The sequence below is a fragment of the Bicyclus anynana genome, chromosome 17 (assembly GCF_947172395.1).
Source record: "Bicyclus anynana chromosome 17, ilBicAnyn1.1, whole genome shotgun sequence".
Classification (NCBI taxonomy): Eukaryota; Metazoa; Arthropoda; class Insecta; order Lepidoptera; family Nymphalidae; genus Bicyclus; species Bicyclus anynana.
In genome coordinates, this window is record NC_069099.1 from 4,672,170 (window position 1) to 4,816,348 (window position 144,179).

General features: G+C 36.1%; 2 protein-coding genes and 2 non-coding genes across 4 annotated transcripts; all 4 read left to right on the forward strand.

The window, feature by feature from the left end:
- The first annotated feature begins 34,143 nt into the window (after positions 1-34,143).
- Positions 34,144-37,954, forward strand: LOC128198924 (platelet glycoprotein Ib alpha chain-like). The gene is made up of 2 exons (XM_052886688.1): positions 34,144-34,435; positions 37,854-37,954. The coding sequence occupies exons 1-2, from the start codon at positions 34,144-34,146 to the stop codon at positions 37,952-37,954; spliced, it is 393 nt and encodes a 130-aa protein (XP_052742648.1).
- Positions 37,955-39,880: 1,926 nt separating this feature from the next.
- On the forward strand, positions 39,881-100,599 carry LOC112052316 (furin-like protease 2). Its single transcript, XM_024091335.2, has 12 exons — positions 39,881-40,147; positions 68,311-68,415; positions 77,449-77,574; positions 78,912-79,046; positions 83,169-83,476; positions 83,546-85,306; positions 85,386-85,501; positions 85,906-86,023; positions 86,094-86,648; positions 87,237-87,337; positions 91,766-91,953; positions 96,474-100,599. Exons 1-12 carry the CDS (start codon positions 40,007-40,009, stop codon positions 96,636-96,638), a joined length of 3,819 nt encoding a protein of 1,272 aa, XP_023947103.2. The 5' UTR covers positions 39,881-40,006; the 3' UTR covers positions 96,639-100,599.
- On the forward strand, positions 91,244-91,452 carry LOC112052318 (small nucleolar RNA U3). Its single transcript, XR_002887299.1, has one exon. It is a non-coding gene; the product is annotated as a small nucleolar RNA U3 (small nucleolar RNA).
- Positions 100,600-130,061: 29,462 nt separating the features above from the next.
- Positions 130,062-130,145, forward strand: Trnal-cag (transfer RNA leucine (anticodon CAG)). The gene has a single exon. It is a non-coding gene; the product is annotated as a tRNA-Leu (tRNA).
- Positions 130,146-144,179: the final 14,034 nt, after the last annotated feature.

Genomic DNA, 144,179 nt, shown 5'->3' on the forward strand with positions numbered 1-144,179 from the left:
CGAGGAGGACACCCCGAGACATGCGATCTTCGAGTGTACGGGTTGCGCTGATCTAAGACCAGAAGCCCAGGGGCCAATGGGAAAGGTGGAAGCGCAAAACATCATTGCAAGCATGCTAGCAGACGAGGAGGTGTGGCGAACGAACTCCTTCGTTCGCCCACTTTAAGTTAGGTCATCTACATCTACATTCACATTCCAGAATATTAGATTAGATATATTGTTTCGCCCATTCATTACATCTTTACCAGCTCATCATTCTACACCGCATCATCACTTTGATAGTCTTTTTATTTTATATCCATATACAATTGTTATAATAAGTAAAGTGAATAAATATACCAATCAACATCGTCGTCTTCATATCAATATACAAATATCAAAAAACTATGGCGATAGAGGAATGGAGGAAGTACTCACAGATGCTGAGAGCAATCATGATAAGGAGAGAGGAAAGAGAACGGGCCGAAAAGAAAGAGACAGAGAAATGAAAAATAGAAAGGCAGTACGAAGAAATGCTCTGCGGTTCCGTACTGACAGACAGATAAGAAAATAAAAAAAGTAGGTATAAATAATGGCAATATAAAAAATACCTTCAGCTCGTGCGGATTAACTCGACACCTGGCTCGAATGATGTTTGTACTGCGTTTGTTTGGTTGTGTTCGGTGGACAGGTGTCAATTCAATGCGCACGAGTTATATTTATGTTATAATTTTTTATATTATTTATTAAAAACTAGCAAACTAACTCAACTGTTAAGGGATTTTTCTTAACACCGAGAAGTCACGGGTTCGACCTACTCCTACCACAAAATTTATTAAGAGAAGAAGAATAATTTCATATTTTACGCAAACATAATGTTGGTATTTAAAAAAATATCTTGATTATTATACTCTATGTTAGTGGCATTAGCAGGCATTATTGATTATTCAATTGTTAATCCATAGCAATTCGCTCAATCAAGTTAGTCATGACTTCACATGATAATGTGGTCAGTATAGCCGGAGAGAATGTGGATTTTATACAATTATTTTTAACTGTTATAGTTTACAAAAATATCTATCTTTGATACGTCATAATTATATTTTATGTTATAACATTTTTTTTACGTTGTGTCGGAGCCATTTAGTCAACATTATGATTTTTTTGCAATATTCAATATAATTTTTATTGGATTTTTAGATAATAATTAAACTACTCACATAAGATACGCAACACATCACATAAAAGTAGAGGATCCCAATATAAGACGTCCTTCACCGAGCTGGTATTTGATGAAAAGTTTCTAATATCAAATAAAATATGTCAATAAATTCATCCGGACATCATAATTATTATCATATCCTGATCTGAAATTTAGTAAATTGATTTGCAATATATTTATAAACATAATAAATAATTTGATACTGTTCATACAATTACCAGCTCGGAGTGTCGCCAGTTGTACTGTATCTTAGACCAATAAACACGAAGAGTATTTTTCAAGAATGTTTTCCACCGGCTCCTTAACTTATACCGAATAATAAATATAGACATACTTAGAGTGAAATAAATCATTTTGTATTTAACACGCTATCAGGGGAGTCTGATAGTTTAATTGTAACCATGCACCGTTATTTTCTATTGCTGCTTGTTTGCAACATTGTCTATTGTCAAGATTGTGTGACTGAAGATTTTGAATATGAGTCCCAGTATCACTTAAATAGCACTTATGGAGACTGTCGTAATGAACCAAAGTGGTATTTAAGAGAATATACCGATCTGGGCATGTCTGGTCCACAACCAGGAAGTACACGGCTTATATCACCGCATACATCTTGGAGTTGTATGACATCTTTTCTGTTTACGATGACTGGCGGTGGTATATTGGAAGTGAATCGATTTATGACAACCAAAACTAGTGCTGACATCATTTGGGTTTATGTATATGAGCATGTACCCGGTGGAGCTGATGTGCAACTTATTGTAAAAGGCGCTTTGCTCTCGCAAAATAACTTTGTTCAAGGTTGGCAAAACATAACCATCACCATACCTGGATCAAATACGTTCACCGGATATGTAAGTATATAAATATATATGATTTATATTTAGTTAATAATTAACTAACAAATATTTAGTTACAATAAAAGTCAAATAAGAACACAATAAAACTAAAATAGACAGTAAATAATTGAATTGGAATAACTGAAACTAAGACTTTATGTGTACGTAATTTGACTTTTAGTTCCACATTCTCAAACGCCAAGGTATAAAGGTTATCTTTTATTTTCATTAGATACAGTAAAATAACCCATGTCCTAAGACTCCAAATAGCTTCATGGTTAATCTTCGTTTCTAATCTTCGTCAGATACCCTTTTTTAAAATGATAATAAATTGACAATCCTTAGATAGCCTTCTTATATGAAGATCTCACAGGTTCATTAAAAATAGCTGCCTTGGTTGGTATCTAAATAAAATATCTTGTTTTAGGTACGCTTCTGGGGAATGGCGGGCACAAAATCAGTTGTTCTAGTTGATTCTTTCCGATATATTGCGCCATCGTTCGATGGGGACTTATGCGTCGTGTATGGGGATGAAAATACGACTACTACAACAGAATGGCCAACAACACTGTCTACTACAACGGAAACGTCAACAACAAAGTCTTCTATAACGGAATCGCCAACAACAAAATCTACTACAACGGAATCGCTAACAACAAAATATACGACAACAGAGCTGCCAACAACAATAAGCACAACAACTACAAGTGCTGCACCTTCGTCTACCGCAACTGTTACAACAACCACCAAAAGTGTTAAAGCACCGCGTTGGACTTTAGACTTACATAAAAAATATAAAGAGACTAATGTCCATATGAAAATATTTTAAGGTGAATGTAACGTTTTTAATTACGCAGTAGTAAAAGAGTCCAAGAGAGGGGTTGTGGATTTACTCGACGCGGCATATGAACTTGAGACTCAATATGTAATTTGGTGGTTACAAATGGTTCTGGATCTCAGATTCTGGAAAAGTTAGGACCCTGATATTTGGGTAAATGATATTTCAAAGTGTTAGCTTCGTTATGACTATACAAAATACACAATTTGTAGAACTTTTCTCGATTTTTTCTTTCAGTGGCTATCTAACACTGAAAGAATTTTTCAAATCGGACCAATAGTTCCTGAGATTAGCGCGTTCAATCAAAAAACAAACTCTTCAGCTTTATAATATTAGTATAGATTAGGCACATAAATCATTTTATCTTCCTATCATCTTATCTACCAGATATAATAGGTTTCCGGGACGCTCGAGTAAATCCCCGTTTAGTATTAAGGGCTCCCCAACCACAAAAGGAAAAGGTCTATATGACATTTTTTATTTTATGTTTTTAGTATTGTTCTAATAACTCCGAGTATGTTTAACGGCCATATAATGTTTCTATTTTCAATAAAAAATACAAAATTTTCGGCATTTTAAATTATAAGCTACACTGATTAAATAAATTGATAATCTTAATTCGATAAGCACCTTTGTTATTTACGTATCTATACTAATATTATTATTATATTTGATTGTTTGTTTGTTTATTTGCTTGCATTGAATAGGCTCTGAAACTACGGAACCGATTTTTCTTAATTTCATGTCTAATTAGCAGACGCCGCGCGATTTCACTCGAGTGATACCCGTTCCAGTAGGAATAAGGGGATGACATATAGCCCATAGCCTTTATCGATAAATGGGCAAGAATTTTTCAAATCGGACCAGTAGTTTCTGAGATTAGCGCGTTCAAGCAAACAAACAAACAAACAAACTCGTCAGCTATATAATATTAGTATAGATAATGCACACGATAATACAGTCATTATGTGATTAGATAGTTGGAGAGAGGGTGGTGTACTTGGGAATATTTAAATATCTAAGTGGAAAGCTGATTATGTAGTCAGTTCCGGTAATTATCATTAACATATGACAGTCAAGGCTGGTGATGATGATGATGACCTTGAACGTTGATAAGCTTATTTACATTACCCAGCTGTTGGTTGCATACAACCCTGATGGTACGTTAAAATTATCAAAACCTAATTGAACGTGCTAGCTTGAAGGTGACACCATAGACTTTTTGGCTGGTGGGAGGCTTTGGCCGTGGCTAGTTACCGTCAAGCGAATTAGCGGTCCGGTACGATGACGTGTAGAAACCGAAAGGATTCGTGGATTTTCATCCTCCTTCTAACAGCCCGCTCCATCTTAGATTGCTTCATCACTTACCTTCAGGTGAGATTGTAGTCAAGGGCTAACTTGTAAAGATTAAAAAAAAGACTTTAAGATACATCAAATGAGGGAATAATTGAAAGAAAAGGAGGTTTTTAACAGTGCATGTTACGAATATTATAAACTGTTAAGCTCAAGAGCTATCTACCAACAACGACTCAATGCTAAAGGATGAAAACTTAGTTTTTTTTATATTTATTATGAGCTTTAGTTCATCAAACACTCAATACAAGCTTACTGCCTACTACTACTACTACTAAAACATAAAAATACACATAATAAGTTGCAAAATATTATAATTTGAACTATGTCGGTGACTTTAGTTCTTCTTCGGATCTCCTGATTTCTAATTCGATCATGCAGAGATACTCCTAACATAGCTCGTTCCATCGCCCGCTGTGACTTCTTATGAGGCCCATAGATAGCGACCAAGTCTCGGAACCATAGGTCATCACTGGCAACACGCACTATAATTAGGTATTTATTTCAAACTAGCGAACACCTGCGACTATTAAAAATCAAACGAACTTACCAAAGTGAAGTTCGATGATAATTATGTGAGCAGCTTCATTCGACGCGATTTACAGGTTTACATAGTGTAGTAGTGCCCCCACGCATTAGCCTTGCACGGATGTTTAAATTTGACTTCTTTTTAAAACTTTTTTACGTTACCCCCACCGTCGATACCCCCACCGTCGATACCCCCGCCGCCATTGCTGTCGCCCGGCTCGTGACTTCATTTCGTTAAAATTTAATTTATTTATTTATTTTGGAAACACTGCACATTTTTTTTTTTTTTTAAGTAGGGAGGGTAATTCACTATATAGGGAGGGTGTATGTAAATCGCGTCGAATGAAGCTGCTCACATAATTATCATCGAACTTCACTTTGGTAAGTTCGTTTGATTTTTAATTATGTTTCGCAGCTTCATTCTTTGCGAGTTACAGGTTTACATAGTGTAGGATGTTTAGAGCAGAAATAAAATGTGCAGAGGATTCTTCCAAAATAAAACAAGTAAGTGTAGCATACATGAAGACATGCTTGTTAAGACTAGTGTGTGTGTGTATACAAATGTGTATTATTTGGAAGAAAGAATACTTTTTGCGAATTGCATCAATAACAACATCTTTATTGTAAAATCTTGCAAAAACAGAGGAGGAATCAGTCCAGCCAGCTGTTTTGCGGATCAGATCAATGTTGACTCCAAGTCTGTTGGCTGTGGAAGGTGCTGCGTGTGCACTGAATATCGATGTGTCTATTCCGCTTTCACTTAGTGCATCTTTAATCCAGTGACTAAACGTTTGTGCCGATACTTTTCAATACGGTTGCTTTGTACTTACAAATAAATAATAACTATTACGAAGTGTTTCTGTTTTATTTATGTATGTTTCTAAATAGCTTGCATGGCAAATACAAATTAAGGTGGTCTCAAAAGTAGTTGTGATCTATTTATATTAGAAGTTTTTATTTAAAGCGGGGATTTTTATAAGTATTTGATGACCGGGTTGTATAGTAATATTGAAACATTTTATAAGCGAAAAAATTGAACACGATGCGCCGTAACCAAAGCCAAGAAATGGATTTTTTTTTTTTTTTTTAAATCGTTTTTACATCGAGATCTGTATTAGGCCATTTACTTGTTAAATGAGACAGAACAATATTAGGGTTCCATGTTATGTTATAGTTAGGGTTTGTGGTTTAGGGTCTCAATTTGAAAACTCCTTTCATAAAGCGTTTGATTTCATTATTATTGAGTTTATTGTCCAATAAAAGTGACAATGCAGACTTGTACGAGTTAATAGTACCATATTTAGCCCCTTTATCAAATGTTTCAGTAAGAAAATCAATGATAACTGATTCTGGCGCAGATGTATAATTGTAACGGTGTTTATTACAAAAGAATCATTAAATTTTTTATACAACTATCATATTGCTTGTATGTTGAGTTTGATAATGATGTCAATATGATTTCAATAGATCTTGGTGCTAGGGACTTATTTAATAGAACTTTCCGGAAAGCATTGCGACTACCAACTTTAGAGTCTTGTGAAGATTGTAATGGATTCTTAAAGTCAAGGTGATAACAGGTTCAAAAAACAATAAATCTGAAACTATCAACTCTTTGAATATAAGGAACCAGTATTGTGTGGGCCAATATGGAACAACAACAATAATGCCCTCAGCCTTGTCGCTAACTACTTTTGCATAGTCTTAACATGTTAAGAAATAAACGGTGGGAAATGATAAGGTATTTTTCTTTTCATGAAATTGTAAACGTATCCACTGCAAATGCATCTGGATCGTTTTTCCCTGTAACATAAACGGGACATCTGGCATTGCATTTATTAAATACGATATTATTTAGCTTCCATTTTGTATCACGAAATTTCTTTCGCGTAAGTGAATCGGCTTCATAACTGGACATTGTATTTGTGTCGGATGCAAATAAAATAAAACTATGACTTTAATACCATTTCCAAATCTCGTTTGATGTTTTATTCAGATGTCTGTATTGTATGCTACCTTTTATATTAATGCAGGACATATTAGTTATATTATCCGATCTTAACAAAACCTTATTACACTGGTTACTAGATTTGTATAACATTTAAAGGCTGAAAAAACGGTGCTTTTAATTCAAGCTCATTTATGTGCAACTTTGTTTAGAATTACAATATGCACCCCAACCAGTTAAAGAGGAATCGCAAAAAAAAAAACCACTATATCATAACGAATTGAACCGAATGAAGTAAATCCATGTTCAATATTTCTTAGCCACTAAAACATATCACTTCTCAAAATTGCGGGTAGTTTTATAATGTGGTCGTAACTGGTACTTTTTAATAAACTTTGGTATTTAATAGTTTTCGAACTCTTTAGTATAAAAACAAGAGTGTTGTATAGCTGGACAAGCTGATAACAGATGACCTAAAGACCCTTGCGAATTCAGTTAATTTATATTTACGTAAACAAAGGAAGGAGGTTAGAAAATTTCTTTAATTTTTGACGTTTATCATTTGTCATGTTTTTGGAATCAAATTCGAAACATAGAAACTTATATTTTGTTTTTGGAGCCAAAGAGCTTTTACTTGATGTAAATGTAACGTAAATGTAATGTAAATGTAAAGTTTACGTATGTTGATTATAAATCCTAGATTTTCAAAAAAAAACTTTAGTTGTGTTAACATTACCACTACATTCTGAGAAACTCCCACCTACACAAAAAATATCATCTAAGTATAACTGAGACAAAATGTTGTGGTGATCTCAATGACTTCATTGCTGGTTTACATAAAGTACATTAATGTATTTAAATCGTAAGTACTTTTTGTGAGAATTGTGAATGGGTATACTAAAAAAAAAAAATAATAATAATAAGCGTCTTTTAGGTCTATAGATGCCATGTATCAATTTCTAGTGATTATTTTTAATGCCGTTCGGTAGTCTTGCTTATTGAAATGTTTCGTATCTATAAATTTATTTAAACATTTTAAATTTAGAATAAACCGTTTCTCACTATTCGGTTTAGATAGGTAAATATATAGATACATTGTGAAATTGCATTTATATTAAACAAAGTTTTGATTGATTTTTAAAACTTAATATTCTCTTAAATTGATTGTTGATAAACATAGTATGGACTATCTGTGCGGTATGGAGTCGCAGCAAATGGAATTAACCATTGGTATAACCACTGATCCAAAACAAGATAGTTGTGTCATTTGGCTTGTCCAGTTAGAGTAAAAATATTTGAGTCTGCCAGCGTAAGGTGGTACCTGTGAATTTATCTCCGGTAAGTCGTCCTGCGTGGAGGTGGCGGTGGCGGCGAGCTCCACTTCCGCGCACCGCTGTACGTCTGGCGTGCTGGCGGCGCCCGTGCTGTGCTTGAGTCGGCGACGCTTGCATACTCTTGCTACCTGGTTGAGAGCTGGAGCTTGCAAAAGATCGCAGTTGTTACCAAATACTCTTCAAAATGTTTATCTTTTTGGTTTTTGGTAAACCTTTACTCAAAATATGTTGTCATTGGCTAGCTATGTCTTTACGTATAGCTGGTCCAAGAGAGGTGTCTACCATATTAGAAGCTGTAGACATTTTTCATCAGCGGGCCCATCTATTTCCTGGTCAGGCATTTCAGGTCCTTGCGCCGAACGCTCTAGTGACAAACATGATGGCGAAAGACGCGCTGGCGACGACGGTACCGCTGATGTCGGCAAGGGTCCTCGTCAAACAATGATGGTCGGCGATAACACTTTATTGCATGGTCTTAAAATCCTCCTAGGCGGTGATGCGCCACTGTCTGGTGAATCTGAACGCACGCAACGCTCAATGCACCTTGGCCACGTGTGTTAGCTGGTGGAGATTTTTTGTCGCACACGCGACTCACCTTTGCCACGTATGTTGGCAGGTGGAGATTTTTGTCGCACACGCGACTCACCTTTGCCACGTAGGTATGTTGGCAGGTGGAGATTTTTGTCGCACACGCGACTCACCTTTGTCACGTATGTTGACAGGTGGAGACTTTTGTCGCACACGCGACTCACCTTTGCCACGTGTGTTGGCAGGTGAAGATTTATGTCGCACACGCGACTCACCTTTGCCACGTATGTTGGCAGGTGGAGATTTTTGTCGCACACGCGACTCACCTTTGTCACGTATGTTGACAGGTGGAGACTTTTGTCGCACACGCGACTCACCTTTGCCACGTGTGTTGGCAGGTGAAGATTTATGTCGCACACGCGACTCACCTTTGCCATGTGTGATGGCAGGTGGAGATTTTTGTCGCACTCGCGACGAAGACGTATTACGTGTGCACGCAATACGTGTTAAATTATTTCTTGATCCTGATGACACTATACTGCGCGATGACTCGATTTCCTCTTCCTCCGATCCTCCGATGATGAATAAATTACACGACGTCTTTTTCTCTCCATTTTTCAAGTACGTGCGAAGGCTTGAGCACGGAAACACAGAATGAAGTCACGAGCCGGGCGACAGCAATGGCGGCGGGGGTATCGACGGTGGGGGTATCGACGGTGGGGGTAACGTAAAAAAGTTTTAAAAAGAAGTCAAATTTAAACATCCGTGCAAGGCTAATGCGTGGGGGCACTACTACACTATGTAAACCTGTAAATCGCAAAGAATGAAGCTGCGAAACATAATGTCCGCTTGGAATTAGGTTTTTCACAAATCCCGCGGTAACCATGGATTTTTCCGGAATGAAAATCCTTTGTGTTAATCCAGAGTAAAATATATTTCCATTTAAAATTTCAGCCAAATCGCTTCAGTAGCCGCAACGTAAAAGAGGAACGAACATACTTACACACACATAAACTTTCGCCTTTATAATATTAGTGTGAGTGTGATAATATCAGCGTGATGTGATTTCGAAAAATTATAGCCATCAGCTCCTTCACTAAAATTTGCTATATAAATATTAAAAATAATCACAAATATTCAGTATTAATTATTATATCAAAGATGATTGATCTTTTAAATCCATAATGTTCATATTGTGTATTTTGTTCCTCTTTATTGGCAATGGCGTATTTTGCCAAGAGTGTGTAACTGATAATTTCGAAAATGGCTTCGGCATCTTTAAGCCATTTACGCTTGAGTTTTGCCTTGGTTCTTTTATGTGGAAAATCGGCCAACACGCGTCTTTGAATACGACGGCGCCTAATCCGATGAGTACTAATTATATTTCACCGGAGACAACGTTAACATGCATGGCAACGTCTACATTCACTATAACTAGAGCAGGAAGTGTGGAAGTAAACTTTTATTTTGTGAGGCAAGAACCGACTGATATGTTTTGGGTGGAAATTCGAGAGTACGTCGAATCGGCCAGAGATGTACTAGTTTATGCAGATACCGCTCGTTTATCAATGTCAGATTGGCAAACCTTAAGGGTTCCCATACCTGGTAGTGGAGATCAAAAATTTGAAGGCTACGTAAGTGAATTAATTTGTGTAATAATTACGTTTTATTCAAAGATTAAAGAATAACAGGCAGATGGAGCGCACGGAACACGGCAGTGATGCAGCCATTCCAAATACAAATTTATAAACTAATACATTCTCGAGTCAGTACAACGCAAAGCGTCGCATCAGTAACTTTCAATATTATTCAAGAAAAATGGCGTTATGTTTTAGAATATTTTGAAAACTGTTCACAATAACTAAAAAAATCATATGGAGTATTTTTTATAGGTTATTGATTGACTAGTCTATTATGATATTTTTTTACACAATTGTTGTTAGTGTTAAATCTTGAAATATAAAATATGAAAAAAGTTTGTGTATGCGGATGTCAAGGATACGCGTGACGTTTGTTTTTTTATTGAGATCACCGGCCTCACTGCGCGACTTGTAAAGACTCATTCTGTATCATTCTCTGTTCTGTGGTTTTATTTTAATGTTTCCTAGAACAGCTTTGATCGCATTAATGCGTTATGAGTGATGATTGTTTGATAAAAAAAAGATAATTTGTTTTGTTGCCTGCGTTACGTTATCAAAATAGGACAGCATGCGTCACAAAGACTGTGTGCATTATTAAAAAACAAAAAATTACGAAGCGCAATACGTTTCATAAATTAATAGAAACATACGTCAACGTTCGTAAATTGGCTAACCGCTAGTTTACCCGTATACTAGTAACCTTACCTTACCCTACCTTATCAGCCGATAGACGTCCACTGTTGAACATAGGCCTCTTGCATGGACTTCCAACCACAACGATCTCGAGGCGCCAGCATCCAGTGGCTCCCTGCAACCCGCTTGATATCCTCGGTCCACCTAGTGGGGGGTCGCCCAACACTGCGCTTTCCGGTGCGGGGTCGCCATTCTAGCACCTTGGGACCTCAACGTCCATCGGCTCTTCGAACTATGTGGCCCGCCCATTGCCACTTCAGCTTCGCGACTCGCTGAGCTATATCCGTGACTTTGGTTTGTCTGCGGATCTCCTCATTCCTGATTCGATCACGCAGAAGAACTCCAAGCATAGCTCGCTTTGCGCATACTAGTAACACCTAATCTATACTAAATATTATGAAGAGTTACCTCCAACTTTTCAGTTGCGTGCATTTTAAGAAATTAAATATCACGTGCCTCAAACGGTGAAGGTAAAACATCGTGAGAAAACCTGCATACTAGAGAATTTTCTTAGTTCTCTGCGTATGTGAATCCGCATTGGTCCAGCGTGGTGGACTATTTGGCCTAACCCCTCTCATTCTGAGAGGAGACTCGAGCTAAGCAGTGAGACGAATATGGGTTGATAATGATGATTATACAAAATGTTAAATTCCTTTCAGGTTTTGATTTGGGGACAAGCTGCGCCAAATTCAATTGTTATGATTGACTCCTTCCGATACATTGCACCGTCACTGGACAAGGATCTATGTGTTATATATGAAGAAGAAATTTCTACTTCTACGACGAGTACTACTATCACTTCATCTACAACTACTTCTACGACTACTACTACTTCTACAACTACTACTACTTCTACAACTGCTACTACTTCTTCCGCTACGATACCGAGCACATCTAAAAGAACACCGCGCTTCTCCATAGATTTGCAAATAAAATATGAAGAATCTGTTGTTCTTATAAAGAAAAAAGAAAACCAGTGAAGTGCGTGTCTAGCCACGGTCAGAGTGGGGTTCCATAGTCTTTACAGTAAAAATTTAAAAAATATTTTAATAGTAACTCAAAAATTATTTAAAAACAAATAATAAACAAAAATTCTTTATTAATGTTTAATAGTGATTGGCATATTAAGTATATATTTTTTATTAAGAATAGCTTAAAACAAAAAAAAACTTTTTTTTTTAATTCTTTACGAGTTAGCCCTTGACTATTAAATAGCCCTGATGGTAAGTGATGATGATGTCTAAGATGGACGGCTAACTTGTTAGGAGGAGGATAAAAATCCACACCCCTTTCGGTTTCTACAAAAAAGCTTTTTAACTCGCCATTTTGTAGTCTTACTTATATCCTCAAAAGGCTCGCAAGCAAGTGCAATAGGAAAACTACGATGATGAGTGTGATCGTTAATTCGTTAGGTCAAGTAAACATAAGTGGAACATAGCTTAACATATCTTAAGTGGAACATAGCTTTTACGAATGACGTCACTTGACAACTAGCTGTGTACCTACTTTATAATTTTTACTGATTGATTGTAATCATACAACAGAAAAGGCTAAAGCCGGATTTACATTTGTCTGACGTGTCGTGTCGTGACGCGTCAGAACAGAATCGGTATCATACATTTTGTATGGTGAATTTAACTTATTAGTTGTGACATGTCGTGATGGCTTCTGATGCAGCGCATACAAAATGAGCCTCAATAGCTCAACGATAAAAGCGGTCGGACTCTTCACCAAGGGGTGGTGGTTCGATCTCCGCCCCGTTGGTCTATTGTCGTACCCACTTCTAATACAGTCTTTCCCGACTAGTTGGAGGGGAATGGGAAAATTAATCATATTTAAAAAATAAAAAAAGGTATAGCAAATATTCTTTTAAAAAAAAAAAAAAATTGTATGAAACCGATTCTGTTCTGATGCGTCACAACACGACACGTCAGATAAATGTAAATCCGTCTTTAACGCTTTTGGAACTGACGGTACCAAATAAAATATAGCTTATAGTACCTACATCAATAATGAAGTATTTTAAGCTATATTTAAAAGAGGCAAATACTGTAATAGCAGTCGTACTGAAAATTTAATGGACATAATAAAAAAATACATGTAGATTAAATATAATAAAGAGGGAAATATTGTGGAATTGTAGGGGGTAATCTCTAGATCTACTAATCAGATTTCAAAAATTGTGTTAGCACTAGAAAACCACATTATTTGTGAGTGTCACAGGCTATATTTTATTTCCGTATTCTCACGGACACGGGTATTACGCGGGTGAAACCGCAGGGCATCAGCTAGTTAAATATAAACAGATACGATGTCTTTATAACAGGAAATATGGATTAAGGCGACATAATTTCAAACAAAGAGTTTTGTATAATGTCCACTTAAAGAGATTAGCTAAGCGGATTAATTAATTTACTAATCTAAAGTAAAACAGAATTTTTGTATGTATAACTATTTGACACGGCAAACATTGTTTTGTCTTAATTATTTATAGTGACTATTAAAAACAATTACAGAACGAACACACTAGCGGATTGCGAGCGTTTTCAAAGCGGAGCGGGCTCGCAACGGTCACGCCGCGTATCCGCAGCGAATTCGTTGCGGACGCACAATGTTGTATGAATGAATGAATGGTATTTTATTCATTAAAATGTAGGTTTAACATGATTGTACATGTATATAACTGAGCCTGTATATAACTGAGAACTTTATACATTTTACCTTATCTGGTGTATGAATTATCTTAAATAATTAAATACATTTGAACGAAGAAAAATAAATAAAAATGTCACAATTACAAAATAATAAGTTACAAAATGTCCATGTCCATAAAATAATCTTTAATGTCATAATAACTTTAAATAATAAATTATAAATTTTACATTTAAATATTTACCAGGGCTTCTCTTTTGTCTCATACAAACGCTAGTTCGTCCCAGTGTTGACAAACGTACGATTTTAATCGTATTTGTACGAATTTTTTGGCTCTAGTACGATGTACGATCGAGTAATCGGAATCGTACGCAAAATTTACGATCATTTCAAATCTTAGGCCCATCATCATAACGAGCTAAAATTATTAACTAGTCGATAAAAATTAACCTGCGATGATTTGTTAGCTTGGAAAGAAAAATATAAACAATAGGTTTTAGCCAGAAATCTGTTTTTTTTTAAATATTTTTTAATAAATAAAACAGCAGTGTTTCCTCGTCAGAATCCATTTTGTTACTGAATGTACTGTACGTCGTTAATCCGCTACAAAACCGCGAAGGAAACATTGCAAATCCGCTACGCCTCCGCGACGTCTTCGCTGCGCAGCCGCTACGCCTCCGCGACGCATTCGCTGCGCCTCCGCTACGCTTTGTAACCGCTGGCAATCTGCTAGTATGATAAGGCCGTTAGAGCTATGAACAATAAATGTTGGCCGATTTTTAGACATACCAGATATGCACACAACATTTCATTAAAATTGGTTCACCCGTTTCGAAAGAGTTTGGTAACAAACGTCTCGATACGAGAATTTTATGTATCAATTAGAATAATAATATTAAAATCAGACAACACGTTGAAATTATTTCATCAAATATGTAAACATAAGATATATGAAATTTATTCCTTTATTATTAGTTTCAGTAGTAGTTTTATTTTCTTCCTCTTGTGGTAAACAAATCTGATGTCTTGATAAATTAAAGTGAAAGTCGTATACGAAAATTTAATCATTGATGTCTAGGGTAATAAGGTCATTAACCTTAATTAATAAATCAATATTTAGTCAGAGAGAAAGTGGATTATATTTATACGTTAAATTTAAGTGTCCAGTAATGTAAATAATTACGAAATGGCTGCCACGTTGGTACAGTGTTTAGCCCCGAGGGTTTAGGGTTCGAAATACTGAGATAAAAAAAATGTAAAATTTCTAGCCCGGATTTAGGAAATTGGTGGTGTTACATCCCGTGTCTTAAAGAGTGCGTTGAGTCGTACTGTTCCTGTTTGTGAATCATGAGGTTCTGGGTTTTTGTTTTTATTAATGTAACAGCGACCCCAGAAATCAACCCTTTGGAACGGAATGGTGAAAGTCAATGGTACTACAACAACCTTGCTCCAACGATGCAGAGAGGAGAGGAGTGTACGATAAAGAGATCATTAAAATCAAATGGTAACTATTATAAGAGTTGTTGGCCATTAAAAAACAAAGACCTAAAATAATATTTAATGATGCTGATAAAAAGACTTATATCCAGTAATTTTTATTTTTAGTTATATTAGGATGAAATTGTTTTTTTTTTAATTTTCAATAGTTTTGTAACTAACTTAACACAAATAAGTATAGAAAAATATTGCCACTATCTCCTCCACTATGTGATGAAATATAAATACTGAAAGTTGTAATAAATTTCAGTATTAACCTGGATACAAAGGAAGATTGATATATTTTATGATGTTGTTGTATTGTTTTTTGTTGTTTCTAACTTGGAATTGTGTGTTGTGTCAGGACTGCGTAATTGAAAATTTCGAAAACGGCTACGGAACCTGGAACTCCTTTTTACGTGAATTCTGTCGTGCGTCCATTATATGGTCCATTAGACAATACTCAAATATGACAGCTCCTCATCCGATGAGTACCACCTATGCCGCTCCAATAGAATCCACATTATCTTGCATGGCTTCGTCAAAATTTACAATGACAAGAGCAGGAATAGTAGAAGTCAACTTTTTTTTCGAGGGTTTAAACTCATCTGATGTACTGTGCATTGAAGTTAGACGTTACATTGAATGGCAGCAAGATATAATACTTTCTTCGGGATTGATTCGCGTAGATGGATCACATTTAATTTTAGGTTGGCAAACTTTAACGATCTCCATTCCTGTCACACAAGATCAAATATTTGAAGGATACGTAAGTAATATTTTTAGTTATTTTTTTAGTAGCGATAAACCTTTTTGTGACAGTCAGTGATACTAGCGGTTTGTTTTATGTTGTTGTTGAAGAATTGCTGTGTTCTAGTCTAAAGTAGTTGCTGGTTTAAATGCTAAGGGCACATGAGACAATTTAGCGTTCAGGTACGATGTTGAATGTTGATGAAACAGTCAGAGGTATGAATTGATTAAATTTGTACTTCTCCCAAGTCACCCCGCTGCCATCTGAGACTGCATCGTCACATAAATATAACAGGCTAATTAACTATTTTTGACATATGCTAGTTGACATTAACGAAATTGGAATTCTATGTAACAAATGTAATCCGGTGCCTACTGGTTGGTATATATCACACAGTAGGTAAATGACATTTTGTTAATTGATTTGATATTTATACTGTTTTTGTCTTAATATTTGTTTTATTCTTATGATGTGCGGTACAAATAAAAAATAGCCTGTGTGTTGATCCAGAGTAAAATCTATTTCCATTCTAAATATCAGCCAAATCGGTTCAGTAGTTGCGGCGTTAAAGAGTAACAAACATACAAATTTTCGCATTTATAATATTAGTAGGATAGGATTTTAAAGAGATGGCAAATATTTTTGTAAGGTACTAGCGGATGCCCGCGACTTCGTTTCCGTGACAGTTTTTCACAAATGGATTTTACTGGAATGAAAAGTCTATGTGTTAATCCAGAGTAAAATCTATTTCCATTCCTAATTTCAGCAATTGCTTCAGTAGCCGCAACGCAAAGGAGGAACAAACATACTCACTGACACACAAACTTTTGCCTTTATAATATTAGTGTGATGTGATATGATGTGATATAAAAAAAAACATTTTCTTTGCTTTCAGATATTGATGTGGAGTCGAGCTTCACCAAATTCAACTATTTTAGTTGACTCTCTCCGGTACATTGCTCCATCGTTGGACAGGGATCAATGTGTCATATATGGAGACGAAGGAAATACTACTTTGAGTTCTACTTCTACTACTACTTCGACTACTACTACTACTGCGGTACCGAGCACATCTGAAAAGACACCGCGTCTCTCTATAGACTTACACAAAAAATATAAAGAAGTAAATGTTCATATAAATAAATATAAGTAGGAAGTAATTTCTAATTCTATGAAATGATTTTGTCTATATTATCTTTTAAAATCTTTTTAAGTATTTTAATAAAGGTTTCGTTTGAGCAAATATTATATTTTCATTTCCTTAATATCCTTACAAAAAAACTATTCGTTAACATGAAAATTACTCTATGTTTTAGGGTTTCGTAGTCAACAAGGAAACCTTACACTTTCGCCATGTCCGTCTGTCCATCGGTCCGTACGTCCGTCCGCGGCTTAGAGCAGAGACTGTTAAAAACTAAAGCTTGTAATGAAGCTGTAATTTAGCAAGTGTATGTACGTTACTCAAACGTGTCTCAAACGGTGTAGGAAGAACATCGTTAGGAAACCTGCATACCAGAGAATTTTCTTAATTCTCTGAGTATGTGAAGTCTGCTAACCCCTGTCATTCAGAGAGGAGACTCGAGCTCAGCTGTGAGCCAAATATGGGTTGTTAACGAACTCAATGCATATATTTAACCCTACATGGTCACGTAACTAAAAGTAACGGGAGTGGTTGCGTGATTACATAATATGTAGTCCACCCCATACACAATGGAAAATATTTATTTATTTATTAGGTTTATTACAATCACTTACACTAACTAAAATAATAAAATGTAACTAAATTATAAATCATTATAAGTGTAGTGATTACTTACAAATAAACACAGCATGAAAGAAGAACAGTACATAAAATATAACTTAAATATCACAAATAAAAAACACTAGTATTATTAACTGAAAAAGAAGAAAAAATTAGAGAAATAAAGAAAATGAAATAAGGTGAGCACATTTTTGTCATAAGAGTACCAAGTAGAGATGATTTATTCCGAAAACTAAATAATGATTCAGAGTAAATGTTAATTTTAGAACTGATATTATTATAGGTCTTAGTTAATCTAGGAATGGGAGAATTGGTACCAAGGAATTGGAACCAATTATCTGAAAAAGTCGCATATGCACCAGTCCCCAATAAGTGTGTCACAGCAGTTGTGTTTTTAATCGTTTTATTAATTGTTGTTCTTAAATCTTTTAATATTAATAATTTATACCATTTTTATTCAAAAAAAGTCAATTTACGAAAGGTTTAGGTAAAAAACAGGAAAACGTCAGGAAATGGCTACCTGTGATAATAAATACTACCACAGAATAAATAATATTACGCACCGCAAAACAATTTGGCGTTCTTGTCCGACGTCGTGTAGAAACCGAAAGGGGTGTGGATTTTTTCCATTTTTGTACATTTAACGGTACGGAACCTTTTGTGCACGAGTCCGACTTGCACTTGGCCGTTTATTAAAAGAAAATCCTCTAACTCCAACAAAATGTGACCAACTAATAGTCGAAAATACTTACAGAATTTTCTTCCTGTCGTGATAAATAAATTAAAGTGAAAGTTGTATACAAACATTAATCATTGATGACTAGGGTAATAAGGTCATTAACCTTATAATTTAGTCAGAGAGAAGGTGGATTGTTTTTGTACGTTAAATTGAAGTGTCCAATAAAAAATGTAATAAATTATGAAATGGCTGCCATGTTGGTACAGTGTTTAGCTCTGAGTGTTTAGGTTCGAATACTGGGTCGGGTTACGAAATAAAAATTCTTAAAATGCAGGGTTTCTTAAAATGCACATAACTGAAAAGTTGGAGGTGCATGCCCGGACCGGATTCGAACTTACACCCTCCGGATTTGGAGGCAGAGGTCATCTCCACTGGGCTATCACGGCTCAATCTCAGATTATTAGGTCCTTTTTAAGAACACTAGAATAGCCAGCCATTCCTGATCATTAAAATCTAATAGTAATTATTATATATTAACTAAAACTTAAAATAAATATTATTTTAAGCCTTTGTTTTTTTAATGGCCGCTGCTGATAGAAAGACGATTACTAAAGACTAAATTACTAAATTTTTATTGCCACTATCTCCTCCACTATGTGATGAAATATAAATACTGAAAGTTGTAATAATAAATTTTAGTATTAACTTCGATACAAAGGAAGTTCGGTATATTTATGATGTTTTTTTATTATTTTTTGTTATTACTAATTTGGAATGGCGTGTTGTGTCAGGACTGTGTAACTGAAAATTTCGAAAATGGCCAAGGCATTTTTAAGCATTTTTCGCTTGAGTTCTGTCTTCCGTCCCAAATATGGATTGTTAAGCCACACTTAAATGTGACATCACCTCATCCAATGAGTACCAGATATGCCATTCCAGTGGTGGATTCAAAATTAGTATGCATGGCTTCGTCAAAATTCACAATAACAAGCGCAGGGACAGTAGAAGTCAATTTATTTTTTGAGGGATATAATTCATCTGATGCACTGTGGGTTCAAGTTAGACATTACGTTGAATGGAAGCAAGATATAGTAGTCTCTGCAGGATTGATTCGCGTAGATGGATCAGAATTAATTTTAGGTTGGCATACCTTAACTCTCTCCATTCCTGGCACAGAAGATGAAACATTTCAGGGATACGTAAGTCATTTTTAGTTTTTTACAAAGCTTTTTGTAAAAGTCCATCCGTGGTACTTGCGGCTTGTTTATTTTTGCCAGTCTAAAGTATAATTATATAGTTGCTAGTGTAATTATTAAGAGCACATGAGGCAATTTAGCGTTCTGGTACAAAACCGTTTCCGCATAGAAACTGTCAGAGATATGAGTAGATTAAATTTGTACTCCTCCCACTTGTTTTATTCTGTGACAGTTTACTGCTGAAGATGGTTTTTTGTTTTAGGTTGCCATAAATGTTCTTAACAATATTAAGGGCTCGTACTTGTATATACTTACTTATTTATTATGTGTACTTACTTATCAACGTGCAAGTTATCCCTTATCTTTATTTGCCGCACTCGATTAAATCCCAAAATCTTCTGTTCGTCTCTCCTACTATTGTGATAGTTTTTAAACATTAGAGAACTGTTGAAACTGGATTTTTAACCGATTTAAAAAAAGCAGGAGGTTCTTAACTTGGCTGCATGTTTTTTATTGTTTCCGCCGCCGCTGACTATTATCGTACCCACTCTTAGGAGTCTTTTCGCATTAAATGAATTGTGAATATTAGTCACATTGAAATATGTATCAAATATGTATGTATGTATACATACATATTTGATACATGTATGTAATGTATTTTTTATGGTTATAAAGAAACTATTTTCTTTGTAATATAAAAAGAAAATTATCATTTCAGATATTGATTTGGGGCCAGGCTTCACCAAAATCAACTATTTTAATTGACTCTCTCCGGTACATTGCTCCATCGCTGGACAAGGATCAATGTGTCATATATGGAGAAGAAGGAAATACTACTTCGAGTTCTCCTACTACTACTTCTTCTACTACTTCGACTACTTCTACTTCTGCGGTACCGAGCACATCTGAAAAGACACCGCGTCTCTCTTTAGATTTACACAAAAAATATAAAGAAGTTAATGTTAATATAAATAAATATAAGTAGGAAGTAATTTCTAATTCTATGAAAGAATTTTATGTGTACACTAGGTACTTTTTTTTTTAATTAAGTATTTTAATAAACGTTTCGATTCAGCAATTATTATATTTTCATTTCCTTAATTTTCTTACATTACATTAAAACTATTCATTAATATGAAAGTAATATATGTTTTTAGAGTTTCTTGGTCCCCAAGGAACCCTAAAAGTTTCGCCATGTCCGTCTGTCTGTCCATCCGCCCATCTGTCCGCGGTTTAGCGTAGAGACTGTTACTACTAGAAAGCTGTAATTTAGCATAAGTATGTACGAGTATTAAAAATTTCAACATAATCGTAAAATAAAGTTTTGGAAAATAGTAATGTAAAGTGGGGATAATTATATTTAGCTCATTTATCTCATAGTGTAGGGTATCGTTGGATAGGTATTTGAAGGATTTGGGGTGTTTTCTACCACTGATTTTAGACTCAGCTATCCGTTTGCAAAATATTAAGGTTTTAGGAGCTAACTTTTGTTAGAGTCAAGTTTTTAAATGTCCGCATACATTAGAAAGTGTATTGTGGGTTTCTGAAGAATAAATAATAATTTATTCTAATAAATTGATAATATTATTAAATGTAAAAAAATAGTTTATTATAATTCATGTACAAAAATATAAAGGTAAATCCAAAGATACAGCCACCGAGTTTTGAAATAACCAAAAGTAAGAAATAAAAAAAATGTTCTTTATATATTCATACATTTTTGTTTCTATTATTTCTCAAATAGTTCATTAACCTTCCAAATTTTAAGCCCGTGTGTTCACTTTGTGTATTTATTTAAGGACATTAAATACTGAACAAAAAACATCTTTTTTACTCATTTCTTAAACATCTTTGACATCCTTTATCATAATTAGTATAGGATTAATTGAATAAATTGATCATTTAACTATTAATCCTAAGCAATCCATCCAATCAATTATGACTAGCTTTTAACCGCTACTTTAGTTGTTTTACCGAATATTTTATAATAAATACCTACCTACCTATAATAAAACTTACAATTTTCTAGAATAATATCATCGTCTTCAAGATTCAAGGCTTCGCAACCCCTACTGATATTATAAATGCGAAAGTTATTCTGTCTGTCTGTTACGCTTTTCCGCTTAAACCTCTCAACCGATTTTGATGAAATTTGGCAAAGACAATCTTTAGACCCTGAGAAAGGACATAGGCTACCTTTTATTGCGAAAAAAGGGATGAAGAGGTAGGGTAGGGGTAGGGTAGATATAGTTGAAAGTTTACATCGAGTTTCACGCGGACGAAGTCGCGGGCGTCCGCTAGTCTAGACATAAAGATCGATTTATCGATATATAATAGAGCTGTGATAGCCCAGTTGATATGACCTCTGCCTCCAATTCCAAAGGGTGTGGATTTGAATCCGGTCTGAGGCATGCACCTCCAACTTTTCAATTGTGTGCATTTTAAGAAATTATAGATAAATAGTGAATAAAGTTAACCACCTTGATCTAGATTATGTTTTTGTCGCTTTCATACTTTCCGAATTTTAGTAACGTTTAAATTTAATTTTACATATGATTTGACTCTAATTTGGTTTTTTTTTATCCATTTACTCCTAATTGTTATAGTTATTGTACTATGTGAGAGTGACAATATTTTTTGGAATTTAATAACAAATTTTCCTGTTTTAGAATAGATAATATACATTTTTTTGTTTGAAATATTCATATAAACTACACTCAGATGTATGTAGCTGTATATAGATTCTGAATTTACATGCAATTTAAAATCTATTGATAAAGCAATTGATAATTATTGCCTTATATTCAAACTATAAATACTGATGTACGATTATTTGAATTTTAGTATCATTAAATCTAACGTTAAATTAACAGCTAATTAATATTTTAGACGATGGATAAATATTGTTTTTTAATATTCCTTATTGCTAATTGCGGCTTCTGTCAAAATTGTGTAATTGAAGATTTAGAAAATGATCTTGAAGAACAAGTATCAATTCAAACTCAACTTTGCCGTGGGTCTGTAATGTGGATAAACAAGGAATACTCATCGCTGGACATCGAGAGTCCTCACCCAAGAAGTACTCGATTCCTTACACCGCAGTCAACAGATAGTTGTACTGTTCTTAGCAACTTTACAATGATTTCAAACGGAATGTTTGAATGGAATACATTTATGAAATCGAGCATAGCTTCTGATAATTTGATTCTTGAAGTATATACCAAGCTAAACGGGCCTATTTCTTTATGGTTTCAAATTGAGTTAAGCTCTAGTGATCCAAATAGTCAAGGATGGAGGAATATAAGAAAAAGTGTTAGTGCTCCTGGTTTTCAAATCTTTGTAAGTATCTTCTTATATAATCTTTGTAAATTAATTAGAAAATATAAAAAAAACTTTTATATTTTCTAATTAATTTACGCATATATCTATCTTATTTTAGGAATAATTTCCAAAATAATTAGATTATTTTGACACTTTTTTCATCTAAATCAAAAATACGTTTTGGTAACAGTATCAATTTTTTATTTCAATATTCTTAAATGAGTTTTTTTTGGGGTGTAAGGGGGAGGCTAGTACCAGTCAGCCTCCCCAACTGCCAACCTCACCTGCTCGTGGTGCACCCTGCAGATGGACCGACGAGGCTCTGGCGACCGATAAATGGCGGTATAACCATTTCAATTCAGCTAGACTTCACAAGTATCACAGACCGGTGTCGGGCAGCAGCGACACCCGTGCGAGAAGTCTAGGACTGCGAATGACCAACCCGCATGCCCAGCGTGGTCATTCTGTGGACATCAACCTTGTATGGATACAGCCAAAAATAAACAGCCCCTAGTCCCCGGTGGCCCCGCTATTCCCGGCTCTGGCAGCGGTTGTGGTAACGGCGGGGCAAGGGGTGTCAAGAATCTCCGGGGGAGATTCCGCTGCCAACCCCGACGACTGGACCTGGCAACATTTAACGCACGCACCTTAAGGACCGACGAAAAGATGATCGAGCTGGAAGAAGTAGTAAGCAAGTTGCGCTGGGATGTAATAGGTTTGTCTGAAGTCCGAAGAAAGGGGGAGGACTCGATAACCTTGGAATCCGGCAACTTGTTCTACTACCGGGAGGGCGACCAACTGTCCCAGGGTGGTGTTGGGTTTATCGTCCGCAAGTCCCTCGTGAACAATGTTGTTCGAGTCGAGAGTGTGTCGAGTAGGGTAGCGTACCTCATTCTCCGAATTACCAAACGGTATTCGTTGAAGATTATACAGGTTTACGCGCCGACCTCGACACAAACCGACGAGGAGGTAGAGGAATTGTATGAGGATATATCAAAAGCCATACATACCTCCCACTCCTACTACAATATTGTGATGGGGGATTTCAATGCAAAGCTAGGTATGAGGAGCGGTTCAGAGTTGAGAGTGGGACAATTTGGTTATGGGCAACGGAACCAGAGGGGTCAAATGTTGGCTAACTTCATGGAGAAGGAGGGTCTTTTTATGATGAACTCCTTCTTCAAGAAGCCACCACATAGGAAATGGACTTGGATGAGCCCTGATGGTTCCACGAAAAACGAGATAGATTTCATCTTGTCTACCAGACGGCATATATTCAACGATGTCTCTGTGATCAACAGGGTCAAAACCGGTAGTGATCACCGAATGGTAAGAGGCACGTTGAATATCAACTTACAGCTGGAACGGTACAAACTGGTGAAATCTACGCTCCGACCTACTCGTGCCCAAATCCAAAACCCCGAGAGCTTTCAACTGGAGTTACAGAACCGCTTCGATTGCCTAGCAGATTGCCTTGAAGTGGACGATCTAAACAACAGGCTTGTAGAAACTGTCCATACGGTTGGGTCTAAGTTTTTCAAACCCCACCGTACAAAAAGAACCAACAAGTTCTCGGACCACACACTCAAGCTCATGGAGGAGAGGCAAGAAATGAGATTGCAGTCTTCAACAGACGCGTCAAAGTTCCGTCGGATTAATAGACAGATCTCTAAATCGCAGACATGCGACTTGCGACGCTTCAATACCGAGCGTATCAAGGATATAATCGAAAATAATCGAGGCTCGAAAGTGTTCGCGAGAGATCTGTCTATTGGACGAAGACAGTTGACGCGTTTGAAGACCGATCAGGGCAATATCATTTCTTCTAAGCCCGAGATCTTGAGTGAGGTCGAGGAGTTCTACGGACAGTTATACACCTCTACCCAAAAGCCTGTTGACAATTTGGCCAAAGATCCTAGAGCCAAATTGACTCGACACTACACCGAAGATATCCCGGACGTCAGCTTATACGAGATTAGTATGGCTCTCAAACAACTTAAGAACAACAAAGCACCAGGTGATGACGGAATCACAGCAGAACTCCTGAAAGCGGGTGGAAAACCGATACTTAAGGTCCTTCAGCGATTGTTCAATTCCGTCATTCACGAGGGCACAACACCTAAGGCATGGCACAGGAGCGTGGTGGTTCTGTTCTTCAAAAAAGGTGATAATACCTTACTGAAGAATTACAGACCCATCTCGTTGTTGAGTCATGTCTACAAGTTGTTCTCGAGAGTCATCACGAATCGTCTCGCCCGTAGGTTTGACGACTTCCAGCCCCCCGAACAAGCCGGTTTCCGAGCAGGCTTTAGCACCATAGACCACATACATACGCTGCGGCAGGTTATACAGAAGACCGAAGAGTATAACAAGCCACTTTGCTTAGCGTTTGTGGACTATGAGAAAGCCTTCGATTCGGTGGAAACTTGGGCTGTGCTGAGGTCTTTGCAGAGATGCCGGATCGACTACAGGTACATCCAAGTGTTGAAGTGTTTGTATGAAAGCGCCACTATGTCAGTCCGTATACAGGATCAGACTACGAGACCAATCCAATTGCAGCGAGGAGTGCGGCAGGGAGATGTAATCTCCCCGAAGCTATTTACCGCCGCATTGGAAGACGTCTTTAAGCTTCTGGACTGGAACGGATTTGGCATCAACATCAATGGTGAGTACATCACTCAACTACGGTTTGCCGACGATGTGGTCATTATGGCAGAGACTCTGGATGACCTTAGTACCATGCTCAACGACCTCAGCAGAGTTTCTCAACGAGTGGGTCTTAAAATGAACATGAGTAAGACGAAGATCATGTCTAATGCTCATGTACCGCTTCACCCAGTTATTGTTGAGGACTCTGCGCTCGAAATTGTAGACGAATATATATACCTAGGACACACAGTCCAGTTAGGTAGGTCCAATTTCGAGAAAGAGGTGAATCGCCGAATCCAGCTCGGCTGGGCAGCGTTTGGGAAACTCCGCGACATCTTTTCGTCCGAAATTCCTCAGTGCCTGAAGACGAAAGTCTTCGAACAGTGCGTGTTGCCAGTGATGACATACGGATCCGAGACTTGGTCGCTAACTATGGGCCTTATAAGAAGGCTCAAAGTCACTCAGCGGGCGATGGAGCGTGTTATGCTTGGGGTTTCTCTGCGTGATCGAATCAGAAATGAGGAGATCCGCAGACAAACTAAAGTCACTGACATAGCTCAGCGAGTCGCGAAGCTGAAGTGGCAGTGGGCAGGCCACATAGTTCGAAGAGCCGATGGACGTTGGGGTCCCAAGGTGCTGGAATGGCGACCCCGCACCGGAAAGCGCAGTGTTGGTCGACCCCCCACTAGGTGGACCGAAGACATCAAGCGGGTTGCAGGGAGCCGCTGGATGCTGGCGGCTCGAGACCGTTTTGTTTGGAAGTCCATGCAAGAGGCCTATGTCCAGCAGTGGACGTCCATCGGCTGACAATGATGATGATGATGATGATGAAATGAGTTTTTAAACTATAGTTTATAACTTTATTATTAATAACCAAGTTTTTTTGTATTTTGTATTTCCCGTTCTTGTGGGAATATTGGGGTAGGCTATTAGTTGTTATTTTGGCCTATAATCTATCTCTATGAAAATTTTCACATAAATACGTTTAGGTGTTCTGACTGTCCTTTCCTTTACTTAGCCATAAACTATAAACGAGTCTCGGACATCATTCCCTCCTACCGCGATTAAGTAGATTTTATAACGAACTCATAAAAAAAAATATATCTATAGATTTTTTCGTAGTACTTGTATTAAGCCATATTCAAAAAGGTTATTTTAGGAACTACCTTTTTCTTATTTGTAACTAGCGGACGCCCACGACTTCGTACGCAAGAAATTCTGTTTTTCACTAATCCCGCAAGAACCATGAATGTTTTGCGATAAAAAGTACTTATCTGTTGCTTGACTACTTCAACTATCTTTCAGTGAAAGTACCATTAAAATCTGTTTAGCCATTCTAGAAATTAGCCCAGACAAACAGAAAGGCACACAGACAACAATTTTAAAAAAGCTTGATTATAATTTTATTATCGCCATGAGCACTTGAAGAAACACAGTTAATTTGAAATCACAGACAAACACTTCGATTTAATTTTTTGAATTGATATTGATAGTGTTACTGAAATATTGATTTTACTATAATAATAATAATAAACTAACTACTTATTTTCTTTTTTTATTATAATTTTTATAATTCGTATAATATTTATTTTATCTTAATATTTTACTTTATTGTCGTCGTCATCAACCCATATTCGGCTCACTGCTGAGCTCGAGTCTCCTGTCAGAATGAGAGGGGTAAGGCCAATAGTCCACCACGCTGGCCCAATGCGGATTGGTAGACTTCACACACGCAGAGAATTAAGATAATTCTCTGGTATGCAGGTTTCCTCACGATGTTTTCCTTCACCGATTGAGACACGTTTCCTAAAATGCACACAACTGAAATTTGGAGGTGCATGCCCCGGACCGGATTCGAACCCACACCCTCCGGAATCAGAGGCAGAGGTCATATCCACTGGGCTATCACGGCTCTTACTTACTTTATTGTACCTACTCGTATATAATACTTTCTGTCTGCTGACATCAGCTTCTAAATTACTTGTCTCTTATGTACATGATACATGTTGTAACTCAAGGATTACCGTAATTTTGTTTTCTTTGCGATTTCACATTATATAATATTTATATTTCATATCATAAATAAATAACTTTCTTTTATGTAATTTTTCCAGGTAGTGATTCGAGGAAAGGTTTCACCAGCATCGGTTCTATTAATAGATTCCTTCCGTTTCTTATCACCATCGGACGACAAGGATACTTGTGTGATTTATAAAGATGAGGAAATTACAACGACAGAACAGCCATCTGATGAAACAACAACTACTACAACAACGACAGAACAGCCATCTGATGAAACAACAACTACAACAACAACTCAGAGAACTACAACAACTGAGAAAACTACAACAACCAGCACACCTGGCAATAAGCCCCGCTTTTCTTTAGACTTGAATAAAAAATATAAAGAAATCAATCTTCATTTGAAAACATTCAAATAAGTTGGGATGTTCACGACACAACATAATATCAGCTTATTTATAAAAAAAACAAGGAAAGATAAAGATTTTAGATTTTATTGAAATTAAATTCTCAAACTAGTATACTTAAATAATGTTAGTTTGAAAATATTTATATAGATCATTTTATATTTTACGCAATATTATATACCGATGAAGCTGTTAAAAATTAGGTTGTTACTTTTTTTTTACTTTACCTTTAAAATCCGTGGGTTACTTAGTTTTTTGTACCTATTTATTCATAGTAATTAAATGAAAAAAAAAATGTTTTTTTTTTACAATTTCATAAGCCACAGAGGTTCTAGAGAGTTGGAACGTTCTACACAAAAACTTTGGATGCTCCATTGGTTCAGCTGACACATAAAAATTTAAATTTTACAAGTGGTGTAGTCAAGCCAGGCTTCTAGCTATATTCGGATATATTGTAAAAGGAATCTGGATATAGGCCCCATGGTTTTCCATCGAAAAACCTTGTCACCACTTTATAAGATAATGAAAGTTTTCGTGTGGCTCTAGGACTCAGACTGGGTATACCATTATGTTTATAGCACAAATGTAGAAAATGGGGTAAGAAAATTTGAAATCCATGGGCTTTCATGCTAAAGAAGTGGCGATGATGATCATAATAAAAAAGGCTCTTGCGACCACAAATATTTCTGCGCTAAGCTAATCGAGAAGCTCGAAAAAATCGAGAGACGTGATAGCCCAGTGGATATGACCTCTGCCTCCGACTCCGGTTCGAATCCGGCCCGGGGCATGCACCTTCAACTTTTCAGTTGTGTGCATTTTAAGAAATTAAATATCACGTTTCTCAAACGGTGAAGGAAAACATCGTAAGGAAACCTGCACACCAGATAATTTTCTTAATTCTCTGCGTGTGTGAAGTCTACCAATCCGCATTGGGCCAGCGTGGTGGACTATTGGCCTAACCCCTCTCATTCTGAGAGGAGACTCGAGCTCAGCCAGCTCAGAGACTCAGCTCAGACACATTAGCACCGTGTCATATACATACAGAATAAAGACCGGGAGCCGCAGCAGAAAAAGCTGAAACCGGTAAGTTCCACAAGTATGCCTCTCGACTCGAAGTATTTTGACGGCCTCCGTGGCGCAGTGGTATGCGCGGTGGATTTACAAAACGGAGGTCCTGGGTTCGATACCTACCCAGCTGGGCAGATTGAGATTTTCTTAATTGGTCCAGGTTTGGCTGGTGGGAGGCTCGGCCGTGGCTAGTTACCACCCTACCGGCAGAGACGTACCGCCAAGCGATTTAGCGTTCCGGTACGATGTCAAGTAGAAACCGAAAGGAGTGTGGATTTCATCCTCCTCCCAACAACTTAGCCCGCTTCCATCTTAGACAGTATCATCACTTACCATCAGTTGAGATTGTAGTCAAGGGCTAACTTGTCAAGAATAAAAAAAAAATAAAAAAAATCTGACTGAGAGTTACATATTTGTACCTTTTGCCGTGGAGACCCTTGGGCCATGGAGTCACGGTGTCAAAAAAAAATCATCGAATCATTTCACCGCGGCTAGCTAGCTGCCTCGACAGCAGGGCTGGCTTATTTTTTGCGCAAAGGACCAGTCTGTCCAGCGCGGAAATGCAACCAGTATTCTTACCACCATTTCAAGTGGATTAGAATAAATTAACTTAAGTTTCTTATTGTATTCTTTCTCAATAAAGAAAATCATAAACAGTTAATATAGTTAATAAATCTTTGATTTCATCATCATCATCATCATAATCATCATCATCATTATCAGCCAATATTCGGCTCACTGCTGAGCTCGAGTCCCCTCTTAGAATGAGTTAGGTCGATAGTCCACCACGTTGCGCTAGCCCAATGCTGATTGGCAGACTTCACACACGCAGAAAATTCTCTGGTATTTTTTTTTTTTTTTATTCATTACAAGTTAGCCCTTGACTACAATCTCACCTGATGTTAAGTGGTGATGCAGTCTAAGAAGGAAGCGGGCTAACTTGTTAGGAGGAGTATATGCACGTTTCGATGGTTTTTCTTCACCGTCGAGACGCGTGATATTTAATTTCTTAAAATTCACACAACTGAAAAGTTGGAGGTGCATGCCCCGGACCGGATTCGAACCACTGCACAATCTTTTATGTACGTTATCATAATTAGTAGGATTAATTGAACAGATTGATCGTTTAACTATTAATCCTAAGCAATCCACCCAATCAATTATGACTAGCTTAACACCGCTACACTTTTTTTATTCTTTACAAGTTAGCTCTCGACTACAATCTCACTTGACGTATAGATTATGATGATGATGTGATGTGAGTGATGATGCAATCTAAGATGGAATGAATGAATGAATTTCGTGCACACCATCTTTCATATTCAACACCTCCCATCGTAGGATCGGACTGTCTAGTAAAAACACCAAATTGTCGACCATAGTTTCCAACACCTGATAACACTTGATACGTCGAGCCGCTACGAAAGGTCGCGCGTCACTGTGGCCACTCCACGCCCCGCTTGCCGCGCCCGCCTTAGGCTTAGTCCAGAAAGGGCGAATTCGCCGCAATTCTCTCGCGCGTGTTACGCGCGAGCATTTGGGGAGGAATTCAGTATGAAACATGGAGTTGAACGCGCATTCGCTCTAGAGTTCACACGTTAACTGGATGCAACAAGGCGTGCTTGTGGACGCGATGTATTGATGTCTAGTACTTCAATAACGCGCATATGAATTTGCGCGATACGATTCGCGACGAATTCGCCCCTTCTGGACAAGGTCTCAGGCCCAAGACACCGCGCATTCAGTGTGGACGCACACGGTAACTTACGTGTAAATCCAGGACACAAACTTATTTTATTTCGTGTTTCTATAAATTTGTTTATTTTACTTACACTTAACTTCACACACGCATATCATTAAAAAAAAACTCTAGTATGCAGGTTTCCTCACGATGTTTTTCCTTCACAGTTTGAAACACGTGATTTTTAATTTCTTACTAGCGGACGCCCGCAACTTCGTCCGCGTGGAATTCAGTTTTTCACAAATCTCACAAAAATCATATTTTTTTTCGGGATGAAAGGTAACCAAAGTGTTAATCCCGGGTTAATCTTCTTTTTTAATTTCAGCCAAATAGGTTCAGTAGTTGCGGCGTTAATGGTTACAAACATCAAAACATACATCCTAACTTACATCCATACAAACTTTCGCGTTTATAATGTTAGTAGGATTTTATTGTAGGTATGTGTATTATATCTCAACTAGCCTTGATTATTTCTGCGAGGATATTCGATTGACTTATGAGCCAAATTTGTTTGTAATAGTGATATTTATAATTTAAAGTGCATATATTATGTAAAGGATTATGAGTCAATTCCACTAAAGGAACACATCAATTTTCTTATATCGCTAAAAAAATAAATTGGCGATTTAAGAACGGAAATAGACGATTAAAACATAATTAATAAATAACTCGGTAATTCCCAGTTATCTTTGCACCGTTCTATATTTTAAGCATTATTAATTGAATATTTTAATTTTTAATCCGAGACGTTCATTTCTACCATTTATCTAGCGTTAGATCTACATGGGGCACACTAAAAGTTATGCACTTCTAGGTAATCGGAACTATTTGAATTTTGAATGTTATATTTTTTGAAATGTTGCAACCTTAGTAATAAAAACAAAAATTGGCGGGAAATCATTTGTCAATTGTTTTTTTTACACATCAAAATTCTACGCACGCAACGAAAATGGAATTAAGTCGAAAATATTTTAGAGCGATGATTTTTTGTGATTTTAAAAGTTCTCTCTCTCTCTCTCCGCAAGACTGTGTTTTCGTCTTGAAAATGCTTTTGGGAGAAAAGCACCTTGTTTGAGCACCGTGAGGCGATGGTATGCTGAATTTGAGAGAGCTCGAGTTTCTTTACATGACGATTTTTTTTTTAAATTTAGACCAGGCCTAAATTCATATTATTAAGCAAACATTGCCACTGGCTCCTTTACTATAATTTCAAAATATAAATACCTACTGAACGTGGAAATAATAATTCAGTTCTTATAACAATATCAAAGAGGTGATACTGTTTAGTTAAAATATGTATTATTATTTATTATTGCTGCTACTTTGCAATGTTGTTATATGTCGGGATTGTTTCGTTGCGAATTTCGAAAGTATTGTCTTCCCAGACAGATTATTCGACTGGTGCCCTGAACATCCATGGATGTGGAGTACAGGACTGTATTCAACTTTGAACATAACTAGTCCCCATCCTGATAGTACCCGTTTTACCGCACCGAAGGAAACTTGGACTTGCATGGAAACGACTAGATCAATGGAAATAATTGCAGGAGGCCGATTAGAAGTTACTTTAAGAGATACAAGAACACTAACAAGTAACAATCTTGATGATACAATAAGGCTTTCTATGATGAGAAGCAATATGTTAGGCCCGGAGGCCCTGATAGGTGTCTGGAATATCGTTGGGCCTGGAATATACCACGGCCCAGGTTGGCATGTCTTAAATTCTACTGTCCCAGGGCCTATTGGTCATATATATTACGCTTTAGTAAGTATTTTTATAATTACTTCTACACCGTAGAATAATATTTTGTCAGATTTCACACTTGTAAAGAATGGCTTATGTGGCTTATGTACATTATTCATATTATCATCAATACATAAAAATAAAATTGATTTGTATGTCTGTGATTTCAAATTATCTGTGTTTTCTCAAGTGCTTATAATTTTATTACAATACTAAAACACTTGATTTTAAAAGGCCCGGTATGGGTAGGGTAGTGGTAGGGTAACAATAGGGTAGGGTTAGGGTAGGAGTAGAGTAGGATAGGGTTGGGTTAGGGGTAGGGGTAGGGTAGTGTAGGGTAGCGATAGGGAAAAGTGCACATAATTTAAAGCGAAGTTTGACCGGGTGCGCTAGTATCTCAAAAAACATTGCAAATTATATAAATACATATTAATTTCTGTTGCTGTATTCGTTACCATAAATCGGAAATCCTTTTCTTGTAAATGCCTCCTCTAGCTTCTTCCAGACCTCTTTGTCTTAAGTTTTCTTTATCCATTCATTGCCTGTTATTGTTCTTAAATCATTTATCCACCTTTGATTTTGAGTCGCGCTGTTCTCCTTATTCTTGTTGTTAAAGATATAAAAAGATATATAAGAAGGAAAAACTAAAATACACACGGACAAAGCTACTACTAAGTTGAATGATGTATTGATAAATTAAAATATTCATTTTAATTTATCAAGACATCATTTGACTTAGTAGTAGCTTAAATTAATGTATTAATTTTAATTTATCAAGACATAATTTTCCATTCTTATTTGAAGATTATACTTATTTTTCAGATGTAAAATGAACAGTTTGATTCAGAAAAATAGTATATACTGCATCAATACAAGACCTTGTGGTCATTTATATAGTATAACTAGGAACACTGAAATTTCTTTAAAATATTGTCGGTGTCGCATAAAATGTTCAGTTACGACTTTCAAAAATTATTTTCCTATATATATAAATGAAAAGAAGTTTCTTTTAGTTTTTACAATCAATCCATTATAAAATATAGACAAAATTTTAACTTTACAAAAATATATGACACATTTTTTTTTAAATATGTGAGCATTGTGCCGTTACGCGTCAACTGGTAGTTATAAACTTCTTTCTCATGTGGCCACTTACGCGTTTATGGTTCTAGCTTTTCAGCACGAGTTGAGAAGAATATAGGGCAGCTTCTAGAAAGCACAAACCTAATTACTACTACTACGAATTATTAACGTTTTTTAGGTGATGGCGACAAAATGCTCATAATGCGCCCACTTTAGGGTTAAAAAGATTAAACAGTTTTATTTGAAACAATTTAAAAACAGGACAATGATATACATAATAACATTTTTTTTTTATTTATTTACAAGTTAGCCCTTGACTACAATCTCACCTGATGGTAAGTGATGATGCAGTCTATGATGGAAGCGGGCTAACTTTTTAGGAGGAGGATGAAAATCCACACTCCTTTCGGTTTCTACACGACATCGTACCGGAACGCTAAATCGCTTGGCGGTACGTCTTTGTCGGTAGGGTGGTAACTAGCCACGGCCGAAGTCTCCCACCAGCCAAAATTTATTACGTATTTATTGTGATACACCAATATATTTTTATAATGAAATAAAATCGCTTTATTTCAGTTTAAATTTTGGGGAAGAGCATTTGAGTCGTCAGCAATTTTAATTGACTCCTTCCGGTACATTGCACCGTATATTGACGAGGATTACTGTGTGATCTACGGTGAACCACCATCTACAATGAGAACTACAACAACTAGAACAACACCTGAACTACCTGGAACAATAGGCCCTGCTACGACTCCAGGTAGAAATCCACCTGGACAACCTTCAACAATAAGAACTACAACTACAACTACAACTAGAATAACAATTTCAACACCTAAACCACCTGGAACAATGGGCACTACTACTACTACAAGTAGAACACCACCTTTAATACCTGAACGCCCTTCAACAATAAGAAATACAACTGCAAATAGAATACCACCTTCAACACCTAAACCACCTGGAACATTAGGCACTACCACAAGTACAAGTAGTGTGGCGAACGAACTCTTTCGTTCGCCCACTTTAGGTCAGGCCATCTACATCTTCATCTACATTCACATTCCAGATTCATTTCATATTTAGAATTCCCTCGACCGCGCATGCGTGGATATATTGTTTCGCCCATTCATTACATCTTTACCAGTCCTCCATTCCACATCACATCATCTATTTGATAGTACCTACTTTTATTTTATATCCATATACTATTGTTACAATAAGTGAAATAATAAATATACATACTAATCAACATCGTCGTATTCATATCTATATACTAAATATAAAACCTCAACGGCGATATTGGTGACCCCGACGTGATAATATTAAAACCTCAATGGCGATAGTAGAACACCACCTTTAATACCTGGGCGACCTTCAACAAGAACTACAACTAGAAGAAGTACATCACCTACAACACCTGAACGACCTGGAATAAAAAGCACAACCACAACTACAACTACCACAAGAACACCATCTTCAACACCTGAACCACCTGAAACAATTGGCACAACCACTGAAAATCTTATCTTTACATAATATATCGACATTGCACATCCTTTCCAATGGCATACAAATCGTAGTCGTGGCTTCAAATTCGGCTATTCTAACAATATATATATGTCAATCCCCTATTTTTAGTTTTCGAAGCTTAAAGCCGGATTTACATTTGTCTGTCGTGTCGTGACGACATTTTGTATGCGGCACATCAGAAGCCATCACGACATGTCACAGCATATTAGTGTAAACGTTGGCATATAAAATGTATGATCCCGATTCTGTTCTGATGCGTCACGACACGACACGTCAGACAAATATAAATCCGGCTTTACGCTTCGAAAACTAAAAATAAGGGAATAACATTTTTATCGATAGGTCTCATCAATCGGATATTTTATTTAAATTTTATAGTTTTTAAAGTTTGTAGAAATACAATATATACTCAAAGGCACAATAATCCGCCCACCATAATATGACACGAGTATAGTAAAGTGGGCGGATAATTGTGCCTCTTAGTGTAATTTGGCTATAGGACCTGGTCAGAGTTGATTAATACTCCAGGAACTAGGTTTTTATTTCTATTACAATAATAGTTTGACCATAATGACATTGATGATAGTATGAATAAAATATTGAAATATTATTTGTTTCTTATTATTGATTTTATATTTGCCTAATTATTACTACGTTTAATAAACCAATTAGTCGTCTATTTGATTAATTATCGAAAAAATAAGAATATACAACTTATCTAGAAACCGTATGTATAAAATAAATTAATTAAGTACGGTTTCTGTTTTACTTTGTTTTGCTTGTTGGTGCCGCTTTCAAACCACTCATTATCAACCCATATACGGCTCACTGCTGAGCTCGAGTCTCCTCTCAGAATGAGAGGAGTAAGGCCAATAGCCCACCACGCTAGCCCAATGCGGATTGGTAGACTACACACACGCAGAGAATAAAGAAATTCTCTGGTATGCAGGTTTTCTCACGATGTTTTCCTTCACCTTTTGAGACACGTGAAATTTAATTTTAAAATGCACACAACTGAAAAGTTGGAGGTGCACGCCCCGGACCGGACTCGAACCCACACCCTCCGGAATTGGAGGCAGAGGTCATATCCACTGGGCTATCACGTCTCTCAAACTCACAGTAGATAGCAAATCAGTGGTAAAATGCTATTTTTCACAGTTAAGTGTAGACCTTACATCAAGATAATAATATCAACATCAACATCCAACGTCCAACATCCAACGTCCAACATCTACTCGTATAATATGTTTTAAATAAACCACTGCCTATCCATTTTCCAATATCCTGGTTTGTAGATTACCTACACATTAGTGTCATCGGCTTAAACATACTTTAGATCGGTTTGTACAGAATCAGTGGGACTGATTGATTGTTTAATTGCTAATCCAAATGATTATTTAATTGCAGGCATATAGAATCAGTACTTGTATTGATTTTAAAGATACGTTATTTCTTTTTAAATTTCGATTGTTTTAACATTGAGCTGAGTAAGGACTGTGTAACTGAGGATTTTCAAAATGGCTGGAACAACTAAATATCCTCACAAATATTACCAGGAGTAATAGTTTCACACATCATACCTTGAGCCGTGATAGCCCAGTGGATATGACCTCTGCCTCCGATTCCGGAGGGTGTGGGTTCGAATCCGGTCCGGGGCATGCACCTCCAACTTTTCAGTTGTGTGCATTTTAAGAAATTAAATATCACGTGTCGCAATCGGTGAAGGAAAACATCGTGAGGAAACCTGCATACCAGAGAATTACCTTAATTCTCTGCGTGTGTGAAGTCTGCCAATCCGCATTGGGCCAGCGTGGTGGACTATTGGCCTAACCCCTCTCATTCTGAGAAGAGACTCAAGCTCAGCAGTGAGCCGAATATGGGTTGATGACGACGAGAACATCATACCTTTGTCACTTGATGATTGATTAATAAAGAAAGAATTGACATTGGAAGCCAGTGGTAGTGGTAGTGGAAGGGCACATTTTTTTTTCATTTTTATCGAAAACTTAACAATTTGATAATATCGTAGGTCTAAATGGAAAAAATACAGAATTTTTTATCTAATCTATAAAAAAAAAACAAGAAAGTTATAAACAAGCATTATTTAAAAACGTATCACACCGGAACAACTGGATGAATTCAACTGAAACTTTTGATTTGAGTTCACACTTCGAACTAAGCAACGGTTCACAAAATTCACATAACTGAAAGCCTGCATACCCCGGAGCGGATAAGAACTTACGCCCTTCGAATCAAAGGCAGAGGTTATATCCACTGGGATATCATGGTTCAGAGGACCCTCGTACAAATTGTATTATGTTAATAATACAATTCGTGCAAATTGTATTATTAACATAATGCCATTCGTTGCCATTATTATTAACATAACTAGCTGACGCAGCGCGGTTTCACCGGCGTGGTTCCCGTTCCTGTAGGAATATGGGGATAATATATAGCCTATAGTCTTCCTCGATAAATTGGCTATATAACACTGAAATAATTTTTCAAATCGAACCAGTAATTCCTGAGATTAGCGCGTTCAATCAAACAAACAAACTCTTCAGCTTTATAATATTAGTATAGATACTATTCATACGTTGTTAAAAATATTACTTTATACTGATTACACAAATCTTTCGTCATTAAACGATAAGACCGCTTTTGCATCACAAAACTATTTCATATTTGCGCAAACTTTAAAAATTGAATAAGTTCCTACATTTTCCTCTGAAAAGATCGCGCTGATAAGTTTAAATCTAGCACTTTAAAATGTTATTCAAGCAAATGAATCTAAAAGGAGGCCGCGGGGCCATTTTTAACCGCAAACTTAGTTTTCGAGTGGAGATATTCAAATGCCTTATTTGTTCTAGAACTTTCCAGCTTTAAAGAGCGGGTGAAGTTTTATAATGTTACGGGTGAGGGCTGTGAGATATTCAGACGTATATCTTCCGAGCACTTCATATACGCGTAATAACTCTGCTTAGCCTTAATAATAAGCATCGATAATTTTCTTACGTTAAGCGCGTGAACTCTTTTTATTTTAATGTTACAACATTAATTAGATCCATTACATAACAATCAAAACTAATAAACTAAAAGTTAATTTGTTGACGATTAACAATTATTTCTATCATATTGAATAATAATTTGAATAATTATTTTTTACCTAAACTTAAATTTTACAGTAAGTAATAATTAAATAAATAAATAAATATACTTAAACAATACACATCACTATCTAGCCCCAAAGTAAGCATACAAAGTAGCTTGTGTTATGGGTGCTAAGATAGTTGATATTATAATATTAATATACAATTATATACTAAATATAAATACTTATATAATGTATAAATACACTCAGACACTGGAAAACACCCATGCTCATCACACAAGTATCTTCCAGTTGTGGGAATCGAACCCACGGCCGTGGATGCAGAAAGCAGGGTCACTACCCACTGCGCCACGCGGCCGTCAAGTAGGTACGTAAATAATAAATTTCTCATTCTAATGTGCACTTTATTAAATAACTATAAAAAAATATATGCTTTCTGTAAATTACTTTTTATAGTGACGCTTTGGACGTATAAAACGAAAGTGTAGTAAAAAAAATTAATAACTCATACATACTTAATGTATGAGTTATTAATTTTTCAAGATAGGCATATATTAATAATATAAGTAAATTAGCTAAAGACTTAAAAATACTTGCCTTTGACTTAATATATTTGCCGCCCTTGGTCCCTACCAAGAGACCAATGTGTGTTATACATTTAAAATATAATATTATATAATATAATACTTCTTGAGAGACGTGATAGATCAGTGGATATGACCCCTGCTTCCGATTCCGAACTTTTCATTTGTGTGCATTTTAAGAAATTAGATATCACGTGTCTCAAACGGTGAAGGAAAACATCGTGAGGAAACCAGCATATCAGAGAATTTTCTTAATTCTCTGCGTGTGTGAAGCCTGCCAATGCGCATTGGGCTGGCGTGGTGGACTATTGGCCTAACCCCTCTCAATCTGAGAGGAGACTCGAACTCAGCAGTGAGTCGAATATGGGTTGATAACGAACGATAATATTTCTTAACAAGGAGGCTTTGCTCGAGGTACTTTATTTACTTCTGTCTAAAATATATAGGTACCTTCTATAATTTAAGTATATTATGAGTCAGTTATTATAACTGTATTTTGTTAAAAACTAACCGCTACTTTGTAAGCATGATAGTATATCATTCATTTTGGGCCCTTTTTGAAAGTGCCGGCCAACAAAAAAATGTCACTAATCGTTAGAACTAGCCATTTGTAGCTATAGATGGCCATAAACCAAGATATACAGGTTCGAAGATTCATCATTTCCATACATTTAATAGATTAAAAAAAATGCCTACCAAGAAACAATAATAGTACGTATCGTTAAAACTGGTCACATTAATTAATACGTCAAAAATGTTGTAGGATTGCTCTGAGCCTAGTTGCAGGTACTTTGTCGAGGTCTTATGTAATTTAGTTCAAATATGGCGATAATTAAGTAAATTTATAAGAAAATAATAATAAATTACGCCAAATTGATATTATTGATATTATAATTATAAAATAAATCCACATACCTATATCTTAACGCATCTTTAAGGCAACCTGTTTGCCATAAAAACTACCAGTAGTTAATGCGGGTAGCCACAAAAGATTGCGTATATAAAACGTTGCAATTAGAATTGCAGCTGCAGGTGACAATATCTGTCATGCAGACTCGATCTAATTTTGTATTCGAGTCAATTGATGGCACACAGCCTAATACGCACAACTTAGTGTGAGAAAGGGCGCCAATCACAGCGCATGCGCCCAGCCAATAGAGGGAAGACCGCTAGTCACGCGGATCCAGTCGACTCGCGAACGTCGCACCGTACAGACGTGTCCCACGAAACGGGGAATAAATTACGCGAGTGCATATTAAAAAAAAAATTACGTAATGAAGGTTGGAATGAGAGTTCGTAAGCGGTAATGCAATGAGCGGCGTGCGTGATGACACCTATTTACTTGGTCGTGCTATTGACAGTGCTGGACTTTTGTGTGCCGTTGTACCACGATCAGTTTGCGCTGCTCGTGCCAGACGGCCGTGCAGATGAGCTGGCCCAAAGGCATGGCTTCGTTAACCATGGACAAGTAAGTTTGTTCTTTACACGACAAATTTGGCGTGGAAAGGTGTAGCTTAGAGAAAATACACCCTAAAATGTTAAACTCCGCAAACTCGAGTGGTAGGACAAAATGTGCAAAAAGACTTGGATTATTTATCTAAAGAGGTTTTGGGGTGATTATAAACATGAGGATAATACGAGGATAGTACTTTTTTGTAGCTGTCTTTTTGACACAATTAACTTAATATATCGTAAGATACAAAGACCAATAAAATGACGTTCTTGAACAATTTTGTAACATTATACATTGGAAATTCCAAAGCAGTAAATTATCTTTTACCCCAACGCACCTTATTAGTGAATCATTTTCTGAAGCATTTCAATAATACAGAGAAGTCCAATTAGATGAAAACGAACTCTTTGACACTGATTAGGGTTTTTATTATCATTCTGCGCTTAAAAGTACTGACGATATCGGATTGTTTTATTACATTCTCAATTTTAAATAAGTACGAACATTATAGGGGCGTAAGTCGTGTAAAAAAAGAAACATTCTCAAGATATTCATAAACATAAATATCTCTAAATTAAATTAGGTAATAAATATATCAACGAATGTGATTGTAAAGTACCTATGTGTGTGATTTTAAGATTATTTAAAGTTCCTACCCTCAAATTTTTGACAAAGTTTCGATTATGTTGTTACTTATTTCTGAATTTTAGTCAAAATAATATAATACTCTATTTTAGATAAAAGTCTAAGAAGTTTTTAGTGTAAAATGGTTATGAAAATCTCGCTACCTATAGAATAGTGTAATGTATGGGATACATGTATGTTAACCGTTTGTTGTTAGGATATCGTCAAAGTGATTTTTTAAATGTATTCCATTGAATTGTATTCTATACAACTTCTATTATATTACATACTAAATATAACTTTCAGTACAGTATCACGTTTACCTTTTTATTATAGAAACTAGAAAGACGCCCGTTGTTCCAATTCCTGTGCGAATACAGGGGTAAAATAAATCCATAAGTAACTTAATCTTTCTAAAATTGATAGCATTTTTTAATTCGGTCGACTAGTTTTTTAGTTAAAACATAACAAACAAAAAACATATCTTACTTCATTATAATTTGAGTTTAGAGAGATACACTCTCGAAGGTAATACTAGAATGCGTAATAAAATAAAAAAAAAAATTTGCTTATTTCCAGAAAGTACTTATTACCTTTTATTTATTAATGAAAATAAATTTGGTCCCACGTTGGGCGCCACTAAACTTTATCATCTCAAGTCATCAAGATTCAGTGTTAGTTTACAGAATGTTTACCGCAGACATTACGGTACTAGAGGCTTAACACCTGGTTATGTTGGGCATGTTATAAGACGTGTGTGTTCTGAGGTGACAATTAGCTTATTGTTAACGTAATATTTTATTTTCGAAATTTAACCACCGTTTTGGGAATTTAATTACCATCTTTCTGGCTTTTTCCGTTAAGTATTTATTAAAGAACTGAATTTTTAACAAAATTATTCGTGTTAATTTAATTAAGTTATTAGAGCTGCTACGAATGCCAACGACCTTGAGTGATTTGTATACATTTTGTCAGGCACTTTCTTTGCGGTCTTCCTTAATATCTTGTAGATTATTAACTTATTCGGAAATTAAACAGGTAAATGGTTTGTTGTAAAATTATCACCTGTTAGATTTAATTATTTATTTTAGATTGTTTTCACTCGAACGTATCTAAATCGTTTTGGTGCGAATTTTCAAAACAGAAACAGAAGTAATCGATCAATAATATTTAAGGAAACCTAGTCTTAATACTACTAATTGAGTCACTGAAGATATATATACGGTCTCGGATATTGTTTGCTAAAGATTGCATACGGTACATTGAACTATGCTGACCAAGATTGGTCTTAGTACACGGCAAACAAAACGTTTAACGGTTATGTAGGCGGCTTCCTCTGCGAGGTACTGTGACCTTTAAGCATTCAAGCAACACTGGTGTATCAATGAGACCACTTTAAATCAATACACGTGTTAAAAGTATTAATTAGGACCGATGACTTAACATGCTTTGCAACAGCCGTACCTAGGCTGTATAACAGCACGATCTTCTCAAACTTGCTACGGCAAAATTTATTCTAGTAAAGTTTATTTTTATAGTAAAGTTTATTATTATTGTTTATTTTTATTGTTTATTTTTTATTGTTTATTTATTATTGTTTATTTTTTATAGTAAAGTTTATTATTTTGTAACAAATATAAGACTCGAACCCAGGAAGTAGGTGTATGTAATAGTGTCCTAGACCCACCCTTGTCTAAGGAGGAATGTTGCTCGATTTATGTAAGATTGCTGTTAATCGTAGATAAATAATGTATGTTAATGTGTATTGTAGGTCCTATGAGGGTGGCATGTTAAGAATTGAACAAACCCTCTATAAATAAATAAAGAATATTAAAAAAACCCAGGAAGTCCTAATCCGAATATACATATAACTGACCTAACTAACGATACAATAATAAAAAAGAAGTAAAATAACATTCAAGCATTGTTAAATTGTTAAATAAGGTAAACTAATCAATGCTAATATTAAAGAGGTAAAGTTTGTGGTGTTGTAGGGGTAATCTCTGGATCTAACGAACCGATTTTGAAAATTCTTGCACCACTAAAAAGTTTTGTTATTTGTGAGTGTCATAGGCTATATTTTATCCCTGTTTTCTTACGTGAACGAGAACTACGCAGGCGAAACTGCGGAGTTGCTAATAGGGAATAAAGCTTCTTTAAAGCCTTTCTTAATGAGTACTGTTTACCCAATAAAGAAATTGGAAATGAAAAATTTGTATGGTTTGTTTATAAAATATTTTAACCATATATAATTGTTCTAAGCTTATTAATCAAATTTATTTTCATTAATTTAAGAACAAGTTAATTATAATTATTATTAGGTGTGTAATGACTAGTAACTTATACCCTCATTTTTAATTTGTTTATTGGTAAACAGTACCTACTCATCAAGAAATACAGACTGTAGTATAGGTATAATTATAAAATATAATTTTGTTTATATACTCTGTGTGAAATAATATAAAGGTCTAACTCCGGCTTGAGAATTCGTAATTTAAGGTTTAATCCCTCAGGAATACCTTGTTTATTTCCAGTCTGCCAAATTTCGTACACCTACCATTACTGTGGATTCATTCGAAAGGAAAATGATTACGAAGTTTTATTTTGAATACATGTATTTGTGAGATATTTATTTACCAACTTAAAAAAGCAGGTTCTGTTTTATAAAACAATCATTATAAATGGTCATAAATTTATAAATAACCTCTAAGTAATCTTGTTTGGGTTGTTTAAATGGATTTTTTTCAAGGAAAATTTTATTAAATTTTAAAGGCAGTTCAAAAAATAGAAAAATAAATGGTTAAAGCTTGCAGTGTTATTTTTATGTAATAAATATTTTTATACTTAAACGAGCATGTGCAATCCCATAAGTTTGTTTAGCGCGTTCAACCAAACCAATTCTTTAGATTATAATATACTAGCCGACGCGTCGCGGTTTCACTCGCATATTTTCCGTTCCAGTGAGAATATTATAAACGCGAAAGTTTGTATGGATGTTTGGATGTATGTTTGCTTGGATGTTTGTTACTCTGGAACACCGCTACTACTGAAACGATTTGAAATTTGGAATGTAAATAGATTAACACATAGGCTGACACTTTTTATCCTGAAAAAATCCATGGATTCCCGAGATTTGCGAAAACTAATGATTTTGATGACATGAATGTTTGTTACTCTTTCACGCCTCGACTACTGAACTGAGTTAGCTGAAATTTGGTATTAAGGTATATTATCGCCTGGATTAACACATATGCTACTTTTTATCCCGGAAAACTCCATGGTTCCCGAGGGACTTGTTAAAAACTAAATTCCACGCGGACGAAGTCGCGGACGTTCACCAGTACTGGGATAAAATAGAGCCTATGAGTGTCATAGGCTCTATTTTACAAAGTTTAAATACTAATAAATAGTTTATACATTTAAATATTATACTATCCTACTATTATTATAAACGCGAAAGTTTGTATGGATGTTTGTTACTCTTTAACGCCGCAACTACTAAACCGAGTTGGCTGAAATATGGAATGGAAATAGATTTTACTCTGCATTAACACATATGATACTTTTCATCCCGGAAAAATCCATGGTTCCCGAGAGATTTGTGAAAAACTAAACTCCACGCGGACGAAATCGCGGGCGTCTGCTACTATTTAGATATACAGAATTAACGAGGTAGTCAAGAATAATTTTTAGAAATTTAAATATATAGTAATAATATAAAACAGGTGATAAGAAATGACGTCATCGCAGTTTAAAACTACGTCGCTCAGGTGTTCCCGTGGGAAATTCGACTGCGCATAGTAATAGCCTTAACATTTTGTAGTCATACGTATTTCTGCCGTTGCAATCATATGATTACTTATCGAGTTATTGGAACATGCTTAAACTTTTCAATGTGAAATATTAGATTAACTTTTCATTGTTTTTCATAGTTCAGATTAGATTAGCTCAAATAATTATAGCGGGAAATTTTGAGCTTCTCTTTTTTCGTCAACATTCTTTTGAGCAATTAAACCAAGTTAGAGTTAAGGAAAGTTTCATGACCTCTAGAAATTGATCGTGCTGACACGGGTCAGTTTAGGTTTTTATTTATTTTAAATTGGCCCAGCTCTGATCTGGTTGTATGTGGTATCGCCAAGCGATTTAGCGTTCCGGTAGAATGTCGTGTAGAAACCTGAAAAAGGTGTGAATTTTCATCCTACTTCTAACAAATTAGTTCGCTTGTAGCGTTTATGCTAGATGCATCATCACTTATCACCAGGTGAGATTGTAGTCAAGGGCTTACATGTATAGAATCAAAAAAAAATCGTTTCAGAATCCAGAATTTATCTGATCTGGGAAATTGACCCAGGTCAATTTTGTTGTTAGAAAAATTTATTTTTTTACCAATTGCGCCAGAGAGGTGATGAAAGCTGAATTTCACGAACGAAGTCACGGTTTTCTGCTTATGTTATCATCATTATCATTATCAACCCATATTCGGCTCACTGCTCCTTTCATAATGAGAGGGGATAGGCCAAAAGTTCACCACGCTGGCCCAATGCGGATTGGCAGACTTCACACACGCAGAGAATTAAAAAAATTCTCTGGTATGCCGGTTTCCTCACAATGTTTTCCTTCACCGTTTGAGACACGTGATATTTTATTTCTTAAAATGCACACAATTGAAAAGTTGAAGGTGCATGCCCCGGACCGAATTCGAACCGGAATCTGAGGCAGAGGTCATATCCACTGGGCTATCACGGCTCGTATGCTTATGTTATAGGTATATCTATTCTAGTTCCTCAGAATTGGCTGCCAAAAACAAAAAAGGTCCACTGTCGCAATAAATAAGCGATTTCTCTATTTACAAGAAACATTTAGGTACCTACCGAACTTTGGCTCGGCCGTAGTCTAAGAAATTTATAGGTTACGTATCGGGGATCTTGGGGAACTACTCAATTTGTTACTGGCCCCCGGAGACTTGAATATTTGAGAATGACAGATGGACGAGCAACGTTTATAAATATACAAGCTTTCCACGCAGGTTTGCTTGATTTCATGTTTTATTCAGTGGATTTGTTGCTACCGTCTCCTTAACTGTAGAAGAAATATATCTGCTGCTTCTTTATTCTATTGGTTAGCCTACGGCTGCAGATCATGAAGTCCCGGGTTCAACTCTTGGGTCGGGATATAAACAGCGAGCTTTCTTCTAGAAAAATTTTAGTTCGGAATTGAAAGATGTAAAAGCATAATCTAACAGGCTTCCCACCTCATAGGAGAGAGGAGAGGGGATATAGAACTTGGATCTACCATGCCATTCCAATACGGGTCGGCGGGCTTAGGATGATAATGTTTTTATTTACGATCAATATCAGAATTAATTTTAATGACCTACAGTAAAAGGCGGAGAAATAGCGGGCATTTGTTTAGTATATACCATTATCTTATTTTTCACTAATATTCAAAACGCGAAAGTTTGCATGTTTGTTACTTTTTAACACCGCAACTACTGAACTGATTAGGCTGAAATTTAAAACGAAGATAGATAATACCCGGGATTAACACATAGGCATATTTTTTATCCCGAAAAAATCCATGGTTTTTGCAAGATTTGCAAAAAACTGAATTCTACACGGACGAAATCGCGGGAATCCGCTAGTTTAGTAAATAAGAGAAAGTCCTTGACATTACACAGTTTTCCGAACAACAATAAAGTAGCTTACATAACTCTGTGTCACCTAATCTTTCCGAGTTGGGAGCTGATCATATAAACGACTCGACCGAAGTTCTTCCACCATAAAATCTTCTAGTTCCATTGGTCAGTTCTTATGACTTACTAGTTTATTATATTACAAATCTTTTTATTTTTATTAACTGTAGATGTCGTGTTTATTATTTGACTAGCTAATGCCCGCGACTTATTTAGAAAGAAAGAAAGCAGAAAGAAAAATAGTTTTAATTGGTCAGTAAAAACTTAAAACTAAGCTTTTATATTATACAAGAAACAAGAAAAGAGAAAGGAAAAGCGCACTGACCAAATAAAAGTATCCCACTTAGCATTTTGACGGCCTCCGTGGCGCAGTGGTATGCGCGGTGGATTTACAAAACGGAGATCCTGGCTTCGATCTCCGGCTGGGCTGATTGAGATTTTCTTAATTAGTCCAGGTCTGGCTGGTGGGAGGCTTCGGCCGTGGGTAGTTACCACCCTACCGGCAAAGACGTACAGCCAAGCGATTTAGCGTTCCGGTACGATGCCGTGTAGAAACCGAAAGGGGTGTGGATTTTCATCCTCCTCCTAACAAGTTAGCCCGCTTCCATCTTAGATTGCATCATCACTTACCATCAGGTGAGATTGTAGTCAAGGGCTAACTTGTAAAGAATAAAAAAAAAAAAATAAAGCTGTAGCTAATTGCAGCTAGCTGCAGCGCTGGTTTTCAGTTTTTGATTGGCGCTGCTGGTAGTTCGTGTGAATTCGGGTTTTTTATTATCCTACTACCTGATGCCGCGCGGTTTTACCCGCGTAGTTCCCGTTTTCGTAAGAATACGGGGATAATATATAACCTATAATCTTCCTCGATAAATGGGCTATATAAACACTGAAAGAATTTTTCAAATCGGACCAGTAGTTCCTGAGATTAGTGCGTTCTACCGATCAAACAAACTCTTCAGCTTTTTAATTTTACTATAGATAACCTAAGATTTTATATTATTAGATCATGTCGAAACTGAGGCGAACAAAGGTGGCTAATTGTCTCAATTTCATTTAGTCGCATAGTAAACAATGAAAGTTATTTAAACAAATAAATATTAAATATTATCTGCAATGTCGAGTTGTGTGTTCAGGAAGTGTAAAAACTATTTATACATAAATAAATAATGTAAAGTAAAAACAAAATTGTGCAAATGTGTAATGTGTGTTGAGTAACTAAATTCTATATCTAGAAATACTGAGCTATTTTTAAAGGAATTTTCAGTAAAATTTCTCGGCTCACCGGAGTTGAGGAAAAATTGGTATAATACCCCCGTCCTTCGTAGAATACGTCAAGCCGTATTTTCACTAATATCTTAACAGATATTAGTGAAAATACGGTTAATCGTTAAGGAATTAAACTTTATCCTAAGCCCGCATTGAAACAGCTTGGTGGGTGGGTTAAGTTCCATATCCCCTCTCCTATAAGGTCCGTTAAGATCTTTATGGCATGGCTGGTATATTGGGCTGACATAATAACTCAAATAATTAAACTCCTCTTTTGGGGTAAATTTTTCGTACTTCAACTTTACCTAAATGTTATTTAGGTTTACAAGAGTTTATCACTCCAGTTTTGCACAAAAACTTCTAGAAGGGCATGCTTGAATAGGATACTTCATTTCGAAGACCACATTGAAAATATTTGAAAATCTGTTTTCTGTTCAAAAATATCTTACTAATATTATCACGCGAAACTTTGTATATGGATGTTTGGATGTATAGATAGATGGATGTTTGTTTCTCTAAAGCCCTGATTATTAAACCGATTAGGGTGAAATTTGGAACCGAGATAGATTAAACCCTAGACTAAAAGATGGGATATTATTTGTACCGGTAAAATCCATGGTTCCCGCGGAATTAGAGAGAAGCTGATGTTAATGATGGTGTGAATGTTTGTCACTCTTTCACGCTGCGATTACTGAACCAATTCAGCTAAATTTTGCATTGGAGATAGATTACTAACATCATCATGATTATCAACACAAATTCGGCTCACTGCTGAGCTCGAGTGTCCTCACAGAATAAAAGGAATTAGCCCAAATAGTCCAACAGGCTGGTCCATGCGGATTGGCAGACTTCACACATGCGGAGAATTAAGAAAATTCTCCGGTATGCAGGTATCCTCACGGTGGTTTTCCTTCACCATTTGAGACACGTGATATTTAATTTCTTAAAATGCACATAACTGAAAAGTTGGACTGGTGCAGACCGAATTTGAACCTATACCCTCCGGAATCGGAGGCAAAGTTCACATCTACTGGGCTGTCACGATGTTGTTTACTAGATTATACACTAGATCAATACATAGGCTACTTTTTATTCTGAAAAAAATCATGTTTCTCGCGGGATGTGTGAAAAAGTGATGGTATGGCATTAACATAATATTTGTCATAGACATTTTCACACAAAAACTACTGGATGAATTTGGCTAAAATTTGGGATGCAAGCAATTTATGAAAAAAATAATTTCATACGGATGAAGTTTCGGGAAACTGCTTGTAATATTATTAATTGTAATTTTTATTTGATCACAGTGAAATGAAATGAAAATAAATTATTCTGGGTGTTGAATAAAGGCTCGTTTTTCATGGAAAAAGTTGAGCTCGTCCGTTTAGATCTAGGGACGTTCCTATTGTTTTACCAAGTGGTTTCATTATAATGAAGCCTAATAAAATATTTGTTCAATTTCGGAATTATTTTTATAGCATTTTGTTTTCAGTGGGTAAGTAAATACCTACTTTATATTTATTATAGCTCATGGTAGCCTAATAAAATATTTATTTAATGTTAGAATTATATTCTGTATTACTACTTATAATAAAACTGGTCGAATTCTATACATTTATTCGCAATTTGAGATTTTATAGTATTTGTAACACCAAACGTTACCGTGGCATAACGGACGCCGCGCCATCTAGAGTCTATACTTATAATATGAATTCTGTACATTTTGTACATTCTGTACATTGAAAATATTTTGAGAATTTTTGTTGGGGGGCATTATATAATTTTTGGATTTTTTCTGTCTGTCTGTCCGTGCTTTTTTGTTATTCGGACATCACGCTGACTCTACGGATTGAATTCCAATGAAAATTGGTTTAAAACCATAAAAGGAAAAAGGTTATATGATACTTTTTATTGCGAAAATAAAATAAGAAGGGTGTAAAATAGGGGTTGAAAGTTTGTGGAAAGTCATTCATTTTTAGAGTTACAGTATTAAAAATTTGTTCATAAATTTAAAAAAAATACGAAATATAATGGGATTCAAAAATTTTTAATGTTCAAACTCTAAAGTGGTGAAAGAGAGCTTGAATGTTTACATTGATTTCCACGCGGACGAAGTCGCGATTTTTTGAGTGCGACGAAATGCTAATAGCGCGCCCACTGTAGGGTTAAATATAAATTTATTGCTTATCCACAGCGTCCCAAGTAGTTCACTGACACATAGCCATCAGTTACATAACATTGAAAATTTTGAAAAATCCCCGTATGTCATGAAATTATTAATTACACTCTCGATCAAGTCATCAATATTTTTTTTTTCAGTGCGTTTTCAACTAAGACCCCATTCGAGTATATTTGCAGACATTCAGTTATACTTCCTCATTTTCTCCACCCCAAAACTTTTAGACAGCTCAACCGATTTTCATCAAACATGTCTAAGAACAATAAACCATTAAAACAAAATAAAAAAAATGAATCACCTCATACGTTCGGGAGCTATGGTGCAACAGACAGACTGACAGACAGACACGGCAAAATCATAACATCCCACTTTTAGCGTTGGTTAAAAAGGTGACTCCATATACGACCGGACTTGAGATAAAATATAATATCAGTAATTGGTGTGGCGAGCTGTGATGGCCCATTGGATATGACCTCTGCTTCCGATTTCGGAGGGTGTAGTTTCGAATCCCGTTCTGGACATTCACCTCCAACTATTCAGTTGTGTGCATTTTAAGAATTTAAATATCACGTGTCTAAAACGGTAAAGGAAAAACATCGCGAGGAACCTGCATACCAGAGAATTTTCTTAATTCTCTGCGTGTGTGAAGTCTACCAATCCGATTTGGGCCAGCGTGGTGGACTATTGGCCTAACCCCTCTCATTCTAAGAGGAGACTCGAGCTCAGCAGTGAGCCGAATATCGCTCACATCACATCACATTCATCATTATCATAACCCTCACATCACATTCATCATTATCAACCCGATAATGATGAATGTGATATGAGGGTGTGGCGTAAAGTACTGCACACCATGTTGAAAACACATTATTTTATAATTAAGTAAGTTAACTTACTCTCATTAAGTATGCCATAGTTGCTCGTTAATATAAAAAAAAAACCAAGTAGGTACGTAGATATTCCGCGGTGCACTCTTTCAAACCACCCAATTTGCGATCTGATGTGATTTTTCCTAACAAGGAACTTTGCAACCGGACTGTCATAACAAATCTATCGTATCCCGGTCGCAAAGTTCCCAGTTTTTACGCAAATTAACTGCCGACCCGGATGCACCGTGAATTTGTTCTAAAACTTTTTCTTTGAGCGCAAACCTCCATTCATATTCATATTTGTGATTTCTGGTCAATGTTTTTATTTCGTTTTCGTAGTTTTCTTTTGTTATGTAGGTATATTAGTATAGTATTAGTACTTGTATTATTTTTAATAATCTGTTTATAATAAAATATTTTGTAATAAATAAGTATAATTTGTTTAAATTGTATTATTAGTTGTATATATTACTTGTAAAACAAGAAATAAAATGCTTTTTATTATTATTTATTATTATGTAGTTATATGTATACATGGTGTTACGAAATATTTCCCCAAGTTCAAGGCGTTGACATGTACACTTATAGGAGCCGAACTGCATTACTATTTTTTTTAATAAAAAACAAAAATTCTATTTCCATACAAAGTAATTCAAATAATTCCGACTATCCATGTAACACATGCCTTTATCTATCCACGCTTTTAAAAATACGTAATCGTAGTAGTTAGACTGTTGATATCGACAACTGGCCCTACGCACTTCACTAGTAAGCTACTTCATGATATTTATCAATTAATTAGTTTGGCTAGGTCAGAATTTAAGAAACACAATTTAAGATCTACTAACAAAAGGAAATATTAATTTTAGAACTCACGTTCCTTCATTATCAATCCATATTCGGCTCACTGCTGAGCTCGAGTCTCCTTTCAGAATGAGAGGGGTTAGGCCAATAGTTCACCACGCTGGCCCAATGTGGATTGGCAGACATCAAACACGCAGATAATTAAGAAAATTCTCTGGTATGCAGGTTTCCTCACGATGTTTTTCCTCCACCGTTTGAGACACGTGATATTTAATTTCTCAAAATGCACACAACTGAAAACTTGGAGGTGCATACCCCAGACCGGATTCGAACCCACACCCTCCAGAATCGGAGGCAGTGGTCATATTCACTGGGCTATCACGTCTCTTTAAATATAGTACCCTAATGACAGCATGTCTATAACCCTAAAAATAAAATGGTGTAGCTCAGTATATCATAGGTAACTTGTGAATTATGGTCCAATATAAAAAAAAAATACAAAAGTAGGACATCGCAGTCCCTAACGTGAATCTGAAAATAATTAATCAATACGCCTTTACAGCCTCCGCCCTGTATCTCTTCGACCTAAAAAATCGGGGACGTCTTGACGGTACAATTGACCCCTTTTCACTCCTCGGCATTTCACGCTCCTAACCCTTAATGAGTGCTTATATTAGTTTGTGATACTTCTTAGCAAAAGACAGTCTTTTATGGTGTTGTTTTTGTATACTAATTAAGTTGTTGGATTTTTTTTTGTTCGAGTATCGATTTGTCGGCATTTCTAAATAATTCATTTTTTATTATGGCATTATTACGATCTTAAGATGCGTTTACACGGGCAATTTTAATCGCTCAATTTTAGGCAATTGTCTTCACGACTACTATGTCACTATTAGGGTTCCGTAACCAAAATGTAAAACGGGACTCTTTTGCTAAGACTTCGCTGTCTATACGTCTATCCACAGGCTGTATCTCATGATCCGTGATAGTTAAACACTTTCATGAAATTTTCATAGATGATGTTTTTCTGTTTCTGCTACAAAAAATAACAATTTTAACGACCTCCGTGGCATGTGCAGTGAATTTACAAGACGGAGGTCCTCGGTTCGATCCCCGGCTAGACCGATTGACGTTTTCTTAATTGGTCCAGGTCTGGCTGGTGGGAGGCCTCGGCGTACGACGACGTACCCTCAAGCGATTTAGCGTTCCAGTACGATGACGTGTAGAAACCGAAAGGGGTGTGGTTTTTCATCCAACTCCTAACTAGTGACCTCGCTTCCATCTTAAATTGCATCATTGCTTACCGTCAAGAGAGATAGTAGTCAAGGGTTAACTTGTAAGGAATGAAAAAAATAATAAAAAACAGAATAAATATTTTTATAGATGTCACGGAACCCTTCGTGGGCAATCTGTGACACGTAGACGAAAATTCTAAAGACTATTTTTTATTTAATGTTGTCCATATTTTTAGGTAATTTAAAATTAACAATTAGCAGTTTCTACCCTCTTATTATACATACATAGTTACTAGCAAACTGTAACAATATCCTAAGAACGTTACTCATGGATTTTCTACCCTAGTAGGTACATGTAGAACTTCACATTTTAAATTCACGGTTATCGCATGAAAAGGGTTGAGCAGCTTCTCACTCCCAAACGTTGTACGAGATTTATTTGAAAAAGGATTTGAGTACAATCCGATAGCACTAGATGGTACTCATATGGTTTAAGTAGGACTTGGTTTAAGCCTCTAAAACTTATTGGCTGATAAGATAAAAAGTTTGTGATTGATAGGTCTTTTATATTAACATTATCTGCCTATTTTAATGGTAGTAATTGTCTCCCTCTTCATATGAGGGAGATATGGAGCATGGTGATACCTACCTGCTCCAATACAGGTTGATGGGTTATTTTAACGGCTCGCTATAGAGCTAGGTTTCTTTCTTTAGCTTCTCTAAAGAAAGGTACCTAGCTCCTACCTAGGGGGATATGGACGGAGGGGGGAGGTTGTTTGTCACATCAAACTAATATTATAAAGGCGAAAGTTTGTGTGTGTGTGTGTGTATGTTTGTTCCTCCTTTACGCTGCGGCTTCTGAAGCGATTTGGCTGAAATTTGGGATAGGAATAGATTTCACTCTGGATTAACACATAGGCTAATTTTCAAAAAAAAAAACATGGTTCTCGTGGTATTTGTGAAAAACTGAATTCCACGCAGTCGCAGTCTGCTAATATTGAATAGAAGCAGACGTAACTTTGTGGAAATCTATACTAATATTATACAGCTGAAGAGTTTGTTTGTTTATTTGTTTGTTAGATTTAACGCGCTAACCTCAGGAATTACTGGTCTGATTTAAAAAATTCTTTCAGTGTTAGTTAGCCCATTGATTGAGGAAGACTATAGGCTTTATGTTATTCCCGTATTCCTACGGGAACGGGAACCACGAGGGTGAAACCGCGCGGCGTTAGCTAGTTCATTATAATTATTAGGTACCAGTGCACTTGATAAATGCTTAAATAAACTGTTTACCGGGATTCTTTGGTTCGATAAGTGTTACAAGCTACTTAACTTACCCTAGTTAATAAACCTGTGCACACTGTGTTTATTGCTTTTAGAAGATGGGTAGTTTGCCCTAAGATGTTACCATTTATAACATCAAGGACCCTTTAATTTTAGGCGCCTGTACCCTAATAATTATTATCCCTTAGACAGACATAGTCCGGATGGTTGCAGTACAGTTAACTTAATTTAAACTTAAGATTAACTTGGGAAGTAAGCCCCGGACGGAAATTAATTGGATTAAATTATCCCCTCGGTTTCTTGGACCTACCTTTTTTGATGTTGTTGTTTTTAGGAGGAACTCCAATTAGCTAATTTCATGTACATAGCAACTGTGAGGCAATAAAAGTCACTGTTACTAATTGGGTAAGGAATTTCATCAAGTAGGCACCTAATTGGAAAAGTATTTCTACTCATATTTCTTACTGAATAGCCGTGATGATCATCATCATCATCATCATATCAGCCAATGGACGTCCACTGCAGGACATAGGCCTTTTGTAAGGACTTCCAAACATCACGATACTGAGCCACCTGCATCCAGCGAATCCCTGCGACACGCTTGATGTCGTCAGTCCACCTGGTGGGGGGTCGGCCAACACTGCGCTTACTAGTGCGGGGTCGCCATTCCAGCACTTTGGGACCCCAACGTCCATCGGCTCTTCGAACTATGTGCCCCGCCCATTGCCACTTCAGCTTCGCAACTCGTTGAGCTATGTCGGTGACTTTGGTTCTTCTGCGGATCTCCTCATTTCTGATTCGATCACGCAAAGATACTCCTAACATAGCTCGTTCCATCGCCCGCTGTGTGACTCTGAGCCTTCTTATGAGGCCCATAGTTAGCGACCAAGTCTCGGAACCATAGGTCATCACTGGCAACACGCACTGTTCGAAGACTTTTGTCTTCAGGCACTGAGGAATTTCGGACGAAAAGATGTCGCGAAGTTTCCCGAATGCAGCCCAGCCAAGTTGGATTCGACGGTTCACCTCTTTCTCGAAATTGGACCTACCTAACTGGATCATATGTCCTAGGTATATGTATTCGTCTACAATTTCGAGTGCAGCGTTCTCAACTATAACTGGGTGGAGCGATACATGAGCATTACACATTATTTTTGTTTTGCCCATGTTCATTTTCAGGCCCACCTGTTGAGAAACGCTGCTGCCGTGATGATATATGTCAGATACTATAAAAGTAATTTTTTTTACTGTATGTTTTGTTATTTTTATTCTTTACAAGTTAGTCGAGAGAGCTGGGATAGCCCAGTGGATATGACCTATGCCTCCGATTCCGGAGGGTGTGGGTTCGAATACAGTCCGGGGCATGCACCTCCAACTTTTCTGTTGTGTGCATTTTAAGAAATTATATATCACGTGTCTCAAATGGTGAAGGAAAATCATCGCGAGGAAACCTACATACCAGAGAATTTCCTTAATTCTCTGCGTGTCTGAAGTCTGCCAATCTGCACTGAATATGAGTTGATAACAACAACAAGTTAGTCCTTAACTACAATCTCACCTGATGGTAAGTGGTGATGTAATCTAAGATGTAAGCGGGCTAACTTATTAGGCGAAAGATGACAATCCACACCACTTTCGGTTTCTACGAGTATACGACATCATACCGGAACGCTAAGTCTTTGCCAGAAGGGTGGTAACTAGCTACGGCCGAAGCGTCGCACCAGCTGGACCAATTAAAAAAATCTCAATCCAAAAGAACCCAGACGTCCGTCTTCTAAATTCACCGCGCATACCACTGCGCCGCGGAGTCCGTCAATACGACAAAGATATTTATAGATACAAAATTTTGTAAATAAATTACTTGACACTTATCAGAAGGTGGCAAAACCGACCCTAAGATATTTATAAACATCACAAACATCTACCCTTTATAAATACCCTCCATATATTAATAAGTCAGGGTAAGGTATATTAATTTGTAAGTAATATTTGTTACTCATATCTGTAAAAGCATTTTGAATAATATAAATAATGAGGACTTTTATTTTTAAATTACATTACCCAAAGTGGGACCCTTTTACTTGGATGGCTCTTGGAACCTATATGGATATGTCTATAGCCCTGTGTAAAGTATAAAATGCGGTCCATCAACCTTTGACAAATGGTCAAAAATAAAAGAGGGAAAGGCAACCAAAGAGTGGAAATTTCCACATAATACTAAGAACACTACTTACTAAGAACATGGATTCTTTATTTACTTTAGCACTAGTTATTTATTTATTAAAAAGGCGGGTACATTGAAATACTATCACATTTAAGAGGCTTTCGATAACAGAAATAGATTGGTTCCACCTTCCAGGAATACCTTTGAGTATCGAATGAAGTCGATTTTATTTATTAAATAGAAATTGGGATATTTTTTATGTCTTTCTTATTCACAGGTTTATAAGATCATGTTTTGATAATTACAGGCGAATTACAGGCGACGAATTTGTGCAACAGTTTTTTTTTAAATTAGTTCCTAATAAGCTAGTTGACACTTTTTTTTAATGATCTTAAATAGTTCACTATCGTTCTACTAATTTTTTCTTAAATATGTTTTTGACAATAAGAATTTAAGTTTTTAAATATGTTTTTGACAATACGAGCCTAAACGTCTGACGGCCATGACTGTCTAAATTTCAACTTTTTCATGATGTCACTTTGTCAAATCCCTTACAAACGGAGCTTTGACAAAAATATTATTAACAATTTAGTTTGACGCGTTTAGTACTAAGTACATCAAGTAACAATGAAACAACTGAATGAATTCAAATGAAACTTAGCACGGTTTAAGACCATAATACGGAAAAAGTTATACTGAAGGGGGTGAAATAGGGGTTTAAGGTTTGTACAGAAAGTCCTTCATTTTTAGAGTAACAGTTTTAAAAGTTTGTTCATGAATCATAAAATAAACAAAAAAAATCCCCTGAAATGGTGAAATAGGGCTTGAAAGTTTACATTGATTTCCTCACGGACGATGTCGCGGGCGTCCGCTAGTATTTAATAAATAAAAGGCCATTGACCTGTCAATAAATAATTTACTATTTCGTATCAATCCAATTAGTGGGCCGATCAAGTCTATAACATCACAATAGGCTTTATATAATTAAGACTTAAGCTGGACGCGCACGCACGTTTAATGTATGAAGCCATTTAATTAAGTTTATGTAATTTGTAGACTCTATAGGTTTATTGGTATTATAGAATATTTTTAATAGTTTTTATAGTTTTTGGACTGACATACCTCATTTTAGGACGGATAAAATGTTTGGGATTTTTTGTTTAATTATTCTGAACGTAGTATGTATGTATGTTCAGTTCAGATCAACCCATACTCGGCTCACTGCCGCGCACTAGTTATTAGGCCAATAGTCCACCACACTGGCCCAATGCGGATTGGCAGACTTCACACACGCAGAAAATTAAGAAAATTCTCAGGTATGCAGGTAGTTTTTCCTTCACCGTTTGAGACATCATTCAGGAATCGGAGGCGGAGGTCATATCCACTGGGCTATCACCAATAACCCTTATTATTACTGTACTAGCGGACGAACGCGACTTCGTCCGCGTGGAATTCAGTTTTTCACAAATCCCACGGGAACCATGAACTTTTCCGGGATGAAAAGTAGCCCATGTGTTAATCCAGAGTGAAATTTGTCATCATACATCACACATGAAAATCCATTCCAAATTTCAGCCAAATCCCTTTAGTACCGTTTAGAAGGAACAAACATACACACACATTTACACACAAATTTTCGCCTTTATAATATTAGTGTGATACCTGTGCGAAGCCGGAGCGGGCCGCTATGTTTTATATAGAACGATCACGGTTTTTCTGCAGTGTATTTAGAATCAGCATTGCACCCGTGCGAAGCCGAGGGTGGTCGCTAGTTATACTGATAAACCTTCCTCTTGCATCACTCTATTCATTAAATAAAAGCCACAACAAAATCCGTTGCGTAGTTTTAAAGATCTAAGCATACATAGGGACACAGAAAGCGACTTTTATACTATGTAGTGGTAAAAATAACTTAAAAACCAGTATCATTGCAACAGTATTCTGTACCTTGTCATTAAATAAAAGAACAACAACACGACTAAATGTAAACGTTTCCCTCCGTTTTTATTAAAAAACAATGTACCGGGAAACTCACGCCCAATTTTATCTCCTTGTCACCCGAATTGCGGTGGGAAAATAAATTATTCTTTAATAAAAAATGGCCGTCCGCTTAATCCACCTGCAACTGGCCCTGCACTGCAGAGTTGTTCGTTGATAAATAACAGCGAAATATGAGATGAGAAATTAAAAACATTTTGCGGTGACGAGAATTATGTGGGATGGCGGAAAAACTGAGTACGTGACTAGTGAGGAATGGGAGTGTGAGCTGTGAAATAAAAAACCGCTTGTAGACCGACTATGGCTATTTTTAACCGCCGACGCAAAAAGAGAGGTGTTATAAGTTTGACGTGTCTGTCAATCTGTCTGTGGTACCATAGCTCTGATCGTACAGACACCATAGCTCTTACTACATAGCTTACTGTACCGATTTTGAAAAATCTATTAATCCAAGTAATTTGTGAGTCATCATCTTTACTAATATTATGAAGCTGAAGAGTTTGTTTGTTTGATTGAACGCGCTAACCTCAGGAACTACTGGTCCGATTTGAAAAATTCTTTCAGTGTTATCCATGATAGCCCAGTGGATATGACCTCTGCTTCCGATCCGATTTGGGTTCAAATACGGTAAAGGAAAACATCGTGAAGAAATCTGTATACCAGAGAATTTTCTTAATTCTCTGTGTGTGTGTGAGGTCTGCCAATCCGCAGTGAACCAGCGTGTTGGTGGACTATTGGCCAAATCCCTTTCATTCGGAGACTCGAGCAGTGAGCCGTATATGGGTTGATAACGATACTCTCAGGTCCCATAATTATGTATTAGATCGCAAAAAGTTACCCTTATGCTAAAGGCAATTCCCAATTAAATACATAAAGTAAATGTCCAAATTATTTCACCATTTTAATTCAGATTTCCCTCTAGTGAAGCATAAAGTTAATTCATTAGGTGTCCTAGTCGTGACATCGTAAAAGTGTTGATTACCTCTTCCTCTTAATATCCCGATCGAGTAGCTATCATTAATTACGTTTTTTTCTATTTCTCATTCTCTCGACCTTTTCTTTCGTCGGGGAGCGGAAAATGTGGTGAAAGGCAGGGAAAATGTAGTGGCTTTTGTTATTAATTATAGGTATCTAGCCTGTGTACAATACAAAATATTTATATTTATACTAGAATTATAAAGATGTAAAGTTTGTGGTATAAAGTATCTGAACCGATTTTGAAAACTATTTTAATAATAGAAAGCCACGTTATTTGCAAGTGTCATAGGCTATATTTTATCCCCGTATTCCTATAAGAACGGGAACTACGCGGGTAAAACCGGGTCAGCTAGTTTTATATAATTTACACAATATGTTAATAAATCATATATTTTAAATTTTCTCATGAATTTATTGCTGAAAACCGCATAATAATCCGTCCAGTAGATAGACAGACCAGGCGAAGCACTATCACGAACATTTTAATATTATGTGTAGATATAGGACCTGATGACCTGGATAAATACGATACGTAAGCTACTTTTTATCCTGGAAAAATCTTGGTATTTTGCGGGATTCAATACAGAATTTAACGCAAACACCTCCCAACATTCAAAATCTACAAACATAATATTTCACATACCATTTTTCTATAAAATAATAATTTGAATTAAATGAAAAAAAAAGTAGAACTTATATTTTCTAAGAGATTCCGGTGCTTAAGCCGTAAAATAAAGAGAACGGCCTCAAAGTAACGCTTTGTTCATTTACAAGCGTATGGTGAATGCCTGAACCTCTTACAAATCTTTATCGAAAACGCTTTCAGAGACGTGACCTGCGTGAAAAATGTCGACTCCTTTATATATCGCCCACCGCATTTATACTTTTACGATATCATGTAAGTAGTAGAGACGTTGCTATTAGATTATTCATTACTAGCAGACGCCACGCGGTTTTTATCCACATTGTTCCTGTTCATCATCATCATCATATTAGCCGATAGACGTCCACTGCAGGACATAGGCCTTTTATCATCACGATACTGAGCCTGCATCCAGCGAATCCCTGCGAATCGCTTGATGTCGTCAGTTCACCTGATGGGGAGTCGACCAACACTGCGCTTAGTGCGCACTAGTGCGTGGTCGCCATTCCGGCACTTTGAGACCACAACGTCCATCGGCTCTTCGAACTATGTGACTTTGGTTATTCTGCGGATCTCTTCATTTCTGATTCGATCACGCAGAGATACTCCTAACATAGCTAGTTCCATCGCCCGCTGACTCAGAGCCGTCTTTGAGGCCCATAGTTAGCGATCAAGTCTCAAAACTATAGGTCATCGGGGTTGGCAGCGGAATCTCTGCCGTAGATTCTTAACACCCCTTGCCGTTACCGTAACCGCTGTAAGAGCCAGGAATAGCGGGGCTGTCGGGGACTAGGGTCTGTTTTGTTTTTGCGGTCCATATAAAGTTTTATCCAGTACTGACCACGCTGGGCATGCGGGTTGGTCAGCGCAGAGCTAGATTACTCGCGCCGATGCTGCCCGACGACGGCCTGAGGCATTTCATAATCTAGACTGTGGTAATGGATATACCGCCATTCGTTGGTTTACCTGTGATAATACGGGAATAATATAGTCTATGACACTTACAAATAACGTGGGTATCTAATAAAACCCTTTGACGATGTGTCCTAGAAAAAAGATCTACAGTTTTTAAAAGGTCACAAATATTTAAAATGATAGGAAGTGATTTCTGATTTGTAATAATTTATAGTAAGAAAAGGAAATACGAGTACAATAGTACAGAAGGCATAATGGCTCCAATTGTGTATTTCAATAACATGTTAAAACACAAAAGTTCAACTTTTAATCACAATTAATCATCAATTTTGCGCTTATTGTATGCTATTATATTGTATATACCTATATTTATAGCTTTTCCATCGATGCCTTTTTAAATTTAGTGACAGGATTTTGTTTGGTTTGTTTGTTTACTGAGTGGAATTTATTTTACTCAACTGATGGTCGATTGTTGGAATACTGCATCCAAGGTCGTAGGTTCGATTCCAACAACAATTCTTATAACATTATGAGAATTTTACATAAAACGAGTAAAATCCACCTTTAGTATCCGTGGCAAAATAATTCTGTGGTTTGTCCACGGAAGTTTGTTTGTGTTTTAATTCACCTTTTTTGGTTTAGTGATCATCACATCAAAAAATAAAAGGGTTGATTAACCTTTTATTTTTCAAGAAAATAACGATAATAATGTAATTTTATTTATTCAAGTAGCATCGTGACTTTATTACCGTCATTTCAAAATTAAAAATGTTTTTTTTTAGTAGGCTTTTTTTTTTTTTTTTTTTAATGCAAATAGGCTCGCGTTTGACCATGATCTAACCTGATGGTAAGTGTAGATACAGTCTAAGATGGGACACGCTTGCCTTGCCTATTCACTCTTGTTTTGAAGATACCCAAGTTATAATATTCAGGAAACACAGACTTGGGAAGAGTATTCCAAACCTTAGCCGTGCGTATGAGAAAAGAAGACGCAAAGCGTTTTGTACGGGTCCTAGGGACATCTAAAATATAGGGATGAAAACCCACCCGATGTCTTAGTACTTACGATGTGATGACTCTACCACCAGTTTGGAAGGTTCTGCTGAGAAAAAAAGGGCAAGGAACTTAAAAATCGTTAAAAAATCGTTAAATTTTGTTGGGTGATCGCGAAACAAAAAACGACTTCTACTTGATTTAGTGGGTCATATATTGAATCATACAGTACCGAAATATATAATTAACCTGCTATGAGGATTATGATAAATTCAGTCAGTTTAGTGTTTACACTTTTCATCGTTATGGTTACGAATATCTGAAATTTATTTCAAAGGGAAACTATTAAACCATTAAATTATTTATTACAACATAAAGTATAGTTAGGATTATTATTGTAAGTAAAAGAATCAACTGTACTGTGGGTTCAATTTTCGTAAAACAGAGTTCACTTTTACAATGTCTGCAGGACTAATTTCGGTGAGTCACGAATGGTGTTACATAGTGATGTAGTAAACTTGGATATTTGTAGTCGAATTTGGTTGGTACTTGCGAGTATTATTGAATACTTATTAAAAAAACTCAGTCCCGGTATTATGATTAACGCTTGATAGTTATTGTTAAAGAATTTACTATTTACCTTAATATAAAAAAAGTATGCGTTTTCTATAAGTAAGTCTGCCATGTAGCCCAGTGAATATGACCTATGCCTCCATTTCCAGAAGGCGTAGGTTCGAATCCGGTCCGGGGCATGCACTTCCAACTTTTAGTTATGTGCATTTTTAAGAAATTAAATATCACAAACGGTGAAGGAAAAACATCGTGAGGAAACCTGCATAACTGACTTCTTAATTCTCTGCGTGTGTGAAGTCTGCCAATGCGCATTGGGCCAACGTGGTGGACTATTGGCCTAAGTACCTGCACAAATGACGTGCAAATTTGTAGCTTTAAAGAAAGAAAGATAATACAGAAATAGTTAATTTCCAAAAAAAAAAAAAAAGAAATTAAACTGAATTCATTTAGCCCAAGTCGAATTACCGGTGCACATCACTAAACTAACCGTACGCTACAATTATGGCAAATTTACCAAGAAACTTGGCCATGGTCTCACAATGGGTGCTTAGTAGAACAGTAACTTTAATACTAGCAATTGTTGAAAACTTTCCACGGAAATAACTATTATTTTTGTCCTTGTAACAAGATTTATGGTAATGGAAAACAAAATAGGTTTTGCATTGTTTAGATTGAAACGTATTGTATACACGATGTATTTATGTTCTGTTAGGTACCTACTCCCGCTATGTATTTAAAATTAGGTTATTTTAACAATAAATTTCATTTCATTTCAATTTCATTTCATTTCATTAGGTGCGCAGTGTTTTAACTAAACGAAAATTCAATGTAACATTAGTTAGCTTATCCTAATAACTATACAAATAATGTCCACGTGAAATGGTGGCAAGAATGTTGGCTGCATTTCCGCACCGGACAGCCCTTCCGGAGAAGGCTGACCTTTGCGCAAAAAAGGAGTCAGCCCTTCTGTCACCAGTCGAGGCAACTAGCCACGGTTAAAGGATTCGAAGAAATCACTTAGCTTGTTATTTTTTTTCCTTAAAAATTTAACAAATATACTTTACTAAAATAAAGTTTTGTTTTCCACCTATATTATTATGTCACAACTAATTCACTTGTTCACTGTTAATTAACTAACTAACCCGACTTTGTTTTATATACGCTTGAATAAATACATGATACATACATACATACGCCTCATTCCCGTAGGGGTAGGCATATACCACGTTATGCCAGTTGCTACTTGCTCTCTCTTACTTTCTATTCTTAACAATCCTTTCATACAAAATACGAGAATAGAAAATAATTCTTCATCGTATCCTACACAGATTAACTACACAACAGAGCGTACAATTACATCAAAATCATCTGCAATTACATCGTTTTATCCTCTGCCTTAAAGAAATATAAAGCATGTATCGCTTTAATTAAGAACGCGTTAGAATAGGGTTTCAATTTTCCCGCTTTTGTTTGAGCCGTTATAGCCCAGTGGATATGACCTCTGCCTTCGATTCCGGAGGGTGTGGGTTCAAATTTGATCCGGGACATGCACCTCTTTTCAGTTGTGTGCATTTTAAGAAGGAAGGAAAACCTTCGTGAGGAAACCTGCATACCAGAGAATTTTCTTAATTTCCTGCGTGTGTGAAGTTTGCCAATCCGCATTGGGCAAGTGGAAATGCCTAACCCTTCTCATTCTGAGAGGAAACTCGAGCTCAGCAGTGAGCCGAATATGGGTTGATAATGACAATCTTACACAGATTAACCACACAACAGAGCGTACAATTTCATCAAAATCATCTGCAATTACATCGTTTCATCCTCCGCCTTAAAGGAATATAAAGCATGCATCGCATTAATTAAGAACGCGTCGGAGCGGGGTTTCAATTTTCCCGCTTTTGTTTTCACACTTGGGGGCGCCATTGTCGCCACTGAATATTTTCATTTATCTGTGCCGTTAAATTAATTCCCTCATGTTAATTTATTATTACGTGTGAGCTCTGTAAGGTGTTCTTTGTACATTTTATTTGCACCATCGCTCTCCTTTGTAATTTCGACGCCCATTGTACCGTATTCATTTGAAATTGCGTCTATTGTTATTATATAGTGTTTGGTGACGTATTGTTCTAATGTATTGATTCCACGAATTCGCTACTGAATATTTGTATTTGTAAAGTTTAATTAAATTCCACGGGTTATTCATACACCACTAAACATTTATGACTTGGTCTGTGTAGAATTTGTTCCAATCGACCACCTTGGGACCCCAACTTTTACAATCTCACCTGATGGTAAGTGATGATGCAGTCTAAGATGGAAGCGGGCTAACTTGTTAGGAGGAGGATGAAAATCCACACCCCTTTCGGTTTCTACACGGCATCGTACCGGAACGCTAAATCGCTTGGCGGTACGTCTTTGCCGGTAGGGTGCTAACTAGCCACGGCCGAAGCCTCCCACCAGCCAGACCTGGACAAATTAAGAAAATCTCAATCTGCCCAGCCGGGGTTCGAACCCAGGACCTCCGTCTTGTAAATCCACCGCGCATACCACTGCACCACGGAGGCCGTCTGCGGATCTCCTCATTTCTGATTCAATCACGCAGAGAAACTCCGCTCGCTCCATCGCCCGCTGAGTGACTTTGAGCTATCTAATAATGCCCATAGTTAGCGACCAAGTCAGATCCGTACTGGCAACGTAGTCATCACTGGCAATACGCACTGCTCGCTGCTGCTTTACTTTGTTGATAAGACGTAACTTGTTTTAATATACAAATTGGAGCGATGTTGGGGAGATAACTTTTTTATTATCGCTAAAACAAGACAGGACGAGATGAAACAGCCGAACGTTATCAAATATTTGCACTCAGGTTTGAGTGGTCTCAGCGCTGTTGATGATATTATACTTTTTACAGGCTTTTATCTAACTTGCCATGTTGGTTCGTGTGGTTCAATTTTCGGAAAAATACGAATAGTCAGGGATCCGTAGAACATTTTTTACAACTGATTACTTTTGACGGCCTCCGCGGCGGAGTCTCTATGTCCGTATTAAATGTTAACCGTGCATCACGCTGAAACTACTAAATGGATTTAAATAAAAAATTGGCAAGATTTGCTACCACAATAAACGTAGGAGGTTATACCTTTAGTTGCAAAATTAAATCAAAAGGGGATGAAACAGTGGTTGAAGGTTTGTACGGAAAGTCCTTAATTTTTTAAGTAACATCTGTAAAAATTGGTAAGTGCATTACAAGAAAAATACTAATAATAATGTCATTAAAGATTTTTTTAAAATTCAACAAACTTACAAGTTAGCCCTTGACTATAATCTCATTTGATGGTAAGTGGTGGTGCAATCTAGGATGGAAGCCGGCTAATTTGTTAAGAGTAGGATGAAAATACACACCTCTTTCGGTTTAGACGTATTAATTCGAGTAAATTTAATGAAATTACGATATTAATTACAAAAATTAATTAATTTAAGTGCATTTTACGTCATACACTTTTAAATTATTTTTGTACAAAAATAATAAAATATAATGTATTGTTTTTTTCATTTTAAATCGAATCGAAATAGAATACAATAAACATTCATTTGGGTTCATTTCGCTGAAATTCTACCTTCATTTTAAATGTACCACATTTAATTCGTTCCGTTTCTAACTACATTTGCTACGTGAATGTTTTTCAAAATAAATCACCTTACCACAGAACACAAAGCTGAGTCAGTTCTTTCTATAAATTTTGAAATTGGGTTACTTTACTGAAAAATTCTACTCAACCGGCGGTGGTTGAAAAGTTTTTTTTTTTTACAATATTTTAAAGGAACATTATTTTTTTTATCGTGGGGAATTCCCCATGGATACCTTCTCGCCACAGGGAGGCAAGAAGGTTATGTCTTACTTCAACCGACTTTAGCCCCACGGTGTACCGACTCGCCGTCTGATGACTGAGCAATGGGAACATTTCATAAACTACAACAATACGCAACACACTGCCAGATCCAGCTATTTTTTTATGCTAAATTGAAGAAAATGTAAATTAACTAGACATACTCACTGTTAGTTTTATAAATTTAAAAAAAAATATAGTTATTTTAAAAGTTCGGAATATATTTTTTTTCGGTTGTCTGTAAAATCAGTTTACTGACGATAGTTGAACGTGACAACGTTGGCAACCCTAGAGCGAGGGAACGACGCATGACGTCATCTTTTTTCGAGTGTGCAGCCGGTTCCATCGAATTATAAGACGTTGTCACGTCAAAAATCTCTCATAAATAGTTAGTAAAGTACTTATACCTACTGTTTCTAGAGACGTGTATTCTGGTTACGCATTTTTTTTAAACTTTCATTACAACTCGGAGTTGTAGCCCCTTTTTTATGCAATTTCATAACGAACGATTATTAATAAACGATTACATTGCATCTACCGGTGTGACGATGTTAATAAAAAAACACTTAAGTTAATGGTTATAAATTGCAAAGTGTTGGTCTGTTATACGCATCAGTTTTCCACTTAACATCAGGTTCGTTCACTGTTCCGGTCAACTAGTTCCTAAAAACAGAAACGTTATTTCCACGTTAGTCCGTAATTTACCATTTGACATGGCAATAAATCGTTAAGACTCTTGCCATTGAATGAAGAATAAAAAACAAAGCCAAGTAACATTTCGGTAATTCGTAACAGTTGGCTCCATTCTGCAAAATTGCTCAAATTGGCTTACTTTGCTCAAAAATTCCATTCAGCCCGTCCCATTCCTTTAAACGCGCACACATTTTGACAAATTGCAATTGCCCCTTGATTGCAATTCGCCATTTAGACAATTTCACAAAACTTGCTATGCGGGCTTGTTAATATTGAATGCTACACTCGAGCCAAAAATGCCGTGTACGGTGCCAAAACAGCTTCTGTTTACTACATACGGCTTGAATTAAAACGTCTAAACCAAAATAAATGGCTCCCCTATTATGTCGGCTTTTAGGTGGTAATTATACCAAATAAAGTAGCCCGTGGTTTTTCTCCCTAAATGCTTTTTCACGTTAGTTTTTAATTTAAATGTTGTAATAAAATGTTTGCTTGCTAGAATTTAGGAGTTTATTAACCCATGTACCTACACAGTACAGGGTGGGTAGTTATTAATAGTTCCAGAACGGCAAAACTTACTTAATTATGAATTACTGGCAATTGTACCATTAAGACAGAAAACAGCTACTTGAAGGGAAATAGGGACATGAGGGACCTTACTCTTTACAAGTTAGTCCTTGACTACAATCTCACCTGATGGTAAGTGATGATGCAGTCTAAGATGGAAGCGGGCTAACTTGTTAGGAGGAGGATGGAAATCCACACCCCTTTCGGTTTCTACACGGCATCGTACCGGAACGCTAAAAAAAATCTATGGAAATTTAATTAAATCATAAAAATACGCATCTTAGCGCGTTATATCTACACTTATTGGATGAATTAACTTGTTGATCTATTCCTTAATAAAAAAAAGTGTGCATCTGATGAACCGCAGACGAACCAAAGTCACTGACATAGCTCAGCGAGTCGCGAAGCTGAAGTGGCAATGACCAGGCCACAAAGTTCGAAGAGCCGATGCACGTTGGGGTCCCAAGGTGCTGGAATGGCGACCCCGCACCGGAAAGCGCAGTGTTGGAACTCCCCACTAGGTGGACAAGGACATCCAGCGGATTTCAGGAAGCCGCTGAATACTGGCGGCTCGAGACCGTTGTGCTTGGAGGTCCATGCAACAGGCCGATGTCCAGCAGTGGACGTTCACCGGCTGATAATGATGATAATGATGATGTGCATCTGATATCTGATGGACAGTCATCATTTAAATATGATAATAATCGTTATATATACAGTTTAACGTGCTCTCTGAGGTACAAGGTATCTACAGAGTAGGTACTCCTATGTTTTTAAATGTAAAACATGTTGAAATGATTTTTTTCTCTTGTTTCAGATTGGAGACTTGAAACATTACTATTTATTTTCACATCCACACCTAAATAAGAGATCAGTAAACGCAAGTAGAGAATATGAAATTCGTCTCAAAAATGATCCCCAGGTAAGTTATCTATGATAATAATACTCTAAATAGTATCTATAAAAGTAACTGAAAGATCTAAACTCGCTCAGCGATTTTCGTTTTAAAATTTTTTTGGTGACGTCATTTTGGTTTTGCGTTCAAGGGCGTATGTATAATTACAGGCATATGAGGCCTATGAGGTCACAGACATACCGAAGGCTCGGGTTATTTGCCGCAGGGTGGCACTTTTTAGTACGTATTGTATTCCTTGCATGCCATGCGAAGTTTTGCTGCTGTTTATAGACTGGTTTTCCACTTAACATCAAGAGGACTGTTTTGGTTGACAATTATTGTTATAAAATATCTACAAACAGTAGCAAGTATGTCGACTTTACTATTACTTTTACGAGTTACTTGTGAGATAGCGTTGTAAAAACATCCTACTAATATTATAAACGCGAAAGTTTGTATGGATGTTTGGATGTTTGTTACTCTTTCGCGCCTCGGCTACTGAACCGAATTAGCTGAAATTTGGTATTAAGATATAATATAGCCTGGACTAACACATACGCTACTTTTTATCCCGGAAAATCCATGGTTCCCGAGGGATTTGTGAAAAACTAAATTCCACGCGGACGAAGCCACGGACGTCCGCTAGTTTAGTTAATACGAGTATTATTAATAAATAATTAGTGACATGTATTTCATTGATGCAAAAACGCACTGCCCCTGCTGCACAGATTTATCATTATCTTTCATCATTAACAACCCATATTCAGCTCACTATTGATCACGAGTCACCTCTCAGAATGAGGGTTAGGTTAGCAACATTGGCCCACCACGTTGGCCCAATGTTGATTGCTAGGCTTCATACACGTAGAGAATTGGGAAAATTCTCAGGGAGATTTTTGCACGATGTTTCTTTACACCGTTTGAGACACGTGATGTTTCATTTCTTAAAATGCACATAACTGGAAAGTTGAAGGCATGCCCCGGACTGGATTCAAACCTACTCCCGATCAGAGGAAGAGGTCATATGCCCTGGCATATTACGGTTCTCAATGCACAGAATAAATAGCTTGAAAAACTTGAACTTAAAACTAAACGAAATTTATTTAGAATCCTAACCTACACCTACGTACCTAGTACGAGTCAAATATATTTATTCACCTATCTAATTTTATGAAAGTTAATAAAATTACCATTAATTTTAACCATTACATCGTTGTTTATAGCCAAGTGATTACATTTGAATTTCAGCCGAAGTTTTTCATGAAACAATACTTGATGTTTCGCGTTTTATAGCGCGACGCCGGAAAATAAGAACCCAATAAATGTTTACAGCGCAAAGTTGTAAAATATTATTACTGGACGAAGATGCTATTGAAGCTTTTTGTGATATTACGATTTCAAGATATTTGACATTATTAGATCAAATTTTTTATGTAGTCATTTTGTACTTAATAATAATAAAACTCATTTATTCAGCTTAAGACTGGACAGAAATAGTTAAAACTAAATTAACTTAAAATTAACATAATTATAACTAAAAAAAAAACACGACTGCACTCCTGGGCAAATAGTGCCTCCCGATGTACAGCTTCTATGCTATTCAATTTATTCTCTATATAGTCTACCTAATACATAATAATATAACTGTTTATTTACTTTGTTTTGATAATCAACACATTAAAGTGCTATTCGTATGAGTAGGTATAATATGAGTATGAGATTTGGCAAAAACAAACAGACACGGCGGGCAATTTCATTTATTTCCAGGAGGCTTAATTTACAAGCACTTTTGAAACGTCACTATTACTATGGTGATAAGTAAAGTCAAAAACTTAAAAATAAAGTAACGCGGGTTTTAAACGCGCCTTGGTTCGAGAACAGCCAAAACGCAGCCAGCTTTTTTTAGTTTCTCAGCCTATATTTATTGAATTACTAACAGGCCAAACCTCTCTTTGTAAGAGAGTAGGGATTGGGTCCTAACCCCTTCTATACTATTACGCAACACAAGAATTATTTTTTTCGTAGACTAACCCAAGGATTGGAAGTCACGTATGGCTTATGCGGAAGAGTTTATTTGTATGTTTATTTAAACGCCCCAGGTATCTTACTTACTATCGGATTACAAAAAACTTTTTATATACAATAGTCAGGCTTATGAGTACCAAGTGGCATTAATTTTATAGGTCAGTAAGCCTGCTTTAATAGGAGGGGAAACATTGTAAAATTCATGGACGTAAATTAAATAAACATACGATGGTTATAACAGTTCTTGTTCGAATCCGACTCTCACTTGCCCTGTTTTTTATTTCACATCAGAACGAAATGAAAGGGCTTTGTAGATTCGCATTGTAAATATTGCCATGAGAAAAATTTTATTTTCAAATACTCCAAATAGTATTTCGTTGAGAGCGCTATTTTTTTCCGTTTGAATGAGCTTCTGTTGGAAATATTTAGTACTCAGATATTTAATCTCGTATTTAATTAATTTGAGTAGAAATTGTAGCAATACAAATTGTGTAATTTATTCGAGAATATTTCGTAATTAATGATTCTAAGGCTGTATTACATATAGGTAAATTGAAATCCTTTAATGACCAGATATTCGTCGATAAAAAAAAGCTGAAAGTAAGTCAGCAAGCTCCTTGTACTATAGTTTTACTGAACAGTTTCATCATTTATGTTGTGTACGACAGTTTTGATTGTACAGTTTTATTGAATCGAAATTTCAATAAAAATCATTAAAAAAAGTGTACAGTTAAAACTGCCGGAAATCTAGACACGGACGATATAACCGTTCAGTTAAAACTGCAGGTAACTTAGTTAAATCAACCAAAACACATCATCATCATCATCATCATCATCATCATCATATCAGCCGATGAACGTCCTCATTAGGACAGAGGACTTTTGTAGGGTCTTTCAAGCATCACGATCCTGGGCCGACTGCATCCAACGAATCCCTGCGACTCGCTTGATGTCATCAGTCCACCTGGTGCGGGGTCGACCAACGCTACGTTTTCTTCTAGTGTGGGGTCGTCGAACTATGTGCCTCGCCCAATGCTTCTTCAGCTTCGCGACTTGTTGAGCTATGTCAGTGGCTTTGGTTCTTCTGCGGATCTCCTCATTTCTGATTCGATCACGGAGTTATATTCCGATCATAGATCGTTCCATCGCCCGCTGTGTGACTCTGAGCCTTCTTAAGAGGCCCATAGTTAGCGACCTTGATAAATATGTCATCACTCACAACACGTGCTGTTCGTAGACTTTGTCTTCAAGCTCTTAGGAATTTCAGATGTAACAACAAAACAAACATATACACCCTTCAAACTAAGATATTGCTTACTAGCAGAATACTCACTATTTCAACCACATTGTTCCTATTTCCGTGGTAATACGAGGATTAAATAAAATTAACGTTACTCGTTGATAATGTAGCTTTTCATTTATGAAAGAATTTCCAAAATCAGCCTTGTAGTTTCGGAGCCTATTCGTTACAAACAGAAAAACAAATCGTACCTCTCTAAAATAAAAGTGTAAGTGAAGTGTGTAATTTTTGACATGATTTGGGTATTGTATTCAATACGTTCCCAAATGGAATAGAATAAACAAACCGTTCAACGTTTGGAAAAGTCTTCGCCGACGAGGAAATATTCGATTTATCAGAACTCGGGGATAATTTCATTTGAATAAATGTTCGCAATTTAACAAATAATAGATGATTCGGAAAGCGATCTCGCTGTAGGCGAGTTTTATTAAGGTAATTTTAGATTTGTGGGTTCATTATCTGCTGTATATTTGGTTTATTTATTTTTAATATTAATACTTATTTATTATTTTATTAGTATTACTTTAATTATTATTATTAATACTTGTTTATTTTTTCGCGTGTGATGCATTTAAACACAAAAAAAAACACGGTCTAAGCCTCCAGCTATACCTGGACCTATTCACAACACCCTATCGGCCCAGCCGGGGATCGAACCCAGAACTTCAGTTTTGTAAATCCACCGCGCAGACCACAGCGCCACGGAGGCCGTCAAAAACTTTTACCTCGTATCGTCGTGTTTCGCGCACTCTATCTGCCTTTAATTCTTTAATCTGTGCGACCACTGTTAAATATTAACGGTAATGACCGACGAAGTCGTAGCTATCTGTGATATTTCGTAGCACCGTAGACCGTTGTAGAATGTCGTAGCTATCTTGTATTATAGTGCCAATGCACTTACGAAAATCATGAACTAAAATATTTTATTCATCATCATTAACAACCCTTATTCGGCTCACTATTGAGCACGAGTCTCCTCTCAAAATGAGGGATAGGCTAATAGCCCACCACGCTGTCCCAATGTTGACAGAATTAAGAAAATTCACTTGTTTCCTCAGGATGTTTTCCTTCACCGGTTGAGACACGTGATATTTAATTTCTTAAATTGCACACAACTGAAAAGTTGGAGGTGCCCCGGACCGGATTCGAACCCACACCCTCCGGAATCGGAGGCAGAGGTCTTATCCACTGGGCTATCACAGCTCTTAAAATTATATTACGTTTTCATAATTTGATGAAACACTTCAATTTAGTTGTACTTGATTTGAAAATCTTGATCCGTTCGAGGGTTGAACGAACGCTAGGGTAAGTCCTAAAGCACTGATGCAAGCACAAATGCTCTTGACTGTACTTAAGAGTTCGTTGCTCCATTGTTTATTTCTTCTTGTCGCGTTCTTTGACGAGAGTGCCAACTGAACAGCAAGGCATGTTTATTGTGAGAACCGTTTCAATGAAAATTCTCTTTAATCCTTGTCTGAGACTGTATTTTTGTTACATGTTAACAAAAATCTCGTCTCGTCTTACAAAAGGATTTGTACAAGGGATATTCTTTAAGCTTAAGTAAATGTTCAAAAATGTTTTCAATATATTTATTTAATATTAATAAAAAGTTAATCCTTTACTTTGATTTGACGTTGACAGTAGTGTATAATTGAGGATTCGGTAACAAAAAGCATGAGCTTCGCCCAATTGATACAGAATCCCACATTATACACTACTATTCTAGTCTTCTTGATGAGTACTGTTTACTAACAAACAAATTAAAAATGAGGGTATACATCACCAGTCATTTAACAGCTAATAATAATTATAATTAACTTGTTCATAAATTAATATGATAAATATTATTATAGGACTCAAAAGTTATTACAAATATAAGAAAACTAAAGTCGAACAAAGGTTATGATTCCAAACACTTGTCAGGACAACTTAATTAACAAATCAAACTGTAACCAAAATAAGACCCTAGAATGGCAGAGAATGACCTTGAGTGAAGTCACGTACTTGTGAACGATGTGTGTAGGGTTAAATGTACCTTTGACTCACTCAAGTTACTCTCCCCGCCTTTCCTAAGTAACCCATAAAGAATTACTCAACAAGAGATGTGGACGGCTCGAACGCCACGAGCACACTGAAGCCAACACGAGATCGGGCGACGTCATATCTGTCACAGACTACCATTTCCTACACTATTTATTAATAACATGTAAATTTAAAAGCGGACAACGCGGCGATAACAATATATTTTATATAATTTTTTATAAACATAATATAAAATAAATAAGTTATGAAATGACATGCGTATTCTACCTTAATTTCTTATTTCTTTGTTGGTAAACAGTACTCATCAAGAAAGGTTGTAGTATAGTGACGAGTACAATCTAAGATGGTAACGGGTTTACTAGGAAGAGGTTAAAGTTTATTCTGACCATAATGACGATTCCGCGTAGAAATCATCGAAACGCTAAATCATTTGGCGGTATGTCTTTACCAATAAGCTAAATAGCCACGAATGATGCCTTAAACCAGAACAGAATAGAGCCAATTTAGAAAATATGAAATTCAAATCGGATCGAGCTATAATCAAAACAATGAAATAAATACAAATACGTAATATAATAGAAACGTTGCAAAAATAAGCGGATTATCTGCGAAAACTAGTTCGTTAAAGTCTAACGACACAAAATAGGTATATTTCCGAACGTAAAACGATAGTTTCGAAAGTCACGTGACTCGAATAAATAGTGCAACTGTACATTAACATAGAAATAGTAATGCCGTTCGAGTTTCGAACTTAACTTTTATCGGTTAGAACTTACTTTGGCCCGCGCTTGATATTTATGCGTTACGTTCAATACATTTAGTTGGTATAAAGTTACACTATATTTAGTTACACTACCTGACTGTTAAAGGGTTATTTTATGGCTTCAGTGGTACATGTTTATTGTATTTGAATTATTGTGTTGGATAAGTTTTATGCTCTACGTTTGACGCATTTAAGTTTACGTTTACTATATTTAGTTATGCTACATTGGTGTTGAAGGGTTAATTTATTTTAGTAGTACAGTGTTGTTTATTGTATTTCTAATTTATGTTGAAAAATTGTAGCTTTCAAATGTTTTTTATATTTTCATTATTATCATAATTCTAGCGGAAGCCCGCGACTTCGTCCGCGTGGAAATCTATGTAAACTTTCAACCCCTATTTCGCCCCCTTTTTTATTTTCGCAATAAAAAGTATTCTACAACCTTCTCCGTATTATGGTCTTAAACCGTGCCAAGTTTCATTTGAATTTAATCAGTAGTTTTAACGTGATGCCCGAATAACAAAAAAACACGGACAGACAGACAAAAAATCAAAAAAAATAATTTTTGGCTTCAGTATCGCCAACAAAAAATTTCAAAATATATTCAATGTACAAAATGTACATAATTCTTATTATAAGTATCGACTCTACATGGCGCTGGCGTCCGTTATGCCACGGTAACGGTTGGTGTTACAAATTATAAGTAAAATCTTAAATTGCGAATAAATGTATAGAGTTCGACCAGTTTTATAATATTACACTAAAATGTACCTATTGCAGACTGGACTCTGATACAATCCTGATGTTGAGTAACGGTCTATAAAATGGAAGAGGATTTTAGTTTTCTGCTTATCCTTGATTACCGTAACTTTAATTGTTAATCTATTGCATTTTTGATCATAATTCAAAGCCCTGGATTCGAGTCTCTGTTCAATATTTAAAAATATTGTTTTTTAAGGTATGAGATTATTACTTTAAAAAAATCAGGGAAAATACATTGCGCCTCTGCCGTGCATCGCTCTAAAATATAACATAATAGTTACTACTATTTAAAATCGTGAGATATATAATTATGGTCGTTAGAAACTTAACAAATATCTTTGGATTTTTGATGTTTATATTTATGCTAAAAAAAGTCACATTGAATCTAAGGGAGCAGAAAATATAATTTATACTTCATCTTTAATCTTATCACAGATGAAAAATCAATCACAGTTACAAATATCCTGACTTTTTGTTTTTATATATGCAGACGTCCCGGATACTAGGATAATAGGTACATAGCCCATAACACTCGCAAACAACGTGGCTTTCTATTAATAAAAGAATTATTGAAATCTGTTCACTAGATCGAGAGATAGCCTCACCAACTTTGCTTCTATAAAATATTTCGCGTAAATCTCATAAAAAATATATTTAACAGGAGGCAAATACTAATTCCGGTTATAACTTCATTATTACCAACCCATATTCGGCTCACTGCTGAGCTCGAAAACGTAAGAGTAGACAAATATAATCAGAAAGCTCCGAACTACTAAGCTATCGGGAGTTACAGGTGTTATTGTGAGACAACTATAAAAGATAGACATATGCTATTATGTTTTTTAAATGTATAATTTTACTGAAAATATTTCCGTCATAGATGATTTTCATGTAGCTTTAACCATTAAGGCTTCACATGCGACGGAAGCTTAAAAAATGGAGTATCTTCTCCCGTTTTCCCAACATTTCCCTTCACTGCTCTGCTCCTATTGATCATAGCGTGATGAAAAGTATACTATAACCTGCCCAGGAGTATGAAGAATAATTGTGATAAGTTTCGTTAAAATCCGTCAAGTAGTTTTTGTTTCTATAAAAACATACAGACAGACAGACAAAAATTTTACTGATTGCATTTTTGGCATCAGTATCGATTACTTATCACCCCCTGATAGTTTTTTTGGAAATATATTTCATGTAGAGAATTTACCTCTCTACAGATTTATTATAAGTATAGATAACTTAATATCAGTAAACTGAAACTACTAAAGTCCACATGGTGTGCAAGTTGTTCAGTATTGCTCTTATCGATTTACTCCCAATCGAGTATTTATGCAAAACGAGCGGCTTTTGCGATTGCGGCTGCATATTTAGACTGCTTATTTACATTAAAGAGGGGAACTAAAGAGTTTCAATCAGCTATTGTATTGTAGTTTCTTGTTTTTTACCGACTTTAATTAGAGAAGGTTCTATATTCCACCTAACTAATATTGGTATTTCGATTTTCTTATTTATGTATCTACAATAGATGCATCTTTGGTCCATTGGTTAGCCTATGTGAACGATAGTTCAAAGCAACACTAGGTCCTGTGTTCGAAACCTGGGCTCAGGCTGTAAAGTACTGAACTTTTCTTCTAAGAATTTTTCATTAAAAATTAGGAATTGGGTGTTAAGCCCTCGTGCTTCGGAGAGCACGTCAAACTGACGTTACCGGTCGGAGCATAGTGGTGGGTTTCAGCTCCATATTCTTTTTCCTATAAGGAGGGAGGTCTGGTTCTCTAGTGAGCCGTGAACATTTTATGCTAATAATGATGACTGAATTTCTTATATCTTGTTATCTTGCATAAAAAATTAATAGTCTATATTCTGCTAAAAGGTCCCATTTCTTTATAACAAATTTCATCTAAATCGGTTCAGGAAAAGGTACATAACAGAGAGACTTATTGTATTTATATATAACATTTCTTATGGATTTAGAAAGTGGTTCGTGTTCCCTTCATCTTGCTATCACATGGGACATTAACTTTTTCCGATAAGTTCATATTAGTTGAAAAAACAAGCTTTGTTTTGAAAATCGTTGAACGTTTCTTCAGTACTATTAATGTGGGTGTTCTATAGGGATCAATAGTATGCCCAATATTCTTGTTTAAATATGATTCCCTTGTTCTAGGTGAGATGGGTGATGCAGCAAAGAGAGCTTAGGAGAACCAAGCGGGACCACAACCCACGACATGTCATGCGACAGTCGACCTCTCCGTCGTTTCCTGACCCTCTGTTCAAGGAGCAGTGGTATTTGGTAAGTGAAGTTGGACTAAAAGGTTGCTTAATGCTTATTTATACTAATATTATAAAGCTGAAGTTTGTTTGTTTGAACGTGCTAATCTCAGGGACTACTGGTCCGATTTAAAAAATTCTTACAGTGTTTGATAGCCTATTTATCGAGGAAGGCTATATGTTATATATTATTCCTGTATTCTTACGGGAACGGGAACCACGCGAATGAAACTGCGTGCAGTCATCTAGTGATATAACTTTGTATTTACAGGCATATCAGGCTTAACATCTATGTCTAGGTATACGGGCAATATAATAGTATGTGTTCCATTTAATACCTGTAAAGTATTGCTCTGTTATAGACTCATGGTTTTCCATTCAACTATACTCAGAAGCACAATTATCCGCCCACTTTAATATGACGCGGGTATATTAAAGTGGGCGGATAATTGCGCCTCTGAGTATACGTTTTGGTTGCATAAATGGCGGTATCTTTTTTAATTTAACTTAGAAGCTTGATTTATTCACATCTTCAGGACTATTGGACCTGATACTTTTAATTTCCACGTGTTTCCGAGATAAAGGGCCTTAACAGACAAAAGACAGACGGACAACAAATATAACCTATAACGATTTCGTTTTATGCTCTTGAGCTGTGTAACTAAATATGATATTATTTCCGCTTAAAAAAGAGGAAACTGAAGAGGAAAACCATAGCAAAAGAACCTCTTAAAATAAAAATTTAAGTACGAAACCTATGTGAGACAGAGAGTAATATATCGAGTATGAAATAAATGAAATCTTAAACCAAACGGACATGAAGTTTGCGTTGTGGTCGTAAATGTGCACGTTGTTAAAACTTTACACTCCTATCTCAGTCTTAACTCTCATGCCCATCTTATGACCAACACATTGGTCGATATGTTGGTAATAAGCTGGCCAACTTGTTAGCTGTCATGTAGTGATTTGAAACAACTACAATGTTGACCAATGTGAAGAGCGTATTGGCCAATCTATTGGACAACGTGCTGGCCAATATGTTGGCTGCCATGTAGTGTGTGTGAACTGAAACAACGACACGGTTGGCCAGTTATTGGCCAACGTACTAGTCAACGTATAGGCCATATGAAGAAGGGGCATAAGCTGCGGACTGACATAAACTAGTTTATCTTACCTATAAAACTGTGACGAGTCTTTTCTTATTAGCTCTTTATATGACGTATGGCTAAAGACAATGATGATTCTAACTCTTCTTCTTAATCGTTCACTCTAGGCAAAGTGGTCGTCAAATGCACACAACTAATAAGATTGAAATTCCAAAAAGACTAGTGGCCAAATAAAATAATTTTCTTTCTTTAGAACGGAGGCGCGGCGGACGGCTTGGACATGAATGTTGGGTACGCTTGGAAGAAAGGCTACACGGGGAAGGGAGTCGTTATAACGATACTGGACGACGGGATACAGCCTAACCATCCCGACCTGCTGCAAAACTACGTAAGTCATAACTCTTTTGTTAAATTACATACACTGCTAGTGGATGCCTACGACTTCATCCGTCCTTCATCACCAACAACTCATATTCAGATGAGTGTTAAACACGAGTCTTCTCTCAAAATGAGAGGGGTTTGGCTAATAGTCCACCACGCTGGCACAATGCGGATTGACAGACTTAGAGAATTAAGAAAATTCTCAGATATGCAGGTTTCTTCACGATGTTTTTCTTTCACCTTTTGAGACACGTGATATTTAATTTCTAAAAATACACATAACTGAAACGTTGGAGGTGCATGCCACGGAACGAATTCGAACCTACGCTCTTGGAACCGAAGGCGCAGGTCATATCCACTGGGCACAGCTCGGCGGCTCTTAGACCCCTTTAAACCAGCTTTGTCGCATAATTCTTAGCGGAACTCTGCTTCTCGTAACTATAGGTAAACTACCTCCATGTCAAATTTCATTCTTTTACGTTATAGTCTGTGGTTTTCGTTATTTCGTTTGAAATGCGACTTGCGACGGCGTTCGTATGATAAATAGTTATATTAAAAGTCATGAATTAAAGTATCGCTTATACATTACTACTGAATTAATTACTTTTTATTTCCAATACTTTTTGACACAAATTCTCCCATCATGGTGTTGAGGATGTTTTTTTAACTGTACCAACTACTTGATCTATATAATATTATATAAATCAAATCAATAAAGAATTAATTAAATTAAAATTTTGATACTATGTTGAATTATATCAAAATCTTCTGTTCAAATATTTTTTCATACATTACGAAATATTCAGACCGTGTTTGTGAACTAAAAACATCCTCTACCAAACCTGAAAACTTTAAAAAATTCTACTTTTCCACAGCTCCAAAAGTTTAATAGAGTGATTGTTGCAACGAAATTTCAGCAGTTTCTGTGAGAGAAAACCTATTTTGTGGGATAGTTAGCCAGTCTAAGATCGACGATATGTTAAACAATGATTATAGATCTTTTATTATTAAGAAAGTCAAACTGTATTGAATTATTTGATTGTATCAACTTGTGACTTATTAGGTTGCAATAAACTTAATGAAATTAATCCTTACTAGCAGATGCAGGCTACCACGTTCTCTTGAAATTTGGTTTTTAACCGACATAAAAAAGGGGAAGATATTGATGATATTGATAAGATATTTATGTTTTTTACCTCATCACATCGTTACTTAACTGCCGTTTATTTGAAAGTGTTATTATCCAGTTAGCCTTTAAACCGATCAGCTGGCCTAGTATTTTAATCTTTATTATAAAATATTAAAATAAACATCAGATCAATTGACAACATATCATTTACCTGTATTACTTAACAACATATCCACCAGTAAGCACCGGATGTCATTTTTACATAGACTCTCAATTTCTTATAAAATATTATAAAGCTGAAGAGTTTGTTTGTTTGTTTGATTGAACGCGCTACTACTGATCCGATTTGAAAAATTCTTTCAGTGTTAGATAGTCCATTTATCGAGGAAGGCTATAGGCTGTATTTTATCTCCGTATTCTTACGGGAACAGAAACCACGCGGGTGAAACCGCGCGGCGTCTACTAGTTTCTTATATTTCAACTAGCATACGTAAAAGATTATTATTAGCCTGATGTAGTTAGCATCGAGAAAATAACCAATCATAGGCTGAAGGGCGTGATTAATGAAAATTTTTACAAAAAGCCTATGTCAAGCAGTGACGTATACCCGGTGATGATGCGTCCGCTATTATATGAAAAAATAAATTTAATTAAGTAATTGTAACCGTACAATAAAATAAGAGAAAATCTTTACACTGTAAGATTCTCAAAGGCGTCTTTAGTATGTACGCCCGGGTTGCGATATTGCAACCCCCTTTCCCCTCGCACTTAAGTTTCATTGCCTTTACGGGATTTCTAGGTACATTTGCGGATTCAATATCTATTACAACGTAAGATTATTGTTTCTGTTTATTGTTTGTTTTCAATCGGTATCACTGTTTGAACAATATAATGTTATGTAATACGTCAGCCAGCCAATCACTAACTTTAACGTATATTAGTGGACATATTATACGTATTTTTAGCAGACTCAGAAGTTATTACAAAAATAAGAAAACTAATGTCGAACAAAGGTCAGGACAACTTAATTAACAAATCAAACTGTACCCAAAATAAGACCCTACAATGGCAGCGAATGACCTTGAGTGAAGTCACGCACTTGTGAACGACGTGTGTAGGGTTAAAGGATCCTTTGACTGTTAACAAACACTCCCCTTTTCCACTCAACTCACTTTCCCCGCGTACCCCAAGTAACCCATAAAGTATTACACAACAAGAGATGTGGACGGCTCGAACGCCACGAGCACACTGAAGCCGTCCGTACCGCAAGTCGTTGCAACGCGGCGATAACAGTATAGTTAGTAATTCTAAAGTCAAGTGATTGAAATGATAAATATGATATTATATCCAAAATAAATATCAAAAATCGGTGTCTATTGACAACTCTTCGTGGATATCCTAGTGTTGACGTTGATAACGTTGCCCAGTTACATTGTAATTTTTGTTATCAGCAGGCTGTATGGAATGCGGTTGTTATTTTGATGTTAATTATATACGTCAAAATTAGTGAATTAGCCGGCTTGTCTAGTATTAGGAAATGGTCTAGTGAACAGTGATTGATTATATAAGTCCTACGCCGATTGATTTCTTAATTTTATATAATATACAATCAGTATGAAAATATTTTTTTTTAGGTATTTGCGTTAGTTGGTATCAACTATAGGGTTAAGGGTTTTTCAACAACTGAAATGTGAAGATCCTAAATACAATTTCTGTCCTTTGTCTTATATTTATTTATTTTCATAATAACTGTAAATAAAAATAAATAAAAACCCGTTATTCATGGCTCTATCAGGAAAGTTTTTATTTCGTTCATAAATATTGATGTAGTCGGAATTCTCAACGTGAATTTTTATACCGGATACGAAATATAACAGAAGCTACAGTTATAACAACAAAAAAGAATAATTTACAAAAATATATGAAACTAAATGAATACTAAAAGAATGAGATGTATTTTAGGTTAAAAATATAAAAACTTCTTTGTTATTTTTTATCGGTTTACTAGTGGTATAAATAAAATGATTATCATTCAAAGTATACATAGTTATGTAATATTTACTCAAATAATAAAAAAAAAGATGAAATTATTCTAATCAAAACTATTGATCTGAATTGAGTTCCTTTTATTGCAAAACACAAAAAGATTTAACTATTCATAAACTATTAATTAATTTCTAGTGAAATAACTGATCCAACGTACAATATTATAAAAAGTATTATGTTTTTTTTTTTTATTATTCTTTACAAGTTAGCCCTTGACTACAATCTCACCTGATGGTAAGTGATGATGCAGCTTAAGATGAAAACGGGCTAACTTGTTAGGAGGAGGATGAAAATCCACACCCCTTTTCGGTTTCTACACGGCATCGTACCGGAACGCTAAATCGCTTGGCGGTACGTCTTTGCCGGTAGGGTGGTAACTAGCCACGGCCGAAGCCTCCCACCAGCCAAAATGTGTATTGTCTGTGTTTTGCTGATTCTTATCACTTAGGTATCTTTAAAACAAGACTGAATAGGGATATTCTAGTCAAGCGTGTCCCATTTAGAGATCCATAGTGTCCCATAGAGCTGTGATATCCAAGTGGATATTACCTCTGCCTCCGATTCCGGAGAGTGTGCACCTCCAACTTCCTAGTTGTGTGCATTTAAAGAAATTAAATATTACGTGTCTCAAACAGTGAAGGAAAACATCGTGAGGAAACCTGCTTGTCAGAGAATTTTCTGTGCGTGTGAAGTCTGCCAATCCGCATTGGGCCAGCGTGGTGGACCATTGGCCTAATCCCTCACATTCTGAGAGCAGACTGGAGCTCAGCAGTGAGCCGAATATGGGTTGACAACGACGACGATGACGTGTCCCATTTTGGACTATAACTACTACACCTACTATCAGATGAGATCATAGTGAAACACTATCTTGCATAAAAAATTGTATACTCTTTTTACCAGTATCAATAATAATCGTTCAGTATGTTTGAATATGTGTGTTATATTGTTTAGGATCCAGCGGCATCAACGGACATAAACGGGAACGACACCGATCCGACGCCGCAGGACAATGGAGATAATAAACATGGCACCCGATGTGCGGGCGAAGTTGCTGCGGTCGCCTATAACAAATACTGCGGCGTAGGCATAGCGTACAATGCTAGTATAGGAGGCATAAGAATGCTGGATGGCCTAGTTAACGACGCAGTGGAAGCTAAAGCGCTAGGCTTCAATACACACCACATAGACATCTATAGCGCTTCCTGGGGGCCTGAGGACGACGGGAAAACTGTCGACGGACCGGGCCCCTTAGCTAGAAGGTATTGTCTAAATACTATTAAAAGAGATAGCTGCCGGCGAGCTCATTAAAAACAGCTTTTTTGTTTCAGGGCCTTTATAAACGGCGTAACAAATGGAAGAGGGGGGAAAGGGTCTATTTTTATATGGGCATCGGGGAACGGAGGGAGGCACACCGACTCCTGCAACTGCGATGGCTATGCGAATAGCATATTTACTATATCAATTTCAAGTGCCACCCAAGGAGGTTACAAGCCTTGGTATTTAGAAGAATGTTCCTCAACTTTAGCTTCGACGTACAGTTCGGGTACTCCCGGTAGAGATAAAAGCGTTGCGACTGTTGACATGGATGTTCAGTTGCGGCCAGATCATATTTGCACAGTTGATCATACGGGGACTTCGGCGTCAGCGCCGCTAGCCGCAGGAATATGTGCTCTTGCACTAGAAGCAAACTCTTTACTTACATGGAGAGACATGCAACATCTTATCGTTATGACTTCCCGATCGCAGCCGTTAGATAAAGAGGAAGGGTGGATCGTGAACGGCGTAATGAGAAAAGTAAGTCATAAATTCGGCTACGGACTCATGGACGCTGGTCAAATGGTTTCCCTCGCCGAACAATGGATAAATGTACCACCGCAACACATATGTAAGTCTCAAGAAATAAACGAGGACAGGTCGATAGAGACTTCCTTTGGCTACACGATATCCGTTCACATGGACGTGAATGGCTGTAGTGGTACGATAAACGAGGTCAGATTTTTGGAACATGTTCAATGTAAAATTTCACTGAGTTTTTTTCCTAGAGGAAATTTGCGGATACTGCTTACGTCACCGATGGGTACTACGTCGACCCTTTTGTTGGAAAGGACTCACGACGCCACTAGTTCTAACTTCGACGACTGGCCGTTTCTCAGTGTACATTTTTGGGGTGAAAACGCGGAAGGACGATGGACACTTCAAATAATAAACGCGGGAAATAATCACGTCACCCAGCCAGGAGTATTGAAAAAATGGCAGCTCATTTTCTACGGCACAGCGACGGATCCAATACGACTGCGAAATAAAAGTTATTTCAATTCCAATAACGTTCAACAAGAGGAGAAACCTTATCACATCAACGATGTATATGACGCGTCGGAATATTCCCACTTTCTCAATGAAATCGAGCTCGGCGTTTCAGATAGACGTAGTTACCAGAAAAATATTCCATCGGCTCAGAGGAAAAATGTGTTAGCCGATGCCAATGATAAACAGGTGCAAAGGTTGTGTGACCCAGAGTGTGACTCCCAGGGTTGTTATGGTAAAGGGCCGACGCAATGCGTTGCTTGCAAACACTATCGATTGGACAACTCTTGCGTTTCGAGATGCCCACCGAGGAGTTTTGTGAATCAGGGTGGGGTTTGTTGGCCTTGCCACGAGTCCTGCGAAACTTGCGCTGGTGCCGGTCAAGACTCATGTCTCACATGTGCTCCAGCTCATTTACTTGTTGTAGATTTAGCTGTGTGTTTACAACAGTGCCCTGACGGCTACTATGAAGATCAAGACGCGATTGCCTGTTTCCCGTGCGCAGAACATTGCGACACGTGTTCAGAGAAGGCTGATATGTGTTCTTCGTGCGCTCATAGCTACGTGCTGTATAATGGTTCGTGTCTGGCAACCTGTCCACCGGGCACCTTTCAAAAAGACGACTTAGGTTGTGTACAATGCCATGAAACCTGCGAATCCTGCAGCGGTCCAAGTGAGACTGGGTGTGTTTCGTGTCGGATAGGCGATTACGCATTCAAGGATCGCTGTGTATCTAATTGCCCCACGGGGAGTTATGCGGACGTACAAAAAAGAGAATGTATCCCGTAAGTACTAACCCAGATTTATCCTTGTCTTATTGCCAGCAGTTAACGTTTTGAAAGATAAATGTTAATGTCGTTTTAGGTGCCCGATTGGATGTTCAATTTGCACATACTCAGTGTGTTCTGTTTGCCAAGAGAAATGGATTCTGGATAAAAGGGGAAATTGTCAGCCCGACGGGAATGAAAAATGTGATACTAGTAAGTATTTCCGTATATTATAAATATGTTTGACTTCACGACGAGTAAGCTATTTTCTTTCTGTACTGAATACTAAAAATATTATATTTATTTTTTATTATAGGTCATATTTTGTAATGAAGATTAAAAATGTAGGAAGGTAATTTATTAAGCACCGTCCTATTTTTTTTACACTTTAATACTATTAAAATTGAAGTTCAGTATAAAAGGCAACCATCAACAACGTCCTTTACGTTTAACAATATCTTTTTCACATTTTTCAAGAAACAACATAAAACGCAACACAAAGGCAGACAAAGCATTTATACACAAAAGTGAACGGGATGAAAAATGTCAATTTAACATACCGAAGGTTTTACGCAACGCCGTCACGGGCCTTTGTTTAAAAAACTTTTTATTTACAGACGAATATTACGAAGGAGGGCGTTGCAAAAACTGTCATTCCACTTGCGAGAAATGTAGCGGATCAAATGAGTGGGACTGTTTATCTTGTTCAAACCCGTTGTTATTGCAGGGATCGAGGTGAGGGTTCTTTATTACGGACCCTTCTGTACCCTTGTCGGGAATTCGACTAACAATCGTTTCGTTTTAGGTGCGTCGCGGAATGCGGCCAAGGTTATTACCAAACTGCGGGCAGTTGTTCTCAATGTCCCCACACGTGCACGACTTGTGTATCCCGTTTGAATTGCACGTCTTGCAGTGGGTCCTTAAGGCTACAATCTGGAACGTGTCGGGCGACCTGTGCGTCAGGATATTACCTTGATGAGGGGATATGTTCTAAGTGCTACTTGTCCTGTGAGACTTGCACCGGGCCGAGGAGAGATCAGTGCGCCTCATGTCCTCCAGACTGGAGATTGGCAGCAGGGGAATGTAGGCCGGAGTGTCCACAGAACTTTTTCACATGGGGGGAGAGTTGTAGACGATGTCATCACTATTGCCAGGATTGCCACGGAGCAGGCCCTCAGAGATGTACGTCTTGCCCGCCTCACTTCTCTCTAGAAAGCGGATTATGCGTGGAGTGCCTTAGCTCGCAGTATTACGAGCCTAGATCGAGGACTTGCCGTCCATGTCATGATTCCTGCAGATCTTGCTCGGGATCTGGACCTACTAGTTGTGTAACTTGCGCACACCCTTTACGTTTAGACAGGTGAGATTCCTTTTATTATATACCAATAATCCTTAATAAGCACTGATTTAAATTAAGAGTTATATGAACCTAGAATACATTATTTCAACAAAGAAAATAACAATAAAATGAGAAACATCTCTATAATTTCCTATATAGTTAATTAATACTCAACGTACTTAGTTGATTAATATTAAAACCTAGATGCTACTCGTATTTAAAAATATAAATATTATAGTGAGATTAATATGATCGGAACAGCGAATGTTAAATCTTTTAAAACATTAACAGTAATTTACTTATTCATAATATCAGTTTTAAATAAATCGTAAATATTAAAATTTTATTCATCATCAAAAATTTCATTACATTTAATGAATAATTCTCGGTACGGGTTTCATTGAATTTATCAAAGTAAGCAGAAATGAGACATTAAAATTTTAAATGCATCATTCATAACATTTTAAATCATTGACACATTTTCGTTATATCTGATATCATTGTTCCCTTTGAAACGGGATTTTCATTTTGTGTTTACTTCAAAAGGAGGGTTTTAGCGTTTTCATCCAAATCTTTTACTCTTTTAGTAAAATTACTTTTTTCTTTCAGAGTGAACCACAAATGCTTGCCGTGTTGTACAGAGAGCATGGTTTCGTTATATTTAAGTACTAATCAATCGACTGACTGTTGCCATTGTGATAGAGATGTGGGTAAGTAATATACACAATAATAGATAGTAGATCCTTAACTTTTTTTGTCTCAAAAACTAAGAACCCAGAGCTCTAACTGTGCTATAATAGTAAAAAAAAATATTTTATCACACTTTCCAAACAAAGAGCAGTGTATTTTATCCAAAGGTTTTAATGCAAATTATGTATGAGAATAGTCTAGGTCTAAAACAAATGCTTGAATGGCATAGAGTGCATCGAGCAGTCCCAGAGCTTGTGACTCTGGGTGCAGGTTTAAGGCATCCCTGTGGACTAACCAACACTCACCTTTACTGCTCAAGTTATTCACCACGCCTATCCAAAGTAATCTTTAAAGGATTACACAAGAATTGTAGATGGGTCGAACGCCACGAGACCACTCAAGCCGACCATATGGCAAGCGCCTTACATCACCAGCTGTTTCCGCCCGATCGCTCCCACTCTCTAACTCCCACTCTTTACGGCACGAGCCAACATGAGATCGGGCGACGTCATATCCGTCTCAGACTACTCTTTTCCTAAAGTAATATAATGCTTGCTGATATGATGAATAAATAGTTCGGACAATTGACCTATATTTGGCAGACCAGGTCATTCAAAACAAGGGAGCGTGGGAAGCCTTTTATTATTAGTTATAAGTTGTGTTATGGATACAACCAATAGGCCATTATTATCATATCACATTGCATTGTACACTTCACAGGTCTCAGCTAAGTTATCGCCTCTCGTAGTTTGAATATGGATAAGTAATTGGAATGATTACAAGGTTTCAATATATTGATTTTTATGAGACATTTGGGTAAATAAGGTTAATATTGACTAATTAATACACAAAAACTAAGATTGTCTGGATATTTATAAATATAAGATTATATTCGTGACATTTAATATGGACAGTTCGATCCATGGCAACGTCAAAATTGACCCTATAAATCCCTGTAGCTCCCAAAGTATGGATTGAATGAATAAATTAATACTTCTACAAAATTTAATTGAATGATGAATGAATACTTCTGCAATTACATATTCTTAATTTAAATACAATTTAAAAAACTGTTATCGTCCCTATTATTCAGAAAAGTCATCGTTCTTATAACTGTTTATGTCCAAGACTTAAAATCAGCCTTTTGACGGCCTATAGAAACAGGCCTTACCAGGCTTAGGCACAACATGCTGCTCCAATGTGAGTTGACGGGCGGGCAGGTGATAATGTTTTTAATCGACCAGTATCAGATGTTTATTTAAAGGTTTATTAAAAGGGCTAACTTGTAAAGAATAAAAAGCTTAGTATGTCAAAGCCCGACACAGGGCTCGAACCTAGTACCTTGTGAATCAAAGCCACTTATGATATTCACTGGACCAAAATGGCAGTACCTGAATTACAGCCATATAATTTTTAAATAAAGACGCCCTTAATGGGCAGGGTGAACGCTTCAAAACCGCAAATTGCCCCATAATTACTCTTGAAGTATTTTTTAACAATAGGTACAAGTGAGCTCGTAGAGACAATTAACAAGTACATTTTGGTTGACAGAACACCCACTTAGTTCGCGTAATTGTGTTTTAAATTGCGCTCTCAGTTTAATTTGTTAAAGTACTTTTTTTTGAACGGCTGTCCTTAACTACGAAAAAACTAAATGACTAAACATTTGGGATAGATTTTTTCGGATTATTTATTTATATATATATCTTTTGCACATAATAAAAACAATAACAAAGAAAATATAAGAAAAAGTAGTAGACAAGTATGTGCAAAGACAACACGACGTACGATATATACTCGAAATTTGTTAGAGTTAGACCTAAAGTACTATTAAGAAAAGAATAGAATAGAATAGAAAACACTTTATTTGTTAACACAACACATTGAAAACTTAAAACTAATACACATCGTGATACTTATAACTATAAATATATAAATAATATAGAATTAAATGTGTTGTGCCAATAAAATGGATCCGACTCAGCTAGAATGTTGTGGGTACAACAGTGCCTACAACGCTGATATTCTGCCGGATCCTATTGAGGGAAGAACAAAACGAAGAAACTTAGAAGAAGGTTATAAACCTAATATTTTTAATAATATAAATTAAATAGAGAAAGCAGTGTAAAATTATTACGAAAAAGAAACAAAATTAAATTACAATAAATAAATAGAATACAAAATAAAATTATAGAAAACAAAAATTATAAATAAAGAAGCCCAATTCGAAATTATTTTTAATAAAATATTGTTATGTATGTTACAAGTGCGCCACACTTGTAACAAAATATGAATTACAGTGAAAAATTAAACGGAAAAGTTTGTTTTCCTTTAACATTTTTATATTTAAATAATTGAGAAAGAATTTATGAAGAATCAAGAGTAATTCGTTTTTCTATATAATACAATCCGAACATGAAATTAATGGTTACTTAGCAGCACAAACTGAATATTGTAATACTTCATAAAAATTAAAGGTTTGCTATTTAATGACACGGACTATGGGAATATTTACATCTCAAAGGAAAACATAATTAGTAAGAGCCTTAGCTGTGATTTGTATGGAAATAACGACCAAAATGTTACTCGAATTAATCTCTAGTATTATTAGTCACTGAGCTGTGACAGCCCAGTGGATATGACCTCTGCCTCCGATTCCGGAGGGTGTGGGTTCGAATCCGGTCCGGGGCATGCACCTCCAACTTTTCAGTTGTGTGCATTTTAAGAAATTAAATATCACGTGTCTCAATCGGTGAAGGAAAACATCGTGAGGAAACCTGCATATCAGAGAATTATCTTAACTCTCTGCGTGTGTGAAGTCTGCCAATCCGCATTGGGCCAGCGAGGTGGACTACTGGCCTAACCCCTCTCATTCTGAGAGGAGACTCGAGCTCAGCAGTGAGCCGAATATGGGTTGATGCCGTATTATTAGTCAGTTGGTAACGACAAAATTAAATTATAGCTGACATTGATTGCTCAAATAACACAGAGTAGTATTAAAATTGTATCTTCTAAAACGTAATATTCGAAATATGAAATACGCAAATGTTATAATTATTTTAATCTGTTGCCTACATATACACTGTCACATCAGGTCTTACACACATTCACAGATACCACGTGAATGTATGTAAGACTTGATGTCACACTGAAGATGTTTGATGTATGACGTCACATCTTGCGCTTCTTGATTAAATTTTAGAAAGAGGTGAAATATTATTATGAGCTGCACCATTCTGTAATCATTCGTTTGTTGAATAGTCTCGTATTAAGAAATCAATTTTTAAAGACTTGTTCACGTCAAAACGGAGAAAACTTATGAGACTGTACTTAGGTTTCGTCTAGATGACTCCGCTGCGTATTTTGTTTTGTAACGAAAAAGTTGGTTTTTAAATAGGCTGTCAATGAGTGACGTGTATATAGGCTGTCAACACACACTTTCCATTTCGCCCTTTATAGTTAAATACAGATTACATTATAATATTGACATTTGCGTCGCTATATCTTGGCAACTTCGTTCGTAACACTTCCGATGTTACGCGCGGGCCGGAGGGCGTGTAGCGATGAATGAAAAACCCGCGACTGACGCACGTCACTTCCCCGCACGCACGATTTCACACCCGCGCAGTCTTTCCCCCTGTCGCCCGCATTTTATGAAAGTGTTACCTACGAACTTGCCAGATAGTAACTGCGATGTTTCTTTGTCTGCCCACATTCACTGCTTTACTCGCGCAATTAATCGCCACGCCATTCGCTCGTTCTCAAAACCAATATTGAGAGGACAGGACAGGACTAAGTGCATATTATATGCGGCAAGACTACTGACGTGGCCACATGACGTCACTGCCTGCTTCCTGTGCCATTCGTGCAGGGTGTGACGGGCTTGTAACATTGTGAGGAGGGTCAGGGCCGGCCCTTCCATACGGAAGACCTCACTTCATAGGATCATTTCTATAGTAAGCTCTTCACGAGACTCACACAACATGTGAGACCTTATCAGCCATGTTGATGAGATGTGGCGCGATGTCCTGAGCGTGAGACGGACGATGATCGGTTGGTGGGCATCAGTCTTTGATGATCGTTCACTCAACCCCTTCGGGGGTTGGGCGTGGGATGCTGTCGCTATCTGAGTGGCTTTTTGAACGGCCCGTCCATACGGCGAACGGAGCAGTCGCTCCAGGCACCAAATCCTAGGGAGCGCCTAAATGATAATCCTAGTCAACCGCAGACGGTACTGTGCGTGATTTTCAATTGGTCACCCCAGAGTTTGGTCAAGATCTTCGCGTTCCATCTTTACTTTAAAATCATAATTTGGTATAGGTATCTGCATATTATTAGAAGCATATTATTAGAAGCAAAAGCAAAGAAATTGACTTCAGGCCGGCGCTGAGGAGGGTTAAGGTGAAGGGGAACGTTGGTACTTTTTTAAAGCCTTTATTACTTTGCAGGAGGTTGTCTAAACGGCTCGTCGGCCGGCAAGCGGCGTATCGCAGACAACATCGGCACGCGTATGACGGCCTCATTTTTTGTCGACAACGCAACCGACCCGCAGAATGTGTGGGACCGTGATTTATTGATACTGCTGAGTGCGGGCGCGACACTTTTGGTGATATCCGTCCTTCTCATTGTAGTTAGGGTAAGTTTGCAGTTATATATTTGAATTTAACAATAATAGTAGTAAAGCTTTATTTAACACCATGTAAAACTAATACATAATCTTAAATATAAATTTCATTTCCAAAATAGAGTTGAATTTTTCATGTTTTTATATTATATGGTCCCCAAAATGTAAAGAAAAGTGATTTCCACCTTCCGTCTTTAGCTGTAGCCTGCCATTTCACCCTTGTTGGTCGAAATGTGTGTATTTCCTTATTTCTAAGAAATATTTTCCTATACCTACTTTATTTTATTTCCTTACTTCTAAGAAATATTCGGTTACAAAATTCAGACTGGAGTTGGGAAATTGGTGGTGTTATACGAGTATCCGCGTGCGTCGGTCCCGGTCATTTTATTTAACATCTGATAATGGGTTAAATTAACATTATCACCCTAAACCCGCTTACCCACATTGAAGCCGCATATTGGGTCTATGGCCCATATTCCGTTTCCCATGAGAATGGGGGTCTGGCCTAGCAGTGGGCCTTTAAAATACTCCAATAATGACTACAAGTAAATCATAGTATTGCTTACAAAACAGATTATCTTTAGTTGGTTGACCAAAATATGTCAAATCTTGTCGATAACGGAACGGACGAGAATATCTTGGATCGTGATTTATTGATACTGCTGAGTGCGAGCCCGACAGTTCTGGTTATAGCTGTCTCTATGATAGTACTTAGGGCGAGCCTTTATTGTGCAAGGACGTGGAAAAGATAGCCAAGTTAATGTATGAGGAAAGTTCCCTTTTAGGGATGTCGCCCTACCAGAAAATCCAAAGGAATGTACAGAGTGCGTGAAAACTGCGAATTGTAGCGTAATTGCGTAATTTTGTTCTAATGGAAATGTGAATTTGTGAAGTAGGTGTGTTGGGATTGTTATTAAATAAATTTTAGACGTATAGGACATTTACCAATAATCAAATGGGAAAAGTTTCAATCTATGTCTCTCTGTTTTGAATCCGGCTCCATACCAGAGTAAAATGGAGCTATCAAATCCAAATCTAAAAATAACTCCTACAGATATTTTCGGAAAATTTGAGAAGAATCGTAACAGGCAATAGCCGGAAAACTATTGTAGGGGAGCCGAAGAGACAATTTTTGCAGTTACTCGAGCGCTGCAGATGAACATAAGAGAGTATACCTTGCATGTTGTTCAGTACTTCCACCAAGTATTAGCCCATATTATTGGTGGGCGCGATTATCGCAACCAAAAAATAACTAACTTCAGAAATATTCAACCAGCACGTCAGATTAAAATAAGATAGGTGAGTTGATATCTAAAAAGTGTCCATTTCGAAAATCTGACGATTTGAGCGTATCTTAATGGAATGGGAAGGTTACAAAGTTACAAAATAAAACCTTATATTTCTATTTATTTGTTGAATGAAATAATCTGCTGAATAATGTTTTCTAATTATTTCAGTAAGCCAAAGTAATAAAATTTTAGTCTGTAGTTTTTTTCCCAACCTAGTTTTTTTTCATCAGTTCTTTCTTTCATCTAATCTATTCCAATGACGCTGTAGTAACTGCAAATTTAGCAGCCCGGGCTCTCCTACTATATTTTGGTACCTACATAAATTACTAAGTGTAGTGATTGTTTGACCTGAGTAACACCAAGTGTCTCCTATTTTAATAACATTAACGAAGATTGAATTAATCTTATTCATAATTACGAGTATTACTATCAGTCATATAGGGTGGTGAATTTCAAAACGTAGGTACCCTTATTACATTTTAAAGCAACAAATAATAAAATACAATGCATATTTTATTTAATTAATCGGACGGACATTGGTGTAAAGTATGATGCATGGAAATGAAGTCCAGGGGAAAATTAATTTCACATTAAGCCGAGATAGAGTATTTCCTGAAATTCATATAATAATGAAATGCATACCGGCTTTATGTAGATGTAGTAAAGTACTAATATAGAGATGTAGAAGGCTATTGTAGAATGCTCTTGCCTAGATGGTATTCACTCTTGATTCGAGAATACCTGCATTGTAAGTATTAGGAAAAGGGAACTGAAAGAGCAGGTCAGATCTTTGAAGTGCATGAACAGCTATGTAGTTGCAAATACGTGGTGCAGATTTCTGTGATTAAATGGACAGGACATGATTTTGAAATGTGTTACAAAATCTTGTCGCTATGAAGTTAGGCATGTGGCAACTAAGATAAATTAAGCTAAGATAAATTAAGGTAAATAAATACGCTTTGAGATTTTTTGTTACTTGGTGTCACAACTATCATGATCTAAAGTCTATAGTTGACTATCGTTATATAATCTAGTAGGTAGTGATAGAAACATGCGTTAAAAAAAATCAGCTTTTATAAAATTAGCAAGGTCTCACTTTATACATAAATTTTAATGAAACTGCGAGTATCTGTTTTGGTATGTTTTATTGACACAAATTGTGAATTGCGATACACCACCTTAGGCTGGGTTCACATGGCATTGTTCTGCCGCCTTCAGCCGGGTTTACAAAACGATAGGTTGTCACTCGTATTAAATATTAAATATTAAGAGTTACCTCAATGAACGTCGACAGCGCATACGGACTGATGAGTCCTTTTCATCTTGGTGTGATGTTACGGCAGGAGTACCTCAGGGTAACGTGTTGTTTCCCTTATTGTTTATGATTTTCATTAATTCTATCACTCAATGTATTTCATCTCTCTATCACATGTATCCTACTTCTGTGCTATACTTCTTTCTGTCTTGTTATTTGTTTTTTTTTATGTTGTGGTGTTTTCACAAAACGTAGACGTCTATGATGGATCCCCGTTTAGTGGTAACTTTTTAAACTGTTTCGACGTCAACAAATCTGCAGGTTTTCGATACACCCTATAAATTTAGAATTACTAAAATATTTGATAATGTTATTGTAAACTTAAAAACAATGAATACATTAACTATTCGTTAAAAAAACGTGACGTCATGCAGAGTGAAAGACACCGAATTTAACTTTATGCAAACGGAATACGCTTTACTTCAAAAGTCCACTGAGTATTCATTTAAACGTATATATTTGTAAACGTTTTTTATGATGTATCTATTAGTATTGTGTAAACGGTTCTATGTACAACGTATATGACTCTATTTACACGTTAAGTCGTATGCTGTAATAAAAATAATTGCAGGAAAATGCCGTGTGAACCTAGCCTTACTTGTAAAACGACTTTTTTGTCTCGCAATAAACCATTTTGATACTTACGCCGGGGGTCGAAATTATTCCTCAGTTTTATTTACGCTCAGCATAAAACCTCTGTGTTATTTCTTTTTGTCGTCTGAAAAGCTTTATACCTAATCGTCAATTTTAATACGGTATAAAGGCGCACTCAAAACAAAATTGGAGTAGGTTCACTGAGCGAATGTCACCATTTCAGTCACACTTAATTATTCTTCATCTTGCGACATCAGTCAGGTCATACTCATTTGGACTTTAGTTATTGCGAGAACTATAAATTCTGATCAGTTTTAGGAGGTCAAACGTTGGCATTCACATATCCGTCGTACGAGTACGTACAGGATTTACCGCATCAAACGGATTTTAAATTTTACGGTAGATAAAATCCTTTAATTTTGATCCGTACGATGCGGATCAGTGGGTCAGCACTTGTATGACTTAAACAAAGAATACTTAAACCTGAAGACGCCTGCCATTACAACTCATCGCTGTCAAACAACTGTAACCTCAATAGCTCAACGGTAAAGAGACCGAGGGGTATTCCCGGTACGCTACCATTGTCGTAACCACTCATCACACATTGTCACAGATATAACTAAAGTATATGGCAAAAATTCTTTTAAGAAAAAAAAAAATGTTTTCCTACACGATTTTTTCTATGATGACATATATCGGCCTATTAAAACGGCCTACTGCAGGGCTACTTCAGCCCACAAGACTGCTTCAATACGGGTTGGCAGACTTAAGGAGATAGTGTTTAACTTTTAGTAACAGTTATCAGATGATCAGTTAAGGGATCGACAGTTTAAGATGCTCTTCGAGGTACGGAGTTTAACATCATCGATTTACCATCTCCGGTCTGATAATTTTTACTGAAAATAGCTCAGAAGAAAGTTATTCTCAGTGTTTTTTTTTATCCCGAAAGATTTAAACATAAAACATCCTGATCCGCATACCTTCTACTAAGTACTGGACTATTGAATAAGGCAAAAGCCGACGAAAGACATGTTGTTGCATAAAATAGTAATCTTTATATTTTTACCTCATTTCATATTCGTTATAAATAGACATACAGTAATACTAATTTTGTTTTGGCTTATACACTTTATACAACAGTTGTTATTTCGTTACAATCGTTTCAATTCACTATTTTTCCACCCTCTTGACATCAAGAAAAGTATTTAGCAAACCAGGAAGAAAATCTTTTATTGGCTTTCTCTTAAAAAACTTTGCAAATCTAATCAACGTAATTTTCCTTTAACTATTTTCCTTATACTATCGCTTCCGCTTATAAGTTTCTTTTATTTCAGTTCAGATCAAAAAGGCGTAAGCAGCTAACGCCTTTCCCAAGAACGGTTTATTCCCAACTGAACTCAATAGATGAAGATTTTACCACAACCGGCTTATCAGCAAACACTGCTTTGAGGGTGAAACTGAATGGAGACCACAGTAACACTGACAAAGAACCAACATAGTAATATAAACACTAAGTCAATATAATTAGAATAAATTTTACACTGCAGACTGATATGTAGAAGTTTCTATAGGTACAGTTTAGTCGTCGTGTTTTACAGCTGAAATCTGTGGTGAAACGTTTAGAAATTTGTAAGGGTTGAAGTAAATAAAAGGTAAGAAATATTTTTTCCATTAATTTTAAAATAATTGCCTATTGTTGTGTTTTATACTATGATAATGTGTATTATAATCTGATTCCAATTTATTATCAGAATACATTCCCCCTTAGTAGTACCAGTATACGCATGCTGAAATAAGAATCAATGTGATATTCTGTTCTAATCTTTTTTGACTGATCCTCAAAAGAAGTTCAAAAATTTAAAAAGGGATTTTCTTTAGTATGAAAACAAGTCATTTATACTCCCTTTTTAATGTTTAATTTCTTATTTTTTTATTATTTTTTATGTTTAGTACAAAAGTCGGCAGAATTTTAAGCATGATCAACTTTTTAAATATAATCACTTTTACATTTTGTCTTGTATTAGTAAGCCATCAGATTTTAGCCGTAAAATGCGTATAAATTATTATTACGAATAATTATACCAACGGTTTCCTGGAGGCCATAAATGTTTTGGTGTATCAGTTTTCACGGACCATATTGTTAACTGAGTAAACTGAAGTATTGTAAACTATTTTGCTTAACGGAATCAAAATTAAACTTTATAAAGTTGTAAATTGTATCGTATAGAACTAATTGATCTCGAGCCTGTAAACTATAGTTACATAGATTACAAGAATCATTATTAAATAATGATTTTAAAAATGAGAGTGCTAATTTTACTCTTTTTTATTTTCATTGTTGTGTAGTTTAAATTTAATGTTATGATGAAAGTGTTAATTATGTTATATTTTATTAAGTAATTAATGATCAGTGAACGTAGTTTTAATATGATTTGGTTAAATATTATTTAGGAAGCAAGTGTTCTAATAAAGGTATAGTTTTAATTTTACAGATTGATTTATCGTATTAATTTAAACGTGCAGTGTTAAAGTTATTTTTAAAATTAGAAATATATAAGTTTTTTAGGGAATTAAAGGACTTTTTTTCTAAGCATAACATTTGATTTTTTTTTCTTTATAGAAAATACTGTTACACACATATTGACAGTATTGTTCTTATTGCAATTAACAGTTTTCTGGAGCATTTCGAATACTAGAAACTCATTAGCAGGTTTTTGCGGTGTTATATTATTATTATCATCATTTTAAAAGCCGATCCGGTCCATTGCAGGACATGGGCCTTTTGTAGGGACATACAAACATTACGATCCTAAGCCGCCCGTAGTTTTATATTATGATTATCATTTATTATATGATTGAGACGATTTGCACCCTTAGCCGTTGCATAATTGTTTACTAGAGTGGTTCAGTTCATTTAGAGTCAAGTAATATTTTCATAGTTAAAGCTAACACTCGTTTACGGCGTTTAAACTGCCATTTAACATTACCTTGTCTTGGTAAAATTACTAATTTCTATTCTTTTAAAAATAATATTATCAAAAAAATTAAAATTCATTTACTAAGCGCAGATGCTCTAAATTTTTGTTATGAAATATTTCATTATCTTTTTAATTATGTTCGGAGTCGGATGAATATAAAAGGGGATGTAAAAATTTAATATAACCACCCGCCTCTGAACATTGCAATTTAAAGGGCAACACTGAATGAAGATAGAATTTATGACTTTTTACATATTTTTTATAGGTAAATATAGAAACATACATTGTATATACTCGTGGATAGGTTAGATAATTCCTGTGGTTATATGCGCAAGGTTTTTTTTTAACATTTTTTTCCGATAGTTCCGTTCAGTTTTAGTTTTTTTTTTTGAATAAAACAAAGCTAATAGGTAGGTATTTTGAATGAAATTGCTCAATGATGTTCGAAAAAAAAGAGGTAGATACGTTATACGCGAACCGCAAGTGGCACGTTAAAACTATGCTTATTAGCAAACCTGAACTCAGTCGCCGCACTGTCATGGCGCCGTTGACAACGCCGCTGAAACATGTTTGTGGTTCCGTAGCGTGCCAGTTGTAAACATCGAATGTGGTTTAGGTAACCTATCTACCTCCTTTTCTTCTAACATCATTGTAAATTACTAATGAAAATATATATCATCAAAATCAATGTTAGGTTTTCTGACAATTTGAATATTTACAATTAGAAATGTCTAGAAACAAATAACAGAAAGAAAGATCTGCATTATACCAAATTCCATCTTATTCAATCTAGTCATTTTTAGGTTACATGTGATTTTCCTTATATTTATTGCAGAGATAATAATTATACTGTTTTTGTGAACAAGGCAATTATCACCAATAATTATTATTAATAAATAAAAATAAATTTACTCGCAATTTACCCTATTGAATTGAACACAATGAATACTAATTTATATTGAATATACCAGATATCTTATAATTTTATTAATTAGCGTGATTGAATAAACTAATTAGGATGAAAACAAAAGGAAGTTTCAAGTGAGGACGCGATAATATTTTCTTTGCTGATTACTAATGTTGAAACTTCATGCTGGCGACTTTGACTAACGATCGAGGGTAGTATGAATTATGATAGTGGCAAACTTTATGGAGATTTCTTTTGTTGTTTGAATAAATACTTGCGAATTGTTCGAGATGTAGTGTTTTTTTTTAGTTCTCTCTCTCCGCGTCGTGTTCCTCATTACTGAGGGTCGTGACCCCTATCACACATTCACGACTTTTTCCCGCACGATGTCGCGCCATGCGGCTCGGCTTTTCGCGACTTGTAGAACTTCGTGTATTTTTGTATCTAGAGTGGTGCGGATTTGATCTGACCAACGCATCGGGCTGCGTCCCCGAGGTCGCTTTCCTTCCACTTTGCCAGTGATGACAAGTTTCTCTGGGTTAATTTTTTTTAGTTAAGTAACCGTCAAAGTTGAGTACCCTTTGCAAATGTTGAGTGGTAGAGATCCGAGATAAAATGTGCGATCAAGATTTTTGTTATTGCTGGGTTCGAGTAATGTGGAATTGTTATTGAAATATGATATTGTTATTGCTACATTTGAAATGGTTGGTTGATTGATAACTTCAATCAGAAACCTTAAAAAAACTTGTTACCGGCTTGTGCCGATCGACAAATCTCAGCTTTATTTGAGTTTGATCGGGACTCCTATATATATTTACTTACTTATATAAATCGAGTTGATTGTATTTCATGTTATGGGTAGCTGGGCGTTATTTTAAAGACTACTTTATGCCTCCTTCCTTCCCTTTTTTTTTACCTACACAAGGTATGTCAAAAAGTGAATGATATAATTCGGTAAATTTAAATTATTTTAAGCAATCGAGCTAAAGTTAAAAGACAGATCAGTAAATATATTACTGTGATTATATATTGTGTAGACATTTTTTTATTATATTTTCATCAAAAATGTACGTCATATTTATACTACAATGTTCAGTTTTATGCCGATCAATGTATATGTTAATATTCATTTTAGGCGTTTAATGTATTTTTTTAAATGTCCATATTATATGTTTGTTGTTATATAAAATAGTTAAATAGAAATTTATGTATTAGAACAGTTATTTTTAATAATTATTATAATTTTACAGTTATATCATTATTATCTAAATAAATGAACTCTTAAATGGGCGCAATTTCTTTTATCACAACTTTTATAGCTCATTAAGCAGTCATTTCTATACGTTATGTAAGCGTCGGGCGTGTTTTGTATTCAATGTTATAAGTAAATTAATTATTATCAAGAATTTAAGCACTGCTGTAGTTTTAAGGATTTAAAATTTGATTGTGTATTTAAAATATTGTTTCGCTGTGTAAATAAAACAAATCAATTATATTATAGAATGTAAACTTTAGTTGGCGTTGTGTAAATATGTAAATAACAGTGTAAATATATTGATGGTTTTTATGACGGCATTTGATTGTTTTATTAAACATCCCCTGAGTAATTTACGTAAAACACAACTCTAATAAACTCAGTTGTTTGTTTTACAGCAGAGTTTATTTTAAACATACTGGCTCAGTTTTAGTCTATTAAATCATAAAAAAAACAGATAATGATGCTGGGTTGAGTGATAACCTAGTTGATATAACCTCTGCCTCCAATTCGGTGGAGGGAAACATCGCGAGGAAACTTGCATACCAGAAAATTTTCTTATTTCTCTGCGTGTGTGAAGTCTGCCAATCCGCATTGGGCCAGCGTGGTGGACTATTGGCATAACCCCTCTCATTCTGAGAGGAGACTCGAGCTCAGCAGTAAGCCGAATATGGGTTGATAATGATGAATGATGCTGAAAGGATGGATCTTTAAAAATACCATTTAAAACAAATGTTTTAATATTATTTCTTTTGATACTGTCTCAATGTATTTTTTTTCGTATTCTTCACAAGTTAGCCCTTGACTACAATCTCACCTGATAGTAAATGATGATGTAATCTAAGATGGGAGCGGGCTAACTTGTAAGGAAGAGGATGAAATCCACACTCCTTTCGGTTTCTGCACGACATCGTACCGGAACGCTAAATCGCTTGGTGATACGTCTTTGTCGGTAGGGTGGTAACCATGGCCAAAGCCTCCCACCAGACAGACCTGGACCAATTAAGAAAACCTCAATCAGCCCAGCCGGGGATCGAACCCAGGACCTCCGTCATGTGCATCCACCGCGCATACCACTGCGCCACTGTCAAAAAAATATCAAACTTAAGACTGAATTTGATATTTTAGTGAAAATTTAATCTTGCCTTATAATGCATTTAAGACTAATAACAACACAAGTAGGTCAAATGTGTGCAAGGCGTCAACGTAAAATTCTAACTATGTATTATAATCTCAGACCAATTATTGTATAGGACCTGCCTCGCTAGACGTTACTTTTCTGTCAAAGTATATGATCAACGATCTAATGCGATTATAAAAACTGTCTCTATAGTATCGATGTTAAATAGTTGTAATCGTGTTCGTCGGTTAAAGAGCTCCGTAAAAATACCTTTTTGTGTAATTGAATTGTGTAAAAAACGGGCAAAAACTTCTAGTTTAGTATAAGATATATACCAAATGTAAGCTCGTTTTCTTCAGAAAATGACAGACAATTTTGTTCGTGAGTATGAGTACGATACAGGTCCTTCTATAATTGGTCTGAGATTATAATACATAGAATACAATAGTCGGTACAGTAAAAGTTAATTAGCTTACAGAAAGACATGGCAACCGTATGGCTTCATGATTCTTATGTCTCACGCAAGTTTTAGTAGTAATATCAAACAGTAAGTATTGTTACCTTTAATTTAATTTTCTGTCGTTATCAACCCATATTCGGCTCACTGCTGAACTCGAGTCTCTTCTCAGAATAAGAGGGGTTAGGCCAATAGTCCACCATGCTGGCCCAATGCGGATTGGTAGACTTCACACGCAGAGAATTAAGAAAATTCTCTGGTATGCAGGTTTCCTCACGATGTTTTCCTTCACAGTTTGAGACACGTGTAATTTTATTCCTTAATTTTCTGTAGGTACTAATATCATAAAGAGATAAATTTGATTGAATTTTTTTTATCTTCTTTACCACTTGCCCTTGACTTCTGTCAATCTGATGGTAAGTGATGATGTAATTTAAGATGGAAGCGGGATAACTTGTTCGGAGTAACGAAAATCAACACCTCTGGAACCCCTGATCGCTTGGCGGTACGTATTTGTCGGTAGGGTGGTAACTAGCCACGACCGAAGCCTTCTAACAGCCAGACATGAACCAATTAAGAAAACCCAAACGGCCCAGCTGAGAATCGAACCCAGGACCTCCGTCTTGTTAATACACCGCACATACCACTGCGCCACGGAGGCCGTTGTTTGTTCGTTTGTATTGTATCTCTAAAACTACTAAACCGATTTGAAAAATTCTTTCAGTGTTAGATAGCCCATTTATTGAGGAAGGCTATAGGCTATTTATTATTCCTATATTCTAACGGAAATGGGAACCACGCGGATGAAACCGCGCGACGTCAGCTAGTCATAACATAAAAAACTATTGAGAGAAAGGCTGAAAAAAAATCGTAAGCTATTTACAGGCTAACATAACATACGCTAAGTATCTGTATTACCAAAGGTTAAAAGGCTCGGGAAATAAAAAAGTAGAAACGTACCCAGTAAACTGGAGTAAAATATAAAAATAGGTATAATTTCGCTGTTTTAAGCGATGCCCAAAATCAAACAATCGCTTTTATTCGAATAATATAGTCAAACTAACCCTTTAATTTTATTCGTTCTAAAGCAACGTTGTCTAGTCTGTAAATGTATTTCATTGATAAATTTAAACAAAGATTGCTAAGGGTCCTAAATTTCAAAAGGCCTTCTTTGTAAAACACAATAAATGAAGACGTTGTCATTTTACAGTTGAAAACTTGGAAACATTTAGTTATAATAATAATTATATCACGAAAGTTAGTATCAAGCTTTTCCATCTCAACTCGAGATAACCGCTAACAACAGATGGTCCGCATTCTGACAGGTGAGTCGTCGGAAGGAACAAATGGTTCACGGCTTGATAAATGAAGGAGCGAGGGATCGAAGTTATGGTGACAGGCCGAGCAGATGTCTGAATACCTATCGTTTGTTATTATCTCCTGGTAATTAGTAGTGTTTTCTTTGGCATTTTATCTTTTATTCTATGATAATCATAAATTATTAACGGGGATTGACGGCTTAAACTTCTTTTCTAACCCTGGAGTTACTGACCGATTCAAGAATAGAACCCAGGACTGAACCCCTTGGACGTAACGATTGACGTGAACAATGATTCACGGCATTAAAAATGAAGGAGTGGGGGGTCCAAAGTGATAGTGACAGGTGGCCGAACAGATACCAATCGATTGTTATTATCTCCTGGTAATTAGTTGTGCTTTTTTTAATTTTATCTTTTATTTTGTGATAATTGTGATAATTAAAGGGGTGTAAGGGGGAGGCTAGTACCAGTCAGCCTCCCCAACTGCCAACCTCACCTGCTCGTGGTGCACCCAGCAGATTGACCGACGAGGGTCTGGCGACCGACTAATGGCGGTATAACCATTCTCAACTGGCTGGATTTTATAAATGGCAGGTGCGGAAAAATCCAGCCCTCTGAATGATCAACCCGCATGCCCAGCGTGATCATTTTATGTGCAATAGCCTATGCATAAAGCCAATACACAACAGCCCCTAGTCCCCGGTGGCACCGCTATTCCCGGCTCTGGTGTCGTGGTAACGGCGGGGCAAGGGGTCCGCTGGACGCTGGCGTCTCGAGACCGTTGTGCGGAGGTCCATGCAAGAGGCCTATGTCCAGCAGTGGACGTCTATCGGCTGATAAAAAGAAGAAGAAGATAATTAAATTATTAACGGGGATAGACGGCTTAAAGTTCTTTTCAAGGTATGGGGTCTAACCCAGGGGGTTACTGACCGATTCAAGAATAGAACCCGGGGCTGGAACCCTTGGACGTAACGATTGACCTAAACAATTGTTAGAACGGCATGATAAATGAAGGAGCGGGGTATAACCCATGCGGTATTTTGATGTACTTGTACGATGATAAAAAGGAGACTGAGACACATTGTCGTATAGTTCTTAAGCACTCTCTGATTATTTAGCAATTCAAGGCTTTGAAATAGTGAAATGCCTATGAATTTAGACGATCCAGAGTTACTCAAATCTAACCTTGTAATTCAAGTAAAACAAGTCCGATTGGTGACAGAAGGGCTGGCTCATAATTTGCGCAAAGGATGAAGCCTGGCTGTCCAGCGCGGAAATGCAGCCATTCTCGCCACCATTCCACGTAGGCATGATTTGTATAGTTATTAGGATAGCTTAAGTTCCTTATTGTATTCTTTCTCAATAATAAAAAAAGTTAAACAGGTGACTAATCCACAAGATCAACGACAGCTTTCAAACAAATTCTACAGAATTATGAATTCAAAGTAGGTACAATTTTGATTATGAAATAATAAAATTCATTACAATAATATTCATATAAGCTGCCCCTTGGGCCATTATAACACAGCCTTTCAAAATAAGAGCGAATAAAACTCCTACATAGAGAACCCGCAACTGTAGCGTATAATCAAAACATTTGCGTTATTTTAAATAAGTCGAGTAGAAAATCGTGTTAGCTGAAATAGAGAAACAAACTAATTCAGTTAACCATGAAACGTGGTTAAATAACGTTTTATTTTACACAAAATAAGCTGAGCGAAACTGTTACAAGGTGACATTTTAGGTAAAATAGGGGATAAAGGTTGCCGCGTGCATGATTTGAATTTTTGGATTGTCTCTTTTGCGCAGTGGTGTAATTTTTAAGTGGATGGTCGCAAGTTCTCTGCTGAATGCTTTTTAATTAGAAAAGCAGAATGAAAGAAAGAAGTACTTCTTTTTAGAAAGAAGAAAGAAAGAAAACATTAATTTCAAAAATAGTGCCACAGTTTTAATGCCTGATACCCAGACCACCTCGGCAAGTCAAAAACCAAAAGTAGTTTAAATATCAGAACACCACTATGCCATATTTTTACTCTGTCGTGATCATCATAATATCAGCCGATGGATGTCCACTTTTGGACATTGGCCTTTTGTAGGGACTTCCAAACATCACGATACTGAGGCACCTGCATCGACTCGCTTGATTTCGTCAGTCTACCTGGTGGGGGGTCAACCAACACTCTTCGAACTATGTACCCCGCCCATTTCCAGTTCAGCTTCGCAATTCGTTGAGCTATGTCGGTGAGTTTGGTTCTTCTGCGGATCTCCTCATTTCTGATTCGACCACGCAGATACTCCTAACATAGCTGTTCCAGAAGAAGCTTCATCTTCTTTTTTTACACTTTAGTTCTATTCTATTTCTAGTATCTTGTAGAATCAACGTCTGACGAAGCTGCGGTTTTAGTCTCCACTCTAACAAAACTCTTGAATTTTCCTAAAGAAAGAGAAGATAAGGTAAGGTTTTTTAAGTCATTTCACAAAACCGACGTGTCAAACATCGGTTTTTCACGGAGAATACTATTTTGTTTTTATTTTTCGCTACCAGAATCTTGCGGTATCCCATTCTTGTGGGAATACCTGAATAAAATATAGCCTGTGTTACTTTCGGATAATGTAACTTTTTATTATTAATTTTTCTGCCAAATCGGTCCAGGAGTTTTTGAGTTTAGTTACATACAAAAATACAAATCTTTTCTGTTTATAATATTAGACTAGATAATTAACCTACCGAAGTAGCGACTGCTCCAATTCAAAATTTCACCCTAAATAAATAAATTGTACGCATGAATTGATAATGAAGTAAGTGAGTAGGTTTCAGTTTGGAAACAGATGGCTAAACAGTAAAGCTGTGAACGTTCTGCGCCGGTTGTCTTAGTGTATTTCACTCTGTATTAGCCGATTTCCTCCGCCATTTGTTTTCGGAAAGTTTCAGGAAGTTTACTTTATTATGAGAGCTTAATTATTTTAGGCGATTTCTAACAAGATTTGTAACGTTGACTCGTAGTAGTTTGAATGTGGTTTTAAATTCAAATTAATAAATTAGTTTATTGAATTAATTGAACCGATTTTGAAAATTCTTCTGCTTCTAGGAAGCTACATTGTTTGTAAGTGACATATTTTATCCAAGTCTATTAGTAAAATTGGGTCAGTAATACCCATTCCCGTGGAAATAAGGGAATAAAATATAGCCCTTAGTCCTTAGTTATAGTCAATAGCAAGTTACATGGCTGGCATGCGAAGGGTTAAATTACTAAAAGATTTTTTGAAAATAGGTTCAGTACATCCAGAGATTATCCCAAAAACCTCACCTTTATAATATGGATAAAATGAAATAAAAATGTATTAATTCCTTTTTCTCTTATTATATTAATGTTTATAAATAAATCTCCTTGATGTTTCATTTCGCGAACAGTGCGTAGGTGTGACACAAAGTAGAATGTTTAATATTCGTTATTGTACATAATAATACAGATTGGCACTTAAAAATGACGTCATTAGGGGCGCGACAATAAAAACAGATTACTGCCACCCCTGACAATTTCGTAGCTCAACATACACACGGGCGTCAAGTTTGTCAAACATTTTAGCATTGCAATCCGCGCTACCTAGTCCCGCTAACAAATTGTACTGAGGTTCGCTAAAGTCAAATCGCGGAAATACATACGTAATAAATTAAAAAGAAATATATAAGAGTTGTTTTAATATTTTGCGCTTCTAAATTGATGCATCAGCACTTAAAAATAGTTGACGAATTTTGCAACAAAGTAGACTATTTTACTAAGTTAAATAACTAGATATTAATAGTTTTTTAATATCTAGTTATTTAACTTAGTAAAATAGTCTACTTTGTTTTGCAATTTGCAATTGATAAACTCGCTCCACGATTCCAGTTAAATTATTGTTTGAGTTTGTTGGCATTAGTAGCAGGTTTTAAGTCTTTTCATTAAAAAAAATTAATACAAAGTCTTTTGAAAAATATGATTAGTTATTTTAGACATAACAAAACTAATTTATAGATTTTCAATAGAAACATATATAACAGCACAACAAATAGTACAACATAATAGCAGCAAATGAGAAAACACTGGGCCTTAACTCTGTCATGTTTGTACAAACCCTAATGAAAGTGTTAATATTTATTATATAAATATAATTATACAGGTTGGCATTTAAAAATGATGCCATTAGATGCTCGACAATAAAAACAGATTACCGCCAGCCCTAACAATTTGTAACTCATATTACACAAGGACGTAGAGTTTCTCGCACAAAAAATTCAGATATAGTCTTCGTTATTAAATAGTACAATTGCTAGAGTACCCTTTGGATTACTGGATCTTGAGAAATCGCAGACATATTCAATCTGCGATTTCTTTTATAATCTGGCAGATTTATTTATAGTGGACGAGTTTTTTATAGCAAATTATCCTTCTAATGTTAACTGAAGGGCCATCCTCTATTTAAAACTTCACAGGGAATGTGAGGAACACGTCATGCAAATTGCTGCTGTATTAATCAACTGGAGGCAGCAATAAGAATGACGATAGTACTTCTTACTTTTACAAGCTCGCTTGCTCAGATTTTGTACAATTTCAAGCATTGAAGTGTTTTAGGAAACATTTTCTACTACTTGTACAATAATCCAAAATGAATAAATCAAAAGTATTTTTTTTTTATTCGGTCAGAACATATTTTGTTCATTTTGAATTGCAGAACCTCAAATTGATTTGGGATCTTATGTGTGTATTTACTAGCTAGGTAAATTATAGCTGGCAAAAGTACATATCCATCTAACTAGTCAAAAAAAGTTGTCTACACAAAAGTGTTGTAAATCCGTATTAACAGTGTGTCGCTTCAGTAACTCGAGATAAACATTGTCGCATCCGAAAATACATCTCCTGGAAGAGAACAAATGCCGGGGAAGGGAAATAAGCCCGTTCTTCCGGGGAAGTCGATGAATGAAGCATATTATGAAGTCGGCAGCGCGCTATTGTGTCAGCTTCGCGCCGTCTTACAATTACTCTAGGTGCCACATTACGCTGAGTTTAATGGTGTTATTTTTTAAATTGTTCTTTCAGTGTTCTTCTTTTAAATTTAAAATAAGAATTACTAACATCTTGCGATGCTGCTTCTTCTGTGACGAATGCAATTTTCTTGGCAACTTTTCAAATGACGCCTCAATAGCTCTAGGGTAAACAGGATCAGACTCAACACCGAGAGACCATTGTTTCGACGTTTGACGGCCATTTTTACGTAATGAAAAATATTTAATAACACAAATGTTCATTCATACATATATTAAAACTTTTGCATTTATTTGCAATACTAGCTGACACCGCGCAGTTTTATAAATACGGGGATAATATATAACCTATATCCTTCCTCGATAAATGGGCTATCTAACACTAAAAGAATTTTTTAAATCAGATCAGTATTTCCTGAGATAAGCGCGTTCAATCAAACAAACAAACTATTGAGCTTATATTAGTATAGATTAGATTGATGATATACGCTTTGATATATCTAAATAACGTTTTTCTAAAATTTTCATTGTACCTGAATTTTGATCAGTTGCCAAACTCTGGTTGAATAAAATCATTTACAATGAAATTGATTACTTAATTAACAATTAAAATCACACACCAAAGAATAAACGGCCATACACCTCATATTTATGCCTAAAAACAGAACCGCCATCAATCTTCATGAGACTTCTAACGTTTGTTTCATATTGTATTTGTAGCGCGTATTTACGGCAATCTGAAAAAACGAAATTGTACAAATGAATCTCGGAGATTTATTCCGCCCGTACAAATAAACTCCAGAGGTTTTTCGTCCCCTTTTTTATAATTTAGCGTGGATTTGCGTAACGGCTTAAAAGAAGGTACAAAATGCTATTGTTGTGTATTTGGTGGGTCTGCTTTATCATTCCCTAATCAACGTTAAAAAACTTCTTTTTATTTTCTTTCTTAATTACATTAAGAAACACGAGTAATTATGACGCCATTTCGAGATCACCAAACATTATCCTTTTTTACAAATAAACTGCACATATTATAGTAGTTGTAGAGCTTACTGTGCCATACATTCTGAAAGACCATAGTATAAAAGTTAATAAATCTTAAAACCTAACATAGAAACTAACTAAAAATTGCTATATGGTTAGTCTGTACGCCGTAGAAGAAGATGCGAGAGGATTACCAACAAAATATCTCAATAACTTGCTTGAAAACCTTAGCCTCACTAGAACTGCAGCAGTTCTATATTAGAAGGGGTATCCAATGCTGCACTAGTAGGATGTTACCAAATTTGGCTGGGCAGGGAGAACAACATGAGCGGAGAAGGTAATTGATAGTTAACTGTCAACGACGTCCTTAACCCTACACTCATCGGTCACAAGTCCGGGAATCTGCTCGAAGTTTTCTCTCTGCCACACTATGGACTGCACGGTGAATCCATGGAATGCTATTTCGTCTCATTATTATATCCAACGTTATTAGTTCCAAAGTGTAATTTTTACGACCTCTTATGATGAAATTGGTGATGCTGTGAAGAGAGGCCCTGGGTTCGATTCCTAGCTCGGGTCAGTTTATTTTTTTTATTACATTGTTTCTGGTCTAGTCTGGTGTCATCGGATGTGACTAGTTAACACTTACCACTCTATCGACAAAGACTTACCGCCAAAAAAAATATTTGTGGGAGTTGAACCCACCCACGACCGATGCAGAAAGCAAGGTTAGTAGACCAAATTTTTATAACCGATTAACCCAGAATCAAATAGTTCTGAAGAATATGAAAGCAAAATATTATAATAAAGTCACTACAAACTAGTAAATTAGAACAAAATAATTAAAAAAAAATACTTTTAAGAAATAAATCGCAGTCAGAATCCAATGTTTTATATGTCAAAATCCAGTATAAAACACGGCTAACGAATAACGAATTCAGTTTTTTAGAAAGGCTGACCTGCGTCGGGTAAATGAACAAGTGCTAGGTGTTTCTGGGTTAAGCGTCTAGGTGCTTAGCCTTAAAAACTGCAAATTATCATTGCAAATAAGTAAAGTCATTAAGAACGGGTGGATTTAAAGCTAGATCGTTCCTAACGAGCAACCATGGCTAAGTATTATACAGGATGCTCGGAAGTATTTCCCATAACTCTAGGGTTATATTCTTTATGGAAAATTAATTTAATATGTCTAAAGAACGTGTGTTCTAACACGGATAGTTTTTTGTAAATAGATCTTAAATTGTGTCCTCCTAAACTGCTTTCTTATGTTATGATCTAAACAAACTTATTAATTGATAAATATCATGAAGTAGCTTACTAGTGAAGTGCGGAGTGCCAGTTGCATCATCTCGTCGATATCGACAGTCTTAATACTACGATTACATATTTTAAAATGCAAGGATAAATTAAGGCGTGTTACTTGGGTCGTTGTAATTATTTGAAACCTTTGTTTTTTAGTCAAAACCAAAAAGTTATGCAATGCGGTTCCTTTAAGTGGACTCGTCAACAACACCTGGAAATTATGGCAATTACTCCCCAGCACCCTGTGTATTTAAGTATTATTAAGTCCGTATTATGTGCGTAAACTTGTAAAATGGTGGTAAACAGCAAGTTTACTGTGGGTTCATGTCGCACCAAGGCGAGTAATTACCACCATTAAATCATGACTTTACTTGACGTTTCAAAAGTGCTTGTAAACTAAGCCTAATTGAAGAAAAACCCATCGTTTTACTTATGTACGTTCACGTCCCCGTCTGTCTGTCTGTCTGTAAAACTGTACAAAGTATTTTTTTACAGATAAATCGTTACTGGTACTACTAATTCATTAATAATATTATACGGTTGTCTGCAAAAATTAGACCTGGATTCCGGACATCATCATAGGTAATCATATTTTTGTTTGAAATTTTTAGGCAACCCTTTGGTAATATATTTATTTATATATTTAACTTGATATAAAACACTTTTTATCCGATAGAGAAGTAGGTGAAGAATATCCTAAATACGGGATCTTAGACTATGAAACTTGACAGAGAGGTAGTTTACAGTTAGTAGACGTCCGCTAAGAACCGATTTAGCAACAGGACTGGTCGGATGAAGTTGCGGGCGTCTGTTTATCACAATAAAGGTAAAAGTTTGTGTGTGTAAGTATGTTATTTACTTCTTTACGTCTCAACTACTGAACCGATTTGGCTGAAATTTTGAATGGAGGTAGGATTTGATCCGGAAAAAAGTCATAAACAACAAAACAACAAATAAAAACAAAATCTAACGCGTGGGCGTCCGTAAGTTAGTAATAAGCATTAGTTGCCTAATTTTTTAGTAGTGTAATACGGCTTACCTTCTTGTATATTGTGCTCGTATACCGGGCAATGCTGACACCATTTAATTTCTGCGGTCTCCGGTCGGTTTTACAAACCTAAGCGGTGACTTCCTCGCTAACTACCATTTGTCAAAACTTTTGTTAGCTCCATGTGTTTATTATTTATTTCCATAGTTGACTAGTTGGTTCTTTGGTGTGACCAATGACCAATATGGCTAATATTCCCATACCTCTTTAACAAGTCGGTAAATACTGTAATAGGAGTGGGTACGACAATAGTCCAGCGGGCACGGATTGAACCTCCTCCCCGCCGGTGATGAGTCCAGCTGCTTTACCGTTGAACTATTGAGGCGTTGTTTCAATGTGGCTTCATATCAAGAGGTGCCTGGGTTGGGTCACCTACTGAGTTTTTTTTTTAGCCTTTGACTGCAATCTCACCTGATGGTAAGGGATGATGCAGTCTAAGATGGAAGCTTGTTAGGAGGAGAATGAAAATCCACACCCCTTTCGGTTTCTACACGTCATCGTACCGGAACGCTAAATCGATTGGCGGTACGCCTTTGCCGGTAGGGTGGTATCTAGCCACGGCCGAAGCCCACCACCAGCCAGACCTGGACAAATTAAGAAAATCTCAATCTACCCAGCCGGGGATCGAACCCAGGACCTCCGTTTATTAAATCCACCGCACATACCACTGCGCCACGGAGGCCGTTGGTGTTGTAACACCCCCGTGCCTCGGAGTACACGTTAAGTCGTCGGTCCCTGACACTATCATTATCATCTGATAGTGGCCGTTAAGTTAACATTATCACCCTAATCCCACCGACACGTATTGGTGCAGCGTGGTTGGTCAGAACTCCATAAAATCTCTAGTATAAAGATGGAGGCCTAGACCTGTAATAGGCCGTCAAAGTATAGGCTAATGGTAATGATTTTCAGTTTCCGAGAATTTTCCACGTACTAGTATATACTAGAGTATGTGTGGACAATTCTTGGAGGTTAAATTAACCATTTAGAACCACAAGACGTTCAGTTGCTGAGTTAAGAAAATATGAAATGCTAAATGAATCTCAACTGGAAATGGAGCAAGTGATCGGGTATATTCTATTTGAGTACAAATTGTGTATTTCTAAGAAGCCACAGCCGAAGCCCTGTGATTTCAGCCGCATAATTCCCTTTCCAGTGGCAACACGGGGATAAAATATAGCCTATGGGTCACAAATAACAATGTTTTCTATTGGTTAAATATTTTTCAAAAATATATCCGTAATATCTACTTCGCAAAATAAAAAATAGAAAATTTAGTAAATGGTGACATATTGAAACGATTTTATGGCAAATGCTATAAAAGAGCCATCCCAGACGATAAATGTTTATATCTTTATTACACAAGGGCTGAAAGTACGTGTAAGCTAATTTTATTTTATGTAGGTACATTATGTTTTTTATAATAATGTATTGTAGGAAATAGTAGTCTAAGACAGATATGATGTCAGACTTGTTTCTGTAAAGAGTGGGGAGTTAGAGAGAGGTAGCGCTCGGTTGTACGTTCGGCTTCAGTATGCTTGTGGCGTTCGTGCCGTCCACATTTCATTAAGGGTTACTTGCGAGGTGGGGAGAGTGACTTGAGTGGGAAAAGGGGAGTGTTAGTTAACTGTCAAAGGCGCCTTTAATCCTACACACAACGTTTACAACCTTTACAACGTTTGAGGGGTTCTTTTGGGTTTGGGGGGTATTTTGGGGTTAGGGGGTCTTTTGGGTTTGGGAGGTATTTTTGGATGAGGGGGATTTTTCGGGTTTGTGGGGTTTCTTGGGATTAGGGGGTCTTTTGGTGTGAGGGGGTCTTTTGGGCTTAGGGGGTCTTTTGGGGTTGGGGAGTCTTTGGGAGTTGGGGGGTCTTTTGGGTTTGGGGGGTCTCTTGGGATTAGGGGGTCTTTTGGTGTGAGGGGGTCTTTTGGGCTTAGGGGGTCTTTTGGGGTTGGGGAGTCTTTGGGAGTTGGGGGGGTCTTTTGGGTTTGTGGGGTCAAATCCTCTCCCAGACCTCCCGTGTCTGGGGGAGACTTGGAACAGGAGGACCATGGCTTACAACTAAATACTAAGTATAGCAAAAACTCTTCTCTTCTTAATTTTCCGTCTAGTCCGTCTAGTTCCTTATCGCAACGCGCGATAAGGAACTTTCGTTAGAATAAAATACTGTTCGTTTTTCTAAAATACTGTTTAATAATCTTCATAGACCAGAAAATAATTATTTTATTTTATTTGTAAAAAAGTGGGCCTCCCTAGAGCGAGATATACTTTATTTCTTTAAAAAAAAAGTTGACCACCCTAGAGCGAGATATACTTTATTTCTTTTAAAAAAGTTGGCAACCTTAGAGCGAGGGAACGACGCATGACGTCATCTTTTTTTGAGTTTGCACCTGACTTCATCGAATTATAAGACTTTGTCACGTCAATAAATAATACTATAGGGATGTAAGTAATGAACAACAACTGAAAGTCCCGTATAACTTATTTAAGGCCGAGTCGTAAATCAAGATTCGTCAATCAAATTATTAATTCAAAGTACACTCAGCATTCATCGTCTCGCTGGCAAATGGTCTGTTTTGTTTCAGGCCACCGTTGTTCTTGATAGAGCCTATTGTTTGAACAAAGAACGGAGTCAAATTTAAAAGGATTATTCATTTCTCTGAGCGTCAAAAGGCTGGCTTTTAAAGTTGCGAATCCCTGTTTGATGACTCTTAATAAATTCGTTTGAAGTGAACTGTTTTGTGACGGGCGTTAATGAGTCATTTTTAATGCCGTGCTTAGTAAAGTGAAGATTTATAGTTGATTGAAGTTGTTGGATATTTGAAGTACATTATTTAAATAGGAGGAAGGCAACAAAAAAGATGGGAAGATGATATCAGACAGGTTGCTGGGAAAACCTGGACTAGTGTAGCCAGAGAAAGAATCGAATGGAGAAGGTTAGAGGAGGCCTTTGCCGATTTGCAAACGGACCTACAGAAAGTAAATAAAAACGAAATATACGAAAAATTTTAAATGTATAAACGATATAGTATTTAAATGTATGTAATATTTTGCATTGTATATACTATTGTAAGATATCCTTAATAAGGTCAGAATAAAAGGCTTATTTATTATTAATTTATTTTTTTATTTAAATAAATAAACAAGTCAATAATTAAAAAATTAGAAAACCCGACTGCCTAACCTACTCGCACCTCGCACGCAAATTTTGTATACGTTTTTAGAATTGTACGTTTTTGTTAATATGGCCATGATATACCATTTTGAATTCCTATTGATGAGCCCTTGAATTTGATACGCATATTTGAAAAAAAAAAATTATAAAAACATATCCCTTCTTGGCAGTCGAGTTATAAATAACATATTGTATCATATAATAATTTTCCAAGTTGGGGAAATCAAACCTACAGCCTTAGATGCAGAAGACAGGGTCACTACTCACTGTGCCATTCGGCTGTCTAATATGTTTACACTTTTTACTCTGCGATGCACAAACATGCTCTTAATTAAAAACACCGGTGTCCGGAAACTAGTCCGGCATATTCCGATAACTTAATAAAAACAATTTCAACAAATATTTTTGCTACCTTTGTGTGCAAAAAAATTTAATGGATAACTTAATAGCCATCTCTTAAAACACACTATACAGCGCCCATAAAGCTGTCTGCTTATCAAAAATATAAAATAGGGGACCATTTTTACGATCCCCAACGTTACGTTTGGCTGTTCACCGTTTTAGGGGGTCTTTACGATTTCAATTAAGATAGAAAGATGGATCGGATGAAGGAAAATATCAAAGCTTCAGCCCTTGACAGGTAAAGGAGTAAGATCTTTTAGAGTTATATTAAAGGCTATTTATTCGGAGAGTTGTCGTGATTAGTCATTAGTGCGTAATAAGTCCAACGTACAGCAGTACTATTCACTATCTTTTGGTATTTATTATCATACACTGGTTAACATGTGCTCTTTAGTACCTACAAAGAAATTTCTCAGTCTCCTTTAAAAATGCTTGAGGTATCATTCGATTCGGAATTAAATATAGATAGTTTTTGAAGGCCCGCTTGCAAATATTGCTAAAGTTATGAACAAAAAAAAAAAGGGGTTCAGTTTTTGACTTATTACTCAAAAACTATTTAATAAATTTCCAATTTGACAAAAGACTCAAAAATGAGAGGAAATTTTCTAACAAAAATTGTAACTTTTAGAAGTCTGGACAAATATTTATTTAACTAAATATTGCGCTGAAAATTTTCTGGCGGCCACTGAAACTCGGGCATGTCGCCGCTAGGAATGATGCCGCTCAGATAGTATTATTTTTTCGAGTACTTACTAAAAAATAATTTAAAAATGTGATAAAAATGACCAAAATAGAGAATCGGCCTGCTGGATCACATAATAAAAAGTATGCAATAGAAGAGAGAGCCTGCAGTGAATTCAAAAATTCGAATTTCAAATTCAAAATTCATTTGTTATAAGTATATAGGCTTAGTTTACATGCAGTTCTGAAACGAATGGACTTTTTAATAGGCATAGTTGTAGCTTTCCCCAAGCTCCTAATAAAAAACGCCACCATTTATACGACTTTGAACTGTGGTGGCTTTGTAGGTTTCCAGCGTCCAGACTCTCAACCGTCGAAGTATTAAGCGTATATTTGCTTCGGAACAAAATGAGAAATAATGTCCCTTAGCTTCGCGGGAACCCTTCAAATGCCGTTAATATTAAACTTTAAGCAACTCTAGCAAAGGATATAATCTATTTTGATTTTAAATTTCAGACAAATAATTCAATAACTGTAGCGTTAAAGAGTAACAAATGTAAATGTTATCACCTACACACACAAACTATCGTCTATATAATATTAGTACGATTTCCAAAAGTAACTTTTCGAGTCGCAGTGCCAAAATATTCTCAGAATTATTTCATCGCGGCTAGTTACCTCGATTAGTGACAGAAGTCAGAGAGGGGGAGCAATCTGCAGCGACTTGCGACATAAGGCGCTCGCCGTACGGTCGGCATCAGTGATTTCGTGGTGTTCTACCAGTCCACAACTCTTGTTGTGTAATCTTTCATGGGTTATTTGGTATAGGCGGGAAGAACAGCTTGAGCAGTGAAGGTAAGTATTGGCATGTCGAAAGAGATCCTTTAAACCTGCATCCGAAGTCACAAGCCTCTGGGAGTGCTCAAGGTATTCTTCGCCATTCTAAGGTTCTAGTTTGGTCACATTTAGATTTGGATAGAACCAGGCAGTAATTTGCGGCAATGTTTACTTTACTTTGCAAAGACAATCTTTGCAATTGACGTTGTAGAGTCAACATCTCCTGAGGATGCTCCGGTTTCGGGGTGAAACGTACGTAGAGAGTATGTTGTCCGACCTGGGTGACGTTGTCGCATGGGTTCGTCAGCTTTTCGCGGATGATAGCAAAATAAATAAATAATTATATATATACACTAGCTGACGCCGCGCGGTTTCACCCGCGTGGTTCCCGTTCCCGTAGGAATACGGGGATAATATATAGCCTTCCTCGATAAATGGGCTATCTAACACTGAAAGAATTTTTCTAATCAGACCAGTAGTTCCTGAGATTAGCGCGTTCAATCAAACAAACAAACTCTTCAGCTTTATAATATTAGTATAGATTTTGATTTGTTAATCAAGTTGTCCTGACAAATATTGTGAATCTTAACATTTATGTTCAACATTGGCTTTTTCATTTTGAGTATTTTGCTAAAAATATTGTATTTTTTTTTTCGAAAAGATTGTTTTCTTACTGAAATTTATCTCCCACGTGCCTAACCCCACGTAGTCCAATAACCCGGTATCATTTCCGCGAACCCAAACGCGGCCGCTAATATCTTTATAGCAACTATTCGAAATGTTTACGAGCAAGGCCCACGTTTATTGTGACCACACACGCCACAGATAACACTTTTTGTATCATAACACCAATTCACTTTTACGTTTGTTTTATCAGGCGAAAACTTGTTAAGGAAAATAATAACGTTTGTAGTCTCGGGGGTAAAAATTCCGTTATAATCTTTTATGTACATAACTAAAATTAATGTTTGTATGTTTTACTGTACCTACTTACTACGTAGAACAAAATGAAGGCAACAACACACAAAAGTAACATCACACAGTTCCAATAAAATACCTACTCTACTAAATTCTTTTTTCTGCGTGCTTCGAAATTATACCAACGTTATAAAACGGTCTTGCGACTACGTAAATTAGGTTATACCTTTAATTAGGCTACCGACAATGCTTCCCAGGCAACACAAACACAAGCTATACAGCATCTTCGCCGGCGAAGACAAGATCCCTGATATCTGACGACACATGGACGTGGGGCCCATAATTTCAGGGGCGCCCATACTAATACACTTAGGCCAAAACACCTCTAAGCTAAGGTCAGAGTCTCAGAGAAGACGCCCATGGAGATTCGTTCCGCCCATATCTTCTACTTCTTGCCCCATCAGGCGATGCGATGCTTTCCGAAACCCCCGGTGACGCCGCTGAGGTCTCATTGAGCCTACGGCACTTACACAATAACAAAAGAACTTGAATTAACAAATACCTGCTTTACTATTGTAGTATATAGGACTGCATGTCAACAGCCTGTAAACTGTTGACATGACAGAATTCAGTGTTGTTACCGGATGTTATCAATATTATGACAGCCGGATGGAGTCTGTGTCACATGGTCATGCCAGTGACGAACACGATGTCAATATACCAACTACTGAAATAACGAGTGTATAAATACAAGCCTCTCGTGCAAGTGACGGTGGGACTCATTCTAGTATTACAACGATAGCAATAGGGTACTATAAGTAGATTATTCAATTAAGTGAAAGTAATTAAATGAGTGATTAGGTAAATCACAAGTGTGTGCGTGTACATGCTCAAATATTCATTCCGAAAAAGACAAGGTTCTTTCGGCATGTCTGACTTACCAGATATCGAACAAACGGAATCACACTCACAGGCTAGGGCTACTAAAGCAATAATAGCAGAAGTTTATTTTTGTTTTACATATAAATATATGCATTTGCATATAAAGTGCCTTGATAGCCCAGTGGATATTACCTCTGCCTTCGATTCAAGAAGGTGTGGCATCGAACCCGGTCCGGGGCATGCACCTCCAACTTTTCTGTTGTGTGCATTTTAAATTAAATATCACATGTCTTAAACGGTGAAGGAAAAACATCGTGAGGAAACCTGCATACCAGAGAATTTTCTTAATTCTCTAAGTCTACCAATCCGCATTGTGCCAGGACTGTTGGCCTAACCCCACTTATTCTGAGAGGAGACTTAAGCTCAGTAGTGAGCTGAATACGGGTTGATAACGATATAAATAAACTAAAACAAGCAAGCTTATTTCTAAAAACCACAACTCCTATTAATGTCACTGTATATTAGTATCGCATAAGAGAACTTGTTACACAAAGCTTTTTGTTCAGTAAAACACGTCCACACCGACCGCGGCAAGTGAATAATAAACACGTCGATATTCATAAAAGTTTTAACGCTATCCCATGCAAATTCACTATTTATTCGCAAATAACATCGTCAGGACCGATCCCCTTTTGACAAGGGTCAAATATCATTTCGCGTTCATATTTCTGCACGTTTTTTTGCGAACTCCTCTTTTTCCTGAGGCCTCCATATATTACACAGTCCGAATTCGTAAAGGGGTACGTACGGTAATGAACCACCCGTCAAGGTGTGATAAATTGACGCCTAGGTAGGTGTCCCATCTCTGAGGGTGTCACGTTCGAAATGATTATTGACAGGAAGGGCTTAATGTAGGAATGGAGGGGTCACTTTCCGAACCGTAAAAGCATTCCTTATAATACAAGGTACATTATATTATTAACTTTTATTTACCCTTAATAATAGTAATTCATATGAAAGCAGATTTACAGACGTTTTTGCTTAAATATATACCGTTATACCTACCTTAATAGGTGTATGAATATTAAAAATAATAGGTATTATTATAGTAATATCTAATATCTCAATAAACATGGTTTTTGAGAATAATATTTTTACTAATTAAAAAAATTACTACCAGTAGTAAACGATATCGAACCCATGGTAGAGTAGTCATATTTTGACGTTTAGTGAATTTGTAGATTTTTATAATTCACAAGCACACATACAGATTATTTTTTTTTAATTGAATAAAATAGTGAAAGAAAATATTCTTGTACCCCATCTCTTTTCAAATTATGGACTCTAATAAATATGGACAAAATCGCAGGCCACAGCTAGTATCAAATATATTCATAATAAAACCAGTACAAATGAAATTTGATGAGGGAAAGAAAATTTAAAACAAACTACAGCGCGGGCTAAATTTGCCCAAAACTTTGAAAATACAAATGGTGAGATTTGGCAGAAATAAACTCTTTTGTAGGCTCAAAGTTGTCTTTCTCTCTCGATGGCAATGAAATTCATTTTCACATAAAACTGGGTATGGTCTTAGTGACAGCGGTAAACTGTTCACATTGGCAGGCCGTTTAAAAAATCGGATGAAGTTGAAAAACGTCAACGTAAGACCTCCGCGTTATCGCATCGTTTTGCGACTGTATAAAATTGACTCTTGCTTTCTTGTGTTGTGACGTCACCGATTGTGTTGGTCCCTCAATATTTCTGTAGTAGGATGGCGCTAACCAACGCTTTGCAACGCTATTCTTAGTCTGGAGTTGGGACGTTGATGGTGGTGATGCTTCGGAGAGCATTTTAAGCTGTCGGTCCTGGTCATTATCATTAACATACGATAGTGGTCGATAAAGAAATATCACCCTAAACCCGCCAACTCGCATTCGAGCAGTGTGGTGGTATGACCCACCTAAACCCCATATAAGCTAAAACGTTATCTCTCTTATAAGGAGGGCCAAAGTTTGGCCCTGTATGTAATGAGCTCATAAAATAGGCTGATAATTAAGTTTTTGGACAAAACTCAAAAAATTGGGATAGGATTATGTCCTAACTACAAAATGGCACATAAAATTGAAATTAAAAACACACAAAGTGTATTCATTTTTTCATTTTCCTCGGCAAATTTTATTTATTGTGTGATTAATATTATCTAAAGTATAAATAATAATCAATAATTAAAATAAAATGCATTAATACCAAGAATTTGACTGAAAAAGAACATCCACTCAATTTACAGCGTTACGGTCGAATCCTTAGCTGCTTTTGTGCTTGGCTGTCACGTCCCAGGCATGACGTCCGGACGTCATGCTCTCTCCCAATTGATTTACAATTTAAGAAGGTAGCCTATAACTGGTGCCTATAATGTTAGCCTATAATGTTGCTGTCAATGGATTTAGGATGTCATATTGATAACGAACCTACTAACGAACTAACCTGCATACCAGAGAATTATCTTAATTCTCTGCGTGTGTGAAGTCTGCCAATCCGCATTGGGCCAGCGTGGTGGACTATTGGCCTAACCCCTCTCATTCTGAGAGGAGACTCGAGCTCAGTAGTGAGCCGAATATGGGTTGATGACGATTGATAACGAAACAAGTACCAGGCTATCATAAACTAAAGCAAAAAAAAGCATGTGTCAGCTTCGACGCACGAATGTAGTTAACTCTTTCAGATCGACTGTCTAAATAGGTGTATGTTGCTCCGCAGCATACACTATGTATGTCTTAATACTCATGCCTAAAAAGTGAAAGATGCGCAACCGAGGAGCAGCAGGCCGCGACGCACGGTGAAAGGTGAGCAGAATAGGTTGCGTACATAAACGTAACGCTGTCATTCGTACATCGAATTTTAATGACTATATTTTTTTTCATACCGGGGGGCTATATATGAAAAATCGATTCTTAAGGAGTAAACTCAAAAAAAAAAAACATTTGAATAGAGAACATGCTTTACAACACCAGTGCTATGAATAATAAATATTCCTCCTCCTTTTATTATGAGTTCAATAGACAGTTCTTCGTGCTGACAACTAAATTCTTAACGGCTTCGCGCTAAACTTGACGTTTGACTCGCAATGGTGATAATGGACACAAATTACTGGATAATAAAATTTAAAAGGGCAAACTTCGCCGGGCACTGGAATGAAAAGTGATTTGCCTAATCCACTTCTCAATTTTCCAACTCACTGAGCGTCAGGATTTAAAGTCACTATCGACCTAACTCATTTGAAACTTCTGTGTTTGTGTTCCTTTTTGTAAGGGCATACCATTTACTTTCCATTCCAATTTTGTATTTAATTGACGTGACGACTAACACATAAAAAGTCAAAGGGCTATGTCGTTTTGATATGCAATACCAAAACAACATAATTTTTTTGATATATTTTATTATCGTGACGTGATAGCCCAGTCGATATGACCTCTGCTTTCGACTCGGAGAGCGTAGGTTCGAATCCAGTCCAACTTTTCAGTTATGTGCATTTTACGAAAATAAATATCACGTGCTTCAAACGGTTAAGGAAATCATCGTGAGGAAATCTGCACACCTGAGAATTTTCTTAATTATCACTCTCTCTAGTCGGTCCCTCATGACTGACGATCGTGATCATCTTGACGAGTCATATTTTGGTATATAATGCTCCTCTATCGAGTACGGTCGCTGGCCATTTGCTTTGGCACTGTAAAAGGTGCGGGCTCCTGTTTCCTTGAGAAGGTCCGACCATCGGGTTGGAGAAAAAAAACTAAATAATACTAATTTAAATACTTAATTATCTACTGATGTGCAGTCTGCCAATCTGCCTTGGGCTAGTGTTGTTTAACTTAGGCCCTCTCTTTCTGAGAGGAGACTCGTGCTCGACAGTGTTAATTGTTAAGTTGTTAATGATGAATTTTTATTAAAATAAAGTAAAAATATACAGGTGTCTTTGTTCTATTTAAATAAAATATTGTAAAAGTATTTGGTTCGGAGAATAAATCTGCAATGTTTTTTAAAGTTAAAATATGTTCGCGATCGCGATCGCGATTCGAAAGTTTGCAAAACCCTTAATATAATTTGTGAAGTAAGTAAATAAATTAGCTTACGATTTCAAAATTGTAATGATCTTATATTTCAATTCAGTGGTTTAAGTTTGTAGGTATAAAATAATTAAAGAAGAAGATGAAGAAAATAATTTCAAAACAAGCATTTGGATAGTTAAACAAAAAAGCAATAAAAACATATTTACAATCGCATTTATGATATGAAGTTAGGTTACTCTTAAAAAATAAATACCTACACGTATATTTTTTAACAACAAGATTCCGTAAAGACTTACTAAGCCAATACATAATAAACATTCGATAAACATTCGTAAATAAAATAGCGAAATCGCCAAATAAACATATCAAAGGAAATGGACGTAGATAAACTATTAGTAGCCGGGTAATGTTAAGAAAAATATTTGGCTACGACCCTCGGAATAAGTGATAAGCAAACAAGCAATGAATATTAACACAATCTACAAGTATTATAAGAAAATGGAGATATAACTTCATATTGTGAACTAGCAAACGCCCTCGACTTCGGCCGCACGGGTATTATCTATCTACCGATATAATTATCACACTAATATTATAAACGCGAAAGTTTGTGTGTAAGTGTGTATGTTTATGTGGCAGCTACTGAAATTTGGAATGGAAATAGATTTTACTCTGGATTAACACATCACGGAAGAATCCATGATTCCCGCGGGATTTATGAAAAACTGAATTCCACGCGGACGAAGAATCCTCTACAAAAAAAGTTAACTTCGTTAAACGTTAAATCGTTACATTTAAAGATTCTCGAATCGTTAAATCGAAAGATTTAACGCAAGTTAACGTTAATCGTTAATCCGTTAATATGTCTGTGTAAAATTGTATTTATAAATCGTTGCGAGAGATCGCCATTGGAAAAATGAGAATGAGCACTGGGGAAAAGTGCCATAATTTATTCTTTGTTGATTGATATCTATAATTTTAACATAATATTATACTAGTTTTTTGATTGCTTTGGAAAACTAAATAAACCTTTCAAAAAAAGTCATTGTTTATGTATAGTGTTTAATATTTAAAATACAAATAAATCAAATCAAAAGTTTATCGCGCCGAGCCGCGGTGCCGTGCGGTAAATAGTATAGGATTAACGATTAACGGACTTCTGCATAATAACGGAAGTTAACGTGTCCGTTAACATTTTTAAAAGGTAATCCGTTAATCAAAATGTTATCTTTGTTAATTAACGATTAACGGATTAACGAGTTAATGCTCAGATATGTCCGCTAGTATAATATAATGTTCTTCATATGGCCTATTTAGGGACCTACGTATGTACCTATGGCGTATGTAAAGACATCCGTACGCCACAGTGTTGGTGCATGTATCCATCAAAGAACCATAAGATTCTAACGTTCTTCGGTTCTTCGAACTATGTTCTTTGCTCTGTATTATAAGGCTACGAATTACGTCTCTCCTTTCTCTCTCAAAGCTTCGAATATGCTTTCGACGGACGTTACAAAGCAATATTTTGTCAACAATCGAATGACTAGATCGACGCAGATATCTCAACGCAATAATATCCTGCCATCAGGTCCCCTTTGTCGTTACAATCTTTATATTAATTACAACATAAAAATGATTAATGGTGCCAAAATGGCGGGTATCTCGCAACAATACGGGGATTCCGAATTTATTGGATGACCGCAGTATTTGTCAGTGGGACAAATTACACGCTTTGTTCTAACATTTTTGTCATTTCGCTTTAACTTTGCGAAAAACGAGCGAAAACATTATTCTAAATGTCGTTTCTGTTTTGGCGACTCTTGAATCTACATGAAAAATACTTAAATAAATAAAGAGATTTATTTTCGATTTCATTTGAAAAACATTATACCTAAGATAAATATTCGACTTTGATTGCAGTTTCGTTAAAGTCAATAAGCATATATATTAATTATGTATGAGAAAAATCAATGTATTGAAGTATGTAAACTATTACATTTTTCATCTAGTTATGAGTATTTTATCTCTCTGGCCAGACTTTGGTGAAAAAACAGACTATCAAAACAAACCAGACAGATCAAACAGTCTGTTTTCGGAAATTTCATGCAATTAATTATCAAAGGTACATTGGTAAATAGTTATTTATTGACTATTATAAAAAACTCAAAGGCTTTTTCATATAACCAGAGCGCCTTGAAGCCCGAAGTGTTTTATTTCGGCCACTCAGGACAAAAGGCTTAGCAACAATAGAACTCATTGTGAACTGTAGGTACATTTTGAAACCTCAACCGAGCAGTTACGGGCAGAAATAACCGAAAATAAGCTGCCTCTTTATTAACACGCCGGTCGTTGTTTTACTGTGCTTAACCCGGCAGCACTCGCTACTGGGTAAATATTACCACAGAGTACCTATAAATTGATGTCTTTCTTTTTCGAAGCACTTCTAGTTGCTAACTAACGCACACGCACACCGCGTCATGGCCAAAACGCACACGGCGTTCGGCCACAACGGACGTTTAAAGTGAGTATGGGTAAAAAATACCCAGTAGCGACAGTTCTCGTTATTTTTTTTTAATGTATGCTTAAAGTTGTTTATCTTATTTTAAAGCCTATTTAAAATGGATTTCGGGTTGAGAGATAGCACTATAGCAGAATTACTTGAGCAAGAAGATAGCGAGGAAGAAAATGTTTCAGAAGTGGAAGATTCAGAGCAATTTAGTGAACATGAAAGTGACTCAGAGCAAGATGTTGATGAATCAGACGCAGACTCGGCTCGCAGACCTTGACGAAGTTTCTTTCTTTCTACGAAGGACGAAGGCGATCTACCCTAAAATGAAGAACCGCAACCCTCAAATGAAGAATAGTTAGAAGGTGTGTCATTGAAATTACCTTAGGAAAGGAAAGTTTATTGGAAATGACAAAATAACTGTTTGGAAAATTCGTGAGCCACCGCAAGGGGTACGACCAATCGGTGAAGGTAGATCTTGTTCATTTATACTAGAGTCTTGGGAGCTTATAGTTACTGAAAGTTGTCTTCAAAGATTGTCGATAACACGAATATTTACATCCAAGACCTGAAATCTAAGTTCACGAGGGAACGCGATTGTAAGTCGCGACATTGTTGAGCTTCGGGCTCTTTTGGGCTGACTCTGCCTCTCGCTGCGCCGTATGTGACTGGAAAAAAAATCGAAAGACAAAGACAGTTTGTAAGTTATGCTCCCAGAGAATATGCCGGGAACATACAGCCGCAATATGTGAGGACTGCTTCGATAACGTGAAATAAAGTCATTTTTACTAACGGGCGAGGAACAACAAGTTCTATGCCAAATATCTAAAAGTTGCCGAGGTATAAAAAATATATGCTTGTTTTGATTTTATAGTTTTTATATCTTCTTTTCATAAATATCTAAATTTTGTATGGTTCCTAAGAAGAAAAAGCATTTTTGTTAGTTTGTAGAAGAGTATAACGATTTTTGTTCGAATTTTGTGACTTTTTTTCAAAAGGCTCATATTTTTAATAAATAAATGATTAGACTGTAATATGTCGTTTTATTTACTTAAAATAATATTATTAAAATTATACAATGCGCATAAAACAATAAACTACATAGGTATTTGTCTTGAATAATGGACCATAAAACCTGTGGTATTTTTTACCCAGTAGCGAGTATTAGTGTTTGTAAAATCCTAGCGAGTGCTGCCGGGTTAATAAAATCGGTTTTCATAATTTTAGCCCGCGTATTGTCATCATGTCATTATTATCAGTATATTTTAATAGCCCACTATAGGGCTATTATTATTCTCTCTTTATAGTCTAGTTGGCGTCTTTCTTAATTTGACAATTCAGTTTCTCATAAATCATAATGAGTTGGTAAGACTGTATCAGGAGTACGAACACGAAGCGTTAGCTTTAATGCCTTTTTTTATTTCAATTTGTTTGTTGTTTTAGTTCAAATTTATGATGGTTTTATGTCGCTGAGTGGCTATGTATATCCGTGGTGTCACCTGGATCAATCAATCAGTGCTGTATGCTCCAGCATTTGCTTGGTTCATGCAGCAAAATGCTGAGCTGATACCATTTTCAAGGTTGTACCAACATGACAGTGTGGTGTATGATGCTTTTGTTACTTGAGTTGGTCTTGCCGGTTGAGGCACCGGACGCTACAATAGAGTTTTGGCATTGTGGTGTGTGGCACTATTTTAGGATAAACGTTTTTTTTTTTATTTCTTTCTGTTCTGTTGGTAGGACAAAGTGGAGGGAAAGATATATACGACGCAAGAAGGAGGTAGGACAGAGTCCAGCGGGCAGGGATAGATCCCATTACTTCCGGGTATTGAGTCCGGCTCCTTTATTTGTTGAAGTCCAATTAAATCAGTTATGAAGTTCACATTGATGGGATTCAATTTCAATAATTATTAAAAAACAGAATGAGATCATTTTGAAAAATAGTCTAAGAAAGACAAAAAAGTCACGAATAAAAAATCACATTCAAGTGAAAATTGCTTATCTGCCCTTATCTGGCCTGAATTGGGAAACCATTTGCACTTTTAAAGGGCGAATTCGATTCCGATCTTCCTAATTTAGGACATCGTAATATCAGCCAAGCGGATTTACTTTTAGGGTACCATAATGCTGTGCAAGAAAATCTTGTGACAAAAATTTAAATAAAATTCTCTTTTCTGGATTCAAATTATTTCTGACGCTACCATTTGTTACTTTGCGGAAATTCATGATGTATATCTGAGAACGTGCGTGGGAAGTAGTTATTTTATATCTGTTTTGTTTTGTTACATCAGATTTTGTAGAGAATAGTAAAATAAAGTTGTTACTAGATTAAGGGCTAGTTTCACCACTGATAGCTTATTCACATATTTTATCTTTGTTATTTGTTATGAATTAAGTAAGTGACAAAACTTACAGTACAGACTTACATTTTTATTAGTAGTTAGTGCAACCGTCCCTATATCCTACTAATATTAGGTATAAACGCGACAGTTTGTATGGATGTTTGTTACTCTTTAACGCCGCAACTACTGAACCGATTTGGCTAAAACTTGGAAATGAAATAGATTTTACTCTGGATTATAATATAGGCCTTTCTTCCTTTTCATCCCGGAAAATTCTATGGTTCCCGAAGAATTTGAGAAACTAGAATTTGACTAAAATTCACGAAGACGAAGTCTTGGGCATCCGCTTGTAATTTTTAAGTTTCTTTCCATGAAGGCAAGACACCGTCGGCGTGGCGTGATCATTTGTAGTTGGTTAACCAAATAAACTTATAATTATACAAAGAACAAATATAACTTATTAAAAAAAAAACTTCATTTGCCAGTGCAGTGTTAGTAATGATGCTGTCAAAATTTCGTAGTAAGTTTACAAACTGTGATTATTTAGCACTGTTTGTAAGTCGGACATATAGTTCTGGTTTTGTGTGACGTATATTCGAGAAAATTATATAAGTACTGTTACAAAAAAGACAGTATTTAAGTTAAAAATATACCTATTTCATTTAAATTTTACATTTACTAGATAATAATTTTTTTTTTTATCGATTCCTGAATATTTTCCAACGTCAGTGTGAACTTGCGTTAGGTTTTTTTGTTACAGTTTTGAGTGTGAAAGACAGATTTAAAGATCACATAGAAAGAGGCAAAATATTTTTTAACTCTTCGTTTTTCTGTGAAATAGGTACTTATAGTATATCTACTTATACTTCTATCGAATTGTAATTATTTACTCAGCATTAAAAAAAAAGCTTTGAGTCGAGAAAATACAGTGGCCTACATAAAATCTTATACCTTATCTGAACTTTGAAATCTTTTAGTTTAATAGTTACCTAATAGATTTGGCAAGTAATTTGAAAAAAAAAATCTCTGAAAAGAATCATCAATACAATGGACTGTTCAACCTTTACCGCTTTTACTTTCAAGCTTATTCTGCGGTACAGTTCTCTCCCCCATTAATCAACGTCCAAAGCCTGGGCCTCTCAAAAATTCGACATTCCCGAGTATTGTTCGGAATTTCTTCTCTATCCTCCCGAGTCACGGTGCGAGCGAAACTGAACTTTTGTGAATAAATCCTTTATTTATCTTTTGCTGAGGTTATTACTTTACTCACAGCATAAAGAATGATACAGAATGAGTCTTTACAAGCAGCGCGGTGAGGCCGGTGAAACCCATATAAAAAAACCCAAACGTAACGCGTCTCATTAACATCTGCATATACAAACTATTTTCATTCTTTGTATTTCAATACACTAACAATTATTAAGTAAATTGATATCATAATCTATAGTAATGTTATAATGTTGAAGAGTTTGTTCGATTGAACGCACATATCTCAGGAACTACTGGCCCAATTTGAAAAATTCTTTGACTGTTAGATATTTATCGAGGAAGGCTATAGGCTGTATATTATACCCGTATTCCTACGGGAACGGGAACCACGTGGGTGAAACCTCGCGGCGTCAGCTAGTAGACTAATACATATAAAAATACTCCATCATATTTTTTTAGTTTCTGTGAACAGTTTTTAAAATATTTAAAAACATAAGACGCCATTTATCTTGAATAATATTGAAAGTTACTGATGCAACGCTTCGTGCCGAACTGACGAATGTATTCGTTTTTTAATTTGTATTTATGGCTGCATCACTGCCGTGTTCCGTACGCTCTATCTGCCTTTTATTATTTAATCTGTGACGTTACTTAAGCGAAATGTTATAATGATCATCCTTGAATTTATTCACTGTGTACGAGATACAAAATGCCTTTGCGCTTTTTTATCTTTAAGTTTCATTGCCTTGTTATTATCATATTATTTTTCGTATATTATGTTCGGAGTTTCTCTGCGTGATTGAATCAGAAATGAGGTGATCTGCAGAAGAACTCAATGAGTCGCGAAGCTGAAGTGGCAATGGGCACTAGGCAAGTCAAATATTTCGAAGAGCCGATGGACGTTGGGGTTCAAAGGTGAATGTCGACCCTGCTTCGGAAAACGTAGCGTCACGGAGGCCGTCAAAAGTTTTTTTGCACATGTGGTTCAAATCAAACGTTTTCGATCCACGTTTTCAATTCCCAACAAGACAAAGTTGGTTTTTGTTTGACGGATACATTTGCATACAATGCGTGCGGAATATGTGATTAATGTGTTTACTTTACGGTCGACGTATTGATTGGTCTCTGATTGATTGATACAAGCCTTTTGGAGAGCCTTTAAATGGAAAACATTTTATTAATGAACGCGTTATTGAATTTTAAATGAACCGCCGCGGACATGACGGACGGATGGACGCGTTTAATATTCCTACTGTTTCAAAATTGATTCTGAATAGATGTTAGATTTACAATTATACAGATTTATGGATTTATACTTAGAGACACTGTCTCCTTTTTTTCTAACTTTCTAATACATTTAATAAAAATAAAAATAAAATCAAATAGAAAGCAACGTTATTTATGAGTGTCATAAGTTATATTTTATCCCCATATTTTCACGGGAAAGGAAACTACGTGGGTGTCTGATAGTACAGTAAATAATATCACAAATTTGAAATTCATGGCGTCTGTCAGGATGGCCGAGCGGTCTAAGGCGCTGCGTTCAGGTCGCAGTCCACTTCTGTGGGCGTGGGTTCGAATCCCACTTCTGACAATCGATTTTTTATACATTTTTTACGTTACATTGCGTGAATTAAAAATGCATTTTAAAGTGTAAGGGAAAAAAACTTTTAGTTCAAATTTTCTTTATCTTCACCATCTATGGGCATAATGGCATTCCCAGATACTCTTTCTGTTAGTAAAAATTTCTGAGATGAACCCAAATAAATACAAACATAAATGCACGGTGGTTAACTTTAATTTTTATTATGTAGTGATGAAAGAAAAGTTTCATTTTTCATCTGAATCAAGTATCAGATTACTTAAAAAGATAGATACTTATAAAATATTTTTCTTAAAAGATCATGTCAAGAATGAGCCACCAACCAAAATATTTTCAAACTGATCCAAGACTAAATGCTTCATTGCAATTTGGCTGGTATCCATATTTTTAAAATAGTCGAATATCCTCTAGAAAATTCATCGTTAAACATGATAAATTACTAAGAAGAGTTCAGTTTAATATACGAGTAAGTAGGTATCTAATACTTACACAGAAAAAAAAATGCAAAGTTTGTCTAAAAATTACTAAATTTATTGATACATCGTCTCAGGTGCTTATTTAAACGCTTGAGGATCTTTCATAGGACCTGCTACCTTTTAAAATCACCACACTACCACATTCTACACACGACAATTAGCTAGAGCCAACTCCATACTTTAGCTTTTTCTTTGTACTGTGGTTCATATCAGCCGATGGATGTTCATTGCTGGACGTAGACCTCTTGCATGGACTTCCAAACAAAACGGTCTCGAGCCGCAGCATCCAGCGGCTCCCTGCAACCCTCTTGCAACTCGCCCTCAGTCCACTTAGTGGGGGTCGACCAACACTACGATAATAAATAATGTTGATGAAAATAAAACTACAGAGGTCATCGACACATACTACATACCTACTTATACCCGAGTATAAGTTAAAATAAGTTTTTTAACCCGTTCAAGCTCAGGTTTCAAAAGCACAAAATGCCACAAGTTAGATTAAACAAGTTTTCAAAGTCGCGCGAACTGTTAAAAGGTTCAGCGTTATTTTCTTTCAACTACTTTCCGTTTTGGTCAACATTCCCGAAAGTTGAACGTGGTTTCTTTGTGAAAGTTTCATTTGCATTTATAAAACATCCGTTTAATATTTACCTAAGCAAGTAATTTTTTTATTTATGTGAAACATCTATAGCCGCACGTAAAACCTATTTCTGGCGTAACGACGTATGCCTTTTATTCTCTACAAGTTAGCCCTCGACTATAATCCCACCTGATGGTAAGTGATGATGCAATCTAAGATGGAAGCGTGCTAACTTGTTAGGAGAAGGATGAAAATCCACACTCCTTACGGTTTCTACACGGTATCGTACCGGAACGCTAAATCGCTTGGCGATTCGTCTTTGTCGGTAAGGTGGTAACTAGCCACGGCCGAAGCCTCCCACCAGCCAGACCTGGACCAATTAAAATAAAACCTCAATCGGCCCAGGCGTGGATCGAACCCAGGACCTCCGTCATGTAAATCCACCTTGCAAACCACTGCGCCACGGAGGCCGTCAACTTAATGAAAATCACAAATAACATAGGTAGCCTCTCTAACTGTCTACTAGTAAAAGAATTTTGTAAATCAGTTCCGTCGGTCATGAAATTTATATACAATGATCATCACATGACAAGTTACTGGTTTCCATGCTTATACTACATTTTCCATACATCCATACCAACATGCAGAACGTGGGAAGGTAATTTTATCAAACAAACCGGCCGGCCAGTGGCCACGCTCATGGGAAATCTAGCCGTTGTTGATTCAACATCACTTTTTGTTTGCCCATCCTTCTGTGGTCGAGCAATAAAAATATTAAGATAAATTTTATATCCAGGGGAATATTCGTTGAACATGGCTGAATAAAAAACATTTTATAAGGAAATTTTACTAGAATATAAAATGATTTCTTATTTAATCTACAATATTTAATATTTTGACGGCCTCCGTGGCGCAGTGGATCTACTTAACGGAGGTCCTGGGTTCGATCCCCGGCTGGGCCAATTGAGGTTTTCTTAATTGGTCCAGGTCTGGCTGGTGGGAGGCATCGGCCGTGGCTAGTTACCACCCTATCGACAAAGACGTACCGCCAAGCGATTTAGCGTTCCGGTACGATGTCGTGTAGAAACCGAAAGCGGTGTGGATGTGGATGTGGTGTGGAAAGCGGGCTAACATGTTAGGTGGAAGGACGAAATCCTTCCATCTAACATGTTAGCCCGCTTCCACCTTAAATTGCATCATGACATACCATCAGGTGAGATTGTAGTCAAGGGCTAACTTGTAAAGAATAAAAAAATAAAGTTTATATGTTATATATGTTTCGTTCTCCTTTGCGCTGCGGATACTGAAGCAATTTGGCTGAAAATTGGAATGGAAATAGATTTAATTCTAGGTTAACCCATAACCCGGAAAATCCATGGTTCCTGCGTGATTTGTGAATAACTGAATTAAATTCCTCGCGAACAAAGTCGAGGGCGACCACTAGTCTATAATATATGGAAGTATTCGATACTTGATGGATTAAATTTAAAAAGAATTGAATCTTTATAAATAAAACAGTATCGCTTTAGTTCCACCACATTTATCTCAATTTCGACTTTCTATATGATATTAATTGATTTGTTAATTTTCTCAAACTAGTTCCATTTTGTTTTCGGGACGTAGTGTTTATCTACGTCCCGAAAAGCAAAATGAAAAAAAAAACCTGAAAAATAACCATTTATAATTTCGTACCGCCTGGACCGATTTGGATGAAATGATGACAGAGTTTTCCTCGTATGTATTTATTTATAGTACGCCAAAAATACACATAATAAACATTATACAAAATAGAATATTAAGCCACTTGAAATAATTCCGATATGTACATCAACACTTAGCCCACATAGCATTAACATCATTATTTATGTCAAATTTATTATAAAAAAAGTCAAAGTTAATTAATACAATATGTAAGTTTGTAAATAAATAAATAAATAATATAATATACTGATTGTTCTGATATTGCCGACAGATTTGCGGAGCAATTAATTTTTAGATTGGGGATTATAATTGTACATTACCTTTATCTATACTTCTATACTATATTATCTGTTATAGTATTAATATAAATTAGTTTTAAGTATCAAGTGTATCAAGTTTTAAGTCTTTAATATGTTGTGCTAACAAATAATGTATTTTCTATTATTTTCTATTATTAATATATATAAATATCCTGTCACGATGTTTGTCCGCGATGGACTCCTAAACTACTTCACTGATTTTAAATTAAATTGGTACACCGTGAGTCCAACTTGAGAGATAGGATAGCTTAGATCTTTAATTACAGTCGCAATTTTATTTTATAGCAAATTATTTGTCTATAATTAATTGACAGTCACATTTATCTGTTAACTTCAATAGATTCTAACAGATGTCGATACTTTTCGACTGGATTGAGTAAGTAATCAATAGTGGCACTGCTATGGTAAACCAACAATATACCGTGAAATTCAATTATTTCTACTTCTTTTATTTTTGGTGTTAGCATAGCGAACCACGTGTTTCTTAGACCAGGTAGGGGTAGGGTAGCGGTAGGGTAGTTGTAGGGTAGGGTAGGGTAGGGGTAGAGTAGAGGTAGGTATGGGTAGGGTAGGGCTAGGGGTAAGAGTAGGGAAGAAGTGCAAATAAATAAATTAATAAGTCATAGCGAAGCTTGAGCGGGTCCGCTAGTATTCTATAGGTTTTTTAAACCGTCGGTCCTGGTAAAAGGCCATCCATCAGTCTTTTAACAACATAAGCAGGTGCTAGTGTTGTAATCACGCATTAAAGTTTTTAGGAACACTAACAAGCAATTACAATGTAAGTAAATTGTTTCTTATCATACTACAAACCGCAATCAGTAGGAATGTTACGCTTTTAAATTAAATTAGATTCAACGTACCACCGAATGGTACACGCAAACGAATTGTTGCCTGCCTACCGTTAACATGCCACGGAGGTAGTGTTGCGTGATAGAACCAGCCTGGGCACGTAGCCAAGTGCCACGTCTACTCTCTTTCTACGATCGCAAACGCTTCGAAAACTATTAATAATAATTCTTCTACTACCGGTTGCTTGGGCACTCAAATGTCCCGCAGCGGGAGGTTTGAATTTTTTTTATAAGTTTTTAATAGTGTTTTGTATATTTTATGTAGAACATTGTTAAAAATTAAAAAAAAGGAGAAATAAGTAAATGAGAGACTTAAATTTTTTCTAAACTATATCTTAAATACTAATTCTTCTAAACTATATCTTTAGAAAACAAATAAAAGGCTAATTATGCAATTTGTAAAAATTATTTAAAGCTTGTTATATATAGTTATTAGCCTATTTAGAGGTATGTATATTTGTTTCAAACTTATTGTTGATATTTTTCTTGCCCAAGTTAGTTCATTGCTATTGTTGTGCAAATTATTAAAGAAAATATACCAATAAATGTATTTATACTAGTCATTGACCTCTTATAATAAAAGGATGCACAATCATGTAGAAAATTTCACTTAAACTGCCAAACCGTTAAATTTGCATGACGCATGCCACTGAGGTAGTGCTGCGTGATAGACCAAGCCTGGCCGAATCCGGGGAAAACACCTCAGATAAGTGCATTTTAAGAAATTAAATATCACGTGTCACAAACGGTGAAGGAAAACATCGTGAACAAACTTGCATACCTGAGAATTTTCTTAATTTTCTAGGTGAGTGAAGTCTGCCAATCAGCATTGGGCCAGCATGGTTGACTATTGGCTTAACCCTTCTTATTCTGAGAGGAGACTCGTGCTCAACACCGAAACCTACAAAATATTTTTTTACTCTTTGCAGACGAGAATTTGTAAAATTAGCCTATTTAGAGTTAGTAATATTAGTTATATAGCCTATTCAAACTTGTTGTTAATTGTTTTTCTTGTCCAAGTTTGTTTGTTATTAATGTTGTGCAAATTATTAAAAAAGAAATATAAATATAAATTTATCTATTCAACTGTTATAAGAGGAAAAGTTTGTGGGTATTGTAGGGGTAATCTCTGGATCTACTGAATCAATTATGAAAATTATTTCATCACTGGAGAGCCACGTTATTTCTGAGTGCCACAGACTTTTCCGTATTCTCATGGGAACAAGAACTACGCAAGTGAAACCTCGAGGCATCGGCTAATTATACAATATAATCATTCGTCATAAACCCATATTCGGCTCACTGCTGAGCTCGAGTCTCCTCTCAGAATGAGAGGGGTTAGGCCAATAGTCCACCACGCTGGCCCAATGCGGATTGGCAGTCTTCACACACGCAGAGAATTAAGATAATTCTCTGGTATGCAGGTTTCCTCACGATGTTTTCCTTCACCGATAGAGACTCGTGATATTTAATTTCTTAAAATGCACACAACTGAAAAGTTGGAGGTGCATGCCCCGGACCGGATTCGAACCCACACCCTCCGGAATCGGAGGCAGAGGTCATATCCACTGGGCTATCACGGCTTGCAATATAATCATTAGGAATATAATCATAATATAATCATTAGGAGACCACTTTTTCCAGAACTTATGGTACAGAGGTATTATTATGTTACAGACTTTATTTCCCATTTTCTTCGAGATATTTAAGGCGAATTTTGTCAGTAATTGCCCAGCGGAGGTTTCAGAATAAGATGTCCGTTAACAATGGCGTCGGGCCATTGTTATTTAGCCTTTTGTTCTACAAGGAGAGATGAAAGCCTGCATCCAGCTGTTAAGCGACTTGGTGACATTCAACTGGATCTGAAAACAATTTATAGTTTTTTATGGATCGCAGCAATAAGGTTGCCTTTACAACTAAGAGAGACTTATTTTTAGGTGGCTTATTTGACTGGACTATATCAGCGACCTTGGTTCTTCTATATAGTTCTGTTTTTCAAGCGGGTTGCAGGGAGCCGCTGGATTCTTCGCGACCGTTTTGTTTGGAAGTCCATGCAAGAGGCATGAGTCCAGCAGTGGACGTCAATTAATGATGATGATGATAATGACTGGACTATTATTTAATCATCATCATCATCATTATCAACCCATATTCGGCTCACTGCTTAGCTCGAGTCTCCTTTTAGAATGAGAGGGGTTAGGCCAATAAGCCACCACGCTGACTCGTTGCGGATTGGCAGACTTCACACACGCAGAGAATTTTCTTAATTCTCTAGTGTGCAGGTATCCTCACGATGTTTTCCTTCACCGTTTGAGACACGTGATATTTAATTTCTTATGAGCCGTGATAGCCTAGTGGATATGACCTCTGCCTCCGATTCCGGAGGGCGTAGGTTCGGAACCGATCCGGGGCATGCACCTCCAACTTTTCTGTTGTGTGCATTTTAAGATTTATTTAATACACCTAGCTAATTTTGTCTTGTGCGATTCTCCTTACTCAATGTGCTACGCTACGCTACGCATAGCTACGCAACGCTACGTAATGCTACGCTGTCCTACGCTTTGCTATACTGCCCTTTGGCAGATGTGCCCGCGTTCCTTTTAGATTTTTCTACAATACTTTAATTTAAAGTACTGCATCGAGATACGTTTTATTTTAACTAGCGAACGCCCGCGACTTCATCTGCTTGAATTGATTTTACCGGGATAAAAAATAGCCTTTAATTGTGTTATTTTAATAATTAATTATTAAATTAAAATAAAAAATTAAAGAATATTTGCCATATCTTTTACAATATGGCCAATATTTCCATTCCCCTCCAACTAGTCGGAAAGATTGTGCTAGGAGTGGGTACAACAATACACCAACGGGGCGGGGATCGAACCACCACCTCTCGGTGATGAGTCCGACCGCTCTTACCGTTGAGCTATTGAGGCTTTGTAAATGTTCCTCAATGACGTCCTCTGTCTTCCAGTGAAAGTCCCATTAAAATCAGTCCTGCTGTTCCAGAGATTAGCCCGATCAAACTTGGAGACAGACAAATTTATGCTGTGTTTTAATATCTTGTAATAACTATTACATGCACTTGAGAAAACAAAGTTAATTTGTAGTCACAGATAGACTTTTCAATTTTATTTACATGCATGTTTATTAATTAAAAAGCATTTAAAAAAAATACATGACAATGACATTTTTAGTGTATGTACAATAAGTTTAGGCCATAAATGTCAATATATATTGGGATACTGAGTGCAGCGCAAATTCATAGCAATAGAGCATGGCTTAACATGTTAACAGTTTATTATCAGCGTAACAAAAAGCTCTATCAGGTTTTATGCCCAATTTCCATTCATCCACTAGCCAAGTACATTTAAATAAAGTACCATCCACGCTTCTGAGTAATTTTCTTTGCAGCCTCTGGGCAGGATTTATCTTAGAAGCTCAGCGCTCACTTTACAACTCTTCGAACACATATTGTAAACAAATGGTTGCTAACAGTTCTATTAAAGAAGTAGGCTTAACATGCGACTAACGACATATATCTTGGAGATAAATAGGACAATAGCGGCGCGGAAATATAGTTATCTCTTTCATTGCGTTGGGTCGAAAGGGATGGGACTTGTGACAACTCTGCCGCCGCCGATATTTATTTATTTCTCTACACGAGCTGTGTCGTTGGTACCATGCTAGGCCTACAGGTTGTATAAGTTAATAGGTATACGCACGGGTAAGGTATGTAACTTTAGCCATGCGTTTAAGAAATGACATTTGTATATCGATCAGTGCAAACAATAAAGTATCAATCACGGGATCAATGAGTTAGCTGGTTCAGTTACGGGCAATGAGGTCCTAAATTCGAATCCCGGGTCAAGAGTAAGAAAAGTCTTACCAGCCTAGAGATGGGAAGTTGGTTGTGTTGGTACACCCCCGTGCCTCGGATTATAAGAGTGAGGGAAAAGATAGTTCACATGTGCTTGTGCACATATTTGTACATTTAAATATTTAATGCGTACATGGTGAATCTCTGGTTAATGTTGCCCAAAAAAATATCAATTCGGTCTGGAGCATATTATTACTATAAAGTATCTATCAGCACTACGAACTTGTCTCTATAAAAGCAAGTCATCTTTTCCAAACTAGTCAGTCATTCTTGTAATTAACAAAGTCGGTACTCAGGCTACGGATTTAGTTTGACCACTAGTTTAGTAAGCATCAAAGATTATAATTACTTGAGCCATTACATTATACTATATGTGATTTGAGGGTTCCTAGGGTGATAAGTATTAGTAATATTAGGGTTCCTTGATGACTACGGAATCCTAAAAAATAGATGATGTTGTATATTCAATTTGTTTGTTCTTCTAATACTAATATTATAAAGAGGTAACCCCTGTATCTGCTAAATTGATTTTTTTTAAATTTTAAATATTTATTCTCACGAGATAAAATAAAATGGTTTAACCGCTAACATGAGAACATAATTTTTAACTTAAATTAACTTTTGTTTTTAAATTACTTCGCCATCATATTTTTTGTATATATATTATATATTACTCACTCAATGAAGTTCAGTCATAATTATTTAAACTCCTGTGGATTACTTATACGTAATCTGATAGTATAGTCAATGTTCGTTTTAAATGCATTGAGTGAGTTTACATTTTTAATTATTGGTGTCGGTATTTTATTGTAAAAGGCTCCTTCATAAGTATGGCTCTTTTTTCTCGGATTTTGAATTTTTTTTACCAATAAAAAGCCACTTTTAATAGTGAGTATTATAGGCTGTCTTTTATTACCGTATTCCCACGGGAACATGAACTACGCGAATGAAACCGTGGAGCGCCTGCTAGTATAATATAAAACCAAGTTCTCGAGACTAAAAGTAATTCATTATAAATTTATTATGCCACCGTTTAAGGCCAATTAAACGGAAACTACGCTGTCTGGAACAATTAAAAACAACAATTAATACACTCCGTGCGCTGCAAAGTAAACCCATAAATCACACTCTCGCCGCGAATTGTATGCAAATATTTGTGTCAAACGCAATACCGGCCAATGATACAGAATGCCAAAGATACGGTTTGGCATTAATATTGGCTTTTTATCTTCCTTTGTATGATTGTTAAATATGTATAGTGGTTCTGGGTAGTGCTAGCTTTGAAACAGTAAACCTAAAGGTCTCTTATATGGTTTTTATTTAAAAAAAATTAAACAGACAATTTAGCTGAAGCATTTTATTTCTTACTTTAATTGTCGTTGTGCGAATAAAATACTAATGATAAAAATGAATATCATAATGAATGATTTTTTTCAAGTGGCTTAAAAATATATTTTGCAATGATTTGAGGGATTTTTTTTTAGAAACAAACGTTAAAACCAACTCCCTAATTCATATTTTAATTTTTTCAACAGCTGTGGTGATTGTAGCATATTATGTGTTAATTCCGTGTTAAGCAGTGTAATTTTATTGTTAAACTAGTAGACGCCGCGCAGTTTCACCCGCGTGGTTCCCGTTCCCGTAAGAAAACGGGGATAATATATAACCTATAGCCTTCCTCGATAAATAGGCTATCTAAAACTGAAAGAAATTTTGAAATCGGACCAGTAGTTCCTGAGATTAGCGCGTTCAATCAAACAAACAAACTCTTCAGCTTTATAATATTAGTAAAGATTTACGTTATAATTAGTTTAAACAACATTAACATTATATTTCTTTAACAATTTTAATTTAAAAAACTTGCTACTTTACATAAAAGCAAAAAAATCTTGCTTTTCGACTCGGAAGCTAAAAAGTCTTGGTTTTTTCATATCCACGCCAATTCAGTCTTGTCGTGAATTGAAAATGTGAAGCGAAGTGAGCGATACAAAACCTTGGCGGTTTGCCAGACATGAAAATTTTACTTTACCTATCTATTTTTTAAAGTAGAAATTACTACAAACTCGTTAACTCTAGTATAATAATAATTATTATCAAATAAATGCTGTAAATTATAAATTTACAGTTATTTTACAGACGAGTTCGAAATAATAATGCTTAAAAAATGCTGTAAATTATAAACTTCCAGCTATTACATAGAAGAGCTCGAAGAAAAGATCGTTTTAATATTTTTATCCCAGCAACTATAATTTATATATTAAATGCTTCTTCTTTGATTGGAGTTCGATCGTTTGACTGAAAATTTTATTTTTTTAAAACTTATAGATACATCATGTATTTTCCTTATTTTAATATCTAATTTATTTATTTAATCATCATCATCATCATATCAGCCGATAGACGTCCACTGCAGGATAGGCCTTCTGTAGGGACTTCCAAACATCACGATCCTGAGCCGTCTACAATTCTACATCCAACAAATACCTGCGATTTAATGTCTGAATACTGAATATTTGACTATTATTAATATTATTTATCTATCAGAACCTGCTTATGTTATATTATTGAACAAAATTAAAGCCATTTTTAATTAGCCAAATAAACCACTCAGTTTCTTTTATTCTACCCTCGAAAATTTACATATCATCTACTCCTGACACCTATCTGTTTTCAATAAATAAAACTTAATTGAAAGTTTATTTTTGTGGATAGATGATCCACAAAAACGATCGTTTGACTGAAAATTTTATTTTTTTAAAACTTATAGATACATCATGTATTTTCCTTATTTTAATATCTAATTTATTTATTTAATCATCATCATCATCATATCAGCCGATAGACGTCCACTGCAGGATAGGCCTTCTGTAGGGACTTCCAAACATCACGATCCTGAGCCGTCTACAATTCTACATCCAACAAATACCTGCGATTTAATGTCTGAATACTGAATATTTGACTATTATTAATATTATTTATCTATCAGAACCTGCTTATGTTATATTATTGAACAAAATTAAAGCCATTTTTAATTAGCCAAATAAACCACTCAGTTTCTTTTATTCTACCCTCGAAAATTTACATATCATCTACTCCTGACACCTATCTGTTTTCAATAAATAAAACTTAATTGAAAGTTTATTTTTGTGGATAGGTGATCCACAAAAATAAAGTTTCGGTTGTTATTTATATATAGATGGTTTCACAGTACATGCATACAAATTGGATGTATCCAGAGATATTTCAACTTAAAACATTGTAATAGATAAGCTTATTCTTTCTTCACAGCTTCCTTTTTATTGTCTTTTTTTTTGTTTTACCTTTATTTACTTCACGACTGTAAAAGTGCATTTTTTATTTTTATATATATATATATATTAGTTTTTTTTTGGGATCTTGCAGCCACTTATTCCTGAATGTATTGGAAGTTTTAAAATTGGTCTTTGGTTTTTATTGTCTTTCAAGTAAAACGATAAACAGGTACACCTTTCCCACTCTTCTATATATCTCCCTGCTGTAGTTGCTTATACCCACTCTTTATACTCTACTGAGTAGGGAGTGTATAGGGTGTACAATTACATAGTACTATTTGCTTTCATTGTGACACCGAGGAGATTCAATTGCCTTTTTGGAGACACTTGTGTATTAATTTTCCTCAATTATTATGCGATTTCACTGAATTTTAGAAGAAAATTCTGTCAAAAACCAACTTATAAAAATAATAATAAAATAGAAGTAAAAGATAGTTTTCTATTACATATTGTTATTTTATTTCTACTAATATTTATACTTGTCTGTTTTGTGGACGTAATAAATTAATAAGCCAGAATGTAAAAATCTTATATTAATAAAATATTTTACTTATCAACTTATATTCAATAAAATAACTGCCAAATATCTTTTTAACCGACTGCAAAGAAAATAAGGAGGTTTCTCAATTTGACCTTATAGATACTTATATATTTTTTTTATTAAATATATGATACGAGTATGTGTGTAGTGGTAAATGGGCATTATCCATTCTAATCTTTAAGCAAATCTCTTCGGACCCAGTATTTTTACTGTTTACTCAGGAAAGGATGAAAAGCAAAAAAAATCTATTGAATCAACAGTGGCCAGATTTCCCATGAGTGTGTACAGTTGAATACTGGACGGTTTACGAATGAGATACCCTCGTGTTGTGTAAGCGTGTTCACCTACGTACTCTCGTATTTCTATACATACATACAGGGGGAAGGCATTGAAGAAAATAAAAAAAATATTTCTAAGTTTTTTTTACAGAGAAATAATACAATAAGGAACTTAAGCTAACTTATCCAAATAACTGTACAAATTAATCATGCCCATGTGGAATGGTGGCAAGAATACTGGCTGCTTTTCCGCGCTGGACAGTCAGGCCGATCCTTTGCGCAAAAAATCAAAATCAAAATCAAAAATCATTTATTTCAAGTAGGCTCAGTTTACAAGCACTTTTGACACGTCAGTGTAAAAAATGAGCTAGCCCTTCTGTCACCTGCAAGAGTCGGATACATAAGGTAGCTATCCTTGTGACGTATATAAGGCACTTCACATCACAAGGATAACTACTATCCTTGTGACGTGAAGTGCCGTATTACGAGGTGCTTAATCTGGCAACCCTTCAGATACAAAGGATGCATACCAGAAAAATAAGTATGGTAGGTAGTAAGTACCCCGGGTTAGTACAGTTTGGGACTGAAATCGTTGTCATTGTAACCGGCAAATTAAAAAAAACCCACTAATTCTCACAAAAACGCAGTGTGGAAACATTAGTACCTATATAAAAAATTGCAAGTATGAAACTGAGTAACGCCAATATTTGCACTATAATTTTGGGAATGCCCTCCGATTTCTTTGTGTAATTTTGGCACACTATACAAGTCTCTGAGCCTTCTTATGAGGCCTATAGTTAGCGACCAAGCTCGGAACCATAGGTCATCACTGGCAACACGCACTGTTCGAAGTCTTTTGTCTTCAAGCATTGAGGAATTTCGGACGAAAAGATTCCCGAATGCAGCCCAGCCGAGTTGAATTCGACGGTTCACCTCTTTCTCGAAATTAATATTCTTATCAATGTATTCTGACTCGATACTATAATAAGCTAAGAGTTTTAGAAATGTAAACGATATTTCGCTAATTAGATTGCAGCAAAATACACTAAATAATATAATATTATATAGAACTGTATTCCAAATACTCCATTCCATAAACTCAAGTTGCATGATAGCATAAAATGCCAATGCCACAAGTTAGATTAAACAAGTTTTCAAAGTCGCGCAACTGTTAGTGGGGCTTCTGAGTAATTTTCTTTCGAGCACTTTTCATTTTGGCCAACATTCCTGAAAATGTAATTTGAATTTTTCGGTGAGAATTTTACTTATTATCTGACTCCGCTGCAGCCACTTTTTAAAGTACAGTCGGAGTTGTTTTAATTTAGTTCAATTGACGTGAGACTAAGTCTTCAAAAAGGTATTATTAACTAGCTTTTTCTCTCGGCTTTGCCTGTCTTAATTAAGATGATGATAATAAATAAATAAAAAATTAAATGAAGTCTGTTAACTTCAGGCAATTGACCTATTTAGTGTTTTACAGGGTGTCCCGTGATAGCTGACACCAAGGCCTACTAAAATAACACAATATATGTTAACCGAAGTTTTTCAGTTTTTAAGTTATATTGATTTTTGTTCAAAATACCAAAATCCCTACTTTCAGTACAATTTAGTCATAACATGTGCTGAAAAATAACTTAAGCGTTGATTTTAGACTTGGTAATTATTTTTGAGTAATTGTTTCATGTAATAAAAGCTTAAATTTTTCTACTGCAAAGTAAGTTTTTTCCAAAAAACGGGACTAATTATATTTTTTAAGTTAAACGATTTTTTTTTTGTATGTACTTTTAACGGTCACATTGAAAAAAAAATGTACTAGGCAAAGTTAGATATCTAGCTTAAAAACATATTCATTTAATAAGGATTCCAAAGATGTAAGACATTATTTTCAAACACTTCGTTACAATTGTTATTTTCGTAACGATAGGGGTTGATTATGTAAAAACCGTTACCTACTAAAATTTGTTCCTGTCACTTGAATAACAAAAGAATATACATTGAATTCTATAAGATAAACAGTTAAAATGACAAAAAAAATATGGAAAGTGTAGTAAAAAGGCAAGTAGTTATTAAAAAAAAAGGGTTTGCCGTAG

Excerpts from the sequence above, each read along its gene's own strand:
- LOC112052316 (XM_024091335.2), top strand. The coding sequence starts at position 40,007 with ATGACACCTATTTACTTGGTCGTGCTATTGACAGTGCTGGACTTTTGT. Across the intron at positions 85,307-85,385 it reads CAAAAAAGAGAATGTATCCC|GTGCCCGATTGGATGTTCAA; the intron begins GTAAGTACTAAC and ends ATGTCGTTTTAG. Across the intron at positions 85,502-85,905 it reads GAATGAAAAATGTGATACTA|ACGAATATTACGAAGGAGGG; the intron begins GTAAGTATTTCC and ends TTTTATTTACAG.
- LOC128198924 (XM_052886688.1), top strand. The coding sequence starts at position 34,144 with ATGAGAACTACAACAACTAGAACAACACCTGAACTACCTGGAACAATA. Across the intron at positions 34,436-37,853 it reads AACATTAGGCACTACCACAA|AACTTTCCAGCTTTAAAGAG; the intron begins GTACAAGTAGTG and ends TATTTGTTCTAG.